The 144179-nt window shown below is 36.8% G+C and overlaps 2 protein-coding genes across 3 annotated transcripts; one reads left to right on the top strand and one right to left on the bottom strand.

The window, feature by feature from the left end:
- Window positions 1-34747: 34747 nt before the first annotated feature.
- LOC131075837 (SNF1-related protein kinase regulatory subunit gamma-1-like) lies at window positions 34748-143673 on the top strand. 2 transcript variants are annotated; one of them, XM_058012758.2, is made up of 7 exons: window positions 34748-34906; window positions 35049-35110; window positions 104671-104835; window positions 123955-124397; window positions 142280-142546; window positions 142820-142992; window positions 143179-143673. In XM_058012758.2, the coding sequence occupies exons 3-7, from the start codon at window positions 104673-104675 to the stop codon at window positions 143444-143446; spliced, it is 1314 nt and encodes a 437-aa protein (XP_057868741.1). In that variant the 5' UTR covers window positions 34748-34906; window positions 35049-35110; window positions 104671-104672; the 3' UTR covers window positions 143447-143673. The 2 variants fall into 2 exon arrangements, with proteins under 2 accessions (XP_057868741.1, XP_059074569.1); XM_059218586.1 differs by lacking the exon at window positions 34748-34906 and having other exon boundaries at window positions 34937-35110.
- LOC131874380 (uncharacterized) lies at window positions 49529-68692 on the bottom strand. Its single transcript, XM_059217723.1, has 6 exons — window positions 68572-68692; window positions 50985-51559; window positions 50685-50834; window positions 50182-50590; window positions 50073-50079; window positions 49529-49937 (listed from the first exon to the last, which is right to left on the bottom strand). Exons 1-6 carry the CDS (start codon window positions 68690-68692, stop codon window positions 49529-49531), a joined length of 1671 nt encoding a protein of 556 aa, XP_059073706.1.
- Window positions 143674-144179: the final 506 nt, after the last annotated feature.

Raw genomic sequence — 144179 nt, 5'->3', positions numbered from 1 at the left:
GCCTGTCTATAAAACATATTGAACTCACTGTTGAGAAGATCGGATGATTAAGTTTACCTGTTTATGCATGAGAATATAATGATGCTGTAGTATCGAGCTAAGAGGGAAGCTTATTGAGTGATCGGTTCATGACTGATTGAGCTGTACTAGATGTTATCGGTTGCACTCTGTTTTACCAGTATCCCTGTTTGTCAGTCATTTGGAGTATTTGTTGTCGAACCGGTTTTGGACTGTATTTGTGTTTGTACTAATTTACCCCCCCCCCCCCCCCCCTCTGTACCGGTTTGGTACTAGTGGTTCATCATTGAGTTATCAAAGGATTCATTAGGGTCTAAAGTCAATAGGTTTTGATCATGATTTCAATGAGGAAGAAGATATTGTTAGGATTCTAAAGAATTACACCTAGGTGATAAAAAGAAGAGAGAACTAGTTTAAGATCAAGCATAAACAAGCACAATTAAAAAAGAAACATCCTACATACAAAGGGTCTTGGGAAGAATTTAAAGACCCAGTGATAAGAATATAAGCCCAATATGCAACATATAAATATGAGTTGATCAAATTCCACCGTCAAGGCTAGTGCCTAGTTACATAAGGTGCTTCTTCTAGTGTTCCCCCTATTGCTCAACCTATGATTCAACCTTGTTTGTCCATGGCTTCATCATATAGCCAACCATCTTTCTCAATGACCATTGTTGTCCTAAAGAGGACAAGGGTTGTTACTCCTCTACATATTTTGTCATTGCGCAGGGATCTAACAATAGAATTCCTTGGAAGTGGTTTTGATCTTGAATCATATATCCTCATGTTGAGGAAAGAAATGGTTTTCATACAAAAGAAAATTTGGAAGAAAAGGATCCTCCCCTAGATAGAACAATGATTACTTTTATATTGGGGGGAGATATTGTTGAAGACATCAAAGACTATGCATGTGAACAATTTATGCTTAATGATGCTTTTATCCAATTTAGAGAATTCAAGAACATTTTGATTAGAGCCATTGGAGAGTAGTACCAGCATGAGAAAGACATTTCTAATCCAACACTAGAGGGGAGTAACAGTCTTTAAGATGAGATAACAATAAGGGTTAAAGAAAAGTATTGCACTATAACCTTAGAGGAGGGAAGACAAATAGTCAGAGATAGCAAAATTGTCTTGTTGGAAGGTTGGGATATTTCTTCAGCCATGGCTTTTGACTATTTCAAAAGAAAAGAGGACATTGAGATTTTAGAAGATATGGATCCTCAAAGTGCAAAGGAGCTATATTTTGGTTTTGGTTTTGATGATAAGAATGACATGCTAGCTATTTGGTCTCTCTATCCCGCAACACAAAAACTAGCTATGATTGAACAACATCAAAATTTGTTTGGGCATATAACGATAATGAGAGCAACAAATATAATAGTCGTTAATGTTTCACAATTGACATTACTTTGTGCTCAACTCATTGATAAATTGACTAGGATAGCAAAAGAAGATAAATCAAATTTGCTAGTGTAGACACCTAAAATTGACCTCCCCTAATTAAATTAATATTTATTATTTATCTAATTATTTTATATTTAATTTCCTCTATTAATTAAAAATAAATATTTTTAATTAATTAATTAATTCATTATCCCTTTCTTTCTAATTTATATAAAAAAATATTATTTATTTTATCCTGCTTGTTCCCTAAATTAAACAAATATGTTTATTTATTTAATATAGCCCACTTTCCTCTATTAATGAAATTTATTTAATTAATTAATTAATTACTTATTTTCTCTTTAAATCCTAGCCCTCCAACTTGTTCACATGTATCATAATCTAAATTAGTAGGCATGTGACAAGTGTCAAATTACTCTTTATTCACTTTGTCTTCCTCCAATGTCCCCATTCATTGAATCAAAATCCAACCCACCTCTTAATCATATCCCTTCATTTCAAATTAGCCTCTTAATCGTATTAACTCTTATCCTTTACCTTTTTACCTCTCAATCTCCTCCCTTCATCTCTACCTACCCTTCAATTCTATGCATTCTCTTTCATCTATATGATCTTGTCTATTCATCTTTTAACCTCTTAATCTAAGCCCTTGATTCTTTTTGAGATTTATATAAAAGAGGCTTCTTCCCTCTCATTTAGAAACTAAGCAATCATTAAAAGTAATTACACTCTACCAAAATTATCGTAGAGCCATGCATGATCACATCATCTTTGCATCACAACCTTACATCATCATAACCACCATCCATTCCTCTTTGAGAACTTGTGCTTGAGTGCATACAAATATGAGAGCAAACACCATTGACACAAGATCATGGAGGATAAGAGACCAATGGAGACAAGCCTACCATGAATGTGAAGGTATAATTGTGTTTTATGTTTTATTTACTTGCATGGTAGATCTCTATTGAAGCTTTTGATGAATTAGTTTGTAGATTGAGGTTAGTGGCTAGATCATCAAGGTTTACAAATATGTTTAAATTCAACATACATAATTAGAAGATGATCAAATATTAAGGGATCAATTACTAAAAGGACTACATTGTTACCTTCCCCTCCTGAATCTGCAATTTCATCTGAAGAATTGCCAAAATTAAGGCAGAATTTGGTAGTTGAGAGGGTTAAAGTTTCTAGACTTGAAAGCTAACTTGAGGGTAGGAGTACGGAAAAAGTGGAATTGCTCAAACAAAATGCAAATCCTATTGCTAGAGAGAACAAATTGGCACATGATTTAATTAGTTCCTTTATTGGTGATAGAGTGGAATTACTCTTAGCGTAGGTTGGTCAAGCATGGGAAGGCTATGGTTCCTTAAAGGAAGCCTTCAATAATCATACCAGGAGTGGAGTTTATTTGCTTTGTGCTAAGAATTACTTGACAAAGAGAATTTAAGCACTTCATGTGTTTATATGCCAAAGGCAATTAAAAAATGTTATGTATCAAGCCATTCATGATATGCATACGAGCTTAAAGTAAATTCTTGTTTGTTGGAATGTGACGAATTGTATACCAAAGTGGTTAGAAGAGAACTGTCAGCATTTGAGGGAAATACAATTCTCCACATACCTTCTCTATAAAAAGAAAATGGTGGCTTCAAGGATGCACAAGAATGGAGGACTAATGTCCAAAATATTCTAAGTCCCATTTTTTAGGACATTAATGTTGAGGTGGAGAAGTATATGGAGAAATTGAGAAAATATCTTGGTAATCTTTCAAAATTTGAAAATGGCATGATTCAGATGATAGTGCCCTACACAAGAAATTTTGGGAGACATATATAATCAACATTTGGCCATGGTCAATAAAATACAGACATATGGTTTTTTTAATATATGAAATGAAAATGGATATGTAAGAGAGTTACATGTCAGTTACTCAACCATCATGAAAGTTATTCTTTGTTTTCCTCAATTGTTTTGGAGCTATTTTTAAGTTTGAGCAAAGAAAACAATAAATGCAAATTTGATTTGCATTTCAATTCTCTCCTGCATGGATCCTTGCCAAATCATCAAATCAAGGGTTCCTACAAATTTAAGGTGTTGAGATGAAATAAGATGAAATGCATTTGATTTGCTTTCCAGTGGGTCACTAGTAGAAGATTTTTTGCTACATCGATATTTGCACTCACATTTTCATTTCATGTAGTTGCATCAGTTTCACATCAACCAAAATTAGTTCAAAAGGTGGAACATCATCATCAAAGTTCATGCCTCTTCTTCTGCATCAACATTCCTTCAATTGGTACAAAATATATTTTGTCTTACGTGCTTTTAAAGACGTCTTTTGTCATATTCTCCCATTTTGGTTGATTGTGAATTAAAAAATTGACACATGTACATGGATCAATGTTTGTTGCTTCCTTTCTTTGTAAAAGGGATTTGAAGGCCATTTTCTTGGGTTTTGAACTTATATTTTTGGGCAGGTAGTGTAGAGAAGTGTTTAGTTTTAGAGTTTTAGGTTTGCAGTCCATGATTTTATAGTCCAAGAAGCATTATTAGATCACATAGAATACCAAACACAATTTTTTTACAGATCTGTCTCCGTGATTGTATACAAAAACTTATATGAATACTAATATCAAGTATACTTCTATGTTTATCTTTGTAGTGTTTTTGGTGATGTATGTCTTGTTTATTGATTTCTTTCAAGGAAAGAACTAAATGCTTAAAATATTTAATAGTAGATTTTTGTGTATGTTGAGGATAGAATTCTATAACTTTTATGAGATTTTTTAATGTAAAGCATTTAAATGTGATATATCCACTGATTTGAGCCATATTGTTACGAGGATATCTTTGTTTTCTGCATCCTGACTCCATAACCTTAAGATAGGCATCGATCGAGATAAAATGTTCATTCAGAGTTCAAAAACATTTCAAAAATAAGTCCATTTACATTCATGTTATGTAGGAGTAGTTTAAGTTAGAATCTCATTCTCAATTAACAACAAATGCTTAATATCCAAGGATAGAGCCAATTCTGGTATAAGCAAACACTTTCTTGGTATATTTTCATTGAGAACTCATTTGCATTGTTACAATATCTAAGCATATATTTTGTCAAGTTAATTAGATAATGTAAAGTGACAGCCACCTTGATTTTGCAGAGCCTAAAGTGAAGAAGCTATCAATCTTGAGATTGACTCTTGTTAATTGGCCATTGACCCAAGAAATTGATAATTGAAAATGGCTAAATCATAGGAATTCTTGGATAATTAGTTGGAACAACCAACAATAACTATGAACACTAGTCATTTATTTACATGAATAAAATGAAATATTTTTTAATAATTGATTCAAACATTGGTAAATTGATAGTATAGAAGTCCCAATACTAATTTAAATGTCAATATATATCATTTGCAACACGTATCATGATGCAATATGTAACTAGTAAATTTATGACATATATCTCTTGAGTTATGGGACTTTATGGTTTAATAATTTCTTTTTATCTTTTGTCAATAACATTTAGATTGTTTTCTTTCCAAGTAAATCTATTATTTTAATACTGATAACTATTCTAGAGGTTCGCCACATCAACTGGTTTAATGTTTCTTTTGGTTGTTTTTCTCTTGTGGTGTTAAAATAAGCTTCTATCTAAACTATGGGTAGTTACGTATTTTTAAATTCTTTGGTACATATGAAATGATAGATATAATGGTTTGTTTCAAGGTAATAGAAGGGGCCTCATTGTTTTCTCCCAAAAAGTCACATTTCTTTGGTTGTGTTGTAGAGATAATGACTTGTTTCAAGGTAATAAAAGGGACCTCATTGTTTTCTTCGAAGAAGTCTATGGGTTGGAGTTGATGTAGTCACCATTAACAAGTTTTTGATTAATGATGATCTTATTCCTTCTCTTGTTGAACACAACAAAAATAAAGTTGGGCAAAGTTAGGTCACAAATGTTCAAAATGTAAACTATTGTCTTGATGGGTGCTCCTATAAGATGTTGATACATATTAGATGAGTATTCCTATTAGTTTTACACTAGTAGGTGTTTCTCTTATTGTTATTCCATCTACTTCCATCTTTAAAGATAAATACGAAGCTAGTCCTCTATATCCTCTTATACCTTTTGGATGGTACTAGACTATTAGTTGCAAAAATGCGTGCAACACATTTTGTCAATAAAGGATCAATCGACTCATGGATAACAACTCATGGGTAGAATAGTGTCTCTGGACAATAAAATTGCTTCAAAGAACAAGATTAATAATATGAGGATTGATTATTTGATGATTTTTATATTGAGTTTTATATAATATATAACACATATTTTTAGATATTTGGAACATTTCATATTAAAATAAGAGATGCAAAGCGTTAAGTTCCTGCCATTAGTAGGTAGAGATATAGTGGTAGAGAGGAAAAGGTAGAGGGAGAGATAAAGGTGAAGAGAGAGATAGAGAGAAAGAGATATAAAAAGATAGAAAAGTATATAGGGAGAAGGAGAGATAGAGAGGAAGATATAGATAGATATAGAGGGAGAGGGGCTGGGAAAAAATGACACATGTATATGATGACAATGATTTTATGATATGTTAAGTGCTTGAGACTTGAGACTAATATAATAGAATACAAGACAGTAGGTGTCAAAGTGACCTAGTGCTAGAAATAGGTTGTTGATGTAAGAGCCAATATGACTTATAGAATATTGACTTTTAACTCTTGAGTGCTCTTTGTGATTAATAAGTTGTCTTAAAATGGTGGATGTGCATGATTCTTTGCTTTATTAAAATATTATAGGGTGATGCCATTCTTTGAATGTCTTAGGTTTACAATTTAAAAGTTTTGATGCAAGAATTATTGAGTTATAATAAGTTAGAAGAAAATCAAATTGGACCAATTAGCAAATTGGAATTTTGCAAAAGTGAATATTCAAAAGTATGATGTTGCTCTCTATAGTGAAGTTAATTTGGTCTACCTTTGGGATAGTTGCCTTTAATCGTTCTTGATGTTAGAAAAATTATGAAGTCACTAGAAATCTAATTAGAATATTGGTTGACTCAAATTTATTACATATCTTCCCATGACTATTATTTTAGAACATTGGTCTTTTTTCCTTCAAGTTTAGCATACTCTACTCGGCCTCTAGAGTTAGAGCAAGGTAATTATGTAACCTATAACTACATGTAACTTGTAAATTGTTGAAGCATCTCCTTTGAAGACTAATGGTTACTTTAATAATGAAGCATGTTTGCAAATGAATCTATATGGTGAAATTACATGAAAATGCATTTTTAATTCTCACACATTTATAAGTGCACTACCTCTCTACTAGATATTTATGATGTTTAAAAATTATCATAATATTTTATGATTAGATTTTTCCCTTCTCTTATCCACTCTAAACAGACTATACATTTTTAAATATTTATACTTTATTTACAAATAAATAAAATTTATATCATATCAAACACGAATTCTTAATTCCTCCTTAATTTCCATTATTAAATAACCATATCACCCCTTCCATTGATAATTTTAAAAAAATCATAATGAAATAAGAAGTAGAGTTCCAAACAAATAATAAAATAATTTCTAAATATAAGTATAAAACTAATCTTAATTTTGATAAATTCAAATTATTTAATTATTAATTTTATGAAAAATAATTAAATAATAGTAATGATATCTTAACATCCAAGACATTATTGATATGTGAATATATATTTATTTTAATCTTATAAATAAGATAATGATATTAATGTTTGCAAATAAACTAAATATAATTACAAAATATAAAATAAATCATTACAATCTTAAATTTAAAAAATGTAAATAATTAAAATTAGAAATATTTTTATCCATACAACTTATTAATTGATAAGTATATTAGTAAAAAAAAAAGATATAAGATATATATAAAAAAAATAAAATCTTAAATGTAACATAAATAGCATTAGAGTTGCATGAAATAAACAAGACCATTGAATACACTTCAATAAAAATTACTTGAAAAAAACAAACAAAACCTATTTAACTTTTAGATCATTTATAAAACCTAAAATAAATATGATAAGTTATAAACTATTCATTATAAAACTTTCTTAATGAATCCATTTATCCTCCAAAATCAACTAACATATGTTTCAACTTAATTAAAAATATAAATCAAAATGATTATATACGTTAAAATGACTAAAAAAAATGATAAACCAAATGGTTTAATTTATTTTAAATTTATCTATTTTGTAGCATAAAATTAACATTTTGGATTAGATATCATATAAACATTACATATCATCAGGAAAATCTGAGTTCAACAGTATCAAGGCACCAAGGGAAGGTGATATACAGTTAACGAGCACCTCCACTATAGGAAGATGATTAAATTAGATACACTTATTTACAACAACCAAAAAAGGACAACCTTAGAGAACTAGGTAAATAAGATTTTAGATTCTGGTGAAGAGTTGGCTCCCAGTGGGGGGATCCAAGCCACTCATCCCAAATTTCCATCTTGCCACACTTCCACTCGACCATCAAGTATGTCCTATTTGTGGGGGTGCGAGGTGCGTTCATGGATTAGGTCAGCTTCCTCCAGAGTGATCCCCATGTGTAAGTGCCTACGCTCCATTTGCCTCATGAAGGCCATTAGTGCTTGCTCAAATGCGGCCTTGCCCGGTTCATCCCTCTCCCAATTGAAACTGTGAGATAACTCTCAGATGTACACAGTGGTAGCTCCTTCCTTTATCTATCTGTCAAATTTGTCTGAGTCCAACTTAATTACAACAGTGACTTGCATAGAGATAGTGTAAAAATTGAGTCTCCTAAGAGACTTAGTGAGGTTCCTGGTGCTATTATTAAAGACATCATCATTATGATACTTCCAAATGAGCCAAAGAACTTCTAAAGAAAAGCAAGACCAAAAGATATTTGTAGTTTTCCTACAACCCTTAATATAGCCTAGAATAACATCTATGTATTCAACAAAATTAGATTCCAGATTAAGGCCGAACAATCTCCATATTTCTTTTGCAAAATGACATTCAAAAAATATATGTTTCACAGTTTCAGGTACACTACATATGTTACAGTTTAAGCAATTACCCTCCTTATCTTTTATTGGGAGTTTATTTAATAGCAGGCGCCAGCCAAAGAATTTTTTTTTTGGTTCATTATGGGCCATCCAGAACTTACCCAATCTATCTTTCCACTCCTTTGGTTCCCAGTTTAGACGCCAACAACTATTAAGGTGTAGCAATATGGTATCAACCTTAGTAAGTGAAGAATAGATGCATTTGGCTTTAAGGGCGGGGAGAGGTGTGCCATCGGCCCAGCAAAGTGCAGAGAGGGGGGAGTGGAGGAGAGGGGGGTGAGAGGGGAGAAGAACAAAAGATAAAGCCATTTTAAGGATGTTATAGGTCCTTCTTTGGGATGTCGGGATAGAGAAGGTAAGTTTTAGCTCCTCCCACGATCTCAAATGGCCATTCTCAAATATCTGTTCAAAATATTTAATACCCATATTGTGCCATTTCAGTGCAGAGCAGCCTTGGAGAGCGGCTAAAGGTTTCCCATTATGAAATAGATTCCACCATATTGATCTATTATTGGCAATATGCCCCTGTATAGTGCCATTCACTTTGATGTGTACCAAGTGCTTTACCTGTTCCCAAGCTTTCCATAGAGACTTAAAGATCTCAGAACCAATTGGGGATACCTCTAACTGTCCAAGAAGAAGGTCAAGAATGGGGAGATCCTTCCATTTCCTGGCTTTCTTAGGGATCGAGGATGCAATATTATTTCTTAATAGAATTTTCCATGGCTCATTCCCTTCCATGGACTTAAGAATCCACTTGGAGGCGAGGGCAATGCCTTGCAGTTTGAGGTCTTTCAACCCCATCCCACTAGATAGCTTATGCATAGTGCACCACTCCCATTTCATTGCATGCTGCTTCCTAGCACCCTTTCCATCTGACCATAGGAATTCCCTAATCTATTTTTGGATATAATTGAATTGGTAATTTCTAATTAGCTAAGCAGAGGAGAAATAGATATTATATGATGCCAATATCTTTTGACACACCTAAAATCTTCCAGCCAATGATAGAAAGTTCCTGTTCCATTTAGAGAGCTTCTTATCAATCTTATTCCTTACCCATTCCCACATTTCTTTTAGATTTGGAAGGATAGAGAAAGGGATACCTAGGTACTTTACAATCTGGGTAGGGCCCAGCCAATTGAGAGAGAGTTTTGAAAGCCAGTTCGGGAGGTTGACATCCCAACCAAGGAGATTGGATTTGTGTATAGCTATCTTACTGCCAGAAGCTAGGCAAAATAGATCTATATTTTTCAACAGAGCAACAAGGTTTTCTTCCTCGAGTTTAATTAAAATTGCAGTGTCCTCAGCAAATTGGACATTACAGATTTCCTTTTTGTTAGGTAAGGATATGCCCCTAACAGGAGGAGTGATAGAGGAGTCTTTAAGTAAGTAGAACAATGCATCAACAACTAGGACAAATAGGGTTGGAGCTAAAGGATATCCTTGCCTAATAGATCTAGTTAGTGTAAAATTGGAAGACCTTATCCCATTTACTTCAACAGAGGCATTGGTATCACATAATAGAGTTCTGACCAGTTTACGAAATCCAAGGGGGAATCCTAATGATTGAAGCATCTGAATGATATACTCCCATTCTATTCTATCATAAGCTTTCTCAAAGTCTATGAGTAACATGGCTCCATTTTGCCTTGATTCCTTTGCCCAATGGAGTGATTCCCAACAGGTGATTAGGTTTTCCAGTATATACCGTCCTTTAACAAACCATGTTTGAGTAGCACTGATAATCTTAGGTAAGATTTTCTCCAATCTGCATGCAGTCAACTTCGCTAAGATTTTATATGACACATATAACAGTGTAATAGGCCTCCAGTTTTTAATTAGGGTTCTGTCACCCTCTTTATGAATAAGCTTGATCAGACCTTGGTTAATGTTTTTTCCTAGGGATCCCATGTGAATAGCCTCAGTATATAGAGAGTGAAGATCATCAACAATCCATTCAATGTTTTCTTTGTAGAATTCTACCGGAAACCCATTAGGGCCAGGGGATTTGTCATTATTGAGGGCCAATATAACTTTCCTGATTTCTTCTTTAGTAATAGTCTTTTCAAGCATCCTACTATCTTCCTCATTAAGAAGTTTGGGGACCAAAGACATGACTATCTTCCTAGCATTATCCTGTTCCTCCCTAACTGGTTCTGCAAAGAATAAATCCTTGTAGAACTGAGCAAAACACTCTAGAATTTCAGTTGGCTCAAAGAGGTTCTTGTTTTATTCCCATATGGTGTCTATTTTCTCTCTTGCTTGTTTCATTTTAAGGATCTGGAAGAAGAATTTAGAACCTTGATCCCCAGTATCTAACCAGTTTAACTTAGCCCTAGTTCTCCAGCCTTTGATTTTTTGATTTTGCAATCTTCTAAGACCAGTCTTGGCCTTAATTAGCTGATTGGTGAGTGATACATTCTCAGGATCTCTTTGAAGATCACACTCAGTCACTTGGAGGGTACCATGCAATTTTAGCTCAGACGCTCTGGCATCCTTAGCCTTCTTTTTACCCACAACCTGACAAAGTGAGGTCCAGGTTTTAACATTTTGGTTCCATCTGTCAATGTTGGACAAATGGCTATTGCCATACTTATTAAACATTCTGACAAGACACAGTGCACATTTCAGGTCATCATCCTTTAGAAGACTAGTGTTCATTCTAAAGTTAGAACTAGGGTTTGGTGGGGCCACTCTATTATCAGTTATCTTTAACCCAATCATAATAGGATGATGATCTGATAGTGTATATGGTATGACAACATATTGAACACCTTCCTCATTTTTAACAATTTCGAAGAAGTCTTTGCTGAAATAAAATCTATCTAGTCTGCAGTAGAATCTCTTATTATACTATTGGTGGTTACACCAGGTGTACCATATTGACTTATGCTCTCCCTTCTTTCCTACTAAAGGATCAATCAGTCTCATCTTGTTAACCATCCTTTCCCACTGTATTCTTTCAACACCTTTCCATTCCACCTTGTTTTCTCCCTGTTTATCTTGTGCATTAATTACCATGTTGAAGTCTCCTCCCAAGAGCCAAGGGATGTCTTCCAGCTTTGCAAGCCATTCCCACATCACCCCTCTTTCTTGGTAGTCATTAGAGGCATAGATTGAACATATGCCAAAGGTGGAATTGTCATTCTGTATGATAGCCCATACTGCCCTTTCACAAGGGATTGTCCCCATTTAGCAACTTTATTCGCCCATTTAGGGTTTAATAAAATTGCAGCTCCACCCTTTCCTTTAGGGTGATTGGTGTAGAAGAGAGTGGCCTCCCTCCAGATGGACTTTAGACCAACTTCTAGGGTAAATCCCACTAATTTTAGCTCTTGGAGCATAAGGCAATCAATGTCCTTGTGCATATTTAGAAATCTTTTGACCACATATTTCCTGTCAGGGGCCTCTAGTCTCCTGATGTTCTATGAGATGGTTTTCAACATTAGGAGGTTAATTCAGGAGCCTCCACCAAGGATTTAAACCCCTCGAAGCACTTAGGCCATTCCTCAGGTTTAGAAAGGTGACTAGCATCAAAGGCCATTGTTGAGAGTGGTCTACCTCTTTTCTTCCTAAGTTCAAAGAGTTGCTCAGGTCGCAATGAGTCTTTCCTAACTGTAGTCTCTTTAGTGGCCTTAGGAGATCTTTTCCTCATTTTTTTTTTAGCTTTATTACTAGCTAGGTCTTCTCCCCCATTATTAGTTCCAAAATCAAAAGCTCTAAGATCAGGGGAAAATGAATTATCCCCATCATTGCTGGTAGTCACAATTTCATCAGACTTCAACCCAGGTCCAGTACCATGATCATTCTCTAGAGGTTGGTCGGAAGGGGGAATGGTGAGCCCCATCTCCCCATCAGTGTTATCAGATGTCATGTTAGGAGGTTTGGAGGGGTGTGGTTCTTCCTCACCCCCATCCTCAGTCTCCAAGGGAGTATTTGCTATTTGAGGAATGCTCATCTCCTCAGTAGGGTCGTCTTTACCCCTACATTCAGACCCTAGAGGGGAATGACTAACAACATTGGTAGCATTGGTGGTAACATGAGCACCACCATCATCCCCTTCGATCAACTCTTGGAGGAAGGGCATGGTACACGATTCAATCTCCTTTTTTTGGTTACTTAATGATAATTCAAGTTGTTTCCTGTGTTCTGCAACCATTTTTAATTTTTCCAGGATAATTTGCTGTGCATTTTGAGTTATGGGTCCACCTTTATTAGTGGAGACCTTAACTACATCAGGTTCCAGTGGCTTAGATTCACTGGCAGCCAAATTAGCTTCTTTCAGGGCCAACTGATACTTGAGTAAGGATTCGATAATTGAGGGAGGAGCACTAGAAGGATTAGGGTAATCTTGCGGTCGATAGGGTGGGGGGATAGGTTTGGATGGAGGTAGTGATTTAGTAGAGATAGGCTGAGTATTAATGGTTGTGTCGAGGGATGAAGGGGTAGAGTGTATTGGGTGAGGAGTAGGGGCATTCTTCTTAGGGTTCGAGGGGTCTTCTGAGGCTGGGTGTAGGTGGTTTCGAACATAGGTCCTCTTGGAAGAGGTACCATTTTCCCCTCCCATCAGAGGGCAATTTTTAAGGAAATGCCCACTTCTTCTGCATTTATGACATGCATTAATCACCCCCAAATACTCTAAGGGACATGAAAATAACTGGTTTTCAATACATATATCTATTCCAGAGGGGAGAGTGGAGCCAGGGTTGAAAGCAATGAGTACCCTTGCATCCATATGGGGTAATAATGCATCAGAATAATCAATTTTAATTACTTTGCCTAGAGGTTCGGTAATTTTTGTGATACAGTTCCATAAGAATGGGGGAATATTTTTTATAACTACCCATTTAGGGTTAGAGAGTGCCATGATTTCCTCGTTACATGCAAGGGGGCTCCAGGGAATGGCCCTAAAACATGCGTTTCCTACATTCCAAAATTGTTTATCGATAACCTTCCTCTGCGTTTCTTTATCATTAAAAAAATAAGGAATAACCCTTTTTGCAACATTATATAGAACAAAAAATGAATTCCAAATTTTATACACCAAGTATCTTGAAACCATCTATTCAAATACTGTCTAGATGGCATCCTATCTACATCAAGGGTTGCTAAAAAAATCGTAGAATCCCTAAGCCTAGAAATTTCCTTAGAAATGCAATCAGTCATGGAAGAATTAGGTTTAATGACAACTCTTGAAGCCGAGGCAACCTCACCTTTTTCGTGGGCTTGGCTTGCTGCTGCATCGTGAGAGATCTTTGGTTCGAATCTCGCCTCATCTGAGAAGGTCGTGCAGATCCCTTGAACGGCTTGGCGAAATGTCTTTTTCCCACCGTTGGTGCTTTGGTGGGCATTAACTCCAACCCCATTGGTGTTCTTCTCCATTAATGGAGGCATGAGCAGGAGTAAATGCCGGGGCTTCCCACTAGGTCTGGGAGCCCCTGGACGGAGAGACGACCTGCCGCCAAGGACTATTCGTATTTGTCCTTGGTTGCAAAGCTCCACCCCTTCGCCCTTTAAATATATTTTTTTCCTATGACAAACATCGTATAAAATTAACATTTAAAAATGTTAAGGTGTATTAACTAATTTTTAGTGTGAAGAGGTGGATTTAAAATTTGATCAATAAGAATGCTATAAAATATATGTTTATATCTATTTTAAGTTAATCAATTTAATTTAATTACTAACATTTTCATTAGTAATTTTTTAAAGAGCCTCAATCAATGTGTCAAAACCAAATATTCAATGTGTCAAATTCCTACAATAGTTAGAGAGGAGACATATATAGAGAATAAGAGTCATGACTAAGCATATTACTAAAGTTATAGGTTTCATTTCAAAGTTTGAATTGTATAATATAAAATAATATTTTTATTATTACATGGCTAATAAAATGCATCAAAATTATGGGTTTCATTTTAAACTTTGAATTAATAGAAGAGTTTTTTGTTGTTGTATGATTAATGACACACCAACATTATAATTTTCATTTGAAACTTTGAATTGTATAGAATATAAAATATTTTATTACATGATTAATATGAGTTTTCATTTCATCATTTGATTTGATTATATAGTTATAAAGTTGAATAGTCTTTAAATAAAATAAAATGATATTCAAAATCTTAAAGTTTAAAATTTAACTTTTACATTAAGAGTTACAAGTAAAACCAAACTTTAAAAGTTAAAAATTAAATAGAACTTATTTAAAATTGTAAAAAGTGAATTCTAACTTTTTAAAATGTAGTTAAAAAATAAACAAATATTTATTGTCATTGTGTTTTCTATTTTAATGATAATTATAAAATATGATTCTTTCATTAGTACTACAAATTATCATACAAAGAAATTTAAAAATCTTTGTACAATTGTAATTGCATTGCATAAATAGCATTGTTATTAAATTAATTTTATATTGCATAAATAAATAATTAAAATAGATGTTAAAATTGACTATAATTATTTTTGAACCACAATAAAAATGAAAATTAAAAATAATAAATTTTTAAAATCAATATTAACAAATTAAAAAATATTATGAAATTTAACTCTACTCCAAACAAAACATTAAAAAAAATAAAAAAAATTTACATTTTAATTTTTATCTTTTATTTTTTTATAATTATAAGTAAAACTAAATTTTAAAAAGTAAAAAACTGAAATACAATCTATTAAAAAATAAAAAATCGATATTTAAAAAAAAATATAATAAAAAATTAAATATTTATATTTGTTAATTTTTTTTAATAATAATTATTAAATATAATTTAATTATTAGTAAAAAATTATGAAAACGAAAAATATTATTATAAATTTAACTTTATAATTCAAATGTAATAAAGGTAGCTTCACTTAAAAAAGAAGAAGAAAGAAATGCTTTAAATAATGGGAAATTCAGTGTTTTTATTATTTATTTATAGATAAATTACATTAACATATCTCATCAACGTTTTGGTTATTAATGAGATTTGAAATGTATTTAGGGTAAGAGCACCAGTAGTTGAACATGTACCAATTGTTGTGAGGGTTGTTGATATCTTTTGTTCTAAAAATTGAACAAATAAAACCTATTGTTTGAAACATAAGATATCAATTTTTGTTAGGAAATGTACCAATAGTTGTTAGGAAATGTACCAATAGTTGCTAGGAAATGTACTAATATTGTAAAAAGTAACCAATTAGGTGATGTCATATCAGCTGCACAACTATTGGGGCCTCTTTTGCACGCTTATTGGTCTCACTTTTTTTTTTGGTTGTTTTGGACACCTTGGTGAAAAGCATGCTGATGTGGCACCATACTTGATGATGTGGTGTTGAAAGCTTAGTTATAAGCAGGGGACTTGCCAAGTAACCTATTGTAAAAAATTGGGAGTGATTTGAAATTTCCACGTAGGATTTTGAGAAGTGCGAAGTTAGGGTGCTCAACTATTGGTGCTCTTCCCCTATGTAAGCTAGCAAATTACCGGGTCCCACACAAAGCAAGTTACCGGATAAGCGCTGGTGAGTATGAAAACGATAGTGAATGGTGGTCAACGACTTGGTAATTTCCACTTTTAGCTTATGTGCTCTCATAAACTATTTAGACGTAAACCGAGATTAATAACTGACGTAAATAATTTTTAATATTTTTTGGTGTGGATGCATTAAATTTCTGATAGCTTTTAATTGTAATAGTACATAAAAATTGTGTATTTTTTGTTCACGAAAATTAAATTTTATGCCTATAGAAATTCAAATAGACCAATCACAACACAAAGAAATCTTTTTTAAAATAATTTTTGTTAATTTAAATAAGCAATTTAACTTTAAAAAAAAGAGAAATTTATTTTAGTTTGAAAAATTCTAAAAATTGATTGGCTGAAAACACGATACTTAATCACTATTTTAAAACATAGTGAAAGCATAAGTATTCCCGCCATGGGAAGGAACTAATAATATAGTGTATATGGTTTGAAATGTAGTGTATTTTGATGCAATTTTCAAGTTTGATAACCTTGACCTAGTCAATTTGATTGACGATTGTTGATTAATGTTCAAATGAGTTTTATGTTTCTATTCTATTTTATCGATAAATCACATTTGTTAATTTTTCTTTATATAAAAATACAACATAATATAGACAACTCGACTCAAACGAATATTAAGTTGACACATAACAACTAATAGAAAATTTGACAAGATTTAAATTTGAAAATTAAACTTATGTTTCTATTCTATTTGAAAATGGAGGAAATGGATTGACTACAAGATTCAATCTTCCAACATCCAACAATGAAGTTTTCCTGCAAAACACACACATGCAAATTGAAATATAAACTAGAAACACACATACATTTTATCAAACTCTACTCCATTACACTCCTTAAATCAAGGTCTTGTGTTTTTAAATTTTTTTCTCTTAGAGCACTATGCACAAGAGGCTATGATTCATTGGAGATTCAAGACGATCAACAAAAGATTGATTGAAAGAGAAAGTGAGATAACAAGAATGCAAATGCAAAAAAAATGGATTAAACACTAGATTGCTAGATCGATTGAAATGAGAGAGGGGTTGGGTTTAAATAGAAATTCTTTGAGTGGATCCAAGCTATGGGATGAATTGGGATAATAGGAGATTAGTGGTTTAGGAAGAATGAGTGGTAAGGAGAGAAGACAAGTGGTATTGGAAAATGGTAAGTGGTAAATAACGATTATTATTTATTTTAAATGCATGTGATGGATAAATAATGAAATATTTATTCATTTAATAGATTTAATGAATGAATGATATGGATATATTAATAAAATAATGAAGAATGAATATATTATAATATAGTGAATAATGGATAATGCATATAAATGTTAATATACTGAATAGTATAATAGAAAATGAGAAATTAATATTAGAATGTATCCACCTCGATGATGATTAGAAAATTAAGGTTTGATAATAGGACACTTTTTTAATGGAAATTTTATGTGTCTACATTTTGCCCCTCTTTGAGACAATGCACCCTGTTGAGCTGTTTCAAAGAAAATGATCAACTGACATATGCCCTAGAGATATCCTGGTAAGGGTGATGATTGATTGGTTATGCCCCCTCGAGAGATTGATCGAACAAATTGATGGAGATTGATCTCTCAATAGATTATGAAAAGGAATTTAGATGATTGATATTGTGCAAGTGATTAAGTTGAGATGCACATTTTATGGAAATGCACAGTTGATGAGGCGTAACTGAACAATTGATGGAAATGAACATTATAGCCAGGTTGATAAGCTGATTAAGCTGATAGGGATTGATGCGAGCGCGAGATAAGGTGATCCAATGATTGATTGATTGATTGACTCCGGGGGCATTGAGATTGCATGAAGCAAGTTGGTTGATAAAGAGATTAAAAATTCAAAGACATCGCATCAATTAGATAAAGTGATTGATCGATCACATTGGAATAAGAAGAATGAAGAAGATGATGAAAGAAATGACGAAAAAGATAGATAAGGAGGATGAGAAGAGAAAAGTGATGATTATGAAGAATGATGAGAAAGAGGATACGAATGTGATGAGAATTCTTGTGCTTTTTAAGTGCTTTTATCATCATCGAGCTTATTATAGCAAAAGGCAAAAAAAATGGATTAAACACTAGATTGCTAGATTGATTGAAATGAGAGAGGGGTTGGGTTTAAATAGAAATTCTTTGAGTGAATCCAAGCTGTGGGATGAATATGGGATAATATGAGATTAGTGGTATAGGAAGAATGAGTGGTAAGGAGAGAAGACGAGTGGTATTGGAAAATGGTAAGTGGTAAATAATGATTATTATTTATTTTAAATGCATGGGATGGATAAATGATGAAATATATATTCTTTTAATAGATTTAGGGTAAAAGCATAAACCCGTGTCACACTTTTACAAAGAAAAATGTTAACACAACAATAACCGTTCAATTTCGTCGCCATAAAAGTGTCATTTGCATTTTGAATTTGAAGATGATGTAAATTGATGAAATGTGTAAAATTTGTTGAAGTTTTAGTCTACTATTTTTTGAAAATTTTTTGTCAATAATTTATATGTTTTTTTTAGCTTTAAAGTCCATTTTTTTATTGCTGAAAAATGTTGAAAATCAGGGGGTTTAGTTCCCACCACAAAAAAAATGTAAATCAACTTTTTTTTTTTTGATTTTGATATCCATTATAGATGACATATATATATATATATATAGTGCATGAAAAAAAATAAAAAATTGATGTATATTTTCTTTGTTATAGCATTTGGAAGTCGAATATGCCAGAATTTGACGGTTTTTGTCTCCCACCACAATTTGTCTATTCAATTTATGATAATCAAAAAACTAAAAATACCCTTTTGGAGAAGACTCTCTTTTAGTAAACCATATTTTTTTCAGTTTTTTTTGAAGTGATTCGATATTTTTTTTTGTTTTTCAAACCAACCTGTTATAGAACAAAAGAATACCTAGTCGTAGTATTTTTTATTTTTTATATATTAAATATAATCAAAACATTATAAAAATTATATGAGTAGAATCGTGACTTCGATCTCTACAAAAGGGTATTTTTATTTTTTTAAATAAGTTTAATTTACCTATTGAATTTTATTGCAGAAGTGACAAGTTTCAGAAAATCATCATTTTTGTTGATGTGGCTGCCACTTGGCATTCCACATAGACAAATCTGGCCGGAAGGGTTCTGATCAAGACTAGATTCAAAATATTTTTGAGTTTGTATAGTGCAATGCATTGAAAGGACAAAAACGTTACCGTTGGAAGCGTTCCGGCCGGAACGTTTTCGATTGGAAATATGTTGCCACGCGAGCACTACGTGGCCGCCAAGTAAGTCCAACCGGAATAGGTATTGTTAGCCTAAAGTGAGACACAGATCCGTACAATTACTCTTTAATGAATGCATGATATGGATATATTAATAAAATAATGAAGAACGAATATATTATAATATAGTGAATAATGGATAATGGATATAAATGTTAATATACTGAATAGTATAATACAAAATGAGAAATTAATATTAGAATGGATCCACCCTAATGATGATTAGAAAATTCAGGTTTGATAATAGGACACTTTTTTAATGAAATTTTTTATGTGTCTACACTATTTTATCGATAAATCATATTTGTTAATTTTTCTTTATATAAAAATACAACATAATATAGACAAATCGACTCAAACAAATATTAAGTTGACACATAAAAACTAATAAAAAATTTGACAAGATTTAAATTTAAATTTTTAATTTTCAAAATATCATGTGAAAATGAATTAAATTAATTTTACATGTACAAATTTAATCTTAAATAATAACTATAAAATATAAAAAATTAAATTACTTTTGGAAATAAATAATAGTAACGATTTCTTTTAAAGGTAAAATATTTTTGACTTGAAGTTATACTAGTGAGGTCACAAATGTAGATCTCATCTCCAACATAATCTCCAACATAAGAACTCAACAAGGACACTATGAGGATTGAAACTTTATAACAAAAATTATAACACTCAAAATTAACCATCACACTAAGTCAACACAACAAATAATAATAAACTTATAATAAAATGATATTACAAATTAAATTCCATCCTAGAACATGTAGCTTTTTATGCCGAGTTATGCCGAGAGGCATCTACGATGACATACAAATATCTGTAAACATAAAATGGATTTTGAATAAATTTGACATGTAGAATCATGGTCACTTGTCTCTAAGCTTTTTATGCCGAGTTATGCCGAGAGGCATCTACAATGACATACAAATATCCGTAAACAAAAAATGGATTTTGAATAAATTTAACATGTAGAATCATGGTCACTTGTCTCTAAGTATATGAAACTGTTACATCTCTAATGAGAGTGAAAGAGTGCAGTATTATTAGCTTAATGTCCTTCTTGACAACTCTAGTTTTATTATGCCGAGAGGCATCTACAATGACATCAAAATGTCCCTAAACAAAAATTCAATTTTGAAACAATTTGACATGCAAATGACGGGTAAATGTATGAAATATGGCATCTTTTGGTTTTTGTGGAGGAGTTATTTTATTACTCCAAATAAAATGGAACCCTTGCCACTTGTCTCCAACTATATGAAACTGTTACATTCAAATGATAGTGGAAAAGTGCCATAATATTTTTACCTTCTATTATAAGATATCTCTCGACATAATTTACTTATATTTTTTAAATATAGATATACTAGTTAATAGAAACAACACGCTCATAGACAATTGAATGCTTTATATTTTTTTTATACATATTCAATTGAAATGTTGTTACACCGAAGGTGTGTCTTACTATGAAATGGTCAACCTTCTTTTGATCATCAACAGCTGAAAAATGCTCCCCATCCTCCCCATCCAATGCAAGACGATTGAAGACTCCTTAGCCATCGATTTTCCATCGACATTTTTTATTTGGCTTTACTTTCCTTGGATTGCACTTTGACCATCCCTAAGTTTCCGCTTCATTAGCCATCTGAAAGACTGTTTGCATCGTACCAACTACCAAGGACTAGTCGAGAGATGCTGCACATTATTTCCACTTCAGCACGTCTCCTTGTTGTTTTCCGCTTAATAAACTAAATATATTTTTATCAATATCAAACTTTTTCACTGTAGATTTGAGGATTAACTGGCCATAAATAGGTATATTCACAGATTTGAGGAGCATGTGAAATTTCGACAGATATTTTCAAATATTGTATTTCTCAAAATTTTAAAATATGTTTCTAAAAGTAACAAAGAAGTAAAACTGCTTTTAGAATCTATTTATTGGAAAACTAATTATCCTCATCATTTATTTCTTTTTCATTGCGATCATTTTTACCACCCATCCTTTTCCTCCCACCATTTTCCGTACCCGTGGGATGTCTTCATTAACCAGCATGGAAATGACACGTATTTTAAAGATTAAAAAACCTAAATTGTTCATTCATTAGATTTTCAAATCATAATTATTTTCTTTTTCTTTTTTATATAATGTAACTGCTGAATTTTTACCCTCCCATCATAGTTATCCCTTACGGCCATCACATTTTTCCTTTGATTAAAAACTTTATAGATATTTGTAAACTTTAAAATGTTCAATATATATTAATATATAAATAAGATTACTTAATTAATTATGTATTATAGATTATTTTTATTTTTAATATTTATAATATTAAATATTAAATATAATTACAATGATTTTTTAAATAATGTTCTGCTCTGCTATTTGGCGAAAATGCGAAATTATTATACAGCGAACTTGTCAAGGTTTTCGGTGGGGGGGTGCAAACAGGTGTTTGCCACATGCCCGAGGAGTATCTCTGTCTTCAGTCCGCCATGTAAGAAAAACCCTGCAAGAGACATTACAATTTCAAACGAAAGGCGGGATTCGGTTTACAGAGCGGGCGATTTTGGGAAAAATGATGTAATTAGGGCAAAAAATGCCGAAGCCAAGTCGCTACCCTCCGACGGAAATTGGCAAGTCTTTCGCTCAAAAAAATCCAAGAAGAAGATGGGCAAACAAAGAGATATATCTTTAAACTTCGATAGGCTCAAACACACAGCCACAAATCAATCTCCGACATCTGGGGCTAATCTGGTGCCGCTCGGGAAAGTTAGAATTTTTGAGCCAAAACCTAAAATAAGGCAGAGGGGAATATGTAATATCCCGGCTAATTTGATGGAACCCCAATTCAATTTATATAGCAAGTGTGGGGTTTTTGCAAAATGGACAGGATTTGGAGAAGATTCAAAAAAGATTATTGATTGGTGGATGGCCCTATATCCGGGACAGGTAAGTATCACTATCCTGGAAAATAATTTTCTTGCAATTCTATGTGATAATCAAAATACAAGGAATGACATTCTCCATGGTAAGGTAAAATTGTATAAAGGCTATGGTTTTTTTCGATGTGAATGGATGCTGAATTTTGACCCACACTCACAGAATTTAAATAAATGCCCAAGATGGATTAATCTGGGCACATTACCAGTCGAATATTTGGATTTTAAAATCTTAGAATACATAGGGGAACATTTTGGGTCTTTTTTGGGCTGTGAAGGATTAGAAAGAGAGGTTTTAAACAAGAACATCAAAATCTTAGTAGAATCTGACATTAATTCCCCGGACTTAGAACCCACCATGCTAGTATCAAACAGGGGGGAATGGAGCATTCATCCCACCTTCTATGATGGGGTTATAAATGAAACTGATATATGGCTGAAAACATGCCCAGTACTGGTTAAAAGTATCGATCAAAAGGAAAACCCTCTTTCAGATCAGTATGAAAAAATCACATCAAATTCATCCCCTGTACATGCTAATTGCCCTCCAGTGGCTAACACAGATGAAAATAAACACAATAATTCCAGTAATATTAGTGATCTGGATAAAATAATAGATGAGGCAAATTCTATAAAAGAAGAAGCCTTAGTGGAGATGTCAAAAAGAATCTCCGATTCGGTGGATTCGTTGAAATTTCCATCTGAAACAAAGTCAGTCGAAAACTTGGGACAAGATAATGAGGCAGATCAAGAAGAAATGTCTTCTAGAATGGCTGCAGCTCTAGAGGTATTCAATAATAATGTAATTGAAAATCTTTCTCTGGAAGAGGAAGCTGAGAAGAGGTTTCTAATTCAGGAGCTCTTGGCTTCTATGGATGAGGAAGAAAATAATGAGAATAGGGTAGGAGATATCATACCTCTTCCTGTCAATGACTACACAGTAGCTCAGTCCCAGCTGGGAGAGGATGATGGAGAGGGAGTGATAGTTCCCCAGCAAACCTTAGGGATAAAAAACATATATGATGGGAAAAACTTTCCTGACTGCGCTAGAGAAGCTAAAAGTAGAGGTAGAAAATCTTTGAGCGAATTAAGATTGCAGGATGGAAATGCAAAAGACCAAGGCAAATTAACAGCCTTCTTTGATGCTGGGAAGGGGAAGGGCCTTCCCACGACCCAATGAAAATCTCTTCATGGAATGTTAGGGGCATGAATGCCCCTAACAAACAGCGTCTAATTAGATGCAACATTATAAAATGGAAACATGACATCGTTCTCATACAAGAAACTAAATTAGCCCAAGTAGAAGCTGAGGCTTTTAAAAGGAAATTAGGTCTTCTTAGCTGTGAATTTGTGGAAGCCAGGGGAGCTTCTGGTGGTATTGGAATCATTTGGAATCCGCGTAGTATATTATTTTGTCCTATAGCAGGAAATAGAAATTGGCTATTGGGAAAGGTAATAAGCAAACACAACAATCTCACATTTACCCTAATAAACATTTATGGCCCGACCCCGGATGCAGGAAAGCGCAGAGTTTGGTCGGAAATCTCGTTTATGATGGGGCTAGATACCTCTTCCCCTGTTATTCTAGGAGGGGACTTCAATGCTATCCTAAATTTATCAGAAAAAAAGGGTGGTATTCGAAGGGAACCGCAGTCCTTAAAAGACTTTAGAGAGTGGGTTGCTCATAACAATCTGATAGATATAGAAACTAGTAATGGTGTGTATACCTGGTACAATAGAAGATTAGGCTTTACACAAATCGCTGAGAGATTAGATAGATTCCTTTTTAGAGGGAACTTGAGCGATCTAGCGGTTAACCTCTCAGCTTCGTTACTCCCATCTTCAGGATCTGACCATTATCCTGTCATCCTCAACATAGAGGGAGAGGCTACACCGAGGTGTTGCCCCTTTAAGTTTGAAAAAATGTGGATGCAAAATCCAGATTTCTATGATCTCGTCTCCAGGTGGTGGTCTGAGGTAAATTTTCAGGGATCAAAGATGTTTTGTCTTGTAAATAAACTAAAACATCTCAAAAGCAAGTTACTGAAATGGAATAGTGAAGTTTTCGGTAACATTTTTGAAACCAAAATTTCATTAGAAAAAGAAATCGCAGACCTAAATGAAAAAGTGTTTAGACTAGGAATGGATCAGGATAGCTTCCTCAAAGAAAAGGAGCTTCTCGGGAAATATGAGGATACGTTAACAAAAGAAGAAATATTTTGGAAACAGAAGTCTAGAGAGAATTGGCTTCAAAATGGGGATAGGAATACTAAGTTCTTTCACAACAGTACAAAAAACAGGAGGAACACTAATAGTATTCACAAGATCATGAGTAATAATGGTATACTACTGGAAGATCAAAATGACATAACTACAGAAGCGGTGAACCATTTTAAAACCCTGTTCAGTTCGGAATCATCCCTTAAAGACGCCAATTTAACTTTGCTTAGGAATATTCCTAAGATCATAACTGAAAACCAAAACAAAGCGCTTAGCAACAAATTTACAGAATCAGAAGTAAAATTAGCATTGGGGCAACTTAACCCTGATAAAGCACCCGACCCCGATGGTTTTCCCGCTTGCTTTTTTCAAAAATGCTGGCACATTATTGGTAAGGAGGTAGTGGAAGCATTGGAAGCTGTTAGAAACTTTGGAAGTATTTTAAGGGAGATCAACAATACTTTCATTACTTTGATTCCAAAGAAGGAGGAATCAAGAAATTTTGAAGACTTCCGACCTATTTCCTTATGTAACACAATTTACAAACTTTTTACTAAAATTTTAGCGAATAGATTGAAAGGCATCCTCCCTTGCATAATTTCAGAGGAACAGACCGGATTCGTTCCAGGTAGATCTATCTTTGATGGCATTATTATTGCTCAAGAAGTCATGCACTCGTTACATCAGAATCGATCAGCTGCTATGATGATCAAATTAGACATTAAGAAGGCATATGATAAAGTCGATTGGAGATTTCTGTGTAAATGTTTAGAATCCTTTGGTTTTTCTAAACAATGGATCAATTTAATATTCGAATGCATCTCATCTCCCAGGGTATCATTACTAATAAATGGTTCCCCAGCGGGCTTCTTCCAGATATCTAGAGGGATTAGACAAGGAGATCCTTTATCCCCTTTCTTATTTATCATAATGGCAGAGGGCCTTGGGAGAATCATTTCTTGTGCTCGTATGAATCAGATTATTAAAGGTATTAAAATTACGAATGGAATGGAGGCCATAACCCACCAGCAGTTTGCTGATGACACAATGCTGATGGGATGTGCGAATAGGACTGAAGCCATGGCTTTCAAAAGGATTCTTGACATTTATGCATTAGCTTCTGGTCAGGAAGTGAACAAGAATAAATCGAAAATCTTCTTCTTCAACACTTCGCAAAACATAGAGATAGATATTTGTAATATCTTAGGGTTTGATAAAGGGAAACTTCCTTGTAAATATTTAGGGATTCCGATGGATAAGGGAAACAATATTAATTCATTATGGAAAGGAATCCTTGAAAAGATGGATCTCAGGTTGAATTCTTGGAAGAACAAATGCCTCTCTTCGGCTGGGAGGATTACATTACTAAAAGCTGTTATGGCGGCTATTCCGATATATCAAATGTCCTGCCAGCAATTACCTAAAGGAGCTCGACTAGAAATGGTAAAAAAGATGAAGAAGTTCTTTTGGAATATGAATTCTGACAAAAAGAAATTTGCTTTAATTTCTTGGGATAAAATTAGCCAACCTATCAGTATAGGGGGAGTTGGCATCAAAGATTTGGGGGTACAAAACATGGCTCTGGGGGCGAAGTTAGTCTGGAAAATGTACTCGGAACCAGATCTTAAATGGGTAAGGATCCTCAAAGCTAAATATCTCACTAATTCCAACCTTGATAGTATACTGAGGATGGAAATACTACCCAAGGGATCCAAAGTCTGGAATTTTATGCTAGAATGTAGAGAGGTGATCAGGGATTATCTAACATGGGATATTGCGGAAGGATCTGAGGCACTGTTTTGGGAAGACTCTTGGGGGGGATATTCAGCCCTAGACAAAATAGGAATAAGCGAAGAAGGTATAGAACATTGCAAATCAATCAGGGGCAGGTATGTTAAGGATTATATCAAGCTTATCTCCAATGACCCCGCTTTGGGTTGGGAGTGGAAACCCCTTGATGAGATGAACTTGTCAAATGCAGACAAGGAGATCCTCTGGAACAATTTGAGGCATAGGCATCTATCATTACATAGTGGGAAAGACAGGATAATATGGGCGGGTAGTGCTTCGGGCATTTATAAAGCCAAAGAAGGATACTCACTTTTAAAACTCAGACGAGCTGCAACCAATCCTAATATTCCGATTAGCCTATGCTGGAATAACGTTGGTATACCCAAAGCTGGTATCTTCTCATGGGCAGCTTTTCAAAAAAGGATTCTTACCTCAGATTGGTTCTCAAAATTAGGATTCATGGGACCATCGAGATGCCCTCTATGCGAATCAGAGGAAGAAAATGCGAATCACCTGCTTCTTAATTGTAGTTTCAGTCAGAGATGTTGGGAATGGCTTTGCTCAAGCCTTGGTTGGCCGACTCCGAGACCTAGGGACATTTCAGAATGGCTGATTAGTTGGCAACCTCCTCACACAAAGGATATATATCACTTAGTGTGGACAATTGCCCCGACAATCCTCATATGGGAAATATGGAAGGAGAGAAACAGGCGGATCTTTAAAGAATCAAAATTGAGGGTAGAATCCCTTCTAAATAAGATCAAGGTAACAATTGTGGAAAAAGTCAATAATAGAGTAAGACATACACAGGAAAAGTCTATTTATTTAACCAGATGGGTTGAGGTACTTCGATCGAAATGGATGGGTTTGATAATTCCCCCGTTTATTGGGAGTGGAGGTAAACAGGCTGAGATAGATAGGAAGCTAACAAAATGGGCTCCCCCCCGAAAGGGCTGGGCTAAGCTAAACTTTGATGGTGCTTCTCGAGGGAACCCTGGTGTAGCAGGTATAGGGTGTGCTATTCACCAAGATAACGGAGTACTAATAGCTAGCATTAATAAGCCTATAGGTGTGGCTTCACATAACATGGCTGAGTTTTCAGCGTTGCGGGAGGGATTGATTATAGCTAAATCACTCAAGATTAAATATTTGGAAATTGAAGGGGATTCGACGTTAACTATAAATGCAGTCAGGACTAGGGAAGTGTCAAACTGGAAATTGAAAGCGGAATTAAAAAGAATTCTGGATTTGATCAAATACTTTGAGGAAACTTCGGTTAAACATATTTATAGGGAAGGGAATTCTATAGCAGACAAGTTAGCTAATTTAGGGGCAGATGGTAATTCGTATGTCTTTAGGAAGGGTATACCCTCGGATTAATTTTAGGTGATGGCCGTGTCACCCCTTCATATCACTCCTCTCCAAGTCCTCTCCAAGTCCCTCATTTATAAGTTCTAGGAAGTGCGGTCACCGTTTCCTTATATCAGCATTTTGGTATACTAAGATTCAGATATATATATATATATATATATATATATATATATATACTCACATATATATTTATGTATATATTTATAGATAATCCCATATGTATTTATCATCGGATTGATTCATGTTATATGATGTATTCATATATATATAAATATATACATATATATATATATATATTCATATATATAGATATATGTATATATATATATACAATCATATATATATACTCATATATATATATGTGTGTGTGTGTGTGTGTGGGTGGGTGTAAATAGAAACATACACAATTACACACACATATATACAGGAACTATATGTATTTGAGTATGTATATATATATGTATATATATATATATATATATATATATAAATATATATTCATATACATCCATATCTGAACCTTCATATATGCTTGTTTATATCTCTCCTCACCTGTCCCTAGACACCCAATTCTGTGTGTGGGTGAAAGGGGCGTTTCAGGCGTGTAGAGAGGAGATTGATAGAAGTCTGGTATTTCTGCTCTGGCACATGCAGGTTTCCCCTCCAGTGCAAGTAGTCTGAGTTAAGATTGTCCTGGGCAGCGAGGGTATAGACTTCAATAAGGAATATATCATGTCTTCTAATGACAATAAGGGACTGCCAGGCTATGTGTCTTCATGCTAATGTTACTGGTTTTTTTAGATATTTGGTATTCAAGATTCTATGTATCGGTTAGTGTTGGTAATAATTTTAACATAGGATATAAGCCCTGTGTTAAAATTGGGACAGATATCTCTGGTTTCTGTCTCGTTGGTTGTATGACAGAAGAGGATTTTACAAAATATCATAGCATTTGACTTATCTTGGATTTTGAGATACCCTTTCTCTACCGTGTGGGGTTCATTCGGGTTCTTACAAACTACTGAGGAATGGGTGGCATGTTTTTTTGTAGAGGTTTTCAGGAGGGAAGTAGAGGAAAGTCCAGGCTTAGTCATGGATACAGATATTTAGAAGGTTCTATTTATGATAAGACTCTGGACAGTCCCTTTGCTCTTTTGTTGTTTCACTCCTTTCTCCAGGCATATATATTTCTGTGTGCATCTGTATATACTCATGATCCTGGCAGACTCAATGATAGATTATTTCGCATATTGGCATATAAATATACATACATATGCATATGAATATATTTATGTTTTGGAGAATCAGATGTCTGCATAGTTAAAAGTAATTAAGGAACTGATAGAAATTGATCCTTTTCATTAGTGTAGGTAGAATTGTAGCATGGATAATCTCTTAAATTGAAACCCAAAAGGTTAAGATGGTTTCAAGCTAAGGGATATCCAGACTATAATCCTCTTACATAAAAAGAAAAGATACTATTATTCATTGAATGATTGTTGCAAATTATTATGTTTACTATGCTTCTAACAGTCTGGCAAAGTAAGTTGCAATAAGGTTTTGCAGATTCGGGATACAGGACAAAAGTTATAGCTCGAAGTATTAGTGGATTCGCCAAATTTGTGAAGATGGATCCAACCGGAAAAGTGTTGTAAGATTTTATGTACAGAAAGAAACTAAAATGTCTAAATAAGACAACCTCCATCCTCAGATGAGGATTTGTAAAAATTTACAGTTGTTTATAATATCTGATCCCATAAGGGATCTGGGCTAGACCGGAGGTCTTCTTATCTCCATTCTTTCCTACCGATGCCCACACTGAATGGAGATGTAATATTTTTATAAAAGAAATAAATTTTGGCTTCGGCCTTTTATCGATCAAAAAAAAAAAATATTAAATATAATTACATTATATATAATATAATATATTGTTTAACAAATATTTTACATTAATTATATTATACTATATTTATATTTATATTGATATTGATGCTTTCAAAAAAATATAGAATATAATAAATAATTATATTATTACTTTAAAAATAAATTTATATTCTATAAAATATAACATATTATTTTGAAAATGAAATTAGATTCTATAAAATACAATACATGTTGATGCTCTGCAAAAAGGATTAGAAAATCTGTTTGATGGCAACACACACAAGAGCACAAGAAACAAACATTAGTGTTAGCAACAAAAGATTATCCTAAACAGGCATATCAAGAGAGATATTAAGCATGAAATAGAAAGCATATAAACATAGAATAAAATAGCTAATCAAGATGCTCATAGTTGCTCCTCCCTTGTTCCTCTCCTCTCCAAGTCCCAAATGAGTGTAGCTCTCAGCAGCTTTTTGCACTATGGATGCTTATGGAGGATTGAGATTTAATATTAAGCTTCAAATATGAAATGAAAAGCTAAATACTATGCTATTGATGCTAAAATGATTGATTTTACCAAAAAGACAAGATTTTAGTTATGCTATGCTAAATGCTCTCTAAAAATGTCTATAGCCTAAATGCATACAAGTTTTCAGGATCTGGATTATGAAGGAATGGGCTCTATTTATAGGAAAAATGGAGCAATGGATGGCCAGGATTGAAAGGTTTAATCAAGGGTCAAGCTTGAAAGTTGGGGATCCATGTGCACAATTTGCACCAATGAAATGGTGACAAGTGTCAACATAAGATTGGGTTGAGAGAAGAGGTTGGAGGCATTAAATGCCTGAGGAGACCTCATGGTTATCTAGAAGGTAAGGGTCAAGCCTAAATTAGGATTACCCACTGGATTAGGAGTTAATGCAAGGATAAACCTTTGTGCAAATGATTAAGAGATAATCATGGTCAAAGCATTAAAGGCTTGATGAGACCCTTGGGTTGGGTAGAGGTTGAGTCAAAACAAATGTTTTAACCATGTGGGAGGGTTTGAGGTAACCATTAATGGTTATTGGAGACTTTGGGGATTAAGTGGTTGAAGGTTGAAAGCCTTCAATGGTTATCAAAGACTTTGAGCCATTTAGTGGTTGAAGGTTGGAAGCTTTCAAAGGTTATCCAAGACTTTGAGACATTTAGTGGTTGAAGGTTGAAAGCCTTTAATGGTTATCAAAGACTTTTAGGCTTTGAGAAGTGACTCCATTTTGCTTAGGAATGTGACAATAATTAGGGGATGGATTAAGTTAATTAGGAAGGGGTTAGAAGAATCTAGAAGGGGATTAGATTTTGCAAGTGGATTTGGTGGGTGAGGGAAAATAGGATTTTATTAAAATAAAAATTCATTTATTTCAATAAATGTGTGCAAGTTGTATTTGGATAAATATTCAAATAAATATTAATTTATTTAAATGAGAAAAAGGAAGATAAAGCATTAAAATGCTTGAAGACTTTGAGGGGAACCATTAAAGGCTTGAAGACTTTAAGGAAAACCATTAAAGTCTTAAGAAGACTATAGAAGGAAGCCATCAAGTTTGAAGACTTTAAAGCCATCAAGTTTGAATACTTTAAGGGAAACCATTAAAGGTTTCAAGTGGGTGAGGATAAATAGGATTTTAAATAAATAATTTATTTAAAATAGTTGTGCAACTTGCTTTTGTAGGAAAATACAAGTGGGTGAAGGATAAAGGTGATTTAAATAAATTATTTATTTAAAATAATTGTGCAACTTGCTTTTGTAGGAAAATACAAGTGGGTGGAGGATAAAGGTGATTTAAATAAATGATTTATTTAAAATAATTGTGCAACTTGCATTTGTAGGAAAATACAAGTGGGTAGAGGATAAAGGTGATTTAAATAAATGTTAATTTATTTAAATGTGAGAGGTGGGATTTTGGGGGATTTAAATAAATATTAATTTATTTAAATGTGAGAGAAGATTTAATTAAACAAATATGATTTATTTATTTAATTAATGGTCTGAATTTGGTTAAGTGAATTAAATCAAATAAATTGAATAATTTATTTAATTAATAGGAGAAGAGGGTTAAGATGAATTAATTAAATATTAATTTAATTAATTATTAATTGATGGTTAAATAATCAAATAAATACTAAGTATTCATTTAATTAAGTGGACAGATTTATGTGCCTACACATGTATTATTTTTTTCTTGGTTGATTGAAATATATTTTTTTTTTGATGTAAGGATATTAAGGTTTTTATTAAGCATCTTGTGAAAACAAACAATATTTTTCTATAGGTGATGGGGTCTAACTAACAGCTAATGGGGCAATAAAGAATAACGAACCTCAACATGTTCATCATAACAACCCAATAAGTCAAAACAATAACTATAAGCACTTAAGTTGCATACAAAGAAGACAAAAAAGAAAAATAATCAAAATTCATTGTATTGTTTAGAAGCTTTAGGTATGCAAAGCTAGCTATAATGGCTACCAGTACCCTTCCTCTAATATAAATTATATTATTATTATAGCTTATATTTAATATAATGTGATTTCTTTCATTTAAAGAAAAGTTGTACCTATTTTTATAATTATATATTGTAATAGAAATTATTAGATATAAATATAATATAATATATAATTATTATCAAGTTAATACCCTAAAATTACATTTTCTATATTTAAATTTGGTGGAAACATATTGTCAATATTTGGTACAAGTATATTAAATTGGTCAATTGAATGTTATAAAAATAGAGCATACTATTTTATATGAGAATGAAAAACCTAATATATGAAAGGATCAAAAGGCTCATGTAGCATAATTTTTAGACTATTCTTAACACTGAATTTAACCATGTCCGAATACAATATTTTATGATGTTTTGATCATCAAAAAAATATTAAATTTGATGCTTTTCATTTCTTCAAGCTTAAAATAAAACATAAGAAGTAAGAGACCTAAAACAAAGATAAAATGTACATGCCAATATTAACAAAGTCAATTTTTTTTTTTGCTTCATTGTGAGTCATTCTTTCCCGGATAGTTAATTGTACTCAATATGTTTTCCAAAAATAAATGCTTGCCTTTACGGAATGCCATTAACATTTTCCCCAACACAATTTATTTTCTAGATGACAATTTTCAAGTTGTTAGTGTGACAGATGCTTTTGATTATGTGTTGAATCAAAGTTTTTTTAAAATCTTCTATTCAATAAATTATTACTCATGCTCATATATTAAAGGTAAACAATTTCTTTTTTTTTTCTTTTTTTTGGACCTATAAATGTGTTTTAGTATCTTGTTTTTCATACTTCAAGCTAAGTGTGCCTATGAAATTATTTGGTCATCTAAGTTCTATGTTGAAGCAATTTTTTGTTACAATATTCTATGGAACAAACTATTTTTCATGCTCACATATCCAAGGTAACCAAGGTTCTCTTTTCTCTTTGTTGGACATATTAATGAATTTAAGGCATTGATTCTCTATTCCCACAAATATTTTTGAGTTTAAGTCAATGATTTAAATTTCATTTGTATGTAAATTCCTACTACTATACTAAATCTTGCAAAGTACCTTGTTAGCAACAACCAATAAACATAATCTCCATAAAAAAATTGTATATATTCATATTAAAAAAAAGTGTGTAACACCCAAATATCACATATAAATATTCTGGTCAAATAAAGTGTAAACGTATTCAACAAACACCTAAATATCTCACACAAATAACCTAATAATGTTAGGTGTAAATTCATACTAGAAACACCCAAATATTTCATACAAATAACTCATGAATGTAAGGTGTACATTCATTTTAGAAACACTAAAATTTCTCACACAAATAACATGATGATGTTAAGTATAGATACATTCCAAAACACCATAACATCTCATACAAATAACCTTGGATCAATGTATTATGTAGGTTCATGCTAGATACACCTAACATTTTCGCACAAATAACCTAATAATGTAAGTTGTAGATTTCTTTCAATATGAAGTATGATTTCTTTCCAACAACACTAGAGCCCTAGTAACTCAAGCCAAAAAGCTCTAAAATCAAATTTATTCTATAATTTTTTTTATATAATATACCATAGATGGTACAAAGTACAAATCCATCAAGCCTTGCTCAAACATCCTTTATTTTCTTAACAACTAGATAATAGAAATAATAGTTTGTATATACCATTAAGTAAAGTTGGCTATCTTGAATAGATAATCACTAGTAAAATGCCTACATTATGTCAAGCATAGATCAAAGGTAGACAAGTGGTGGTAAAATGCCTACATTATGTCAAGCATAGATCAAAGGTAGACAAGTGGTGTATAATAATAGAGCCATCTGATCAACCCTCTTGGTAGTACAAGTAACATTGAGTGGAAGAAACAAGCCAAAAATGCAATGTGAGATCCCACAAAACCAAGAGATAAATATGGCACCCTCATTGAATAAGTAGCACCTATAATCAAATATGGGTTAGGCACATCTACCTCCACAATGAAAACTAACGATATCATCATTACCATCATTGTCATAACTAGAAGTAGTGCATAAATTTTGTTGAAATATGTTCCTACCGTCTCCATACCCAAGTGTATATACGTAGTAATTTGGTCATCTAAGAAAAAAAATAGACATTCTTTATTTTCATGGTCTACACAATGGAAATATATAACATGATAGGTACATTAATTCATAAGAATACCATGTCTTATAAATTATATTAGTTGCCACTCTCTTATTAGTGTCAACCTTTTATGAAGATACTATTGTCTTTAAAATAAAGAAGCATAAATCAAGAAAATTTGTGCAAATTGAGATTAATTATGGAATGTAAAAAATCATAACTTTGCTCTATAAAATGCAATTTGTAATGGATGCATAGTTGATTTGAAGCTATTAGTTCTCCATTGAGACATTTGTTGCACAAACAATATTATTTGTTAAATGACCTACAAATTGACCTCGTCTAGATACTACACAAACATATATAAAAAAAACCACAAAAATTTCTTTAATTGACCTTCCACAATTCTTCAGTACCCATTGCACACCAAAGTGCAATTGCTAGTTTTTATGCGATACAGGTTTAAAGTTACATATTTTCCGTGTGACACAATCAGACCGTTGGAATAATTTTTGTGACGAATGGTAAATCTCGAAGCCTACAAAGTCTAGTTCACCTCTGATCACCCATGATTGGTGGGGTCATGAGCTTCACATGCTTATTTAGGTGTCCTTTTTCTCCACTCCCACCTGGCAGCCTGGACACTTGGCATCCATGGCCTCAAAAGGTGGTCAATGTTTTCTATCTTTCTCAATCTGAATTGATTCTTATTTGATTTCCCTTGAACTATCTTGTATCTTCAATTCATGGAAGGATCACCTCACTTCTGTTGACGGTTTTTTTAAGATAATTTGGCTTTGGTGATTTAGGTATTTGCAGAGCAAAAAGATTGCCCAAGTGCTCAACGATAAAATCCTCTGGTTCGTTTCAGGTAAGTATCTCAACTAAATGCTCCACGCATTTCTGGCGTTTTCGAGTTCCTCGGACCTGAATAGCTTTTAATATATTAACTTGCCCATTGGATTTGAAAATAAAATAAACCAGGATGAGCTCTGCTTTAATATCGCAAATATAACTCCTAACGAATTACATTTTACATATTACATGAGAAAGAGGGTTTGGTTTGGTTGTAGATATGACTCAGAGCTTATGTTTATTAGGGAACTAAATTCACTGTCATGAATTCACGACCTGGCAGAACTGCATTATGAATTTTGATGCTGTTGGAGGACCACTCTACACTACAGATTGTAAAAGGAAATAGTTCAGTGGTAGAACATCCCACCAACAAATGGGAGGTCCTAGGTTTGAGTCTTAGGTTGGTTTTCGGAAAACTAACAGATGTTTCTCTCTTTCATGGAGATTTATATGTGAGCATTTCAGCTCATCCTATGTAGTGCTCCTGAATGCAGATTTGAAACTACGTCCTCCACCAAAAAAATAAAGGAAGTGCCATAGGCATCTGAATTCAGTACTTAAGCCCTTCCGTTTCGTACCTTTCAAACCCTTCAAGCAGTTGCGAGCCTAAAGATTTATGCCATTCCATTTTTTTTTAACATGTTTCATGGCCATATGAGTCTGGAGCTCTGACATCCTGCCACCAAGGTCTTATGGACATTTGAAATATGAGCACTTATGCTCATCCCACTTCAAGTCTCCGAGCTCGCTTACTCTTACTCATGGTAAATATTAAAATTACGTTCATGCAAATTTTTTAATGGGCATTTGATTCTGGACTTATCTCATTTTTATGTCTACAAGCCCTCTTACAATTGACAAGGTAAAAATGATGCTTATGGGGGTTTTTCATGGGGCTTTTGAGTCTGAGATCCGCTACAAAAAGTTTCATGAACATGAGCACTTGAATTTAGGCACCTAAGCTCTTTCTATTTCATAGCTTCACGCCCTTCTATCAACGGTAAGATCAAATAATTAAGCTCATTCCATGTTTTTTAAACGTGTCTCAGAGGAATTTGAATCTGGATACTTATGCTTATCCCATTTCACGTCTCCAAGTCCTCTTATACTTATCACATTTCATTTTTACAAGCCCTCTTACGGTTGGTAAGATTAGAAAATTATGCTTATGCCATTTTTTATGGGAATCTGATTAGGTGCTATGCATAGAATATCTCACGAGCAATGGGCATTTGAATATGGGGTTTGGCTACAGAAAGTCTTGTGAGCATTGGCATGTGAATCTGGAGCGCTGCCACCCTGCCACCAAAGTCTTACGGACATTTGAAATATACTTGGCTTATCTCACTTCATTTCTCCGAATTTTTAAATGGGCGTTTGATTCTGGACTTACGCTTGGTAAGATTAGAAAATTATGGTCATGCCATTTTTTATGGGAATCTGAATAGGTGCTATGCATAGAATATCTCACGAGCAATGGGCATTTGAATATGGGGCTTGGCTACAGAAAGTCTTGTGAGCATTGGTATGTGAATCTGGAGCGCTGCCACCCTGCCACCCTGCCACCAAAGTCTTATGGACATTTGAAATATGAGCACTTGGCTTATCTCACTTCATTTCTCCGAGTTAAATGGGCATTTGATTCTGGACTTACCCATTTTATGTCTACAAGCCCTCTTACACTTGATAAGGTAAAATTATGCTTGGGGGATTTTTTCATGGGCATTTGAGTCTCAGGTCTGCTACAAAAAGTTCACGCACATGAGCACTTGAATTTAGGCATTTAGGCTCTTTCCATTTCATATCTTCAAGCCCTTCTATCAACGGTAAGATTAAATAATTAAGCTCATTTCATTTTTTTAAAATCTGTCTCAGGGGCATTTGAGTCTGAGATCCGCTAAATTTTTTTTTATGAACATGAGCACTTGAATTTAGGCACTTAAGCTCTTTCCATTTCATACCTTCAAGCTATCAACGGTAAGATTAAATAATTAAGTTCATTCCATTTTTAAAAAATCTGTCTCAGGGGCATTTGAGTCTGAAATCCGCTACAAAAGTTTCATGAACATGAGCATTTGAATTTAGGCACTTAAGCTCTTTCTTTTTTAAAATCTGTCTCAGGGGCATTTGAGTCTGAGATCCACTACAGAAGTTTCATGAACATGAGCACTTGAATTTAGGCACTTAAGCTCTTTGAGCCTCTTTCCATTTCATATCTTCAAGCCCTTCTGTCAACGGTAAGATTAAATAATTAAGCTTATTCCATTTTTTAAAAATCTGTCTCAGGGGCATTTGAATTTGGGGCCCATCCACAAAAGTCCAGAGAATATTTGAATCTGGGTCTCCAAGTCCTCTTATCGCATTTCTTGTTTCAAGCCCTCTTACCCTTGGTAAAATTGGAAAATTATGGTCATGCCTTTTTTCATACGGGAATCTGAATTGGTATTCTGCATAGAAAGTTTCATGAGCATGGGCATTTCAACTGGGGCTTGGCTACTGAAAGTCTTGTGAGTATTGGTACTTGAATCAAGTTACTTGAGATTGTCCCACTTCATACCTTATTTCCTGCTATGAATGGAAAGATTTCTGGATTAAAGAATGCTCATTATTCCATGGGTATTTCAATCTGGGGCTCTGCCACAAAAGTGTTATGGACACTTGAATTTAAGTACTTATGATCATCCCATTTCATGTCTCCAAACCCTTGTACTCTTGGTAAGGTTAGAAAATTATGTTCTTGACATTTTTTCATGGTCATTTGAATCTGGTCTCAGCTACAAAAGGTCTCACAAGTATGTGCTTTCAAATTTGGGCTCTTACCATTTCCTACCTTCAAGCCTTCTCAATGTTGAGACTAAAGTATTATACTCATTCCATTTTTTGACATCTCATGGACATTTGAATCTAGGTAGTTATGGTCATCCCATTTCACATCTGCAAGCCCTTTTACTCTTGGTAAGATTAGAAGGTTATTCTCATCCCATTTTTCATTCACATATGAATCTGAGCATTGCTAGCAAGAGTCTCATAAGTATGGGCATTGTCATCAAAAGTTGCATAAGCATGTGGATTTGAATCTGGGCACTTATAATCATCCCATTAAATGCCTTCATATGCGCTTAATCCTTTTAATATTAAAAATTATGCTTATGCCATTTGAATGTGTTAAAAGTCACATGGAAATTTGAATTTGGGCACTTAAGCATATCCCATTTCATGTTTTCAAGCCCTCTCACTGGCGATGAGATTACAGAAGTATGCTTATGCTAAATTGGGTTGGCCATGTCAAGATAGGAATGGTGATAATAGGGTGTGTATCATAGTAAGCATGATAAGTTAATAACCCAATGCTTACACGTTGGTCTGGTCAAAGTGTGAATGTTTATTTATTTATTTGGAGTTCAAAGGAGAAAATTTTTGCATTCTTCCAAATAATTACAAAAAGTACAATAAGATAATTTAATTTTTCTCCTTATCAAATTTTTTCAAGTATTTGCACTTGATTAGCTTTTTGTTATGTCTTTATCTCACAGATAGTACTAACTAGTGTTTCTTCAAGTTTCTGAGGTGGGGAGATGAAGTTTTGTGGATGGAAAAAATTTAGATTTGGGGGATTGTGGGTGACAGAAAAGCACATAATAGTTCACTTAGACTCGACTAGGACATTCAAGGCTAAAATTTTTCAGACTTGACAAAACTCAGGAACTTGAAAAAAATGCTTAGTCTTAAATTTCTTAAAAAACTATGTTACCCTGAGTTTCTGGGACGGGGACGACAGGGGACGGGGGTACGCGTTTCCGGGACGGTGGTTTTTTTTGCCAATTTTGGGGACAGCTAGGGGACGGCAAAGGGGACAGCTATATAAAAATAGGAAAAAGTAAAATTTATAGGGAAATTTAAATATGCATATGAAAACATGGATAAAGCATGCACATATACATTATAGAACCTTAACATATAAGAACTAGCAGAGTTCTTATGCCAAATTTGTGTTAAATTGAGAGTCAAGGTCAAATTGCTTATATAATTCATTGTCAAAATTCACTGTCAATATGCAGAATTTATGGGGACGTCCCCTAGGAGTCCCCTGTCCCCGGGACGTCTCTGGGACGGGGATGCCTGAAAAAAATACTGGGGACGCGTCCCCGGGTAACGAAGTTAAAAAATATAAATTTTATTCTAAGGACAATTACAAAATGTATCAAGTGGGGCAATAATATATTGGAAAAGTGTTTTCTATTATATTTGAAATTTTGAATACATACATTTTTGCATCAACGTGCAAATATAACAGCCCATTGATAACTGATACGAATTTATGATGATTTTCATTGAAAAGCATTATCATAAATTGCGTATCTGTGCAAGTTACAAATTATAGGAACTTACAATTTCCTCTTTTCTATTCACGTGGAAAATTTGGGAGACAGGCTAGTCCCTAAAATTTGCTCTTCAAATACACTATAAAATGAAAATCACTCCAATTCACTCAAGAATACTCAAATGCTGGTGTGAGCTTGAGTTGTGGGCATGTAGGGGCTAGAAAGCAAAAATGGTGTGCAAACTGCATCAAACTTTCTATTGTGTGTCTTGCTAGTTTAATACTTAGAATGGTGCAAGTTAGAGGCCTAAACTCGTTAATTACTTGGTCTTGGTGAGCAGCAAGTTTATAATACATAAATTTGTTTCAAAAAGGAAAACTTAGGAAAACTTGGATCTACGGTTTGTATCATAGTAGCATTACTTGGAATTGGAATTGACTTGGTAAACTAAAAGTATAAATAGAACTTATTATTTAGATATAATTGGATTTTTTTTTTTTTCCAGAACTAGAGTAGGTTATGAGGACGGGAGCCTGCAACAAGGTTGAGGGGCAATGCGCTTTGTGGGGTTTGAGGGTAGTGCCCTTAGTGTGTCATGTTTTTTTATCCTCTCTGCTTGCAAAAAGTAAATTGCAATGATGTAAATGATAAATAATGAAAACAAAAAAATGAATCCAGGCCATGTGCCCCCATAAAGGGTTAGATTTTTTTTCTTGTTTTAAGTGTTTTTGAAAGGGTTTGAGACATCATAGTTATGTTAGGAATGACATAGGCAAACAGTAGTCCTTGTAGTATTAATCATGATTAAAAACCCTATGAGTATTAGTGTCTAATCATGTAGAAAGTGTATTTGTAGGCCTATAATAAAAAATGGGTATAACATTCATAGCCATGGGTAATGCAATCAACTATTTATCATCACCTTTTGTCATGCTTGATGGAAATTCATGTGATCATTGTGAGCCATCAGATTCGTTAAGACAAATGTACACACTTTCCATTTCATGTCATCTAGGGGTTTTATCCTTAAACTATTGTAGTTAGACATTATAATAGTTATTAACATTTTGGGTTCTATGATTAGACCATACAATAGTCATCAACATTTAGATTTTAATTGAAATAATTAATGGCATGTTTAGGTAAGTTATTTAAAATGAATTTGAGAGGAGAATGAGAGAAAACAATAAACCAAATGAATGCACATGGATTGAGAACCTGAATTTTGGGAAAAAAGTCCAACAAAATTGAGGAAATAATTTTCTTTCTAGTATCTTTCTGTTATTGGCAATGATAAGTACAATCTTAGGCCTCTTGACTACACAACCAATGTAAAAAAACAATGTTCAATCCCCAAAATCACTTGCAAAAGCTTTTAGCTCTTTAACGCTCTTTCTTAATTTTGTCCTGAATACATTCTACTTGTGCACTTGGACACATTTGGAATTTACTTTAATTCCACTCATTAATTTTTAGAATGCATTTACAACATTAATCGATATGCTTACACAAGCTGGAATAGAAGATGAAATTATGCTAGGAAGTCAAAAAGTACACAATTTAGAATGTCATAGGCTTTTTTTTTGATGATTATGAAACTACTACTTTCCAATATGAGTATTATTCAATTAATTTTTACTAGTAGGGAATTATAAAATCACCACTTTCTCCACTGTCCAGTGGAGATGATTAGGAAACTACCACTTTCTAGGTTGAGTGATTGTAAAATTGCTGATTTTTAATAGGGGTTAAAACAAAACTATTCTTGATTGAAAGAAAACCACCACTTTTTTGAAATATTTGCCCTCTTACTTTTGGAAGCCATAACTCTTAAATACGAACTCAACATGAGGTGTTTTGTTTTTTTAAATTGCATAAAGTTTCAAGATGAATCTAAGTATTTAAGAACCTTCAACTTTGGGTACCACCAAAGTAGTGTTTTGGACCCTACAACATTTGTCCTTTGACTAATGACCATTATCATGGTGTTGGAGTTTGACTTAACTGAGTTTTAGATGGCACTCCCCCCATATAGAGGATCTTGGTCCCCAAAATCTATGAAGACTCAAAATAAGAGGGGATGACATGACTACCACCTTACTTTGCACCATAAATGAAAAATTCATGAAGATCTTTAAAACTTGTCTCTCCAACTATGCAAAGGATTTTGGAAGGCCAATGCACATAAAATCAAAGTTGCATGTGTTAATGAATTGTAGCTTCGATCGGATTATTCCTATACATTGTTGATATTAATTTAGACATACATTGATATTGAGTATCGATATCCACATTGCTGATATCAATATCATACTATGCTATCAATGATAGCATACTACGATACCAATATCATATATATTAATGTTGCATTGATGTCATTACAGTTCGATAATGAGTATCGACCTTGGTTAAAATTACAATATGAATCGATATTAGTATCGATGATAATTAACAGCCAACACACGTTGATTAACATTAGTTTGTGTTCAGTGGACAGACATGTCTACGTAGAGACATGTCTCTATGTGGACTATGTCCGCATAGAGACATGTCCCTACGGAGACATGTCTCCACTCGTTAATATTTATATTCGATCCAATATGACTTGGGAGGTACCGAAATCGATAAGTGCTAAACAAGTCTCAGCAATATATATATATTTTGGAATCTTTGGATCAAGGATATATCGACAGCATTATATATACAGTTCTGATCTGCATTGCAATCTCATTGTATTGAAGCATCTCCTTATTAATATTGATATTAAGAATTCTGCAGATTGATATATATTCATATTACATTGATATTAATATATATCTAAGAAGAAATTATAGAGACATTGTGATCAACATATTATATAGAAAAAATTAAAAATACTATAACCTCTAAATTTGATCAAACTTTAACATGGTATCAGAGCTAGCATAAGGAAGATCCGATCAGATTGATAAAGAGAGGCAAACTAACCACCATTAAATTCTCTAGAATTTTATATTAAGCAAAATGGTGAATGGTGTTAGAGTTGAGGACTGACTTGAAGGAGCTGCAAATTTTGTATCTTGGAAATTTAGAATCATGCTTGCACTAAGAGAACATGATTTGAACGCATTTGTGGAGAAGGCAATACCAAGGCTATAAAGATACTAGTGGATGCAGTGAAGGATCACATAGTTCCAATCATATCCAAACTAGATACAACATATCAAATGTTCACAACTCTAGAGAACATGTATGAAATAAATAATACCAGCAGGGCTCTTTCTCTAAAACAGCAACTCCACCATGTCAAGATGAACAAGGGAGAAACCATCACGTCTTACTTCTTGAGGATAACAGAGTTAAGAGATCAGCTATCCACCATTGGACACATAATTGATAGCAAGGAGTTAACAATGCTGGCTCTCAACAAACTCCCTACATCATGGGAAGCATTCATACAAGGGATAAGTGCTCGATCTAAACTTCCTAAGTTTGATCGTTTAAAAACCGACTGCATTCAAGAAGAGTCAAGGCTGATAACTAGAGGAATTGGATTAAACATCTCAAATGAAGAGATTCAAGTCTTAAATTCTAATTCTCATAAGAAAGGGAAGAAAGGCAACTTCAAACGGAAGAAAGGAAAGGACTCCCATGGAAAATGCTCATTCAAGAGAAAAAGGGACATGTCTAAAGTACAATGCTTTAGGTGTGACAGATATGAACACCTTGCAATGAAGTGTCCGGATAGGCCTAAGCCTCAAACCTCCCTAGCAGAAGTTAGTAAAACAAGCTCAGATAAGGACTCTGAAAGACTTGATTTTATTCAGCCCTATCAAGCCAAGTATCTACCAACCTTAATACTTGGGTCATAGACGGTGGAGCATCCCGACATATAATAGGATTTAGAGAACATTTGATAGCCTAGTGGAAAATTCAGATGAAGAAGTCACCATTGGAGATGATTCCAAATACCCTGTGAAAGGAATCGGAACCTGCACTATTCAACTAAAATCAGGCATCTCTCTTCAACTGAAAGGTATATTGTTTGTGCCGGGTATCAAGCGAAATTTGGTTCCATTTCAGCCCTTGAAGACAAAGGATACTGAATTACTTTCATGGATGGTAAAGTTCCTGCATGGCCTAAGAACTCAAATATAAAGAAAGCTCACACCATAGGAATTCGACATGGATGCCTATACAAACTTTGCACTCCTTTTCAAGCCTTAATTCATGAATCTTCTACTACAAGTGAGATATGGCATAGAAGATTAGGGCATCTTCACTTTCGGGCGTTGCCTTCAATAGAGAAAATTGTGACAGGCTTACCTAAACTAAAACGAGATCATGAAGGAACTTGCAAAGGGTGTGCCTTAGGAAAGAACACAAAGGGCACCTTTCATAGTAGTGAAAGTAAATATAAAAATGTATTAGAACTCATTCATACAAATTTATGTGGACCTATGACTGTAACCTCTTTAGGAGGATTTTTGTACTATGTTATTTTTGTAGATGAGTACTCTAGGAAAACATGGATGTATTTTTTGAAATGTAAAGAGTCTAATGAAGTCCTTATAAGATTTAAGGAATTCAAGGCTCTAGTAGAGAATATGTCAGGCAAAAGAATCAAAACCCTAAGGTCAGATAATGGGGGGGAATACATTTATGATAACTTCAAAGACTTTTGTAATAATGTTGGGATTAAGAGGGAGTTCACTGTTCCTTACAACCCTCAACAAAATGGGGTAGCAGAAAGGAAAAATAGAACTATTGTAGAAGTAGCCAAAGCTATGATGCATGACCAAAACCTTCATACCTCCTTTTGGGCTGAAGCCTCTAGTACTGTTGTTTACATTCAAAATAGATGTCCTCACTCCCTTCTAGATAACAAAACCCCTGAAGAAGCATTTACAGGGATAAAACCTGACATAAGTCATTTTAGAATCTTTGGTTGTCTCGTTTACATCCACATACCCAAAGAGAAAAGATCTAAGCTAGAACCCTCAGGGAAAAAAGGGAATATTTGTTGGCTACATCGAATCATCTAAAGCCTATAGAATTTATATCCTTGGACAAAATTAATTGAACTAAGTAGGGACGTAATATTTGAATAAGATGTTGCATTCAAAAGATCTAAAGACATTAATGAAATTGATGATGAGTCTCCTCTAAATATGGAAGAGGATCACTCTTCTGAGATTCAGAGGGAGACACATGAACCTATAGAAGATAATAATCACAATGAACCTATGGATTCTGCTGACGAGCCTAGAGACCCTACTGTGAATCGTAAAAGACCTCTATGGGTGAGGAAAATGATTCAAGAAGCTGAAAATTATGTAGCTCCAAAAGGACCTTCAAGGAAAGCAAGAGACCTAATAGATATTCCAGCTATGTTGCACTTATGAGTGAAATCATCAAATCAGAACCTTCTAGTGTTGAGGAAGCCTTCAAACATCAAGTTTGGAAAGATGCCATGACAGAAGAATACCAATCTATACTTAAGAACAATGTTTGGGACATTGTACCTAGACCAAAAGACAAATCAGTAGTTTCATCTAAATGGCTCTTCAAAATCAAACATGCTACAAATGGGAGCATTGAAAAATATAAAGCAAGGTTTGTTGCCAGAGGTTTTTCACAAAAGGAGGGAATTGATTATGAAGAAACATTTGTTCCAGTTGCTCGATATACCTCTGTCAGGGCTGTGATTGCTATTGCCGCATCAAAGGGATGGAAGATTCACCAAATGGATGTGAAGATTGCTTTTCTTAATGGCATAATAGAAGAGGAAGTGTACCTAGAGCAACTTGAGAGATTTGTGGTACATGGAAATGGTTCTCATGTTTGCAAATTAAATAAGGCTCTATATGGTCTTAAACAGGCTCCTCGAGCCTGTTATGGGAGGATAGACAACTATCTTTCAGGATTAGGTTTCTCCAAGAATGATACAGATTCGAACCTTTACTTCAAAGTAATAAATGGTGACATGTTGATTCTCATTCTTTATGTTGATGACTTGTTGATTACAAGAGAAGACCATCTCATCACCAAGTGTAAACAAGACCTAGCATCTGAATTTGACGTGAAGGACTTGGGTCTTCTACACTATTTTCTTGGTTTAGAAGTATGGCAACAGGCTGATGGTATTATCCTAAATCAAGGAAAATACACTATTGACATTTTGAAAAGGTTCGGAATGATGGATTGTAAAACAATGTCTACACCCATGGAGACAAATCTACATAAGTTAAAAGAAGCGGCAACAAACTAAGAATTAGTAAATTCCACTCTCTACCGATAGATAATTGGGTCCTTGATGTACTTGGTCAACACCAGACTAGATATTTGTTATGCAACAAATGCACTCAGTCAGTTTATGTGTGAACCAAGACATTTACACTTAGTTGCAGCAAAACATATTCTGAGATACTTGCGTGGCACAATTGAATATGGATTAAGATATAATAATGTAGATCTAAATCTGCATGGATATACTGATTCAGATTGGGCTAGAAGTGTAGTTGATCGTAAGAGTACTTCGGGGTGTTGCTCCAGCTTAGGATCAACCATGATTTCCTAGTTCAACAGGAAGCAATCTTTAGTTGCACAGAGTTCCACTGAAGCCGAGTACATTGCAGCATCTATGGGAGCTCGAGAAGCGTGTGGTTAAGAAAACTTCTTGTAGGATTGTTTGGACAATCCTTGGATCCTACGATCGTCCACTGTGATAACCAAAGTTGTATAAAGCTTTCAGTGAATCCAGCGTTCCATGACAGATCAAAGCACATTGAGATCCCTTACCATTATGTTAGAGACATGGTGGAGAGAAATGTTATTCAATTGAGATATATTAGTACAGGTGAACAAACAACAAACATTCTCACCAAACCTCTCTCCAAAACTAAGGTGGAATACTTTAGAGGTAAGCTTGGTATGGTAGAAATGTAAACTTATCTGAGATTGAGTCTCAACAATATAAATTTATTGTACTAATATATTTGAAAGATGTTTAATGTGTAAACTCTTTTGTCATGTGTGTGATTACATGACTTCATGGGCCCCTGTGAACATCTTGAAAGGTGATGGTCTTTCAATGATGTACATTTGTTCTTATGGTTACTGTTGTAAGGTGACGACTTTACAATAGTTAAACCTTACTATCATGATGGATATCATGTGACTTGATATCCGTGGACATGTCATGATAGTTCATATTTCTTAAGTGATATTAACTGAGTGGTGAGTAACCACAATGAGTTATATTACTGAGATATTTCATGGTGGATATTATGTGACGTAATATCTGTGGATATGCCATGAGCAAATATTCTTTTGGTAGGCATCATGTGACTTGATGCTAGTGCACATACCAGAAAGGATATTGTGAGTATGGTGAATATCATGTGACTTGATATTCGTGGACATGCCATTACTCCTGATGTTACCATGAGGTGACATCATTTATGGTGGATATCATTAGACTTGATATTCGTGGATATGCCATAACTCCTAATATCACATTGAGGTGATATCCCTCCCACACAATATATGGATCTATTGTGTTTACATGAGGATAGTAATCATCCTCCCTAGCTAAGAGGGAGTGTTAATGAATTGTAGCTTTGATCGGATTATTCCTATTGATGAAATCAAATGCATAAGCGGCCTACTGGCCTTGAGCATTTGATCTCTATCCTTCTTCTGTATTCTGCTATGATTATTGGTTATCATTTACATGATTGAAATATAACTATTATTAATCATGCTGTTAATTTTGTTCATATCATTAATGTTAATCATGCTGTTAATACTAATCACATTGTTGACATTAATTTAGACATACATCAATATTGAGTATCGATATCCACATTGCTGATATCGATATCATACTATGCTATCAATGATAGCATCCTATGATACCGATACCATATATACTAATGTTGCATTGATGTCATTATGGTTCGATAATGAGTATCGACCTTGGTTAAAATTACAATATGAATCGATATTAGTATTAACAGCTAACACACGTTGATTAACATTAGTTTGTGTTCAATGGACAAACATGTCTACGTAGAGACATGTCTCTACGTGGACTATGTCCGCGTAGAGACATGTCCCTTTGGAGACATGTCTCCACTCATTAATATTTATATTCGATCCAATATGACTTGGGAGGTACCGAAATCGATAAGTGCTAAACAAGTCTCAACAATATATATATATATATATATATATATATATATATATATATATATATATATATATATATATATATATATATATATATATATATATATATATATATATATATATATATTGGAATCGTTGGATCAAGGATATATTGGCAGCATTATATATACAGTTCCGATATGCATTGCATCTCCTTATTAATATTGATATTAAGAATTCTGCAGATTGATATATATTCATATTACATTGATATTAATATATATCCAAGAAGAAATTATAGAGACATTGTGATCAACATATTATATAGAAAAATTTAAAAATACTATAACCTCTAAATCTGATCAAACTTTAATAGCATGGACATGGATATGGATACAAATATAGATACGGTATCAGGTATCGGATACATATACAACTATTTTTAAGACCCCCAATATGGATGCAGTTGGATACAACATTCGTATAAAACACATACACATATATTTAACACAATTTTCTAAGTTATTAGAGGAGATTTTCATTACTTCAAAAGCAAAATAGACATATAACTGCTACATAAATAATTGTAAGTTGATTTAACAATTTACAATATGCAAAAATAATTTAGTTGCATTGGAAGATAACCCAAAAAATAGGTCATTGAAATAGAAAAACATTTCACTGTCTTTCTCATTTGGTGTAGGTTTTGTTTATACCATTTTTTTTGTTGATAATGAATGAATGAAGTTTTTTTAAATTAAATTTAAGAAGATTTATGTCAAATTTTAAAAAAGAAAATCACATGGTATCCAACATGGTTTGAAAATCAAGGTTGTTTGGACATGCTTGTGTACAATATCAGATACATATTTGGGCTGTATCGGATATGCATTTGTTTTGGATACGGGGATACGCGTGCCCAAGGAGGGACAAAGGAGTTTCTGGCTACTATGCATGAAATTGTTTAAAGAACTTTGCCAACATTTGTTCTTTCCCATGCAAGTGGATTAATCCTTGTGCTTTTGCTCAACATTCTCCTTACTCCAAGGTTTGTGAACCTTAGGCTTATTATGCTAAGTAATTGGTAAAATTAGATTGATTGTATTTACAATGAGCAAGAATGCTCAATAAATAACATACAAGGAATTTACAAAATAGAAAGTTTCTAACAAGAAACTTATGATACAATATATTACATGATTGAGCATTAATAATTAACTTAGGAAAATATTATTTAAGGCTACTCTTCCTTACCCTTTTAAGTATTCAACATGAAGTACTATGCACCCTTGCATGAATGGTACTTGTTAGGCCTTAATGGTACAACTTTGTTATCATACATTTAGGTGCTTCCTAATACAACTCCACACATATCAATAGGTACAACATCTAAAATCATTTCATCCACAATTTAATAGTTAATGACAAACTTTGATCTACATTGCTTATTAATAGACAAATCCAAAGCATAAGGCTGGGAGTGCTGATTAATTTACTACAAAGTTTTCCATTAGGTCTTGAGATATGAAGTTAGTTTGTGAACAATAATCCAAAGATGTAAATATCTTAATCGGCAATAAATCTTTTGGCCGAATTTTTAAAAAAAATTGGGAATCGGGAAAAAATCGGCAAAATTATCTAACATTTGAAAATATATAATTTCTTAAAATATTCTAATAAAACACATGTATACACTAAATTTATAGAACACAGTAGTATATTACTAGTTTCCATCATATATAAATCATAGTTTGAGTCAAATACATACCATATAGCAAAGTGATATACCAAAAAACAAGTTCAAGTTCTAGAATCTAAATAGTAAATACGTTTGAGTCAAAATTCAAATACATATTGTAGAGTCTAGAGTCTCTAGACCACAAAAACAAATCAATCTGTGAAGTTTGAATACATATTAACTATTAAGTTCATGGTTTTATATCATTGAAAACTAGCAATCATAGATTGCGTCTACGACTAAAGCTCAAAAAACTCTGTTGCCGCTGAGTGGGTGCTGAAGTAGATGGTGTTGCAGCAACAGCTGCTGCTGCTACAATATCCTCAACAAGTGAGGAATCTGCCTCTTCTGGATCAGCAAACTCATCTCCCGCCTCCTCACGTTCTGCGACCTCTGCCGCCCATTCAGCTGCCTCCCTCTCCATCTCATCTAACTGAGCGTCAGTGATAAATGTATCCACATCAATATCACCAGTAGCACCATCAGTTTCAGCAATCCAATCTGCTGTGTATGGATCAATCTCATCAATGTCAAGCGCGTCATATGAATTGTTCCCTTGTACCCTCTTTTCATGCAGTCGAAGATTGTACCGCACATATACAAGGTCATTCAAGCGCTTTTGAGTCAACCTATTGCGCTTTTTTGTGTGAATGGCCTCAAAGACACTCCAGTTGCGCTCACAACCAGAAGCACTACAAGGCTAAGATAATATGCGGATTGCAAGTTTTTGGAGATTAGGCGTTGTGGCACCATAATCTTCCCACCACAAATCTGCAAGCATACAAATTGGCATTTATAACTTGGTAAAGTTTTTTATAAACTTAAAGATTGAAATAAATGGTAAAATAGATTTAAGAGCACATTTTTTTTTACCTGGCAGCAAGGTGTCTCTCTTACGAATACCAATAGGTGAAGAAAACAATGGCCCATCTTCCTTCTTGTACCTCTGCAACTCATCAACAATGAGGTCTTGAATGTTTTCATCAGGAACCAACCTCTGAATACATGTGTCAAGGCCAAGTTGAACCTCCTCGTCTATTTTGAAAGTGCGGGAGTAAAAGAACTTGGGGTTCAAATAGTAGGCAGCAGCATGGATATGTTGGTGGAGTTGTCGGTTCCACCTTCGATCAATTATGCGCCATATGGGTTCATATTTGGTCCTGTCTGACCCATACAATTGCTGAATTGCCTCTTTGGCCTTATCCGTGGCCTCATATAGATACCCTATGGGGTTTTTATCCCCATCCACTATCTGTAGAACCCTCACCAATGACTTTGACAACTAGACATGACAAATTTAACAAAAAACAACGATGTGTAATATTAGAAAATTAAACAATAAATCATCAATTGAAATTTGAACTTTGAAGACTTACATTGATGATCTCCTCCATGAGTTTGCCAAAGCTATCATCAAAAATGGCCTTCACGACCTTCTCTGCTTCAGGCTTCCTACAATAAGGACTCTCCAACCATCTTTCACTCACAAACATCCTCTTCAGGTTGGGCAATGCATGTAATATGCTCTGTAAGTTGAGAAAATTCATGGCAAAACATGTGACTCCTGAACGCACAAGATCCTTACCATCAGTGTGTTGTCTCATAAGCTCCAAGACCCATGTGTGGTTGTAGATGTACTTTGTGATTTCCCTTCCATCTTCAACCATATTCTTCACCCAACTAAGTTTCCCTATGTCCTCGAGGAGTAAATCAAGGCAATGAGCATCACAAGGGCTCCAAAATAATGGCGGATGCCTAGCCTGTAGAAGTTTACCGGCTGCCACATATGCAGCTGCATTATCGGTCACAACCTGAACAACATTTTGCACTCCCACTTCGGTCACCACCTCATCCAACATGCTGCTCAAGGTTTCTGCATTTTTCACTTCATTTGAGGCATCAATCGATTTTAAAAATACCACCTGTCCCCCTGAAGTAACTAGAAAGTTTATGAGTGTCCTATTCCTACTATCCGTCCACCCATCAGATAAAATGGTGCAACCATTCTTTTCCCAATTCCTCCTTTGTTGTTCCACCAATTGATGTGTGTTTTGGACCTCACGTTGCAATAATGGCCCACTCAACTCATAACGACTTGGGGACTTGAACCCCTTACCAGACATGGTCAATCCACCGACCACTTGCTCCCAATATGGACTCTCAATAATACTAAATGGAATATTGTTGTAAATCCAAAATCTAGCCACTGCCTCTTTTGTTTGCTGATGCACTTCCTTATTCCATGCAGTACCTAACAATCAATCAATAAGTACATTAAAAATTTAACATCCTTAACTTGAATTTTGATGCTAAACAACTCTGAATGCTCTTTATTTTCTTATGTCAAAACATTAAATTAACACTCTTTGTAGTACAAAAATGTTAGGACCAACCTTTGAACTTGTTAGCATTTTTCAGTGAGACAAAAAATGGAACATACGTGTTGTAAAATTATTGTTCAAGTTAAAAGGGTAAGCTCCTTGTAAATCAAAAACTAATCTAAAATTGGACAATATGTACTTGAAATTTACAAATTTACAATCTTTGCAATGATTTCTATGGGGGTTCACATTCACATTGAATAAAATGCAAATGCACATCTTTTTTGGTTTTTCCTAGGGTAAAATGTTGAGACACCCTTTCAACATTAGGCAATGGATTTTATGTTTTTTGACTTAAAACAAATCCAACTACATGCTTCTGTTTAATTAAAAACAAAGACATAATAGGGTCAGTACATGTGGAGTTGAATAGGATAATACATAAACATGAATGCTATGATTAAATTAAAGCAAGGCTTAGTACAAAGCCACAAGCTACACCTTTGAGTTCATTTGCAATACAAGGCTTGCAAACTCACCAAATAAATTTGACCTTTAGCACACATAACAAGAAATATCAATAAACATGTGTAAGAAAGTGTTGTGCGAATCGCACACCCATCCCCGTCTTGGACAGGGACCCCCCGGTTTGTGCCTTTCTGTCTTTGCAGAGGAGGAAGGGGATATGAAGGGTCAAGTTGGTGAGTGATGGAGTCTGAAATGTCATCTTGATCTTCAAGTGCCCTGAAATTTGGCTAAGTCTAGAATTTCCTGACCCTGAAATTTGGCTAAGTCTAGAATTTCCTGACCCTGAAATTTGGCTAAGTCTGGAATGTCCTGATCCTGAAATTTGACTAAGTCTGAAAACCGATGAAACCTCCAAAAACTAGAATTTGCAATATAACTCCTGGAGGTCTGAAACCACTCTCAAACATCCTGAAAGTATATATGGAATATAACTGAAAGTATATATTCCATTAAATGATCCTTCAGCGAGAACTTGACAAACTTGCCCAAGTGCCCAAGCTCGCACTTCTTGAGAACAACGTTTAAAATCGCTCAAAATGCCCAATTTTGGAACCAGAGGCAAAAATTGGAAAATGTTTAAAAGTTGCAAAAAGCCCCCAGAGGTCCAAAAATCACTTAAGTCCTCCAATTTCGGACTCTGGGCCAAAAAGTGAAAAAGTTGACAAAACTGGCCGGAGGTCCGAAATTCACTTAACTTGCCAAAAGTGCTTTTAGGTCCGAATTCACTTAAGTCCCCAATTTCGGACCCTAGCTTCGAAATTTGAAATTTTGACAAAATTGCAAAAAGGTTCAAGAGCTCCGAAATTTCCAAAAGGTGGTTTAGGTCCGAAGTTTTTTTTAGGAATTTGCAAAGCATGTTAAAAGTCTGAAATTCGTAGAAATTGTAGAAAGCGTTTAAAACTCCGAAGTTTTCTTGAGTGGCGAAACATGCGCTAGGGTCCGAAATGCCTCCAGTTCTCCAAAAACGCCTTCAAACTCCAAATTTGCAAACATGTCTAGTGGTCTGAAGTTTTCTTTAAATTGCCAAAAGGTGGTTTAGCTCCAAAAATGATAGAGTTCGCCAAAAAATGTGTTTAGCTCCGAAAAACACTTTAAATGTCCATTTTCGGACCCTGGGGCGAAATGTTTTAAAAAATGCGATTTTGCAAAATATGTTACAAGGTCCGAAAACCACTTAAGCGTCCTCATTTTCGGACCTTGGGAGGTAAATGGAAAGTGCGTTGAGTTTTAAAAAAACGCGTTTGAGATCCGAAATTCGCCAAAAGCGCTTCAAGCCCCGAAAATCACTAAAACGTCCATTTTCGGACCCTGGGGCGAAAAATAATAAAAAACGTGAAATCTTGCAAAAGACCTTCAAGGTCTGAAAAATCACTCAAGTGTCCATTTTCGGACCCTAGGACAAAATTAGAAAATGTGAAATAGTGCGAAATGTTTCGAAAAACTCCTCCAGCTTCGAAGTTCGCTTTATAACCCCAAATTTGGACCCCTGCTCCGAAATTTGGAAGTGCATCGATTTTGCATAAAACGTCTTTTGGCCCGAACTTCGCATTGAATCCTTATTTTCGGACCCTAGAGCCGAAATTGAAAGGCGACGAAATTGGCGAAAACAACCCAAGTGCTCCGAAATTTGCAAAGCGCGTTGAACTCCGAAGTTTTTACAAAGTCGTTGAAATCCGAAAATATTCCCAGTTCGCCAAAACGCTTAAAACTCCGAAGTTTTTTTTTTTGCGAAGTGTTAAATGGTCCAAAGAACGCCTTAGTAAACAAAACGTCCAAAGCATCCGAAAATTCCAAAGGGCGTAAAAGGTCCGAATTTATCTTGAAAATCGCGAAATCGCCCAAAGGGCCGAATTTCGGACCCTAAGGGCAAAGTGAAAACTTGTTGAAATTGGCAAAAAACAGGAAACATCCGAAGTTCGCAATTTCCTTGTGAGTGCCGAAAATCGCTAAAACCTCCCCAGACTCCGAAAATATCTCCAATTCAAAACGTCTAAGTTCTCCGAAATTCACCAGAAAAGCATGAGAGTTAGAGTTTTTAAAAAAAATTTGCAGAAGCTCTTCAAACCTCCAGAATCGCGCTATAAGAAGTTTTCAAAACGCCATAAAACCCATTCAAAGTGCCCAAGACTCCAAAGGTAAAATAACGCAGAAGTAAATTGCCCAAGGATCAGATTTCACATTCGAAGAGAAAAGAGAAGCATTTTCAAGATACATCTCACAAAGAGCTTCTCAAGCCAGACGTCGTAATTAAATTTAATGTTTGTTGAATTAAATTATTTAATTTTTCAAATTAATTTAATGAAGTGAAATTGGTTGATTGATCGCAGGACGTCATCAAAGAACCAGGAGAAAAACCTCAAACGCAAATCAAGGAAGGATCGCAATCCAAAGCCAGGCGCTGAAGATTGGAAAAGAAAAGATGCAAGAGCGCGAGAACAACCGAGCATTGGGAACCGTGCCGCTGAACAAAGATGAAGTCCACCACCGGGACCAAAGACCAAAGAACACTGAATGCTGCAAAGTTTATGCCTTCTCGAGAAAAAGCACACAACTGGATTTAAGTCCAGAAATTTAGTTTTAAAACTGAAACTGCTTTATTGTAAATTTCCTATGGGTCCCGTGCAAGATATTTTTGTGGATAACTATTCCCAACCACCAAGAAGACCGGATAAACCTGAATTAAAGCCAAAAGTGGTTGGTAGTTGAGATAGTTGCTGGTTGGATAACTGAGAATTAATTGGGCATGGGTCAAAGCTGCCAGCTTCTGGAAGGCAGATCAGGACCCTTGGATGCAGTCCATCCTAACCTCTGATTCAAAATTGTAATATCTATAACAGGCAGAGGCCTTTCTTTTGTAAAGGGTTAGATTGTTAGATAGTTGGAGATTTTGTCAGACAGTTGGTTAGAATTTTGTAGTTAGATCTTAGAGGTTAGAATAGGTTAGATCTTAGCAGTATCATAGAGATGCTGCAGAAATTGTTGTAATAGGTAGCTGAAATCAATATATAGACATTGAATTGGTGTTTATTGTCTTGTTTTCATCCTGTTTGCATGGTTTCTCTCAGCATTTAAGATAGATTTTTCTATTTTGGGTGTGCAGGTATTTGATAGATTCAGGCTCATACCACTGAGGATATACTGATTGTGTATCCTTTTGTGTGGTTAACCTGAGCCTTCGATTGTGCTCAGTTCAATTGCAGGTGTCCATCTAAGCTGCGCCAGAATTGGGTGCTTAGCCGTGCGTCTCCAGTCTGAAAATCTTCCAAGTCCCTTTGAAGATCGCACCGTTCCTGCAAGGTTGTGAGCTATTCTGGCCAAGCAGGAATTGGTTATGTTGAATCTGCCTACCTGCATACCCGTGTTGTTAGTTTTAGATCTCCTAACCCTTTCCTTTTGCTCTTTATTGCGTAATTTGAGAATCACAGCAGACTAGCTTGTTGCAAATCGTAAGTCCCCTTGTGTTTCCAGCAAAACACATCAAGCCACTGAGAGATCCCGCAGTCAAGACCTGACAAAAGAAACCTTGAGGTTGTCTCCTTTGATCAAACTTAGAAAACAGCATTAGAGTCTTCCTTATCTCAAGAGAGAGTAGGATAATCAGTTGGCTATTCTATTTTGCGTTGGCCGTATGGAGTTTGCAGCAATGCGATTCCAGACACGTCAACAGAAAGATAGGCCTAATAAATGTCATTGAGCAAAAAAAAATTTAGGATAACAATAACACTGAATACTCGATGAATAGTGAGTCTAGCAAAATGTACGCATTGATAAAGCTCAAAAAGACATTTAGACTGTTTACAAAGCTATTGTATGAAAATAAATAAGAAGCTAATTGCTTCTTCTACTCTAAGAATAATTGAATGCATGAAATGCATTTTTTATTACAATATCTTATCCTCTAATGCTAAAACTAAAACCATGCAACCTGTTGTCAAGCTTTAGATTGAATTTATTACAAACTTTGACTAAATGCTCACATCTTGTGCATGGAAAGAAATCTAAAAATAGCTGACTCCAGGCTATAAATAGTGAATGTGTAATGTCCCCCACTTGATTAGTATAATTAATCTATTTTAATATACTAAAATTCATTTAGAGACTAATCATGAAGCCAATCATTGATATTCTTCAACTTATTAGTTATTAACAAGTGCTTATTTATTTTCCTCATTATATGATTAATTTCATTATTCATAGTTCTTAATATAAATATCAGACCCTACTACTACATCAGTTTAAGGGAGAAGGGTCTATGCATGTTACCAAAGCGCTTAGAGACCAAATACAATAGGTTCCCTCAAAGTTTACAGATCCAAGCCCTTACCTATCTTTGCTGTGTACCCTCAAGGTCTATGGGTCGCTGAACCCACCCTATCTCTGGACTTAGCCTATTGCTTGGATTTAGACTGCCCCTCTTTGGAACATCTCATTTCCATCTTCTTAAATACTGACAGTAATAACATGATTTAGACTATAAGTATACTAATTTCTTATGTATTATGAATTTATATGAAATTAAATATGACTGCCATACATATTGCAGTCCATATTAATATTACCATTAATTCTGCATAAGAACATTATTGGGTCTGCATAAGAACATAAGTGGGCTTCATTTATTAAGCATACTTATTAGACACATCCCCATGCATACCACCAAGAACAAGGATGTTACTACCTGTAACTTAATAACAGTTCTGATCTGATCCAATCCATGGTGATGTCACTAGATGCTTATGATTCCTTCCCTTTATATCTCTCAATGTGAGGGAGAGGTCACACCCTTTCATCATGTATGTCCTTTGGCAAGAGACATGCCCTTTCACCATTAGCACCCTTTGAAAGAGTGCAACTCTTTATTCTTTCTGCCCTTTGAAAGGGACACAACCTTCCACAATCAGATCTGCACTTCTTATTTAAATCAGATCTACACTTCTCCAATTCCAAATTCTTCCCCCCCTCCCCCCTCTCAAATGAGGTTCTCTTCTCCCTTTTATATCTCACCTTTGAGGGAGTGACAACTTATCATTTCATGCCTTTTGACCATTCATTAACTTCAATCAAATTTTAATTATATTCTTTTATATTTTAATTTTAATTTTTATATTTATTATTTTGTATTTTAATTTTATTATTTTTATTATTTATTATTAAATTATATTTCAAAGTAGGGACATTATAGAATGCTAAAAATAGCTTGTGCTCTTCAAATAGCAAACCAAATGGTCTTTCAAAAAGGTGGTGGCTAAAAGTAGACTTTTGGATAGGTGGTCCTAGATGAATTTGGTGATTTTGCAATTTTTCCTTTTATAATGGCCAACCCTCTAAAAACCTTTGAAAATCTATTCATACATCAATCATTTGTATATGCACATCATTATTCTATTAGGTGCACTTAGTAAAGGCTAAGAAAACATGCTTTGTACTGGTGCACAACTATGCCCAGGTCTGTCTATGCTTGAACATAAACACAAAATTTTCAAAAATTCATCTTCGTTGTTCAAGTGTGCATCTCAAGTTCTAGATGTGCTTTGAACACTAGATTTGTGATATGAACATACCTACTTTGTATTGGCATGCACCTATGCTAAGTTGCATGCCTTGGCATTAAAATATAACTCTCAAGAAAATCACCTCGTTTGTGTTGGTGCACATCATTGTCCAGGGGAGTCTAAACAAAAATTTCCTGTTATAAACACTATTTTACTTGTTGCTAGAAGAATAAATTCTACCGCTTTTTTATTGTTGTATGAAAAATTAGGTGCTCTGTTACTGTACTTGCTGATGTGTTATCAAGGTTTTTGAAACAAACATTTTCTTCGCTGTTGTTTCTGCTATCAAAACCTTGCTGGTTTTTCTTTTTCTTATTTTCAAATGACACTTCATCATATATAGTTCATTTATCTATTTTTGAAAAGGTGTATCTTTTAAAACAAGAGCCAAGTTTGGTATGATGCGATGTCCCCAAATCGGGATTAACCTGTTTGTACCCAAAAATCCACAATTCCAACAATATAGTTTATTCTTAATAATATCATACTAAAGTAAATTCATTTAATCATTGATAAACTTAAGAAACAATGAACAAATACATGGATTAGTGAACAAGTATATTATATAACATGTTAAACATTATTACTAGCTAACTAACCTTAATGATAGTTTAGTTTGGTAGGAAAACTCAAAAGGGTGCTAGTAAACTATTCAACCCAAGTAAGCCCAACTAATCCCGAGAGCGCTTGGCATCCATCTATGGCAACTCACCGCTCGGCCCACAAGTGGCAGGAACATCTCACTATGACAAGGCCCCTCGTCCCACAAGTGGCAGGAATGCCCCACTATAACAAGTTCCATCCCTTTGTGTGGTTGGCTTAGTTCGAGGGAATTGGTAAACTGCATCTCCCTAGCTTATTTATATATAAATCTATATACATGTATGTAGATGTATATATATACATACATGTGTATGTATATATGTATATATATACATATATATACATGTATGTATATATGTATATACACACACATACACACACATATATACATATCTATATTTATATATGTATATGTATATATACATATACACATATATGTGTATATGTATATTATAATATATATTTGTATATGTATACAAATCTATGTATATATACATAGATTTGTATACATATACATCTATATATATATACATATACACATATATGTGTATATGTATATATACTGTAGTGTCAAAAATTGTATATATACTGTAGTGTCGAAAATTGCGTATCTCTTTGTAATTCGACCGACATCTTTTGTAACCACCTTGGTGTCCATTCCCCTAGCACCTGAGTAGGCTCATTTCAGCTCTTGCATCAGCCTTTTACCTCTCAAGATGCTCAAGACCCCCTTTTCAACAGCTCCCTTGTGGCGTTAGTCTTGTTAGCCACATGTCTCCCTTGTTTCCAACTGTTTTCGAGTGTGATTCATTTGGACACTAGCGCGTCGCGTGGACGTCCGTGCACCGTGCATTTGTCCCATGACATCTTAACATTCGAATGACGGTTCTAAGTGCACCTTTCCACTTGTCACCTACGTATGTCGGTGGAAACGACTCAAAATCTTCTAAATGGATTGCCAACCCTCTTTTCCCTCCTCTCATCTCTTTTAAATCTATCCTTTCTCTTCATTGAATCTCTCTAGTTCCTCCACAAAATCTCTCTTATTCTTTGGGCTCTCACAACTTTCTCCATCTCTCTCTCACTTGCTACATCAGTCTCTATTTTGCTACAACACTCTCAAGCTCTCACAATAATCTTTTGCAACTGTCTCTTTGGTAATATCTTTCTATCATTCTATTTATCCTATCTTTGAGCACCTTGGGATCAAACACATCCCTTATCCATCAAATCATTTATCATTTATCATTTATCTTATCTTGCATTTATCTTTTATTCTATCAATCTATCTGGCTGTCTGTGGAGGTGGAAACACCAAAACAGGGATTTGACTGAGGCAAGTCCCCAAGCAGCCTCAAAACATTTTTCCTTTCTGGTTTGTGTGCAGGTTGCATTAGAGAAGATTTATTTAGTTGGAGGCTTCATATCGTGGACTGGTTGTGAGATTATCTTCTTCCTTTCCTTTGTGGCTTTCATTCCATTTATATAATCGTTTTACCTTCTTTTATATACATTTATCGCATTTAAAAAATATAGAACACATATCTATTACATTGTGCCCTTCTATGCGAACTCTGCATCCTGTCCGTACAGGACGCTAGCGCACCGCGCTGTTGTCCATAATCCGCGCGTGCGTCCTTGTGCAGAGAGCTATCAGAGGACATACAAAGAGATATATCTTGAGTGGAGAGGTCGCATAGTGAATCTTCGAGAGGTTGTTATCCACTTGTCAAAGAGGTTCATTTTCCCCCCTCTACATATGGACACGCACACACACACATCCACACACACACACACACACACACACACATATAGATGTATATATATATATACACATCTACATATATATATGTATGTAGATTTGTATGTATGTATGTATGTATATATATATTTGTATGTATGTATGTATATATATATATATATATGTATGTATGTATACATACATACATACATATACATATATATATATATATTTGTATATAAATATGTATATATATATATTTGTATGTATGTATATATATATATATATGTATGTATGTATGTATGTATGTATGTATACATACATACATACATATACACACACACATATATATATATATATATCTATATGTTTACATACATACATACATACATACATACCTATACACACACATATATATATCTATATATATCTATATGTTTACATACATACATACATATATATATATATATATATATATACGCACACACACACATTTCTTTGTATGTATGTATGTATGTATGAATGTAAGTATTAATCTTATGTAGAAACAATGTCTGTGAATGAATATAGAAGACTAATTCATAAACACTTAGATCTCATAACAATTATTACTTGTATAATGTGCAGTGGCTGTATACCTGAATGTTATTCACTTATATTAGATCTCTACTTGACCGATACCTTTCCTTGAATCCTGGATTGGTCCTTTATACCCCTCCATCAGTGGTGGAGGGTTCTGATCCTTCCTATGGATGTAATTGTTTGTAGGAGAGGCATCCCTTTTCTGTTTGATCAATGCCTCTTCTTAACTAATCCCTTGCTTTTAAGATGTTCTGTTCTATCTTAATGAACTAATTCCCTTTTAACACAATTTCTTATTCTAACCAATCGTTCATTAACCAACCATTAAGGGGGGTAAACGACCCATACAAGTATTATTCTATACATATAGTATTTCCCATTCGACACGGCTTGCTATAGTAATGTGGACTGTTGCTAGAATTACAATTTATGTTGAGGGGAAATTGTGAAGTTTTACTCATTGTAAGACAATTTCCTAATTGCTAATAAATGTTTGTTCATTGTTTGGTTTAATGTCATAGTGGGGGCATCATATGAAGAGTTAGCAAACATTTGTTCGTTGTTTGGTTTAATGTTATAGTGGGGGCATCATATGATGAGTAAACTCTTAATAAAATCATTTTTTTGCTTTATCTTTTTAATAGGCACATCCTCCTTTATCGTCACACGAGAAAAAATAAGAAAAAGTTTGATGTATATTGGCACACAAGAGCTCCTTGGTGCGATCTTGTGCATATCTTTGAAAATCTTGATATTTTTTTCTTTTATTGAGGCACATACCAAATGCTATGCATGTGCCAGTAGTCTTTCTTATCATTGATGAACCTTTAAATTTCTCTTATTGGTATTGACAAACCCCTTTTTTAAGCACATCTATTTGCATGTGTGCTTGCATATGCAAGATTTTGGAGTTTGAAAACTTTTTGATTATAGGCGCCCATTGATGTGTTTTTTAGGCACAATCAAACATAGAATAAAATACCAAAGTATCTTATCCTCTCTTGAGCAAAATGTTGCCAAATGCTAAACTCTGTGATCAATTGGAAGACTCCAAGGTTTGTATTGTCGGGTCTCGACTTGTGGATAAGCTCAATTGGTCAATGTGATTACTGTTATTCCAAGAGGCCTTACGTACTTCTTAAGGGATGGATATCTAACTTGCAAGGAATGCTCTTTGAATGATATGCAATATAGCTCTCTTATTTACTACTATTGCTAGATGTTTGATAAAGAAAATGCAAAAGTAGAGGGTTGAGAGATGCTAAACTACACCTAAGAATGCAAGGATGAAGGATGACCTATAGTGAAACTCTACTAGTCTTTGCTTCAAGCCTTCAACAGACAAGAACAACTCCACAAGGACTAATGCAATCATCTAAGGAAATTAGATAAACTTTCAAATTATTATCAAGCATAGACACCATTAATTGAATGCATATCAATGATTGAATAACAATTGAATTTAAGCATATTCAAGGATTTCAGTTTGTTGAAGTATGTAGCGTCGACAAAGATCTTCCTTCTGTTCGTATGCTCAGAGTATGTGTGTTCATGCTGGCGTATCCTTTCATACTTTTACGGTGTGATGACTAAGCCTAAATGATCTGGCGTTTTCTTATTATCTGCTGATATCTCTTACTCTTCATGTATCGCGTTGTTTTTGAAGGCTTCCGTTACTCCTATTTCATCTTCTTTGCTTCGTTGGCTTCCATTTCAAATTCGAGATGCTTCTATCGTTTATATGAATGCTCCTGGCTGTTCGTGTAATGCCTATGTGGTTGTCGGTGGCGTATATGTGTCTATATGGTTGTCAGTGACCTTTCCTCTGCCAGCATGGAGTCTCTCCCTTTGCTATTCGATATATTATATATATTGTATTTCTATGTTTGTGCAACTTCTTTTTCAGCAGTTTGTTTTTTGTATGCAGGGTTATCATTTTGTTTGAGCAAGATAATTGCTATTATACACGAGTGTAGATCATTGAGATTGATCACATACTGAGTTGCATATTTTAGACTTGTCATTATCTAAAGTGTATTGTTCGATTCCCTTGAAGTTATGTATGTTTTCTATTGAATGGGAATCATGTGTGTTTGAGGACTTATTGATGATAATCTGAGAATTATCAATACTTGTAATTATTTCTGAGATAGAAATAAAGATCATATCTGTGTGGGCTGGGTTTTTCACCCTTAGGTGGAGTCCACCCAGGATAAGTCTTTTGTGTCCTTGTTATTCTTAAATTTTGTGATTTCTTTTATATATTCTGGTTCAAATTCAACACAGTTGATTGACCACACAAGGTGAATTTGGAATCAAAAAATTGCTAGTAGTATGGATTAAGAGTTTCAATAAAGAATCATACACAACATTCTATCATTCAACTTATACACTTAAAATTTAAAGCTTGAATTGAGAAGATGAATAACCATGCAAATGCTTCAAAGATTGAATAGAAACACCACACTTCAATGTCTTTATTAATCTAGGAGCAAAATAACAACAATTATTCAAGTCTCTCTTCTTGGTTACAAATGAAAAATGGCAGCTTATATAGAGCTCCCAAAAGAATGAAGGGCCAAGATTATTCTAAAATCAAAGACCAAGATTAAACCACTTAAGCCCTAATTAGGGTTTCCAACAAATTTTGCTAAAGACTAAGCAACAAAAGTGGAGCATTGTTGTGCGTATTGCACACCCATCCCCGTCTTGGACAGGGACCCCCATTTTTGGTCCGAGTTTGCCCAATGAATGAGAGAAAGTCCAAGTAAGGTCGCAAAAGCAAAGGTAAAATCGCGAAATCGTCTCAGAGCCCAAAATTTGGAGTCTTAAAGCGTTAAAAGGACAAGTCATGCATCTTGGCCATTCAGGCCGAAAACCACTTAAACTCTCATTTTGTTCTAACAAGTCGAAAAGGCACAATTAAAATGCTAATGCTAAGTCAAATTGTGCAAATACGTCTTCTAGGCCGAGAATGATAGAATCACCACAACCTCTCAAAATCCTCTTTGAAGCTGAAAATGGAGAGCTAGGGCAAAAAGTCACGCATTTCCAGTAGGCATGGCTGAAATTTGAAACAAAGTTAGCAAATCGCCCAATATCCCCATGTCGAAAATTCCCAAAGCTCACAAACTTATCTAATTTGCCGAAAATAACAAAGACTTCCCATAAGGCCGAAAATAGTTAATTGTGCAAAAAGGCTCAATAGGCCGAAAAGTGAGGAGAGAAGACTAAGTGAAAATCGTACAAAATGGTCTCATAAGCTGAAAAAGGGACAAATCGGCTTAACACCAAAACTGACAAAATCGTCATGTATGCCAAAGATAAGCAAAAGCTTAAAATCACGCAAAATAAGGTTTAAGGCCGAAAAACATTAAAAGCTCTCAAATCGGCCGAGAGCCCGTAATATCAAACACGAGCTCTCAAATTGGTCCATAATGCCGAAAATAAAGAAGGAAAATCGCGCGATTATAGTGAAATGGTTGAAGAGCCAAGCCTAAAATCGCACATAATGGCCAAACAACCAAGTCGCACATTTCGGGTCAATGGGCTGAAAAATGATAAAAGCACATATTCATTTCAAAACTGAATCACACAAAATATCGATTATAGTGAAATGGCTGAAGTGCCAAGCCTAAAATTGCACATAATGGCCAAAAAACCAAGTCGCACATTTCGGGTCAATGGGCTGAAAAATGATAAAAGCACATATTCATTTCAAAACTGAATCACACAAAATATCATTTTAGGCCAAAAGTGAAAAGGGGGGGTAAATCGCCTAAGTTTGCAAAGTGGTCTTTTAGGCCGAAAAACTCAAGTCTCGCAAAAGGCTTCATTTTCCCGAAAATGGCTGGTAAAGGAAACAAATCGCAAATTTCATCTAAAATACTCGAAAATGGCTCAGATCCAAATCGCGCACAAAGAGGAGGAATCCCGAAATTCATTAAAGCTAAAAGGTAAGCATTCTAAGTCGAAATCAATAAGTGTCAATTTCGCGAAATCCACTCATTACCCGAAAACTAATGAATTTCAAAACACGTCAAAGTCTTCTGTCATGCCGAAAAAGCTTCAGAAATTCGTAAGCATGTAATATACATTTTTAGCTCGAAATTTTCAAAGTTGAATCACGCTAAAGGGGCAAAATACCTGAAAAACTCACTCAAGGTTTTCCAAGCTCGCAGTATAAGTGTTTAAGCCAAAAAGTTTGTAAAATCGGCCAGTAAGCCGAAATAGATAAAGGAGAAGAAAAAATAGGGCAAAAAGCATTATTTGCCCGATGAAACTAAGAAGATTAAAAAATCGTGCAAAAGGCTTCTTTTAGCCGAAATTCACCCAAGTCCCGAAAATGAACTAAAAGGTTCATGATCACGCAAAATCGCGAAATCAGCCCATTAGCCGAAAATGCTAAAGCAAACTTCAAGACCTTATAAAATCGGCTTAGAGGCCGAAATTGAAGAAAATATCAAAGTCGGCACTTTTTGTTTGTTTTCGTCGAAACTAATGCAACAAGGAAAGTTCGCATTGAGGCCTGAAAGCCCGAATTTTGTTTAAATAGAAGAACGATTCAAGAAGACAGATCAAACTTCATGTAAGAAGTGAGAGACATTCAAAAGATACATCTCACAAAGAGCTTCTTGGGCCCGACGTCAGTGAAAATTGAATATTTGTTAAACTAATTTATTTAATTTTCAAAATGATTAATGCGGGTCAAAATTGATTGTTTGCAGGACGTTGTCGGAAAGAACCAGGAGAAAGCCTGAAACGCAAATCGAAGAAGGATCGCGATCAGAGTCGGGCCCTGGAAGCTGGAGGGGAAAAGATGCAAGAGCGCGAGATCAGAACCAAGCATTGGGAAGCATGCTGTTGGACCCCAAGTTGAAGTCCACCACCAAGACCAAAGACCGAAGAACATTTAGAATGCAACAACTCTATGCATTCCTAAGAAATAAACAACTGGATTTAATTCCAGGAATTCAGTTTTAAGAACTGAAATTGTTTTAATGTAAAATTGCCTGTGGGTCCCGCTCAAGATATTTTAAAACAAAGGGGACACAGGTCAGTTATGTCCAACCACCGGATAGACCCAAATTGAATCCAAACAGTTGTAGGCAGTTGAGGGGAGTTGTTGGATGGATGACTGAGAGTTCAATGGGCATGGGTTGAAGCTGCTAGCTTCTAGAAGGCAGATTGCAAACCTTGGATGCAGTCAATCCTGGTCACTGGTTCAAATTGTAAATCTATAAAAGGTAGGATGCCTCTCATTGTAAAGGTTAGAGAGTTTTGTAGTGGGATTTTAGAAGTTAGAATAGGCTAGATTGTAGAAGGTTAAATTTTAGTAGCATAGAGATGCTGCATAAATTGTTGTAATAGGCAACTGAAATCAATATAAAGACATTGATATGGTGTTTGTTGTCTTTGTTTTAGTCTATTTGCATGGTTTCTTTCAGTTGGTTAATTTTAGAGTGCAGGGATTTTAATGGTGAAGTGTGGAGGGGTATTTGATGCATTTTTGGTTCATACCATTGGGGGTCTGCTGATTGTAGGTCATCGTCCATGGTTAGTCTGAACCCAAATGTGCTTAGTTCAACTGCAGGTGTTCGTCTTAGTTTGCGCCAGAATTGGGTGCCTAAAACGAGTGTCTTCGGTCTGAAAATCCTTCATCCCTTGGAGCTTGCACCGTTCTTGTCTAGTTGTGAGGGTGTCTCTGGCAAAACAAGAACTGGTTTATTGAAATCTGTCTACCCGCTGCATCAACTGTTATCATCCTTGTCCCTTAGGCTTCCTGAACCCTTCCTCTTTGCTTTTTATTTCGCAGTCTGAGAATCGCAGCAGACCAACTTGTTGTAAAACGTAAGTTCCCTTGTGCTCCCAACAAATCACATCAATTACTGAGTAATCTTGTAGTCAGGATCTGACAATCAAAACCTTGAGGTCGTCCCCATTGATCAACTGAAACAACATTAGGGATTTCCTTATCTCAAGAGAGGATAGGATACTTAGCATTCTATTCTGTGTTGGCCGGAGAGAGTCGTAGTTGCGCGATTTTAGCCACGTCAACAAGCATCATCTTCATCACTAACAACAAAGGGAAAGAACCAATGAGAAATTTGGGTGACAACTAATTCTTTAGCAAATTGTCTTCTAGAACCTTGTTTCCTTTATCCCTTTCTTTGATTCCATATGCAATGAATCTAGACATGATTAACCCAAGTTCCTCTGTGGTGACACTTGGCAAAGCATCTAGCTGCAGATCTACCACATCCAACTGATCAGAACTAGCTTCAAGAGTTTTCTCCCACTTTGCTTGTCTTATTTGGAAGTGACTTATGAAGATCATGAATGAAAGAATATCATTCAACTGGCTTTCTTGAACTGACTCCAACCTCTGGAAGTAGACACTCTTTACCTTTTTCTTTAACTCTTCAAGTGTTAAAGTTGGATCAGATTTATATATATGGTAATTTTCAAAATTTTATAGTCACTTAGTTTTATTCTAACACTGTAACTTCTTATATATTTTAGTTTGCAAAATATATATAGAATGGATCACTGATGTCTTTGACAATTTTCAGATTGCAATGTAACGTTGAATTATACTCAGCAGTATATATATACTATAATGTTGTTTACACTATATATCGAACTATCCACAATTCGATTATATTAGTCAAGTACTGTCAATCACCCAACAACATCATAGACTTATGAAATGCAGATCGCTTCACTATATATATTGAATAATATTGCCTTCGCACAGATATATATCAGTATCGACTCCTTTATGTCGACTGTGTACTATGATTTGTTTTGTTTGCTGTATATGTATCGTCGACTTAATGTGATAGTCAATGATTTATAAGCATAGCGATTAACATAGAGTCACGACTCTATGTGGAACCGACATGGTTCCACATAGAGTCGTGACTCCTATGTGGAGGCATGCTAACCAATAATCACCAACGTATAACAAACAGTAAAAAACGATTATATAATCGGGATTACATGCAAACACAATCGATAAACTAAACTGATTAATAAATATAGTATAAACAATCCATTAGCAATTAGTGAAACCGATAATAGATTATGATGACAATATTTAATCATTGGATATACACAGATCAGTATATAATACACTCGATGCTATGTATAATCAGTAATATAAAATTATTACTGATTATACATATGATCGATTATATGTAGAATCTGATTGTCATCACAATGATTAAATTGATTATCATACAATATTCTAATCTGTGATCAGAATGCTAATTTGCAGTGAAGGATAGGAATAAGGAATAATCGTACAAATGTCTAAGGCCGTTAGGCCAATTAGACATTTGAACGATTAGAGTCATCCGACCGTTGCTACATAATTTCAACATCAATATCTAGATCATCTTCTTCATTCATTTCCTGTCCTAACAACTCCGATGACACAAGGATCTTTGATTGAATGCTTTAACTGATTCTTCCATCCTTTCATACTCTCCTTTCACCCTATCAAGTGTTGTCTTTATCATCATCAAAGAGCTATGCCAACGATGGAAGTCATAAATGTTACCTTCTTCAATTACACCTTCTTGTATCAATACTTGAATAGGAATATATCTCAACACTTTGAGACAAGCAATCATCTTATCTTGTGTTATTGGGGAGTCTTCCCATTGATTTCCCATGCTTTGGAGTCTGCCTCTGAACATTACCACCTCATTATATATTCTTACTACCTCTTGTAGAAATTCTTTTGCTTGCTTTGAGATGTTTTCTATCCATCTCTTTAATCCTTGGTTTGAGTTTCTCATTGCTTCAAGGCTCTCAAATGACTCCTAGGAGATGGAAGGAGGTGGAACAAATGTTTCATCTTCTTGTCTGATTGGCTTCACTAGCCTTTGTATGTATTCCTTAAGTCTTGCATTCTCTATTTTCGCTTTACCCTTCTTTTCCTTTTCTTTGCGAAGCCTTTGTCGAATTGATGTGAAAGTATCACCTAATTCTTGAAATTCTTGTTTTTCAGTTGTATGCCCAAGGTCAATTGTTTTTATCTCATACTCCATGGCAGTGATTTCATCTCTTGGCTTGTCAACAATAGGGACTGCTACTTGTAATATGCGTGATCCCGAGTCATCTCTGAAGATGTGGGAGAACTTCTTTGCCTTTTTTTGTTCTTTAGCTTGATTGATCCTTGCAAAGAAATCCTCTATATCTTCAATAGTTGAACTTCTACATCTGCTTTCTTCTTCATTCTCTCTTTTAGCAAGTCAGGAACTATAGACAAATCCATCCCTTCTTCCAATCTTCTATCTCTACTGATCTCTTTCAAGGTTTAAATGACAGCTTCAGCTTGTTTCTCACTTGTGTTTTGGTTATGATCTTCTAGATCTTCTATCATGACCATCCTTTCTTCTTCCACACAATTCTGAATTGGTGATGTTTTGTCTTGATCATAAATAGGTTGCTCTACTCTTTGTTCAATTCCCAAGTCGCTCTCTTCAATTGTAGTTCGATTCATTTCTAATTCTCCCACTGAGGAAGTACTTGTGACTGAGGAGGTAGTGTTTGTCTTTGACTTCTTTCTTCGGGATTCAGCACTAGCAACTTCCTTTCTAATACTTGTATTCTTCCTTTTCTTGGAGACTTGAACTTCTCCTTCACTATTTACTTCTTCATTGCTTCATCTTCTTCAGAGGAGGAATCTTCATTCATTTTGCCATATGTGAGTGATAGCCATTGGCTTCTCAAATTGTTGATTTGTGGATCAACCCACCATCTTGAATTGTCCAACACATCCTTCATTAATGTATTGATATCAGTGAGCTCAGGTTGAGATCCACTAGGTGTTAAGATGGGTTTATCTTTTTCCTGTTCATATTGTGGTAGTACCTATTTTCCTTCATCTTCAACATGATCTGGAACTGGAAAGATGTTACATTTCTTGATGAAGTCGATTGACATCCTGGACCACATCTTCTTTCTAACCTCAAAACGTCTGTAAGATTTGCCCAATAGTCTTCCATATCAACTCTATGTTTAAACCTTTTTCTTCCAATGGTAGGTATTCTATTGTGAGGATCAAAGTGTGATCTTTGCTTGTATACACCAAGTTGATAAAACTCTAACTCTAGGTTTGCTGTCTCAGCGGCTTGAGCTGAATAGCATGTCTCCATCAGTTTACCAATTGAGATAGGTTATGAAATTCCTTGCCTTCCTTCTTCCTTTTGGATGAAATCAAACTCCGTTATCTACTTACCACTTCAAGTAGTACCATTTTGTCAGTGGGATATCGTGGAAGACGATATGGATGATGTTGTAGCCATAATTGAGGATAGCAATCATAAACCTTGAGCTGTCCCTTCTTGATGCCCACCTCTCCCTTGCATATCAACCCTTTGTACCTTATGTGTCTAGCCAATGGTACACCACATAAGAACTCATGTAAAATGCTTTCGTTCTTTTCGACTCTCTCAACTGAATGTCTATGTTATCACTAATCAATTTGCCCCAGTTTATCATCTTCAAGCCTAGAGAGACCTCTTCCACATAACAAAACATCCATGTTTCAAATGTTGCTCCTTGTGGACGCCCCATGATCCTATTCAGCAAGAACACCATATCACCATACTCCTCTTTGAAATCAGAATATATGAACTTCTTTGGTATTTTGGATTGTGGTTTCTTTGGTCCACTTATCCAATCTGAAGTAATGAGGTTAATACATCTTCGGGATGCTTTCTCAAAAAAGGCTTTTGATTCTTGTTTGGTTAATTCAACCATCCCATCATGATGAGGAATACCAAATGTTTCTCTGATTGCTTTCTTTTGTAAGGTGTGCTAAGACCATTCCATTGGATGCTACTATCGTCCTTTCTTTGGGGTCATAGTGTCTTGCGCATTCCACCATAAATCCATTGCATTGGACTACGTGTGGGAAGCCAACAGCTTGACAAATTCCATTCTTGATCATGTTAGTTGCCATGGTGGAAGGTATTTGCTCGCGTGTGCCAAACATCCTCCTCTTGAACTTGGTCAAGTCGTATTGCTCCAGGTTGGTGTCTCCAATTTTCCTCCATCTTGAAGTAATATGAGATTTCGGATAAAAGCCTTTGAGTAATGCCTTCATTTGATCCTTCCTTGATCCTTCTCCTGACCAAAGAAATGGGACTCGGACTCGGCTTGGACTCGGCAAGGCCGACCCGGACTCGGACTCGGGATCAAGGAGTCAGACTCGGCTAGACTCAGGAAAGTGAAAAACTCAAGAAATTTAGAGATTTTTAAAGATTTAAAACTTGTTTCATGCACCCTTTATTGAATACACCTTAAAGACACAATAACATCATCAAACTTGGCTCATTTGATTACATACACAAGTATACATCAATGACATAAGCATAAACGCAAATTGTAGCTGAAGGAAATAACAAACATAGATATATAAATATTGTCAAATGTATACAATATTATAAAACTCCTGGAATAAAAAATCCATGTCATCATATGATCATCATTAAATGTTCTATACAAATACCAAAGGTAAATACAACTACAAGCCTATGGCTCAAAGGAGCCTGCACCCTCCGGCCTCGGCCCCCTGCGAAGGCGTCTAAGGTAGGTCCTAGATGATTCAACAACCATAGCCGCTTCCCGTGACACCATGCCATGCTCACCAACATTAGGAACATCTGTGTCACTATCTGCCTCCGAATCTCTTGTCTCTGCTCGTGCTCTCCGCTCCTCCTCTGCCATGGCTATAGTCTCAGCCTCTATATCTACCTGGTTGATCCAATTAGTGTCAAACTCGGAGGTTAAATTTTCCCTACTTCTATCGACGTAGTTTCTCCCCATATTTTTCGACGGGGGTTTGGGGGCAGCGCCCCCAAGGTGGGGTCAAGGGGCATCGCCCCTCGCGGGGTCAAGGGGCAGCGCCCCGCGAGGCCATAAAGACTTTTATTATTTAATAAGGCGTCGGGTGTTATTTTTCTATTGGTTGACATGTTGTAACCCTAATTTTTCTCATTCTCAGACGAAGGTTGTAGTGAACAAAGACGAGTTCATTCATTTTAAAAAAACTTTTTAAAATATTTTTATTTTGTCATTTTATTTGACCCAGCCGGCGGCCGAGTTTCAGGCACTGGACTTGCCGAGTTTGGTGATTTTAGGCCAAACTCACCAACTCGGCGAGTCTGGCGATTTTGCCTCTTGGACTTGGCCGAGTCCGAGTCCGAGTCCGAGCTCTACAGACTCGGGAGGCATGACTTTGACTCGGACTCGCTGAGTTTGGGTGAGTTCGGGCAATTCTCGTTTCTCTGCTCCTGACATGTTCCTGCAAGAATCTCAAAGTTAGAATGCTTTAAAATTAAATTCCAATAATGTTGTTAAGTTCTGATATTCTATTGAATAATATGTACACTTTTAACTGTATAAAATCAGAACTTAGAGTAATTTACATTAAATTCTGGAAATGTCATGATAGTGCATGTAACTTATACTTCAAAATTTGGATGTTATAACCTTAAGATCTGATTAATACTCAGAAAATCTGAGTAATACCTTTACCTCTTTAATGATTATCAAATTGTGCAGTTAGGTTTCCAAGTAAGGGATGAATGGATTTTAATTAACACTCAGAAATCAGACTTAAACTCTCTTTAGGCTTTGGTCTTTGACCAGCCTTTTGATTTCTTTCCTCTACGAATTGATGTTTAAATTCTTTTCTCCAAGTGTATTTCCTGAGTCTTCTTTTGATGTAGATTCCAAGACAACCTCCTTTGATTAAAGTTGGCCAAAATTTCTTGGATCGAACTTGAGATAATCAGCTGCTGTGTGATTTTGGAGGAGCAGAAGCAATTCGATTTGAATTTACCTTGGGTGCTAAGATGTTTTGCCTTCAAAAATTTCCATAGGAAATTTCTTTGTAGTGATTTTAATTGAGTCCGAATTTCTTTTGATGCAAGTTGGATTTTGAATTAGAAATCATGATTTTCGATTTTCTTTTTATAAGCTTTCAACTTAAAACTCGCATCCTTTCATCTTACACATAAGCCGACTTTGCCCAAAAACATTTTATTATTTAATAAATCGTACCTTTTCAACTTGCACATAAGCCGACTTTGGTAAGTAAATTTAGAATTTTTTTTTTAATTAGAATTCAAATCGCCTTGCATCTTACGATTTTGTTAAACTTCCAGCGATCTTAGTTCGATTCTACTTCAAATTTGCTTCATCATTTGTAACCACCTTTGCTTCAAGTTCGATTTTTGACTTGATGATTGCCAGCCTTCATCTTTGTAGCTTAAAAGTCTCGTATCTTCATCTTTCTAAGGAGCCGGTTTTAATCTTGCTTTGTTTAGTGAATTCACCTCCCTTTTTCTTCCAGCGAACTTCATCTCATGTAACTTGTATCTTTCAAACTTCTTGGTTTTATCCTTCTCAAATTTGTTTCATTTGGCCTTCTTTTTAAATCGATTTCAATTTGAGCTTTTGTGAAATTTTCTTCCTTATCTTTTAAGGGTAGATGTTGACTTTTATCACCTTTAGTTATCCTTCCCATGAGCTGAGGTTGGTTTGCACCCTTTTTGATTTTAGAAAGGTTAACTTCTTATTGCTGGAGGTTAATTCTTATCCTCCTCCTTATTGTTAAGAGTTGAATTTATATGTGCAAATTTAACTTCTTATCAACTCATGGTGTGCAAGTACCCTTCATAATGCTTTGTAAATTCTGACCAACTTAAGTTGATCTGCATGATTTTCTTTACCATCCCAAGTCATAGTATTCTTGTTTTCCATTAATCCCTTGACCCGAGCGACTTAGGTTGATTTACCTTCTTATCTTTGCAAAAGCTATGTTTTAGTCTCTTAAGAAGATAGAACCTTCTCACATGGACCTTGCTTATGTTGATACCTTGTCGTCCTTTTAGGAAATTCGCCTTCTTATCAACTCAAATTGATTCGCATTTCTTTCTCATCATCAAGGGTTGAAATTGATTAATTAAGCTTTCCAACTTAAGTTGGTGCGCAAGAGGTTCAATATTAGTTGAGGTCAAAATGCTCTTCATATGCTCTTCATCGATCTTTCTTGCCAACTAGATTGATTCGCACCCCCTTTCTTATCATTGAAGATTGACATTTAAACTTAAGCAATTTCGCTTTCCACTTAACCTAAGTTGATCCGCAAGGTCTTATACTTAGACAATTTTGTGACCTACTTATCAACCTAAGTTGATGCACGGGTTCCCATACATAGAAAATTTCACTTCCTATCAACCTAAGTTGATTCTCACTCTATTAGCCTTAGCACAGTGAATGACAATTGTTTAGACCGAAGTTCATCATTTTGGAATTTTGGGAGTTTGTTTGAATCATGCAAATTTCTTCAATCAAAACCATTTTGAGACCGAATTGCTGTTGGATCAAAACCCTACGCAACTAAAGTGACTAAGCAAAGCAAGCAAAAAGGGGGTCCTGTTGGTGTGCGTTTTATCATATACCGAACATTAGAACAAAATATCCAAGGATACTCTATCCTCTCTTGAACAAAATCACTACTTGTGCCAAGATTGCGAGAAAGACCACAAGGCGACTCCAAGGTCTATATGTGCGAACGGGCGACTTTATGTGGATAGCTTCTTGGGTAGCGTGTGCTGAAATACAAGGGGGTCTATATTCACAAAGGAGCAGGAGCGGGAGCTACGCTGGTTCTAGGGTTTCGACCTCTGTTGCGGATGGGGAGGATTCAAATGACGATGAGGATGATCCTTCTTGCATGGGCACCTTGGCTGGGGGCGCCGTCGTCCTGCTTCTGGCAGATGTGGATCTGGCCACCTTGCTTTGGTCTAGATCTGTTTCTTAGGAGGTTCGGCTTCCCCGGCTCCTTGCTGGGGTGGGTGTTTGGGTTGGTTCTCCTAAGTGCATGGTGGTTCGGAGCCCTTGTTTCCCTGCGTTGGCGACCTTTTCTACATTTGGTGCCTGCTAGGATGGGGCTTGTCTTGTGCGTTCTGTACCCTTCGTGGGTCCTTTGTTTCGCCTCTATGTCGCTGTCCTTTCCTGGATATTTACCCTTGCTTCTCTTTTTGAGTTGTTCTCCTTTCCTATGGAGGTGGATTGGTTTCGGGTGGATATGCCTAGGGTTTGAGTGGCTTCTTGGCATCCTTTTTCACTTTTTGTGCCTTTAATGTTGGTTTTATCCCCTATAGAGATGGAGATATTCTTCGTGGTTAGAGTTGGATGTTACTTTTCTGAGGCGGTTTTGTTTAACAGAGGCTGTTTGGATCTTGGGTTGCGGATGGTGTGGCTTCTCCTTCTGATGGACCTTTTTCCCCCTATCGAGGTGGGGGTTGTTCCTTTGGAGATGGAGTTTTACACTTGTGGTGGACTTGTCTCTTCTGTATACCCTCGATGCTTCCCCTGTTGGTTTCTTTTTGAGGGTTTGTTCTCTTACTGCTCACTCCCATGGTTCTCCTCTTGAGGTGTTGTGCCCTCCTATTGAGGTGGAGTGGTTGCATGGTGATTGGGTGGTTAAGGGGTTTTTTGGTCAAGGGGACAGTTATGATGCTGATGGTTTGGACTGGCGAAGGGATGTTGATGCCTTGTTTTGTTTCTGCGGGAGAACAGAGGATGGTCGGCTTTCTGCTTTTCTTTCTCTTTCCCCTATTGAGGTTGTGGGTGCCTCTCCAAAACCCAGCTGTCTAGCAAAGCTTCACTGTGCCTTCTTTTGGTCACTGGATTTTGATTTGTGGCTAGCAGATTGGGTCTCTCTATGATTGTTTTCCCTCTTTTCAGCCCCTATGGAGGTGGGTCACTATCCTATTGAGGTGGATGGGTGTTTTGCTATTAAAGGTGTGAACAGTTACTTTGGGACTGCTGGCTGTTTCTTGGTGGTTTTGGGAGCCATTTTAAAATCCAAATCGAAGGTTAGGGGAGCCTTTCAAAACCCCCTTGCTTATGTCTGGCTGGATGCTGATAGTTTTGAAGGGCCTAACTTAGATTGTGTTAGTTTTTGGTTAAGGGTCGGGCTAGCCTTTTGCTGCCCGAATTTTCTGTATATGGGTTGGGGAACCCGGAAAATCCCTGATGTTTGGTTGAGGGAGTCTATCAACCTCAGCTAAAGGCTTAGGCTGTCTTGCCAACAGGTTTTGTATTGATTTTCTCTTAGTTTGTTGGCTTATTTCTGCTTGTGGTTGTGTTGGCTTTTGGCTAGCACTAGCCAGATTTGTTGTTGTAGTCTGCTGATTTTATTTGCCTATCTTTTTGGCAGAAGTCTCATTGTAGGTTCCAGATCCTTGTAAAATTTGAGGGTTTCGGGTCCCTTCAAAACCTGTTGTATGGGGTTTTGGCTCCCCCTCAAACCTATTTTTCCCTTGATCAGAAACAACTGATATCATTCACAAGTTGGACTTAGGCGAATTTATCAATAAACACTCTTTGTTTTTGGATTTTCTGATTTGGGATTTCAAAAAAGGATAAAAAGGATAAGGGTTTAGGGATTCTAACTACTGCTAGGAACTCAAGAGACGCTGTAGGCTGGGTGAAACCAATAAACAACACTTTGTTTCGTCACTCTTGGACAACTATGGAAAGCATGTGCAATCTTCTAAGGTTGTGCTCAAGATTTTCACACTTATGAATAATACCAACATTTGAACAATATTACTCAAAGTAGAAGTTAAGCATCCACATCAAAAGCTCAGGGTAACTTTACACATTGAGTTAAAATCATCCATCCAAAGAAAGTATGCGCAAAAGTTTCACCAATCTAAACTATCAATCCTTCATTCATCCAACTTTAAAACAAATACTTAAAGCAAATCTATTCTAAGTGTTGAAGGAAATATGCAACCAAGCAACCACTTGATAACAATAAGACTTCAAAACAATACTGATAATGAATTTTTTATTATTCAATTAGCTCTATGCATTAATTTCATAAATCTCCCCGCACTGAAATGAAATGAGAGAATGAGTTTATTTTGAGTTTTTGAAAACAAATGAATGGTCGAGATCAATCTAAGATCAACAGTCGAGATTAAGACAACCTAACCCTAATTAGGGTTTCCCAAAATAAAACTAATATCCAGTGCATGTAAGACAAATGGCACAAGGTGCTATCTTTTAGGATTGCACCCCCTTCTCCTATTGAGAGGCAGAAAGTTCGATGAACTTGGACACAATCTGATCAACCTCTTCCATTGTGACATGTGGCAGCACATTGGCTCTGAATTCTAATCCTTCCAAATCATCTGCACATACAACAAAAGTGATTTCCCAATCTAATTCCTGTTTTTGGAAAGCATCTCTAATGGACAGGAGGTTCAATGCCTTAGTTAGATTTTGCTTCAGGACTAGTCTAGTAGAGAAGATTTCCTGTGTCTTGTCCTTCAGGATTTCTAACTTCATATCCTTCTCTCGGATAGTTTTCTTTGCAAGTATCTCTGCAGCTACAAGGTAAATCTTGTGTTGAATTTCTTTTATCAGCTCCTTAGCCTTGTTAGCATTTGCCTTCACTTTCTCCAAGACTTCACTGTGTACAACCAATGTCCAATGCCAATTGTTGAAGTTATATGCAGCTCCTTCAATTACATTTCCATCAATTAGTTCTTGCTTTGAAACTCCTTTCAATTCTCTAAGGCATGGAATAATTCTTCCTTGGATGTCTTGGAGATTAGCCCATGCTTCTGCCATGCTTGCAATCCTAGAGAGTAAAGAGGAGGTTTGTCCATATGTTAGTGCTAACCTTTCCACACATGTGGCTGCCTCTTTATTTGTGCTTTCCATCCATGCCTTGGTCTCTCTTGCTGTTACTGCTTCTTCCTTAGAACTTTTGACTGTTTCTTGTGGATTCAAGAGTGGAGGAGCTTCTGGATTGGCCTGGTTAAGTGGCTTAGTCAAGTGTTGAATGTATTCCCTTAGGCGCTCAACTTCTTTCTTATATTCCTTCTTCTTTTCTACTTCCTTGTCCACTCTTGCCTTCATGGAAGCAACTAAATTATCCAAGTCTTCAGCTTCTTGCTTCTTGGTAGTTATTCCTAAAATGATTGTAGTGACTTCATATTCATGGGGACATGTTGACGTGTTTTTTTGACAGCGTCAAACACAGAATAAAGTTACCAACAGTCACCTTACCCGAATGGTCCTGCCTAAACAAACTTATGAAAAATAGAAACCTTTAAAATGTCAGCGTTAGATCCCTAGACAGGACACATGAATGATTTACTATAAATAGAAACTTACCAAAAATAGAAATTACTAAAAATAGTAAGTTTGATTTTTGGCAAAATGACGACATTCCGGGACTAGTAGAATCCTTAAAAAATAGGAACTAACTAAACATAGAAAGTTGCTCCGTTTTGGCTCAAATTTTACTGGGAGGTTCCTTGAAAGGTCCTGATTCCCGTTGTATGTTTAGTTTCTTCAAAACCCTAACAGAAACCCCTAAAATCTAGGACAAAAAACAGAAATCCTAAAAAAGACAAAACATGCCCTAGACTTCACCAAATTCGCTCAAACAAAAAGTAGACTAAATCAAAATGACCCTCGAACACTTGCAAAGCGGAGAGACTAACAAGACTGCCACCAAAACCCACAAAAACAAAGACCAAACGACCAAAAAGGGCCTAAAAGGTAGGGGGTCCCTATCTGGGATGGGGTGATGTGTGATTAGGTCACAACATCTGGCGACTCCACGGGTGAAGTGTTGAAAAACACTTCAAGTGTTGAGAAACACTTCAGGGTTTGAATGCAGAGTAAAATTCAAGTGCATGGATATCGACTTTGTTCCAGGAGATCATCTAAAACTCTTAAAATTAGTTATGGCAGGCTAATGGTATCTATACTTCAAAAGCATCCGAGACATTGCCTCGCTGCCAGTCAGGCGTTCATAGCCCCGACGAGGTTGTCTCTGGAATTCCATGAATATTGCTCCACTGCCGGCTGGGCGTCCATAGCCTCGGTGGAGTTATCTGCACATTCCCAAAGCCAATATTTTGATATTTCTTTTCATTTTTTCATCTTTTCTTTTCTTTTTCTTTTGATATTTCATTTTGTTTCCGTGAATTCCTTTTGGCTCGTAAGCAAAGAAGCCTACTATGGGTTTGGAGATTCCAGTGGCGCTGAAGCAAGATGTTAAATTTTCACCAACCATAACCTCTCCTAAGAGATCTAAATGACTTAGAGCAAAGGTCTGGATACCATGGAAAACATCGGTGAAACATCACCACATCACCTACAAACAGAGACTCCGAACACTTTTAGGCCACCCAAAACCCTAGACCTAAGCAAAACCACACGAGCGGACAAGTTCAAGGGGAAACTGGCACCAAAGGCCGCAAACCAAAACCAAAACAAAACCCAAAGCAAACGAAGAAAAACAAACCAAAAGAGGAAACTAAAACCCACAGGGGGGGAACAAAACTTAATCTAATATAGTACAAAGCAGGTCTCATAGGGAGACCTATGATTGGAAATAATGCTTAAGGAATTGCCCGTTGACGGGCAATGGAACATCCTCCCCTGTTAAAGCCTTTAATCTGAATGCATTATCTCTAAGGATTTTGGAAATTTGATAAGGGCCCATCCATAACTTGTCGAACTTGTCATGATCACCTCTCCTTTCGTGGGCCTTATCCCAATACAAAACCAAGTCATAAATCTTGAAACACTTGACCTTGGTCTTTTTGTCAAACCACCGCTTGACCATTCCTTGATGCTTCGCGAAGTTAGCCAATGCTTGATCCCTTATCTCCTCAAGGTGTAGCAATTGTGAAAGACGCGTCTAAACCTCATCTTCACCATCCAAATATTCTTGCAGGAACTGCAGAGTTGGAATTCTTAGCTGGATGGGAAACATTGGATCCTCTTCATAAACTAGATGATAGGGAGATGTTCCCAAGGAGTTCTTCATCCGTGTCCTGTCTGCCCAAAGAGAAAACCTCAGCAGTGTATGCCAATCCTTGGGATTCTTATCTAGTAGCTTCTTGATAGCACTCAACAAATTCTTATTTGTTGACTCAGCCAACCCATTTCCCTGGGGATAATAATTAGAAGAGAATTTCAGTGTGATCCCATACTTGAAGGCCCAATTAGAAAACTTCAATGATGAGAATGCAGGGTTATTGTCGCACACCAAGGCGTGTGGACATCCAAATCTTGTAATAATGTTCTCCTCGAGAAATTTGATCATGACATCAGTGGTGCACAGTTTTAGGGCTTGGGCTTCGGACCACCTTGTGCAATAATTTGTAGCAGCAAGGATGTATTTATGCTGAGTTGAAGAAGGGGGATTGATCGCTCCAATGAAGTCCAATCCCCATTGAGCAAACGACCTTACTTCAACAACTGGATGAAGTGGTATAGCAGGATTCTTTTCTTGAACAACGACCACCTGACACGTGTGACATCCTTTCACATGTTCGTATGCATCTTTAAACAATGTGGGCCAATAATATCCTGCTCTGGCAACCTGATGTGCTGTAGCCAAACCACCTCTGTGACTGGTCCCAAATCTACCATGAAAATGCTCCATAATTTGTTTGGCTTTTTCTTTTCCTACACATCTTAAGTATATCCCCTCGTGACTTTTCTTGTATAGCACAGCTCCTTGTAACATGCATCTCTGGCTCTTCATCCTTAACGCCCTCTTCCAGACAGGATTGAAATGCGAAGGGCATCTGTGGTTCAGTAAATACTAAACAACATCATCGTACCATTCTCCAGGAGATACTTCCTCAAGAACGTAAGTCTGTTGCATTAGTCCAGGTCCTGTTGTGGTAGTTGTCTGTGATAATGCTTGACCTTAGACTAACTTCATCGGCTGTATTTTAATGTCATATTCTTGGATCGTGGCGACCTAGTTGCCTCTTCTTTCACCCAATTCATTTTCCATCAATATAGTCTTCAGAGCTGCATCAGGAACAATGGCGAACACCTTGCTTCTTAATAAGTAATGCCTGAATTTCTTAATACCCTTGACCAATGCATAGGCCTGTTTCTCCACGTTCGGGTACCTCAGCTCTGCATCCTTTGACGGAGCACTCATGAAAGCAATTGGATGTTCATCTTTCTCTTCAATTCTCTGAGTGAGAACTGCTGCGCAAGTATGCTCTGAAGCAAAGGAGTACAAATAAAAAGACTTGGTATAATCAAGGTTGTCAAGGATTGGAGCATTAACAATTGCTTGCTTTATTTCTTCAAATGCTTGCTTCGTCGGAGCTGTCGATTCTATCTCTGCTCCTTTCTTCAACATGTCATTCAGTGGCTTCATGATCTTAGCGAATCCAGTAATAAACTTCTTGACGAAGTTAATCTTGCGAAAGAATGATTTCAACTCCCTGTAACTAGCAGGCATGCCAATCTTTGAAATAGCCTCGATGCTCTCTGGATCAATAGAAATTCCTTTCTCAGAAATAACGTGTCCAAGAAGCTTCCCCTTAGTTACACCAACACATGCATTTCTTGGGATTCAAAGATATCCCGTACCTTCTGCAGCTTTGGAATATTTTCCTCAGATCATCAATATGATCTTCTCTTCTTTTAGAAAACACTATGAGATCATCCATATAAATTATTATGCATTTTCCTACTTGTTGACATGTCTGAAATCGCATTACTACGGTTCCATCCGGCCAACGCAGAATATAGTACTAAGAATCCTATCCTCTCTTGAAATAAGGAAATCCCTAGTGCTGTTTTTAATTGATCAATGGGGATTACCTCAATGTTTCGGTTGTCAAGTCTTGACTGCAGGATAACTTAGTGGTCTGATGTGTTTTGCTGGAAACACAAAGTGGACTTAAGGTTAGATGAACGACTTCGAGTGAGTTCCCTAAAGTTTAACAATCCTATATCAGTTGGTTTTTTTTTTGGATTGATATTATCTCAGCTTGACTATATGGTTTCTTCTTGATAAAAAAAGGGGGAAAAAGGAAAGGGGAAAAGAGATAGAGAAAATTTGATTAATTATCTAAGATAACATGTTCAGGAAAACAGACAGAAACCTCCAAAAAACCAGATTTAACATTATTAGCTGAAAAGGCACAATGTTGTAAAAATCTAGTGCAATCTTCAAAGGGAACTAAATTTTCATGCTACTAAACATAAATGCAGAATTTTGACATTCATTCACTTGATGTTTAACAACCGAACTGAGCATATGAATGGGTTCAGACTAACCATGTAGGGGGAGTGACAATCAGCCAGTCCTTAATGATATGAACACCAAGGCTTCTATCAAATATTTATCCTAAAAATACTATTTGAAAACAAAATACATAGCAAAAATATTAAATGGTGAAGGAGACCATGCACTCACAAAGAAATGAAACAAAACAACTTTAATTTCCATTAATTCTGCATAAATTTCGCCAGAGCTTCAGCAACAATCTTTAGACTTCTTACAAAAAAAAAGGGAAAAACAGTCCCTTTAAATAGAGTTTCAAAATTAGATGAATGGCCAAGATTTAAACAAAACAAGTGGCCCAGATTCCTCTCTACAACTTAGAACCCATGCCCATAAGTAGGAGGTAAATATCAACAACCACCCAAGGAGGAACAATAACTACCTAAAAAGGCAATTAATAACTACCAACAACAGATCAAAAAGTGCACATGCACGGAGCTCCAAATTTACAGTTGACTTGGCGGTTAAACATGAACTTTATGGCCAAAAGTGCCTTTTTAGATTTTAAAAGAATTATGCACTTTATGAAGGCACTTTTTCTTTTTCTGCTGTAGATCCCTTTTCTAGAAATTCATCCTCAGCACTTAAATATTCTTTCAAGAGGTCTCGACCTGCCGTACGTTCTGCACGAACATACTCTTGAAACCTGATACACAGCTAGAACAACACCATGAACAGAGGCATAGGAGGATGACGTATCTTATATTGCATGCCCTCTAAATGACGATCTACATGTTTTAACCCATCCTTCCAGTCGGACCGATGAGCCTCAAAACATAAAATATCTGAATGCAATCTACTAGCAAAATCCAGGTCCTCCATGGAGTAGGCGATCTTATCCATTCTCAATCTATCCTCCCAGTCCGGCTGCACTACGTCATCGGACAAACTATTTTTCCAACCCAAAACCATTGATCGGAGAATCCGGCCACCGAGGTCCCTCATGTCCTTCAAAATTTCCTCGCATTCTGCCTGCTCTTTATTAATGATATCTTTTGTTTCGCTCTTCATGGTGATGGTCTAGTACCATTCTTTAAAAGTGCTGATGTTATAGGGATCCAGGATGGCGGATAATGTAGGAATATGCGCATGGGTCCAGAAAAGAGTCCTCATGAGGGGGAGAGTTTTAGCAACGACCTCATGAACCCTGAGGCATTCCCTCTTTACCTCGAATAATTTGACAAAAATGGTCTCTCGATGGTGGGCCATTTCCTTTACATCTTCAATGATTAGCTCTCCCCTTTCTTCAATGTCTCGAATCCATTCGTTGACAGCTTTGGCGGTATTCTGTACTCCTTCAAACTCTGCTGTAGTCCTTTGCGCCAATGCTGATGGGGGAACATGGGATTTAGGGGCATTATGCAACACTCTCAACAAGTGATCAACACACCCCTCGGCCTGCTCGACACAAACTTGATACATGTTTCTCTCAGCAGTTATCTCGTCGAGTTGCCTGAGCATGTTTTGCATGGAGTCCTTGAGCTCCTCCCTTTCTTGTTCTTTGGTGGCTCGCCCTATCAGGACGGTTGTAATGCTATAATCGGCCAACGCAATTTGATCTGCTGGCTTATCGACAGGCGAGGTGGCGATATGGATGGTGTGGTTCCTCTGCTCATCCTTGGTTATTCGGGAGTAGGTCTTAGGCTTTTTCTTCCCTTTGGACTTTGTTTCCCCTATGCGAGAGAAAATATCCTCCAAGTCGATAGGTGGCTTGGTGGCTGCCTTTCGCTGTGCACGAGCGACTAACTAGTCTTGAGGTATGGTCTGCCCGGATGCTATGGTCAAATTCCCACTCTGCTCTTTAAAGGTTTCAGCTGGTTCATTGCATATCTATAACTGATCTGTTACAGGAGGAGTTGAGGAAGTGTCCAGTCCTTTGCTTACAGCTGAGTTCTCCCCTACCTCACTGAACAATTGTTTGGTATCCCCATGTGATGGTTGTTCCTCAGTTCTGTTAGGCTCATGGGTCTCATCCGCCCTTTGTTCTCCTTCAACGGTGGTGTCATCTTTGCTGGTACTATGCAGTTGCAACTCGTGCCGACTCCCTTAGGTGAGTTCATGTACAGCAGCCCCTTGATTGGACAGAATTTCTCCTTCCTCAACTTGATTTTCAGGTTCGCCAGCGTTAATAATCCTCACCTCTGTATTTAGCTTGTCTTGTGCTGGAGGATTATCAGCTTCAAATGCATCAACATTGCTCTGGGAAGGCAGAGCAGGTATATAATCAAGTTCAACTACATCATCATCAGAAATGGGGTCCTTGGATGATGAAGTGACTTCTGGCCTTCTAATAGGGATCTTCTCCCTTCTAGTTCTTTTAGATGTTCGAGTCCCTCTGCTAGCTTTGGCTTTCTTCCTTTTTTCGGGCCTCTCAACCTCTTCCTTTGGCGCACTTGAGGTTCCCTCATCTTCCGAGGACCGAGAATCAAGACTACCCATCATATGGTAGGTGAATTGGACTCCTTCATGAATTAGCTGCTCAATCTGTTGGTGTAACCACTGATCGCTGTACCTTCCTGGGGCTGCCATAATTGCCTCAAAATCAGTGATTGGATCCTGTGACCAATCGATGCCCGGAAAGAGATGTCTTACTGCCTCAAACTCCTGAATTTGTAAGCAATTTCCAGAATCTGTTACCTGATTTGGGACTCGACGGTATTCATAAAGTCGCATTTGCTGCACACTTAACCTTGAATATTCACGCCGTCGGACCTCATAGTCATCAGAACAATTCTTCCAATAGTCTTCAATTGATTCCTTTGCTCTATAGCGCCTGTCGTAGGCTCTGTTTGCCAAATTGTCATGATCAAAACATTTCCTTGGGAAATGTTCCTGTAGGCCATAAGAGGCTAACTCAGCAAGTGACTCGTTGGCAAGTGCTGGATTCTTTAAATGGACATCGAGGTTACCCAGAATCATAGGGAAGGTGAATCCAGACTGCTTCATCTCTGAGTAAACTGTTCACCGGTCGTGCTTGCCTTGCAACTTCTAGAAGAATTATTTTGTTGGTTGGATAGCGTGGAAGTCGGAAAGGAGCTCCTTCAAAGCCGGCTATCCGGATATAGAACCTAGGGAACTGAATTAACCAGGCACCGTACCTTTGTACCAAAATGGTAGCCTGCTCTGAGAGCCTTATGTGCAATCCCCCCTGCATCAGCCTGACTAGGCGTATTGTGAAGGCGTCATTGACACGCTCATACTGACCAATAGTATAAGCAGGGTTGTTCTTTTCCCTCTGAGCTATGTCATGATAGTGTAGTTGAGGATAGCAATCCTACAACTTTACTTGATTGAGCCCGTTCCCGATTTCACCTTTCTTGATCAACCCTGGCAGTGGCTGGTGTCGGCCGAACATATAAACTAGGTAAGAGGTCATGGTGAAGTGCTTTTTCTCTTCAAGTTCGACCAACTGGGTATGGATATTGTCACTGATGATTTGGGCCTAGTCGAACTTGGATTTCCCGGCGAAGACCTGCTCTGTAAAGTAGAACATCCATTCTTAAAAAAAGTTCAATTGGGGGAGTCCCATAACCCGATTGAGCAAGGTGACCATATCTCCATGCTCATTGTGAAAGTCACTTCTGGGGGTCTTTTTCCCAATTCTAATACTCGGAGGCCTTCTCTCCTTATACCATTCCTCGTTTATCAATGTCCTGCATTTAGCAGGGTTCATGTCATATGCAGCTTGTGCTTCATCTATGGTTGTCACAATGGGGTTATCCGAGAAGGGGATGTTGAATGCGTCGCCAATGGCCTCAGGTGTGAAGTCAGCTAGGACCATATTCTCCAAAACCACTAATCTGGTCCCTGGCTGATAATGTCGGGCAACCTCAACTACTAGCTCATAATTCTGCACTGATGGAGGAAATCCTGCTGCCTGGGCGATACCAGTTTCCATCATCCGCCTAGGCCTGCCATAGGCATTAGGGGAATATACATGGTCTCTGAAGTCCTGAATGTCAATGTGGCCCAAGTCAGTATCGCCTATGTTTTCCCATATGCTCTGGACCTTTGACTCCCTTAGTCCTCCTCTCTGGTACTGGTATTTCATCTTCTCGCCTTTGCGAGGGATGTCTGATTTAGAAGCTCGGGATGTTTCAGCTGCACCAGGTGTCTTCGAGGATTCTACCGCAGATTTAGGCATCTATCCTGCACAAGCGGATGCGGATTACGAGACGAGATTAAGGAAACAAAACAGGTTAGATAAAAGGGATACGTTAGCGCATAAGGATGGAAAACCGAATTTTGAAGAAAGCATGATACTTCAAAAAAAGAGCCTGATTAATTTGGACATGAAATATTATTAAGCTCTTTGATTAAAAAATTTCTATTCGGTTGCGTTTCAAGGACTTAGGCGTTTAATGATCGCTAGATTTGCACTTAGTCTTTAAGTTCAGTTTTTCAAAAAAAAAACGAGGTTCTAAATTCCCAAAGTCTGAAATTTGCATTCCTGATTAACTTTTTGGACAGACTCTAATTTTAACTACTTTGCTTGATGCCTTTCAAACGGGAAAAGATGTGGTCTACGGGATTTAATCCTTTACTCAATTTTGCATAAACACATCTAACCAATCTTGCATGCATTTTAAATGATTCCAAGGGAGACAAAGCGAGCTTGCTTGGCAAATATGGTGTCAATCCGCACAAACTCGGCCTGCAAGGTTGTTTTCTTTTTGAAATTTGAAAATGCCCTTTCCTATGCCTTGCGATTCATGCATAATGGTAGGGTTTCTGCGATTTTCAAATTCTAACGTTTTTGCATTCTGATGTTCTACGCCAAAGTTTGGGGAAAAAAATACCCTCCTTTGCAGACTTCATACTTTGTGATTTTTTGAAATTCCTTCTTTTGCTGCCGAAGTTCGGGCTTCTGGCCCCTTTGCAAACCTTAAAAAAGCTCCGTGATTTACACTATGGCGAACTTTGGGGTTATTGCCCTCTTTTGCGAGCTTCTAACTTCGCGATTTTTCTCTAGTTGAAGTTCGGCGTTTTCGACCCTTTAAACTTCATGATTTTGATGCTTCTAACTCTTTCGATACTTCACGTTTTTCTTTTGTTTGCGAATTTCTTTATGTTGCCGAAGTTCGGCGTTATGGGTCTTTTTGCAAGGTTTTATACTTCACGATTGTCTTTATGGTTGCGAACTTGTGCAATCTGGGCTTCTTGCAAACTTTTAACTCTACGATTTTCCTCATGTTGAAGTTCGGCGTTTTAGATGATAAAATTTTGACATTCTGCGCTTTATGTCGAACTTCGGGGCTTCATGACCTTTTTCAAAGTTCTTTAAACTTTGTCCCTTTGCGTTTTATGCCAAAGTTCAGCGAAATACACCCTCTTGCAAACTTTAATCACTTCTTCGCAATTTTATGCCTTAGTGCGAATTTCGGGGCTTTTGGTCCCTTTGCAAAGTTTTATACTTTTTCGCAATTTTCCTTATGTTGGCGATTTCGCCCCTTTTGCAAAGTTTTAATAGTTTTAACTTGTTGCAATTAATCGCCGAATTTTGGCAAAATAGGAGCCTTTTCAAACTCTAATCTCTTTTGCATAAATACTCATTTCGCCGAAAATCAGGGGTTTTAGGAGCCTTGCAAACTTTTGACACTTTGCCATTTACCTTTGTTGAATTTCGGCGATATTGGGGATTTACACCACTTTTGCAAGCTTTCAACTCTTTTTCACACTTAACCCCTCTTTTGGCGAAATTCGGGATTTATACCACTTTTACAAGCTTTTATCTCTTTTTCACACTTAACCCCTTTTTGGCGGAATTCGGGATTTATACCACTTTTGCAAGCTTTTATCTCCTTTTCACACTTAACCCCTTTTTGGCGAAATTCGGGATTTATACCACTTTTGCAAGCTTTTATCTCTTTTTCACACTTAGGCGATTTTGCAAGTCGAAAAAGGACATTTGCAAAGTTTCAGACTTAGCACTTCCTTCAGTTTAAGCGATCTTTTGAAATTTTAACGCTTGAGCGTTAAACGCACCTTGCGGATTCCCAGGCTTACGCTTATGACAACATTGTCCCTTGGACTGATTATGGGCACACTCAAAAAAGATGCGAGACACCCTGCGCAGAACTCAACAGGGCGAAGGCTAAAAAACGAAAAGAGGGGGACCCTGTTGACGACAGGGAGCGTGTGCAATGCACAACACTACTAAATCACAAAATGCAATGTCCATCGCCCTCTGGAAGGTGGCTCCTGCACTGATCAAGCCAAATGGCATTCTCCTGTAGGTGAAGGTGCCCCACTTGGTGGTAAAAGTTGCCTTCAATCTGTCTTCTTCCTCCACCAGAACTTGGTTATATCCAGAGTATCCGTGCAGGAACGACATCATTTGAGAACCATTAACAATTTGCAACACCTCGTCCAAAGATGGCAGAGGGTAATTATCCTTCTCAGAAGCCCTATTCAAATTCCAGAAGTCTATACACAACCTTATTTCTTCGTTTTTCTTTCTTACCGAAACCAGATTGGCGACCCACGTCGAGTGCCTAACTGGAATATTCTCCTTGTTGAGAGTAGTTTCTTTACTTCTTGATAAATTAGTGGCTCTAGCAATTCACAGGCCTCTGTCTCTGCCAGAAAGGCTTGCTTCCTGGCTTCAGTGGAATTGTGTGTGTGAAAAGAGAGGTATCATAGGTTTTCAAATCCTCGTATCCCCATGCGATAACATCAGAGAATTCTCTCAAGTTTCTCATAATTCTTTCCTTTTCTTCTGGGGTACAAACTTTCCCAATAAACACATTCTTTATTTGTCCATCTTTTCCCAAGTTTACAGCTTCACACTCACTACCTTCCATAGTTTGATTCCTGCTCAACCTATCAGGTTCAAAGAGTCTTTCCAACTCAATTATTCCGCGAGGGATAGTATTTGTCTTCAGGTTCATTATCCTGTCAGCATCAAACTCCGCTTCTTCAAGTTCCTCTTCATCAATTATTTGCGCCATAAACACATTTGAGTTTGTAAGAAAGTCTAAAATGTGTTTATCATCTTCGAACACTTGAAAATTTGTAACATTGTCTGGCACGGAGGGAACTGAAGTTCATTCAACTGTAAATTTCTTCAAGCCTTCCATGGCAGGGGGCTCCAAGGAACTGGTTGCTTGAGCTAATGCATTCGCGGTCTCATTATCACCTCTGTGTATCGTCTTGATGTTGAATGCATTAAAACTCTCAATCAAGTCCCATACTTTGTTACGGTAGCGACACAACCTTTTGTCATAACAAGCGTATAATTTCCTTATTTGCTGCACCACAATTTGTGAATCTCCCAACACATGTAGGGTCTTTGCACCTTTCTAGATTGCGAGGAGCAATCCATGAACCAATGATTCGTATTCAGCAACATTGTTAGTGCAGGGAAATTGCAGTCTGTATGCAGCTAGATAAGCCTCTCTAGTTGGGCTAATCAATTCAATTCCAACGCCACTCCCATTCTTGGATTTGGACCCATCGAACCTTAAGGTCCATATTTGATCAACATTTTGAACTCGGGGCGATGACTGATCGACCACTTTCTTCTTTTCTTCTTGAGAAATTTTTGCTTTTCCATCCTCGAGTTCCAAAACTACCTTGGAAATGGCTTCAACATCACTAAGTTTCTACAATACTTGTCATTGCTGGGTTCGGCGGAACCATCTTCATTACTTGCTCAATAGCAAGTTTGCACATTTCACAGGTAAACTTTGAGTGAAAAGCATTGTGAATTCTGCACCATTTGGGTAGTAACAAATCACGAGTGCCAATGCCTCTACCCAACTGAGTCTCCTGCTCTACACTCCTCAGGACGAAATCTCTAAAACTATCAAACATATCCTTGCCTCCACCTGGCTGTTCCTCAGGATCATCTTCAATAAGAATCTCTGTGGAGTTAGGCATCTCTTCCCTCTGCTCAATCTCTGTTGAGCCATGCAGCATCAAAACTTCCTCAACCTTGGGCCTATAGGTACCCAAATCAGTCTCCAGAAATAGGATCTCATTATCTTCTCCATATTCAGTATTGTCAGGCGCAATTTGGGCATGCTATCAATTCTGATCTGATTGGGAACACCCTTCCATGGAAGCCACATGTGAGAAAAGTTAGTAGAGATATATCCATTCAACTTCCTTGACCAATCTCTAGTTAACAACATGCCATACCCATCTGGAATATCCACGACCGAAATGTCAATACAACTCTGCACTCTTGGGTCTGCGGCCAATTGCATGTGAATGTTATTGAGCTCCCCAACAACGGGTACTTCAGTCTTGTCAAGCTGGGTGACCTTCTTGTTTGTATGTAGAGGCATTAATCCTAGTTTCTGACACACCGCCAATGGCATTACGTTGCTTGAAGCGCTAGAGTCTATCAGGCAATTGTGTAAGAGCTTGCCAAAAATCCTAACAGAGACCAAGAAAGGAGCAGGATCATCCCTTGATAACAAATTGTGGGCTTCCTTCTCTGTTCACCATTATTGTTAAATTCCTGACTTCTCGCTTCCTGCTGTGAATCTTGACTCGTAGCCAGTGGTTGAATGATTTTGGTAAAAGTTGGCTTCACAGGTTCACTAACCTTCTGAATTATTTCTTCTTTCTTTACTGCAGGGGTACTTTGTAGAGCCGGTTCAATCGTTGCAGGATTCTGTTCTTGTGGAGCATAGGGAGAATTCTGCACCATTCCGATAAAGCTCTCGGGGGCTTCTGCAGAGCGTCGAATGCATTGGAAAAGACTTGTGGTACATCTTGAACAACGTTTGTGTTTGATGCCAGGTTTAGATTGTTGGGAGCGTCCCTTTGAACATTTGTCATAGCTTGCGGGGCACTTCTCAATACAGGAGCATCGCTTAGGCTTCCCAACAAAGAATCTCTTACTTCAAGAATTTTCATTAGTTCAAACAGAGGCAAACTTATCTTGATTTTCTTGAATTCTTCCAGAACATAAGAGCTCAATCTTTTCAACTCCTCCCTGGGAGGATTATCTTGCTGTCTCCTTTTTGCAGGTTGTGTGGATGTTGGACTCGTTTGCTTGTACTCTGGTGAATCCCTCAGAGGACTAGGAACATTGCTGGCGTTGGGATTTGGAGGAGTTGAGAAATTATTCGGAGGGATAGATGATGTTAGAGGTTCGTGGTTCCGATAATTTCTCTGATATGCTCTCGGGGCGACATTTCCCTTTGATTGTTGAAATGCTTGAACCTCGCTAACCACTTCCACTAGAACACTATTATTCAGCGAAGGGAAAATGTATCCATCTTTGACCAGAGGTTTATCAGGCGAACCTTTTGATGATTCTTGATATACAGGTGCCTCCACAGGGTCATTTGCTAATGCTGGTGGGAATTTGTAAGATCCCTGTGGTGGCGTATAATCCTCAAATTCAGGCGGGAATTTAAAATCCTCCAGAATCAAGGCCTGGTCATATCTTTGTGTCGGGACTATCTCGTATCCCGTCGTCGGAGGATTTTCAGGACCCTCGGAATTTTTCATTTCCTGCTTGAAAATATCAGCAGCTACTTGGAATTCATGACATTGTAGCTCAGAATGCTGACTTGTATTGTGAAGCCTACACTAAGTTGACAGGGCGGCCTCTGCAAGGAATACTTTATCTGCCGGCCTATTGTCGGAGGGTGGCAGATTGTCCAGTGGTGAAGGCACACCCCCATTATTTGGTGCTATGTTCCATGCTTTCTTATGGAACCCTTGGTTATTATTGTTATTTTGAAAACCATGACTGTTAGTTATTTTGATGTCCGGTACCATGTCCTTGATGGTTTTCATGATGATTTGGAGGGTTATTCTGATACCATCTATTACCTCCTTGGTATGCCTGATTATTTCTTTGCATGCTTTGCATCTGGTTATTCTGATTTCTAAGGTAAGTCACCTTAGTAGACAACCTTTTCACTTGTTCTATCATTTCCTTCATCTCGTCCCTTTCTTCTTGAGTTTTGGATGGAGTGGCTGTGTTTTGTAGGTAGACTGGCTGCGATGGCAAAGCTTGTGACATCGGGGCCCTTGGATGAGGCACTAATTGATTCCCAGGAGCAGGAACTGGATTGGATTGACATCAGGAAGATAATTCGTTGCGCCAACTTGCGGATTATAAGGCATTGTTCTTGTAACAGTCGCGGGTGATCGTAGGCTAATCTTAAAAGCTTCATCATAGGCTGTCTTTAGATCATTTGGGTTGGTTTGCTGGACAAACATAGAGGTGAAATAGTCCAAGGCTGCATAGTATATATTTCTAGCTCCTTCATCATTCACATTGTATGGCGAGCACGCGGAATAAGCTCTTTGGAATCTGTTGTTAAAGGCGCTAATCGGCTCCTGCTCTTGTCTTCTTACCTCAATGAATTGCCGATACACTTCTGCTGGGGAAACAGGCAACTTGAATTTTGCCAAGAATGCGTCCTTCACCTGTTGCCAAGTTCCAATGGAATCTACAGGCAAATTGATGTACCAATAGAATGCTTCTTTGCCCAATGAATACGGAAATAGCCGACAGGCGACATCCTCGTGTTGGATATCTCTATTCTGGAGAGTATCCTCAAATACTTTAATATGCTCCTCAACAGTACGATTGACATCATTAACGTGGAACTTGGTGTAGAAATGCTCCCGATTCTTTGGCATGTCATGATATGCGGTAAAAGATGCGAGTGGTGAAGCATTTATGGGATGCCAAGCCACTCTCGGGGCTTGTTGCTGTTGCTGTTACTGGTGTGCCATTGTAGGTGCTGGTTGTTGTTGAACAGTTGGTGGTGTTGGTGCTTGAATGGGTCCTTGTTGAATACTCGCACCAACTACTCTCGGTATCGGTTGCTGCTGCAGTGGAGTCTGAAACAAGCAAGTAAGATCTTCAACACTTAGTGAATCTTGACTTGTGGAGGCAGTTTCCTTCTTCCCACATTTTGGCTTGAATATAATCTCTTGAAATTCCTTTGCTCCTGGAGTAGATCGCATAATCCTTTGATGTCTTTTTGGGGAGAATGAATCTAAGTTACCGGGTTCGCCTTTGGGCCCCCCTGGTACGGGTCCGGGTTCGACCGAGTCCGTGGTACGGGTCCGGTTCGACCTGGGTTCGACCAGGGTTCGAAAAACCTAGAGTGGGTTCGACCCTAGTCGAACCCAGTCGAACCCGGGGTCGAACCCAGTCGAACCTGGGCGGACCCAGTCGAACCTGGGCGGCTGGGCGGCCCGTAAAGTTTAAAAACAATGCAAATTTAATTTTTTTTTCAATTCCGCCTTGTAAAAAGTGAAAGTTATAACCTTAAAAGCAGAAAATTAGACATCTTAAAAAAACAGAAAACTGATGCGCTGCCCCGGGACCCTGCGAGGGGCGCTGCCCCTCGACCCCGCAAGGGGCTCTGCCCCTTGACCCCGCTGGGGGCGCTGCCCCCAGACCCCCGCTGGGGGCGCTGCCCCCAGACCCCCGCAAGGGGCGCTGCCCCTTGACCCCGTTGGGGGTGTTGCCAGCAAAATCCAGGTCCTCAGTTTGAAAAATTAAACTTGGATGTTCTTAGTTTGAATCCATTTAATGATCAAACTTTAAATTGTTGAAAGTTGAAACAATGATATTTGAATATTTTATCATTTTGATATTAGACTTGATGTATATGATGCTGTTATGGTATGATCATGATGCTACGATTACAAGTTTATGTTGGTTTTGTTGTTTATATGATGCTATGTGACATGCTAATCTTAATTCATGCTTATAGGTTGCATACATATATAATTTACATGTTTTTGTACTAACGAACCCAAACGAACCCAAACCCCTTTTCAAAATTTTGCCGTACCGGCGTACCGGGTTCTTCGAACCCGAACCGGTACCCGAACCCGAACCGGTAACTTAGGAATGAATTAATACGCTCCAACTTCTTGGATCATCGGAGGCGTGGAGCACGTGGAGCAAGTGGAAACCTTTGGTTGAGGAAATCTCTTTCAATTTCAACAACAATCTCAATAGCCTTCTCTCGTTCTCCTTGTAACACCAGTCGAATTTCGTTGTACTGATCTTCGCTTGTGCTTATTCTTTGAGCAAAATCAGCTACGTCAGTAATGATATCTTCCTGATGATCTCGGAATCCCAAACCAGGTTGCAAAACAAAAGGTGAACCACTAGTGCCAGGCAACACCATCTTGAGCCATAACTCTTACTTTGGTTGCGTCTCAGAGACGGGGACATCTCCGGCACGGGGGACAGGGACGTGACGTCCCTCGCCGTCTCGCCACCGCCACCCAAGTGCCGTCGAAGATGTCTCTGCGTCTCCTCGTCCTTCGAGAGATGTGCAGACGTCTCTCGAGGGACGAGGAGACACTCAGACGTCTCCCGTCGCCCCCACGTATATGCAATGTTTAAAATTAAATTTTTTAAAAAAAGTGACTTTTTTGGGGGTTAAGGGGTAACCTTAATTGTACGTGGGCCAATAGAAAAATAACACCTGATGGCTTTATAAAATAATAAAAGTATTTTTGGCCCTGCGGGGCACTGCCCCTCGACCCCGCGACGCTGCCCCTTGACCCCAACTTGGGGGCATTGCCCCCAAACTCCCGTTGAAAAATATAGGGGGAAACCGCGCCGATAGAAGTAGGGAAAATTTTACCTCCGAGTCTGATTAGGCTCCATATAACAACACAATTAGCATTGAAGAAATCTTGGTATTTAGATTTAGTATTTCAAATTTCCTATAGTTTCATTTGAAATGTAATTCTTATATTGTTATACTGTCATACATCTTTTCAAAACTAGTTTTTCAAGTACTATATGTATATGTATAACTATATCAGCACCACCACCCCGCCACCCCCCTGCCGCCCCCTGCCGCCTTAGGCCCTTGGCCCCCCAGCCGTCCCCAAACTTAGGCCCTTGGTTCCCTCGTCCTGAAAACCCGTCCCTGCGTCCCCCTATCTCTAATGTCGGTGGAACACTGATTTCTCCTTCAATGAAATTCTGCCCTCCTTCTAGCTCCAATTCTGTTGACATGTTTTTTTGACAGCGTTGAACACAGAATAAAGTTACCAACGGTCACCTTACCCGAATGGTCCTGTCAGAAACAAACTTTCCAAAAATAGAAACCTTTAAAATGTCAGTGTTAGATCCCTAGACAGGACATAGGAATGACTTACTATAAATAGAAACTTACTAAAAATAGAAATTACTAAAAATAGTAAGTTTGATTTTTGGCAAAATGACGACATTCCGGGACTCAGTAAAATCCCTAAAAAAATAGGAACTTTCTACAAATAGAAAGTTGCTCTGTTTTGGCTCAAATTTTACTGGGAGGTTCCTTGAAGGGTCCTGATTCTAGTTGTATGTTTAGTTTCTTCAAAACTCTAACAACAACCTCTAAAATCTAGGACAAAAGGCAAAAACCCTAAAAAAGACAAAAAAGGCCCTAGACTTCACCAAATTCGCTCAAACGAAAAGTAGACTAAATCAAAATGACCCTCGAACACTTGCAAAGCGGAGAGACTAACGAGACCGCCACCAAAACCCTCAAAAACAAAGACCAAACAGCCAAAAAGGGCCTAAAAGGTAGGGGGTCCCTATCTGGGATGGGGTGATGTGTGATTAGGTCACAACAAGACCAATGCTCCCTTCGCCTTGTTTTCTTTTGGCACAACAATTTGCACTGTCCTGCAGCTGGCTTCATCTATCTGGATGGTGGAAAACCTTCTGGCTAGCTTCCTTGTGGCAACCTGTTCTAATCTGGCCAAGAACTCTACCATATCATCCTCTTCTTGAACTTCTATTTCTTGTGTCTTTATTTTCAATCTCTCCTTCAACCAATTAGGAATAGTGGGCTGCTCAATGCCTTCCACTTCCTGATTGCCTTTTTCACATGTGATACCTCGAAGGGCGGAAATCATTCCTTGTTGAAATTCACTTTCCTCAACATCCATTTCATCGTGTGATTCCAATACTTCTGTGCCGGTAGGAGATGGAGGCTGTTCATCTTCTGGATGGATTGACTCTACGTTTTCTCCATGAATTGGGGAAGGAATTTCCTTCTCTGCCAATGACTTATCAATGGCCAATATGTCATTTATGTTTGCTAATGCGGCAGGACAAGATGGTTCTAGCGTTTGTTTCTTTTGAGCAGGTCCATTCACAATTGCCTTCCCTTTCTTTTTAGCACTTTTGATTGGCCTGGCACTTTGAGATGCCTCAGCATTTGAAGAACATTCTTTTGCTTCACCCATCAAGTCATAAGTCAAGGTTATATTTCTCCATCTCAATCTATGACTTTGCTGATTCAATCCACCACCTGGAATATTTCATAACTGTCTGCATCAAGGTGGTCAATTCTACATGCTTTGGTTCTAACCATTTGATAGGAGAAAGAGGTGCATGCTCATCAAAGCTAGGCTGAGTATATTTTGCATTGTCTTCTACTTGATCCGCCACAAGGAAAGGTTTAGTCATTATGAACAAGCTTACTGGCAGTCTAGACGATAACCTTTTCCTAATGTCAAATTCATTTGTAGCATTTGCCCAGAAATCCTCTATGTCTACTCTATGTCTGAATCTTTCTCCATTCACTGATCCAATATTGCTGTGAAAATCATACTTAGCTTTGGACTGGTAGAATGTAAAGGGATACCACTGCATTTCTAGCCTGACACTTTCAGCTGCTTGTGGTGTCAGACAAGACTCTTGCATATTTCCAATAAAGAATGGAAAAGATATAGCTTCTTTTTGTCTTATCCTTTTGAAGCCCTGATATGTTTCTATTTGTCTGAGAACTTCAAGTAGGACCATCCTGTTGGTTGAATAGATCGGAAATCGGTTAGGATGACCGTCAAAACTTTGAACTCTTATGTACGTAAATTTTGGAAGCTGGATAAACCAGGATTCATACTTGCTGATTAAACTTTTGGCTTCAGAAGATAACCTCTGGTTAGTTGGTCCTTGTAATGCCCTTGTGATGTATATCAGGAATGCATCATTGAATCGCTTGAAATGGCTCTTCTCCTTAAGCTGCAACTGCGGGTAACAGTCATAAGATTTGAATTCATTTTCTCCATTGCCAACTATGCCTTTGTAGACCAGTCCCAAATATCTAAAATTTCTGACCAATGAGTAGATAATGTAGGAGCTCATGTAGAATGTCTTTGTCTTTTCCAAATTTATCAACTGTTCATGAAGATTGTTGCTGATTATGTGGGGCCAATTGAACATCTTGACTCCCGAGGTAATTTCACCAATTGAACATATTGACTGTCGAGGTAATTTCATCTATGAAGTAGTACATCCATGTCTCGAATGGCGCTCCCTAAGGGCTGCCCATTACCCTATTCAGCAGTAGGATGATATCGCCATATTCCTCTTTGAAGCATGGGTGCAATAGATTCTTTGGCACTTTCCCTTGGGGTCTTTTCTTTTCCAACCATGACTTGATAATATTTGCTGCACAGAGTTCAGATTGGTTACGATAGATCCTCTTGGTATCTTCTTTGGTCTTGTAGGAGGTTTTATTGTTGTTTGGAATTCCAAATGTTTCTTGAATGGCTAACTTTGAAAGATTAGCTAAAACCCTTCCATCAGGTGCAATGATCTCTCTTGATTGTGCATTGTAATGAATATCACATTCAACTATCAGCTCAACACATTCTTTAGCCGGAGGAAGTCTAGCTGCCCGGATGATGCCATTTCTCATCATCCGGCAAGCAATGGGTGTCGGTAGGTATCCATCATGCCCATACATCCTCTTTTTGAATTCTTCTAAGTCCACTTGTCCAAGGTCAGTGTCTGTGACATTCTTCCATTTAGATTTGATCTTTGATTCTGGCTGCACTCCTTTACTGGCAAACTTCATTGGTGCTTTTCTGGAAGGTGCTCCTTTGATGGTCATTAATCTGCATAACACATAAAAAAAAAAAAAAATCAATATTATTTTCAAGACAACTTGCTGATTTTAATTCTGATTTTCAGACCCTTTTACTTGAAAATTTCATTTTCGTCTTGTCAAAAAGCTAAATTTCTGCGAAAAAGCAGACTGGAAGTGAAGAATTTGGTCGAGAAATTGGTAAATTTTGAGAGAAATAAGACAGAAAGGTAGAAGAATTTAGTCGAATTCAGATTTGGGATCATTGAAATTGCTTGTGTGACTGAAATCCACCTTCAATTCTGAAAATTCTGTCTTAAAATCAGAAAAAAACACTTTGTTCTTGTGCTTCAACACTTAAAAAAATTTACTCCTTCAAAATTCCTCTTAAAAAATAAAATTTCACAAAAATACGAGAGCAAAAACTTCTTCTCAATTGCTCTCCAAATTGCCAACTTGAATAATGAATTTTGAAAGTCGCTGTTTGAAAATATATAGAGTTGAAGGATTTTAAACTTTAGAAGCTTCATTTTTGTTTTTTTTTGTGTTTTTTCTAATTTTTTATTATTTTGTTTGTGTTTTAATGTTTTAAATCTTTCCAAAATGGAAAATTTTATTTCTCTCTCAAAATTCCATCCTTAGCTTAAGGAATCTTCTAGAACTTTCTTTTAATTTCTAAAATTCTTGAATTTTTGAAAATCTTTCTAAGTGTTGGAAAATAATTAAAAATATTCATGTGTCAAGTTTTATTTTCCAACCCGTTCGTTGATTGACCCTTGATTCCATGTGCTTATTTTGTCAAAATTATTTTTCTTTTGGCCATTTTCCTCTCTTGGCCATGACAAGTTGATCGTCATGTCTAATCTTAAAATCATGGGCATTTTTTTTTGTCTGGCTTAGGCATCTTCACATATTCCATTTATGCCGGCAAATTTGGAATGTCTAAGTCTTGCCAACTTGTGTTTTTATCTTGGCAAATTTGAATTTCCCCTCCGAAGTGTGCTTAGCCAATGTCTTGCTTCTTGTTATGTCGTTCAGGTTGTTTAGACAATTCTCTTTGGCGAACTTTGATAGTTTCCTTGGTCTTTGCTTTTGTCACCCTTTCATGCCTTCCCATCTTTGTCTTAGCAAACTTTTCTTTAATCTTTACCCCATTGGGCGAAGTTTGAAACCCTTTTGCCATGTCTAAGTGGTCTTAGAAGGTATTATGCCAAGGTAGGGCGGACTTTACCTTCTCTTAGACATGGCAGACTTGGCAAAGGCTTTGCCATCCAAACTTTTCTTTGTTTTTCTTTTTATTCTTCTCCTTGTGGGCGAACTTTGTCTTCAATCTGCCAAGCCTTTCTTTTCAAACTTTGTCTTATTCGCCAAAAATCTTTTGCTTTTCTACCTTGGTAGACTTGGAAGCATACCTTGTTTTAATCTTTACTTCCCATGTCTTGGCGAACTTGAAGGATAGCTTGCTAGGGCGGATTTGAGATGTGTTTAGACATGTTGGACTTTACCCATGGTTTAGCCATCTTTTTATGTGCCTAACAGACTTTCATGCTTGTTAGACCTTCCTTACTAGGGCAGACTTCAACTTCTTCTTGACATCTTCATCTTCTAAGGTTGGGCGGACTTCATAAGCTTTATGCTATGTCTTTGATCCTTGTTTTGCTTTAATCCTTGGCGGTCTTGAGCTTTCATTAGACATGCTTTCTCATGCTTTGGTGGAGTTGGAAGCTTCTTTGCCAACTTTATTTTGACTTTCACCATGTGCCTTGGTGGATTTGGAAGTGCTTTGGGCATGTATCTCAAGGCTAGGCCCAAGATGGTGGGCGGGTTTTGAGGATGTCTAGACATCATTGCTAGGTGAACTTGCTTTGTCTTAGACAATCTAACCATAGTTAGGAGTTTGATTAACCCTTGCCATGGGTTTATTAACTGAAGGTAGGAGTTTGATGTTTGCTTACCAACCTTGTTTGTGCATGGGCGGACTTTGAAGAGTCTTAGCCATCCTTCCAATATGCCTAGGTGGACTTTGAAGGTGCCTTGACATGGGTGGACTTGGCTGCTGATCAGCCAAGGCGGACTTCATGTTGTTTGTGCCATGTTCATGCTTCCATCCTTGGCTTGGGCAGACTTGAAGGATGTCCTACCATTGGCCATGTCTTGCTTGAGCGTAGTTTGTGCATGGGCGGACTTTGAAGAGTCCTAGCCATCCTTCCAATATGCCTAGGCGGACCTTTGAAGGTGCCTTGACATGGGTGGACTTGGCTGCTGATTAGCCAAGGCGGACTTCATGTTGTTTGTGCCATGTTCATGCTTCCATCCTTGGCTTGGGCGGACTTGAAGGATGTCCTACCATTGGCCATGTCTTGCTTTAGTGTAGTCAGGAATGCTTTAGACATTACTTGGGCAAACTTTGTCTTCCATTAGCCATCCTTGTCCTTGGGCGAATTTGACCTTGCTACTATGCTTGCTCTTTCAAACCATTTTCATTCAAACTGCCATGTTCATACCTAGATTATCGGGAACAAAACCCTAATCAGGGTTTCCACTTTTCTTTTTGCACTTAAAGACATGGTTTTTCAATTTTGAGGACACGGTTATTGATCATATGGCTTAAGGAGTGATCTTCTGGAACAAAACCCTAATTAGGGTTTCCACTTTGCTTTTTACACTTAGAGACCAAATTTTTCAATTCTGACAACATGGGCAGTAGTGATATGGCCCAAGGATCAAAACCCTAATCTCAGAAAAAAGCAAAAAAACATAACCCTGTTTTTTGTACTTAGAGGCAAAGTTTTTCGAATTTGAAGACATGGACACTAACCAAATGACCTGAGGAACAAAACCTAGGTTCTACTTTAAAAAAAGTAGAAAAAAGAAAAAAGCGAAAAAAGCAAAAAGCAAGCCAAAAAAGCCGCTTCTCGGATTGTGCTCAAAGTGCCTAAAAACAAAACTTTCTATTTTTAGAAAAAAGAAAAATTCCTAAAAATAGAAAAATGTCAGAAATGACCCAAAGCAATTGTGATCCTTGTCCTTTAAACCTTCTAAACACTTCGACAACGTTCAAACGCAATTCTGAGCAAGATTTCACTACTTGGCTTGGGATGACTTTAGAAACTCTGACTCAAAACTCCTCAAAAAAAGATGGATTTATGAAATTGCAAAGCTAGGACAAAATCCTCAAAAGCAAAAACAAGGGGGTCCCCATTCGCGATGGGCCAATGTGTGAAATAGGTCACAACAGGTCCCCTTTTGCAATGGGGTGATGTGTGAGGAAGTCACAACAACGGCCATAGATTTACTTTATAAAATCTTATAAAAAATTTCCCCCCTTCATATTGGCATGTGCATATGCACTAGGTCAATTAAAATTTTTTACCATTTCCTTCTCAAAGTTTTCCTTGTTCAAGTGCATGTCGCAACTTAGGCACATGGTTGTCCACTGGGGGAAAATATCTCTTGGTTTAAAGACAAAAGTGCACAATTGTTTATATGGTGCATATCAAGGCTTAGGCATGCACCAAAAGACCAAAAATTCTTTTGCACCCTTAACTATATTCCGCAAGCATTTGATCCTCCATTTGCATACCTTCACTCTTGCTTTCACACTATTTCCCACACACTTGGAATATTCTTACATGCCCTTAGATGTTTAAATTGATTTCCTTTGAAGTGGCACATCCCTCCTTAGGGCATAGGAAAAACAAACTTTCATTCTTGCTTGTAGCTTCTAGCAAGTTGCCTTTGTATGAGCTTTAGCATCATAATGATGACAATGCTTTGCAGATTTTAAATTTTTATTGTAGCACTTTCCTTCATTGTGTTGGCCTTGGCTCCTTTTGTCTTTGGAGAAGATGGAGGTCTATCTACTTAAAGGTAGTGAGCATGTGCACATCTTACTGTTGAGACATGGACTAACTAGGACTCGAACCTAGGACCTTCCATACACTGCTGGAGTGCTCTACCACTGAGCTACTGGCCCCTCTTGGACTAGTCCATCGTCGGTCTGGGTGTGGCTTATTTCCAACACCAACACCCCCCCTTAAGCCACACCTCTCGTGTGCTTGGGGTTCCTAGCCTAGACCTGGCTTTGATACCATGTTGAGACATGGACCAGCTAGGACTCGAACCTAGGACCTTCCATACGCTGCTGGAGTGCTCTACCACTGAGCTACTGGCCCCTCTTGGACCAGTCCATCGTCGGTTCGAATGTGGCTTATTTCCAATACCAACACTTAAATCAATGTCCACTAGCTTAGAGAGCAATACAACCTTTCAAAATTGGCTATGAAGGCCTTCAATATATTTTATCAACACTTCTTGTATATCTTTTAACATTTGGATTACCCTTCTACAAAATTCATTAGTATTGTGCATTTCTCATCTTTCTATTTTAGTGCTTGCAATTCCATACATTTTTCCTCATTATTACAAATTGGGAAATTATTTCCTAATAAGTTTCTTAAGCTATGAACTAAAAAGAGCTTGTTTTCTCAAAGCCATTGAATACAATATTTTTTCTAATAAGTTAAAAGCATGCTTTGCCAATATTAATCTAGCAGAGGATTTTTTTCCTCAAAAGTAAGAGAATGCATACTAAAATAGACCTCCAACTAAGCCACCATTGGTCAAGCTTCTTTGCATTCATATCTCCTTTGAAGAGGGGAATCTCAATCTTTGTCTCAACTTAAATAGAATTTTCTTTGGTAGATTTGATTCACCATGGAATTCTTCCTCATCTTTGGAGGGGGGTTTTTCTTTTCTCTTGGCATGTTTCAAAGAGCTTAGCCTCTCCATGTCCACAATCCCTCTCATTGTCTCCGTTAATTGGGGTATACTTGCAATGTCAACTTCTAGCTTGAGGAACCTTGCTTCTTTAGCAAGAAATTTTTTATCTCATTTTGTGCTTCTTAGTTCTTTTTTTCCTACTACAAGACTTAATGCCTTTTTCACAAAGGCAACAAATCTTCTCTATTTGCTCTTGTTGTGGGCATGAACTTGCAAAATCACTTAGAACAAATTCCACAAGCAAAGTACTTATTTTCACAAAATATGATGGCTAGACGATATGATAGTAATTAACACTTAGAACTCTTAATTTTAGGAAATAAGAATTGCGTTTTGAGGCAACTTAAAAATTTGATTTGAAAGGAGAAAATGAACTCAATGACACCAAATTTGGTACATAAGATATACCTTGGTGAACCCAAATTATAGGAGAAAACTCTAGCAATGCCTTTTTCACAAAGGCAACGAATCTTCTCTATTTGCTCTTGTTGTGGGCATGAACTTGCAAAATCACTTAGAACAAATTCCACAAGCAAAGTACTTATTTTCACAAAATATGATGGCTAGACCATATGATAGTAATTAACACTTAGAACTCTTAATTTTAGGAAATAAGAATTGCGTTTTGAGGCAACTTAAAAATTTGATTTGAAAGGAGAAAATGAGCTCAATGACACCAAATTCGGTACATAAGATATACCTTGGTGAACCCAAATTATAGGAGAAAACTCTAGCAAAAGTAAGGCAAAAAACCCCCTTGACCATTAGGGTTAGGCTTTCTAACACAAAGATCTAAAAGATTTATGATTTAAAAAAATGAACTTTTTTTTAATGTTCTATGGAAGAAACTTGGATGTCTTAGGTGTAGTTGGGAGATGAAAGGGAATCTCTTGAGGCACCTAGGAACGTGCTGACATCTCCAAGACATCTCCGTTATAGGGGATGCATCAAAATGTTCCCTCTTTGAGGTATATGCCATGGAAACTTCCTTGCATATTTGATGGCATTAGTGGGGATGGTTCAGGGATGTTTCCTCCAAGTCTTTATGTCTTAGAAACATTGTCATCTCGGAAATAGGTAGTTTTTGAGGGATGAGTCCTTGTGGAACATTTGGTATTTTGCAAGTTCCTAGTTAATTTTCAATTAAGCATGACAAGTTTGTAGCACCACATCATTTGCATTTTGTTGGTTCAATCTTTATAGTCATTGCATTTTCTATCACATTTCTTCATCATTTTCTTATTTTGAATTGCTGTTTGCAAGATATATCTAATAGAGCACTCTTCATGTTCCATTCAACTTTCATGTATTTTTGTTCACCGTATCTTATGTTCTTAATTGAGGACCATAATTGCATAATACATTGTATATTGGAACCTTTGAATTGGACTTGCGACATATATTTGAATCCCATGTCAATTTGTGCCAATACTTAAAGTTACCTATTTTATATTGAGTCCTAATAGGGGCATGAATGGAATTGCATTTAATCTGGGGGCTCCTAGATTGAGGTACATCAAAGACGATAAATTTAAATGTTACAAATGAATCGAAACTCTACAGAAGATGATGTGCCTAAATCCAACATCAATTGAAGATCAAATTATTTAATTTTGGGTTTGTTGATCCTTATCACACTCTCCTATGATATTGATATGTTTTCATGTGGCACATATCATTCTACGTCCATCTATATAAAGGGGAGCCCAATATTTGTTGAAGGTAGTCAATTAATAGCTGGTCCACTAGCAATGATTATGATATCATAAGGTTAGAAGAAATAAAAGAAGATTAGCCTAAGATTTGAATATTTTAATCATGTAAGATCATGGTTGAGGCCTAACATGTATTAATTTAATGAAGATATTGTTATTTGTGTTGAATCAATAGATCAGACTTCTATTTGTGAGGATTCTGTTGTCTTTATTGTGTGTTCACTTTATTGTCTTTAATTGGATCTTCCAACAATGAATGTGTTTTTTTACCATAATTCATCTCAGTATTTTCAATACATATGATTGAAAAGTATTGATTTAGTTGATATTGAATAAATATTACATCAATGTGTTTTTCTTTTATACTTAGAGATGGCAATCTGTTACAATGTTTGAACTTTGGATGCATATAAACTTTGACTTTTTTCCCATTGATTATACTATCTCAATCTTTTGCCATAATATATCTCATTATTTTCATTACATATGTCTACAAAGCTTTTATTTATTTGATATCTCATAAATAGTAATTTATATACTTTTTTTATTGTACTTAGAGATGGCAATTACTCTTTTAAAAGAGAAAGCAATCCTTTCAGATCAAGGCTATTTTGAGATTGTCCAGGCTAGAAAAAGACTACCAATATCCTTGCAAGAAACATTAAATAATGCATTTGCAAAGATACCAGTGTCTTTTTTTCCTGAAGTTCCTGGAGGCAAAGGTAAGAGATTTCTAGACAATGATGTTTTTTGTCTGTAGCAAAAGGTTTATATTGCATCATATTTCTCTTTAAGCTTTACTCTTGTTTGAGTACATGAAATTTATGACTTGTTTAAAAATATTGAGTAATGGACATTGTTTTGTTGCATTTTTCAATTTAAAAAATGCTAGAAGAATCATTGAATTCAACTAACTCATTATCTTGTTTGTCTTTCTAAAGAAGCAAATTAAAGTTTTAAACATCCAATGAGCATGAATCAAATTTTTTTGGATTGATTAATGCTTACCAAGAATATTTTGATTTACTTTCATTTGTGTTTATGGTGCATCTTTCCATAACTTTGACCAAGTTGTATTTGTTAGCTCTTCTTATCTAGATAGCGTTTCTCAAATAAATGTTTGGACTGGTAAAGACTACTCCCTGAATATCAAGAGTAACATTGACCACAACCTCATCAATGTAATGCTTGTTTTTACGAGACAGCTTTGCATTGTTTGGTAGCCTCTAACCCAACCCAATGAATTAGTGTAGTGTCCTTGGTTAAAATTTTAATGGAATTACTTATAAACTTTCTTAAAAAATTAGTCAATCGGCTGCTCTATCACCCGCATAATACAGGAAATAATGGCTAAGCTTGGTTTCCCTTCTTTAATTAGAAATAAAAATATATAATCCCCCCTTAGTGGACTTTGTAAGAGTGGTAAATAGTTTTAGGGTTTCAATCTTTTTAACAAACCTTACAATCCCCAAATTTTCTCTTTCATTCTGTAGTGTTGAACCCCTAATTTTTTTTGAAAATGTTTTCCCAATAAATTGTTTCTTGACCAGTTGGATAAGTTTATTGCTGATGTGTTTTTGAAAGTGTTTGCATTCATTCATGATGCCATTTACAATGCTTTGGAGCAAAATTTGTTACAAAACTTGAAGATTGCAAATGTAACATTCAACCAAAGATTTAAAGAATCAAATACCTTCTTGGACATTCTCTTTTGTGTGACCAGTTTGCTGTTTGTAATCAGTTTGAAGACAGCAACAAGTAAGCTTCCCTTAAGCTAGGAAAATGTAGTGTCCCCTTTTGGGATGATCTTTGGATCTTGCCCTCAAATGACAAGTTCAATTGAAATAAGGAATGTATATAGTTATCAACATAAATCTGGGTTTAGGCCCTGTGACCATGTTAGATAATACTTGAAATATAATTCATAAGATTATTCATTTCTATTAGGGTTAGGGACTCAACAACAAATATAAATACATATACATATATGTCAATAATTCTTAACCTACTTAGATAAATCATGCAACTTGTTGATCTTAGAGATTAAGCACCAATGGTCCATTACCCTTAATCAACCATAGTAGGGTTTGGAGAGGAAAGCCATAAAGGGTGCCTAGTTATTGTTCAGCCCAATTAAGCCCAAGAGTGCACAGTGTCTGACCAAGACAACTCGCCTGACCCCTTGGACCATAAGTGGCAGGAACGTGCACCTTGATGGTTCCATCCATAGTTGAACTACTCGCGACTTGGCTCGACTTGCCAAGCCTCTGGGAAAAAAACTCGGGGAAAACTCGAGAAAAACTCGGAAAAACTCGACGAAAAACTCGGCAACGTAAAAACACACTTAATTTTAATAAAAAATGCATTTTTTTGCAAAATTTAATGAGAAGATGCATCCAATGAGTCAATAAATGATAACACAAAAGAAACAAGCTGATTCTAGATATATTTAAATGCAAAGTGTCTACAAAATCGCATCCTCATGAGGAATGCTGATGGCTGGAAGCAAAATAGTAAATAGTTTTTGTAAAACCAAAAGTAAATACATCATTACAAATTACAATTACAACTTCCTCTTCCCAGCTCTAGGTAAAACTAGAGGAGAGGTAAAACTGGAGGGTCTAGTCCTAGAAGTCTGTAGTGGGCGTGATTGTGTCTCCTCGCTCGGTATGGCTGGCTCATCCTCCATCCTGGATGAAGCCATGCCTCCACCTGCTTGTGGCATTGGCAATGACTCCTCATCCTCATCCTCTTCCTCCTCAATGTCATCCAACGTGAAACCAAATCCACCCCCCTCCTCCATAGCTTGCCTCTCCAAATCAGTGTTGTCATCCTCAGAAAACAATGGAGGCTGCTCCTGTGATGTCCAATCATTGTAAGGATCTATATCATCCAAGTCAAGTGGACCACCTGCTACTTCCTCTACCTTCCTTACGCGCAATCGAAGATTATATTGCACAAAGACAAGGTCATTGAGGTTAAATTTTCCCTACTTCCATCAGTGTAGTTTCCCCCTATATTTTTGAATGGGGGTTTGGGGGCAGCGCCCCTTGCGCGCCCCCTGTCGTGATACAGGGCGGGGTCAAGGTGCAGTGCCCCGCGAGGCCAAAAATACTTTTATTATTTTATAAAGGCGTCGGGTGTCATAAAGTATAAGAAAGGAAAAAGACATATTGAAATGCCACTAATACTTAAATGTTATATTTCATGTGTATATTCTGATGAAGAGAATGAAACTGACTTGAAAAACAAAAATTGATCTAGCCGAGTTTTTTAAAGAAACTCGCCGAGTTTTTTAAAGAAACTTGCCGAGTTTTTTGCAAAAACTCGACGAGTTTTTGCTGTGAGTTAAAGTCAGAAAAACTCGCTGAGCTCAAAAACTCGGCGAGTTTCAAAAACTCGCCGAGTACTCTGCGAGTGTGTCATGCAAAAAACTCGGCGAGTTTTTGCTGCGAGTTAAAGTCAGAAAAACTCGCAGAGCTCAAAAACTCGGCGAGTTTCAAAAACTCGCCGAGTACTCTGCGAGTGTGTCATCTATGGTTCCATCCCTTCGGGTGGCCTACTTAATTTGAGGGAACCCAGGCCATTGAGGAAGAATGTTCAGCCAAATTAAGCCCAAGAGTGCACAGCGTCTAACCAAGACAACTCGCCCCTTGGCACACAAGTGGCAATGTAATGTCCCCTATTAGGACTTAGTTTGATTTGCCCTAGAATTCCTAATGAGGTACGGATTAACACCTTGAATTAGAGCCACATTTTAAAAAAAATATGTAACTGCTGCTTCATATATCTCTTCTAAGTCTGCAACTCTTTTTAGGTCGGACACTTATCCTTGTCTTCAATGCTGTTCACTTGATTACTCTTACTCTATTCTCTTTATTGACATTTCTTCTCTTCTGCTCCATTTGTCTGTATGAGTGTGTGGGGTATATATGGTACCTTTGTTAATTCTCTGGGTGCAGATTATATCTATCAGAATGTCTGATCTACTTGATTATAAGTCTGCCACTGCAGCTTACAGGTTCGAGTCTACTGTTGCATATCTCTACCCATGCTATTAAATCATAAAATATTTCGTCTTCTTTAATTCATGTTATTTTCATTGTATTCACATTGTCTTAGTTGCAGCCCATGAATGATAACTGCTTTTCTTAGTGTCCTTGCTGCTCTTCTAAATATGTTCTAAATAAGAATGATCTCTTCTATGCACCCCCTTCTCACTCCCCTTCTTCTTTCTTTTATACCCACTTATATATCTCTTCATAAGGGAGGCGTCTATTCCAAAGAGGTTGGCCTCTTCCATAAACAATTAAATAATTTTAATTCTCCATGGATGGTGATAGCATTTTAGGAGTCGGTCTTCAAACAACTTCAATTTATTCTTAATTTTGAACTCACCAATTAAGGCACCACAAAATGAAGAGTTGGCCCTTGCATTTTAATTACCCATATAAATCTGTGATTAGTTTGCTGCAACTAGGGTTTTATCATTGCTGCGAGTCTGTGACTAGGGTTTTACCACTGCTTGAGCAGGGTTTTAATTGCTGTGAGGGTTTAAGGCAGGGGCATGGCAGACCGCCATTCCCAAAATTGCCTGTCCTCGAGCAAATGGTTTGATCATAGAAAGTGTGGTTCAAGATGACTTTCAATAGATAAGGGTTTGATGTATGCAACCTCTAACCTTTTGGGAGTCTAATTTGTAACCCACCTTCTGCTATGCTTCTCTAATATTATCCCAAGGCACATAGCTCTATCTTTAATTTAATGTGAATTATCTCGACCAATGATTGGAAATTTGCAATGCTTGTGGTTTTAAGACACGTTTTCTTTCATCAATAGTATCTTTAAGAAATTGTTTTTGTTGGTCTTATGGATATAAGGGCGAACGTCCCATATATTGAGAAGAAGCATGACACACATCTATGATCTCAAATGCAAGGTTCTTTTCTAGATAAATTCATATCTCATTTGGTTCACTCTAGTTATTTTTATATTCTAGATCAACCAAAAGTAGAAATCTTGTGATGATAGGAATATGCCTATAGTAATCATAGAGTTGACAAACACATCAGGTGTGAACGAAACATAGAGCATACACATAAAACATATATACACATGAACAAATGCAGACACATAGTATTCACATAAAACAGCAAATTGTTAGATTTCCTCTCTTTGACTAGAATACATCCATAGATTTACCCTAGTACTCCAACACATTAGGATTTGGAATCAGCCTGTTTATGTAGGGAACAATTTATCATATTCCAATAATAACATGCTAAAGTAAACTCAATTTATCATCAATGGTTTAAGAAATAATGAGCATTTATCAAATTATGATAAACATTATAACTAGCTAATTATCCTATAACCAATCATTGCTTAGTTTGGTAGGAGACTCGAAAGGGCATTGATAAATTGCCTAACCTAGCTAAGCTTGAGAGAACACAACATCCAAGTCATGGCCATTTGCCTCACATCCCACAAGCGCCTTGGGGTAATCAATTCATCGCTTGGTCCACAAGAGGCAGGAACGTCCAACTATGACTAGTTCGATGCCTTGGGCTAATCAATTCCATCCCACAAGAGATAGGAATGTCCAACTATGACCAGTTCCATCCCTTGGGCTAATCAATTCATCACTTGGTGGCCCACAAGAGGCAGGAACGTACAACTATGACTAGTTCCATCCCTTGGGGTAAGCAATTCATCGCTTGGACCACAAGAGGCAAGAACGTCCAACTATGATTGGCTCCATCCCTTGGAGTAATCAATTAATCGCTTGGCCCACAAGAGGCAAGAACATCCAACTATGACTAGTTCTATCCCTTGGGGTAGTCAATTCATCACTTGTCGCACTAGAGGCAGGAACGTACAACTATTACCAGTTCCATCCCTTGGGGTAATCAATTCATTACTTGGTCCACAAGAGGCAGGAATGTCCATCTATGATTAGTTCCATCCCTTGGGGTTATCAATTCATCATTTGGCCCACAAGAGGCACGAATGTCCAACTATGATTAGTTCCATCCCTTGAGGTAATTAATTCATTACTTGACCCAAAAGAGGCAAGAATGTCCAACTATGACCAATTCCATCTCTTGGGGTAATGTAACTTGCTTCTTATCCCACAAGAGGCAGGAACGTCCAACTATGACTAGTTCCATCCCTTGGGGTAATTTAATTTGCTTCTTATGCCTTTGTCTGGTGAACCCAATCCTTTGTCATATTTCATTTGGGCTAGTTATATGTCACTTGGCTAGTCACAATTATTCCTTCCATTTTGTTACAATAATTGTCACAAAATATTATTTCCACGTCTATGAAGGATTATTTACACTTATATTGAGTGATGATAACTCTTCTGATGTTTGTCTTGTTTTTCACACTTACGGACTATAACCTTTATGGCTACTTAACAACACCCTTAATTGTTTGTTATCTTCCACACTAGGTTTGTCCATTTGACTCTACATTAAGCAATGCACATTGCATTTTCTACCCACGTGTTGTGTATGCAACTTTTGGACTGTCATCTTCTATGGTTCTTTTACTACCATGTAATTGAAACTCTATCACTGCAACTCTATTTTCCACAGAATGTCCATGTGAAATCCTCTTTGTTTGAGACTCTTGCATGATGTCAATGACTGAGTGTCAATTGTGATCTTTGAGTAATGATTCGCACTATAACTCTTGTCATTTCTTGCCAGTCGTTCTTGATCACTATCTTTAGGACATTGCATAGTTCTGTTCTTACAGGTTGGCAGGATCACTTCTTTGTTACCACTTGTAATGTCCCCAATTAGGACTTAGTTTAATTTGCCCTAGAATTTCTAATGAGGTATGGATTAACACCTTTAATTAGAGCTACAATATTTGATAAATCTATAACTGCTGCTTAATATATCTCTTTTTCAGTCTGCAACTCTTATTAGATTGGATGCTTATCCTTGTCTTCAATGCTTTTCACTTGATTATTCTTATTCTATTCTCTTTATTAACATTTCTTTACTTCTACTCCATATATTTGTGTGAGTGTGTGGGTTGTTTATGGTACCTTTTGTTAATTCTCTGAGTGCAGATTATATCTATCAGAATGTCTGATCTGATTGATTATGAGTCTGCTACCGCAGCTTCCAGGTTTGAGTATGCTGTTGCAGATCTCTACCCATGCTATTAAATCACAGAATATTTCATCTTCTTTAATTCATGTTAGTTTCATTGTATTCACATTATCTTAGTTGCAGCCCATGAATGATCACTGCTCTGCTTAATGTACTTGCTGCTCTTCTAAATCTGTTCTAAATAAGAATAATCTTGTCTTCTATGCCCCCCCTTCTCACTCTCCTTCATCTTTCTTTTCATACCCACTCAGATATCTCTTCATGAAGGAGGCGTCTAGTCTTTCTTTTATACCCACTCATATATCTCTTCATAAGGGAGGCATCTATTCCAAAGAGGTCGGCCTCTTCTATAATGTAATGGGCACCCTAGAATGCCCAAAAACTAACCCCACTGCTGATAGGAATTTAGTCAAACAGTTTGCAGCCAATTCCTTATTCCTCCGTTTAATGTTTCAATGTTTTTTTTTTGTTTTAAGTCTTTGCACAGGTATGAAACCACATAACATGAACTAAAAAGAATTTACAATAATAGGCAAGCTGGAAATTGAACTACTGCTGTTATAATATTATTTCCAGAATTAACAAACTCAAATACAAAGCAGGTTATTTTCAACTCACTAAATACTCCAGCATTTTGACATAATGTTCCAACAAAAGTTTCTAATTCTGCTGCTACAGTAACATGAATAGTGCCAGATGAATAGTGCCGCGTGAATAGTGTCACGTGAATAGTACCCGCGTGAATAGTGTCGCGTGAATAGTACCTGCGTGAATAGTGTCGTGGCCAGTAGCTGGAAATGCAACCAAATAATGCTGCTGCTTGTAGCTGGAAATGCAACCAAATAATGCTACTGCCTGTGGCTGAAAAATGCACCCAATCTACCTGTAAATGAAGCTGATCGCAAAGGATTCCAAAGGCCAAACCCCAACGGAATGACGTCTAGAATGTCACAAGAGAGGATAGACGTCCTCTAATGCCAAGAACGGATCTGCAACTCACACACCAAATTCTTCTCATATCCAACATGCCCAATGAAGCCACAAAAGCTCCCTTTTATTCTTTCTCCAAGGGGCGACCCAACTCACTCAAACAATGTGGGATAAAACATGTTCAATATAAAACATATTAAAATATTCACTTATGTCTCCCTTGGTTGCCCCTTTGATTTACACATATCTCCATAAAATAAATATTAAAGTAACACTTTAATATTTTACAATTAAATTAAATGTTACTTTAATAAAACTTCAGGCATTAAAAAATATTAGCAATCGGACTCCGAATAGCGTGAGTGATAGCTCATCGGAAAGCTCTCGCCAAGGAGTATCAAATCCAATCACCAAAATTAGCCTCCGTTGTGTCTTGCTGACTTACTAAAAATAGTAAGTATGCCTGAAACTAAGTAAATCAACTTCGTTTTGGCCCAAACTGGAAATGACTAGGCCAAAACACTCCAAGATCCCTTTAAACCCTTCGTTAGCCCTCGGGACCATGTAGAGCTAGGCTAACGCACATATGCTTGGTCAATCTGCTAGAGTGGGGACATTACATATAAGCAATTAAATTTGTTTAAATTTATGTTAAGCATTTTGTTTTACAAAATAATATGTGCAAGTTGATATCTGATAGAAATCTTAGTTCATACCATTAAGGATTGGCTGATTGCCAGTTCCTTTGCATGGTTAGTCTGAACTCACTAGTATGCTTAGTTCGGTTATTAAACATGGAATGTATGAATGTCTTAAATTCAACATTTATGTTTAAAAGCATGAAAATTTGTTTCCCCTTTGGAGATTGCATCAATTTTATCTAGTTGTGTGAATTGCTGGCGAAATAAAATTTGATTATTGCAAGATTTCTGTCTATCATCTTGAAGGTGTTATTTTTAGGTAGATTAATTAGGTATTTTCTCTCTCTTTCCCCTTCCTTTTTCCCTTTTTTATCAAAAGTTGAAGTTCGAACAGCATCATACCAAAGATAAATCTGATGAAATCAAACTGTAAGATCTTAGGAAACTTGTGCGAAACTAATTCTGTCTAACCGTAAGTCCCCTTTGTGTTTCCAGCAAAACACATCAAACTGTTGAGCTATCCTGCAGTCAAGACCTAACAACTGAAACCTTGAGGTCGTCCCCATTGATCAACTCAAACAGCATTAGGGATTTCCTTATCTCAAGAGAGGATAGGATACTCATCATTCTATTCTGCGTTGGCCGGATGAGGTTGTAGTAATACGATTTTAGCCACGTCAACAAGACTCTTCTTTGAATTAGTCATAGTTTTTCCTAGATTTTCTCAACGCACCTCTCCTATATATATGAGGTTGCTTATTGTAATTTCTATCTAGAATTTTTAATCTATATGCCAAAACTCTGCTGAAGTGAAGAGCAAAAGTGAAACTTTGTGTTCCTATCGTGATTTTACAAATTTGATAAAATAAGAAGAAAGCTTTGGCATCCAGACTTTGTGTTGGATTCATTTGTGGTTTATGGTGAGAGTGTTCTTATGTCATTCCTGTTATAAATTCTTATTTTTCTCAAGTAAAGGTGTTGTTGAAGGAATATTGTTAAAGAGTAGAGGCAATTGTTAATTTGTGAACTTTGTGTCATATTTTAACTCTTGTTAATAGAATTAGGAATTGGTTAATGCAATATCATTGTGAAGACTTTGCGCTTCATATTGGTATTTTCAAGATAAAGTTAGCTGAAATATAGTAAGATAGCACAATGAAGACTTTGTGCTTTATTGTGCCATCTTGGAAAAGGAAATCGTAACTTGAAGGCTTTGAGCTTCATATTATCGTTTTAGAAAAATATTATCGAAAGTTGTAATTAGGAGTCAAATTAAAGACTTTGTGCTTTGCTTTGATTTTCTTAATTAACACATTGGGTTACAAAAGTATTTGTAAAAAGGTTGATATCAGTAGTGAGTTTTAAGACTTTGAGCTTGAGCATTCTTTCCTGTCTTGGAGAAGAAATGGAGGACTTTGGGCCTTTATAGAAACTTTGCTTCTTTACTTATCCTTATTTTGATCGTTCTTGCATTCTAAGTTAATTTGTAACAGTGAAATTGTAAGAATTATTGCTGCTCTATTTTGTAAATTCTTTCCTAAAAAAAGAGGAGAGAATAACATCTATCCTGAAAAAGAGGATAGGATGATGCACCACCCAAGTTAGATTAGAAGTTGAAACTTGTATCTTGTTTTAGAAAAGTAGAGTAATGAATTGAAAGGGGGAGCCTTCCCTTAGAAATTAGGAGAGATTTAATCTCATTCGCTATGGTTGAAACCACAATTTTGTAAACTCTCCTAGTTTGCAAAATATTCAACCAACACAATTGATGTGTGTTTTGTGACACCTTACAACACAATAGAAAGAGTCAGCCTTCTAAGTATTCATGGCCAAATGACTTGAAAGGTTGTCTTGTGTAGAGTGGTTAGTTAATAAATTGACCATTGTGGGAGGGTATTAGAATAATATTAGATTATTTACCTTAGAATGATCATTTATGTCATTTAATGTATCTAGTCAGTTAGTTTAGGATATTTCTATTTTCGCTCTCAGTAAACGATTGTTTTATTTTAGAAACATCGTCTTTGTATTTCTTATTTAAGGAGCCTTCGTCTCCTTTGTAATTAACGCATTCAATCAATAGATTATCATTTCATCTAAAACAAAAAGAAATGAGAAATTTGGAATTTGGAAGTGCCAAAACAAGACATGAACTCATTACTTCTTTAAGGTTATTGAAAGCTTGCTTGACCGTTGGACTCCTAGGGAACACCCCTTTCATAGTCAAATTTGTCAAAGGTGCTGCAAGTTATGAGAACCCTTTTACATATCTTCTATAATAGCTGCAAAGTCCCCAAAATCCTCTCAATTGTGTCAAATTGTTTGGTCTAGGCCAATCTTGGATTGTCTCAATCTTCTCGTCATCCACACTAACACCTTGGGCACTTAATCTTGAACCGCAAATATAAAATTTCAGTCAACCCAAACTCACATTTGGAGACCTGAGCATAAAAAGGATGCTGGTGATGCCAAGCTAATCATCTAAATGCTTCAAATGATCCTCCTATGTGTTACTGTAAATCAAAATGTCATCAAAGGAAACCAACACAAATTTCCTCAACCAAAGAATAAATACCTGATTTATGAATGATTGGAAGGTGGTGGGTGCATTGGTTAAGCCAAATGGCATGATCAATAATTCATAATGCCCATAATGACACCTAAAAGCTGTTTTGTGCACATCCTCATCCCTTACCTTAATTTGGTGATACCCTGAACACAAATCAATCTTGGAGAAATGCATTGCTCCATGGACCTCATCAATGAATTCATCAATCTTGGGTATGGGATAGCGATTCTTGATTGTTCTTTTGTTGAGGGCTCTATAATCGATACACATTCTCATAGTCACATCCTTCTTGACCAAAACTACAGATGAAGCAAATGGGTTGGAACTAGGTCTTATATGCCCCATATTCAATAGATTGATAATTTTCTTCTCAATCTCTTCCTTGTATATATTGGGATGACGATAAGGATTTGCAATGACCAGTTTTGCTCCTTCTTTAAGCTCAATTATATGCTGAAAACCTCTATTTGGTGGTAATCTAGGAGGAATGTCTTTAAAGAACTTACAATGCTTGTCCAAAATGGAGCGAATATCCACATTGTAGGATCTCCCATCCTTTGAGGGATGTGCGTTTATAATTGAACATTTAGCTGCCCATGCCGCTTGGTCTCTACAAGAGGCTCGCTCCATCCTCTTAGTTGAAACTGTCATGGGTCCCACATTAGAGAGACCATGTAGGTCCACCCTCTTCTCATTATGTTGGAATGATAACTCCATAGTTCGGGGACTTTGTTAATACTTGTAAATCAAATGCAACCAATGCACTCCTAAGACCAATTCTATATTTCCCATAATGATAATATATAAACCATCTTTCATCTTATACTCTCCCATAGTTAACTCCATTTGCAAAATCTTCTTAGTACAAGGAAGAATTGTCCCACTTGCAACTATAACATTTAAACCTTCCATCAATTGTAATCTAGACTATAATGTCCCAATAAATTAATTTAATAATTTAATCAATTTGCAGCAAATGATATCTATTGAATTAATTAGTTTCTCTTTCCAAAACCCTTGAATAACCACATTTGAAAACTATTAGGAACTTCTCAATTAAATTCAACAATTTGTCAATTGGGTAAACAAAGATTTCAATCGAACTTTAATGAAATGAAACTGAAACTTCATGCAACTGAAATTTATTGTTTGAAACTGATTTTCAGCGTGAAATACATCATATTTTCTATCAAATACTACAGCAAACAGCAACAAACATTTGCAGCAACCTTTCTCTTAAAAGAGATCCAGACTAAGTCCAAAAATCACTCCACAACACTACAAACTTGAGAAAAACTCACAAAAATTTATACCAAGGTTCTTATTGACAAAATACGTATAAGAAATAGCAAACCCATGGTCTCAAAGCTACCATGAACTTCTACAACACTTACAAACTTGGAACTGAAGAAAACCTTACAAATCATCTCAATGTAACCTACTAATGAGATTATACTATGGTAATCCTCGACTCTTAGATCACCTAGTAATCCTTTGTCTCCTGTCACTAGATCACTTGGAAATTTTTAAATTCTCATTCTATAGTCTCCTTTTCCACTGGTTTATCAGCCACTGAAGAAACAAGCAAAATCTTTAAAAAAAAAACTGCAACATGAATCATCAATCACAAATGCCCAAATTTCTCAATATTTATAAAATTCAACTTAAATATTAAATTGGGCACCTAAATCTAACAAGTTGACATGGAGGAAACTTGCATGAAAAGGAAATGATCCTCTTTGGAAACTTTTATAAGAATCCATTACAAAGCCACTAGTTGCCAAAATTACCCAAGGATGCCAAGGAAACTTTTCGAAAACCACCCACTACTAGCCAACTTGCTAAAGCCAACATAGTATAACAACTTGTTGAGCACATAGTTATATTGAGAAGGGGGTGTTGGCATAACAACTTGTTGAGCACTTTCTCAAAATTAAATTTTATTAATTACAATTGCAACAATCATTCAAATGCAAAGAACACAAGAACATGATATTTACGTGGAAAACCTAAAAGGGAGAAAACCCCGACAATTTGATTGCTTTATATGAATTACAATTTCTTTAAAATTTTAGAGGCACCAACCCTTCATTCAAAATTATAATTACAAGAGTTACAACTCCCTTTTTCAATCTGAAATAAATCTCACTTAAGTCTGCTATAAGTCTGATCACCAATGTGCTACAAAGAGATTACAATCTCTTTATATAAACACCTTGAATCAATTCTAGAACTGATCACAAGTCTCTACTATTGTAAATCTGCTATGTAGTTCTTCTTTGATCTGATTATAAATCTTTCACAAGAAAAATTGCAATCACCTTTAAATTTGCAATCAAATTCTTTATCTACTCCTTCCTCAAATCTGAAATGATCTTCTTTTAATTCTTCCTCTTCTCAATCTGGTGTATGTATCTGGTTTGTCTCCTTATTCTCTTACACACACACTTCAATCTCCAAAATTGATCTCATATATATTTACCCCTTTAAGATTCAACAGACCCATCTTTTATTTATTAATTGTTATTTGCACCACTATTTGTTAACCATTACTAACAAAATTGCACCTTTTCCTATATTGTCGCTGCTCGTGTAAATCATATTATCTCTTTCAATTTTATATACTTCTGTAGACCAAACTTTTTGATCGTACCTTTTCATAATATGATAATTGCCGTTAACTTTATATCAATCTTTTATCAATTTAATCGCTGTTCATTTCCTTTGTAATTGCTGCTTGTTTTAAATGCTTCTCTTTTTGTCTTATTAATGACTCCTTATGCGATGTGTAAAAGATTTGCATATAAGACAAAAAGGTTTTGTCTTCTAGTAAAAGAATTTTGTCCTCATATGCCTTTTTGTATTATGTGTATCTAATACAGATTCGCTGCCCTTAGGTTAAGCTATTCTTCAATAATGAATCGCTGCATCATTTTGTCTTTATATACTTTTGGCTTATTCTATTTTTGTCTCATTCATTTTTATTTGTCTTATTCCCATTTTGTCTTCATTAATTAACTTCCATTACTTACTGAAATATAAGTGTAATCGCTGTCTTAACAGAAACAGAATCTGAATCATAATGATGCATTAACTAACTTCCATCTTTCACTCTTTAATCTGAATCATATCTTTTTATAATTTTATTGCATCAACATAAATGCTGTATTAGCAATGAAGTTGCTGTCTTAATGAATCGCTGTCTTAGAACGTTAATTACTGTTTCTTTTCTTTAATCACTGCTTTCCCTGTAATAGCTGCATAACATTTATATCTCATTCTTCTTCTCATTCGTCATGACATCGATGAAAATTTTTCAGCATCCATTACAAAGCCACTAATTGCCAAAATTGCCCAAGGATGCAAAGGAAACTTTTCAAAAACCACCAACTACTAGCCAATTTGCTAAAGCCAAACAAGATCCATCTAAAAATCCAAGCCCAAAATAAGAAGTCACTAGTTAACATTGTTTGTTTGGAGAAATTTGAATTTGCAACAACAAACAAATATTAAAGTAATATTATTTCCTAAACAAATATTTAAGTAAATATTATTTCCCAAAGTGTCATATGATCCTAACTTTACTATTTTGGGATAGTTGGGCTTAGTATTTTTAGTAAGATCTATTTTAGATATTTTGAAAAATGGACATGACATAGACTAGCCCTTCATTAATGTAATTGTGAGTCGCCTTGCTATTAATAAGAATTGTTACCTTTTGTCCACGCAAAACATCTTTTAACACATAAAGCATTATATCTTAGTGCCCCTGAAAGTGCTATAAGTGTACCTCCTGAATGCTCTCCTCCTTGGTGCTCATGCTCGCTCTTGTCTACCTCCTTATTGGGCTCAAGCTCATCATTCTTTGTATCGTCATCAAAAACTACCTCTATGTAATGAGTTTGCCCTTTTCTTCAAACACCTAGGTTTTGGTTGCCAAGGATCTTTGCATGTGAAACATAGCTTTTTCCTCCGTAGTTCATTCTTGGACACCTCCGTTTGCTTAAGAGATGATACCTTGGAAGGTGTTCTATTCTTTTGAAAAAGGTCTCCTGGGTAAAATAAGAGGTCCTTTCTTGTAATAAAATCTATCCTTTGTCACTGAATCAAATTCCCTTACTAAACCCTTGAGGGGTTCAGCTAGACCTTCTACAAAAAGGACTGAGAGTCTTCTTTCCGTCACATCTGAGATCATCACTGCAAGCCTCTGAAATTCTGCTACATAGTCTTCTACCTTGCCCTCTTGCTTCAGCTGTGCTAACCCCCTGAAATGAGTTTTTGGATCTCTTCTGTCAAACCTCTCAACCAATCTTTGGCGAAAGTCTTCCAAAGTAGTGATTGAGTCATGCCCTTGAGTTGCCATACTGAGTGGATCTGGTACCACCCTTGATAGCGTCAATCTCTGAGGAGGCAAACTTGATAGCCTCTTCTTCAAACATTGGATTCAGTGAGAAATATGTGTCTAACTTCTGCAACCAAGCCTCTTGCTGAGGAGCTATTAGATCCATCAAAGGTTGGAATGGTGATCTTTCCCAAATGGTGCTGCATGTCTTTCCTCTCTTCATACATTCTTCTCCTATGCCCACTCCTTGTCTTCATCTCATAGAATTCTGTGAAGGTCATGTCTCTGCATATGGCAATGCTTAAGGCATTGTATTTATTAGGAAACCTTGCCATTTCATCCTCTTGATCAGGTGTTCTTCCTCTTTGCTTGCTGCACTGCCTTTTTCCAGAAATTTGACCTTGAAGGTTGCTGTATTGGTTGAAGCTTTCTCACCACCCGAACTTCTCTCTTTCGCTCCATTTTGTATATGTCTATTGGCACTCAACTGCTGGTTCAATCCTCTTAGGAGCTGGACCATTTCCCTCATAGAATCCCTCATGAAAGTAATATCTCAAATATCTTTTTCTATCAGATGTAATTGCATCTGTATTTGCCGTGTATGAAAGTCTCAACCTTCAAATTTTTCAGTGAAACTTAATTTATCCATGATAACCTCCACAAAATCTTACTTGCACCTAACACTGAATAATGTCTCTAGTAGAGGGAGCCTAACAAAACTATGCACACGGGAGAAATCCCATGAAAGAGAAATCTGCATCAATGCAATATCAAACAATCAACACAATTTGGAGAAGCACTTTTATTAGAGATCGATGCCACCCATATGTTCATTCCTTGCAAAAGAGCAATCTAGAGTCTTGTTATGGTACATGACCAGCAGATTTTCTACCACAAACTGTAAATCAAGGAAAAAGATCTGAAGAAAATTAGGTAGGAGATAGCTACAAACTGAACTCTTCACCCTGCCATGAATACCAGCACTAAAAAGGCTAAGAAGACTACACATGAGGGGTGGTAAGATAATGATGTGCTCCATTTTACCCTACTGTTGCTGATCATTTAGAATTATCTTCTGCTTGCCACTGACCTTCCTTTGAAGTGGCTCATAAACACTTCCATGATTGGATGCATAAGAATCTACAGCTGCGGTGTGTTAACAAGGTCTTTTTCCTTTATTTTATATTATCCACTAACCTATATCAAAAAACACACTAACATTTAGATCTATCTTCTGCTCACCACAGACCTTCATTTGAAGTGGCTCATAAACACTTTCATCATTGGATGCATAAAAATATACAGCTGCTGCGTGTTAACAAGGTCTTTTTCCTTTATTTGATATTATCCACAAACCAATACTATATCAAAAACACACTAAATATCAACCAGAACAAAGCCAAGGAATATTTCAACAAACATGACTTAACTTTGGTACAATAGGGCAGCGGAAGTTCTTCTTTTGACCAATCACAACTACTCTTAATAGCCTCAGTAATATTCTTAAAGATTTTAGATGATTTGCAATGTACAGTATGGACAACAATAAACAAAAAGCTTTTGGAGCGATGACCTCTCGAATTCAAACTAATAGCAAGAATATAGAAAGAATGCAAGCTCCAAAATAAAACTTGCAAACTTATCTTTTCTCTAACCTCCTTCAATATAACAAGTTGCATAGTTGTTGGTTGAGTTATCCACAAAATGATGCAGAAAGACGACAAGATTCACACACAGGGCCTACCCATCAGTGATTCCATCTCCTTTTGAGGCGTTGCCTTGTTTTCCAGCTCTGATACAATGAGAGAATCAATAGCATATTCAGCACATAAAACTTGTATTTTATTATGCCATACAAAACCATTCAAAATAATACATATATAAAGGAAGGAGTCTTCCTTGATTTTCTCTTTTATAGTTTGACTCATTCTATGTTTGGCGAGTTGTTAAAACAAAATGAGCACTAACAAATAACAAAATAAGCACTAAAAAATTTCTTAACACTACCTACGAAGGAGGCTACTTGGGAAGAATTTGGAAATATTGATATTTGTTGAGAATTTTAGATAGGAAGAGATGGAGACTTGAACTTTCAATTGTTTGAGGATAAATAAATTCAAGTGGGGAAGACTTGTCATGTCCATATTTTCCATAATCTATGTTGTGGATGTAAAATAATTCCATCATCCAACGTGGATGACTTCGAACTCCACTCAATGATCTTCATCTCTTTGTTCCATTGCCAGAAACATCTCAATCAGGAAGCTTTTTTATCCTTTACTTGGGATAGCTCAACCTTAGACAACTTGTAAGACATGTTATTCGAAAAATCAGATCACAATCAGACAAGCTAGAAACCTGATAGAGGAAGAACTTAGTGGATAACTTGATGAAAATGTTCTGATTCAAGACTACAAACGTGATTGTGGGCAAAATTTTTAAGGGTACCAACAAGGTGAAATGCACCTTATAATTGAGTGTAATGTCCCCTAATTAGTTATACTTTAAATTAACCTAAATTTGCCCAAATCTAAAATAGGTAATTAAGTTTATGGGAGTACTTTTGTATAGTGTTTTCCATTAGTATTATATTTGTTAGAGAAAATCAGATTTGTAGGTTAGTTGCCATTCTTTATTATCCAATTCTTAGTGCACTAGGGTAGGCTAGTTTGATAGGGTGTCCAAGAGACCCTCCACCCTAGGCCCAAGACCAGATGCTACATCCATCTTGGCTCCATGTGGCAGGTGTTAAGCATCCATCATGGAGTGGCATACCCAAGTGAGGTGTCCTATCACCATTCCCTCTTATCACAACCACCTCCTCTCTTAAGCCCAAGAGAAGATGCTTCATCCCTCTTGGCTCCATGTGGCAGGGGTTAGTCATCCACCATGGAGTGGTGTACCCAGTGAGGTGTCCTATCGCCGTTCGGCCTCATCACAACCACCTCCTCTCTTAAGCTCAAGAGAAGATGCTTCATCCCTCTTGGTTCCATGTGGCAGGGGTTAGGCATCCACTATGGAGTGGCGTACCTAAGAGAAGGTCCCACATACATTAAGCAATGAGTTTGCAATTGATATGATTTTATAACAGTCTTGTAAGGGTTACAAGTTCCCTTAGTTTAGCATTATTATACCATCATATCAATCAGTCCTTATATTGTCCATATTATTGTGTTATATCAGATTTTGTGACAGCATTAAATTACATTCATTATAAGCTTTATAAGTTAAGTTCATCACATTATATTTCAAGTTATCATCATTATAAAATTAATTCCTATCACATTTATATTCTTATTATATCTGATTATGTTCATGTATCAGATTGTAGTATCCACTATCTTTATAACTGTGATAATTTATTGGATGATCAGCTATGTTACTGTCTGTAACTTAATAACAGTTTTGATCTGAACTGATCGATGGTGATGTTACTGGATGCTTTGATTCCTTTCCTTTATATCTCTCAATGTGAGGGAGAGGTCACATTTCTTCATCATGTATGCCCTTTGGCAAGAGACACACCCTTTCACCATTAGCACTCTTTACTCTTTGAAAGAGTGCAACTCTTCATTATTTCTGCCCTTTGAAAGGGACACAACCTTTCACAATCAGATCTGCACTTCTTATTTAAGTCAGTTCTGCACTTCTGATTCCCAAACTATCCCCTCTCAAATGAGTCTCTCTTCTCCCTTTTACACCTCATATTTGGGAGAGTCACAACTTATCATTTCATGCCTTTTGTCCATTCATTAATTTAATTAAAATTTTAATTATATTTAATAATACTTTAATATTTTCAATTTAAATTATTTTTATTCTTTTAAATTTTAATTTTATTATTAATATTTACCATTAAATTCTATTTCAAAGTGGGGACATTACATTGAGCCTATTTGAAATGCTTACTGTTGAGTGCTCTTAGTTTCTCGTCTACTGTTTAACAATTTCATATTATAAAATATGCTATAAAGGATTGATTCTTTCAAAAGTTACATGTAACTATGAAATGTAATAGAGTTAGATAGTATCCATGATGTGTATTCATGTATGCAAGTTGTTGCTTAACTTTTCCTTTGTTATCTTTGTTATTTTGGTTTCCTTTTTTATGTTCTTGGAAGTGTGACTAAAATAATAATATAATATGGTTGTAATCATTATCAGTTTTGTCCATGCACTGGCTGAATTGCATCTCTTAATTTTCGTCTAATCTTTGTCATTTTGTGCAGTAATTGAAATTCCAGGAGATGCATCGATTGCAGACACAGTGCAGATTCTTTCAGAACACAATATTTTGTCTGCTCCAATACGGAATCTAGATGCAGATGATACCACAATATGGTATGACAGATATCTCGGTTTGGTGGACTATTCAACAATTATATTGTGGGTCTTGGAGAATGCAGATCTTGCAGCTGTTGCTTTAGCAACAGGATCAGCAGTTGTTACAGGGATGGGAGTAGGAGCAGTTAGTGCTTTGGGAGCACTTGCGTTGGGAGCAACTGGTCCTGCTGCAGTTGCTGGATTGACAATTGGGGCTGTTGGAGCAGCAGTTGCAGGTGGAATAGCTGTTGAGAAGGGCATTGGAAAGGATGCCTCAACTGCTGCAAGTTATTTAGGTGATGACTTCTACAAGACCATCCTCCAGGAAGAGCCTTTCAAGTCTACTGCTGTAAGATGAATTTCTTAAATAGTTAGGATTGTACTACAAGTGATTGCAATTTTTACTAAACTTTGCTCCACAAATAGTAAAATAAAATACTCAATATGAGTTCTTTGACATGCATTTGGTGTGGCTCTTGCAAGAGGTTTGCATTTCTATTGGAATTAAGCTTTTCTGAAATTACAAAATCAAAGGATTAGTAACTCTATACATGATCCACCGCTTTGGTATGCTGACAACTCTTATTTGTCTTTATATCTGCCCATATTTATTCTTAATTTGCTTACTTGTAACAGTGAACCACAGGAACTTGTCTTTGGTTTGTTCTTTCACCTCCTCAAATACTAATTCATGGGATTTTTTCTGTGGTCTAGAGCTCGTTCTGAGATTCATGCTGAGAGAGAAAACACGATTGACTTAATTGGGATGGTGTGAATGTGATTGATGTATCTTGTATAATCTTTCACAAATAGTGGCCACAAACAATTTTGCATTACTTTTTATCAAAAGAATTTTGTAGTTGAAAGTGAGCCTAGTGATTTTGAAAAGAAGGGGTTTGGGAGATGCAGTTGAAAGAGACTGAGTGAGAGGTGGGCTATTAGTACTCTTGTTTGATGTGTCATTAACCTTTTAAAAAGTGAGTACTTTACCATAGTCATTGTCAACGGTTGGAAAAGTTGAACGATAGAAGGGGGAAGAGGTGATTTAAAGAATGGTATTAGTAAAAGAAACAAATTGGTTGAGGGTTTGCATACATTGGTGTAGAAAACAGATCTTAGTGAGAATTAAAAATTAGGATGGGACGGGGGGCATAGGGGCATGTAAGCGTGGAATAAAGAAATGAAAGGAAAAGGTAGGTGGGGTGTGATAAAGAAATAGGAGAGAATTAAGTACTTAGAAATTAAAGAATATAGAATATAAAAGGGGACACCAAATCCATACTGGTCATTAATCTTTTTAAATAGTCACAAATAGGCCACTTCTAGGATGATTCTATCCCTTAAAGTGGTAAGGAAGTCATGGAAATTAAAGAATATAGAATATAAAAGGAGACACCAAATCCATACTGGTCATTAATTTTTGTAAATAGTCACAAATAGGCCACTTCTAGGATGATTCTATCCCTTAAAGTGGTAAGGAGGTCATCCCTTGGAATTTTTTACCATTTTCCACACTTAGCAACATTTTCCAAATTTTCATACTTTTCTCGACATTTTTTCCTTAGCAACATTTTTTGCAATTTTGACAACATTCGACAACATTGACAAGATTATACAACTTTTGACAACTTTCTTGCTCTTTGACCTCAATTCTTAATTGTGATGTTTGTTCATGGATATCGGACTCAAAACTTGGATTCCTGACTTGATCATACCTTCAAGGACAAAGATTGCATTCTAAGTCATTTCAAGGATTGATCAATAGTTTTAAACCAGACTAACAAGACATGTTGAAACCCAAACAAAGGTTAAGAGACTAAAACTATTGCCAAGCCAAGCAAAACAAAGCAAAACTACCTAATCTAGCAAGCAGAAAAGTGGGGATCCCCATTTGAAATGGGGCATGTGCGTTTACAACACAACACTATCGTTTTTGGTGTATATGCCATCCAAATTTTTTTAAATCTTCTCTTTTTATTGTTGTGGCGTTTGACCTTGCCATTGTTTACTTCATAAATGAAACCTCTTCACAACTCTACAAGGACCAAACTTCTTCATATTTAGCTTATTGTATGTTCCAATTGTAAATTATTTCAAGAAATATATCATTACTTCATCTCCAACCGCTAACTATCTTTATCTCCTTTTCACATCAACCTTTTCCTTATATCTACTATTAATCTTCTCCTAGTGACTCTGTACTTCGGCATTAATTATTGCTAGTACAACAAGGAAGTAATCTTAGTGAAGATCGTCAAGGATAAGTGCATATCAAGGAAGAAGATTCCTAAGCAAGAGGATGAGCTTGCACGCGATAATCAAGCATAGGCAAAAGGAAGATCAAGATCCAACAAGGACATCACAAAGTCAGGATCAACATATCATCAAGCATATGCTACATCAAGCCCATTTCACATTATAAGATCAAGGACTACCAAGAGGTAGGATGTTCAAGGAAAAATGCAACACAAGGAAGAAGATTCCCAGGAGATGAAATTGTGCAAAAAAATATGATCAAAGTTAGAAGACTTGATAATGTTAAGATACAATCTGGGAATATGATATATCCCAATCACCATCATAGTCAAAAAGGCTAAGTAATGTTGAGTATCAAGAGATATGCCTCAATCACAAGCACATTGTGATGATCTACATGAAAAGCGATGAGGTGGAATTTGTTGACGGGTGTTTTGACACACTCACGGACAGTCAGGTAATTTGTGTAAACAATCATCACCTCTCCTGAAAAGTAATAAGTTCCGAAAAACTAACTACTCCAAGGTCTCTATAGTCGGGTCTCGACGATGATGGGTAGCTCAACGGTTGATGCGGTTGTACTTGTGAAGGGGCATGCTGGTTAAACGAATCCCAATAACTTCCAATAACTTTACTTTTTTTTGTATTTTACGGTTTAAGATCCTCTTTCGAAATAAATTGCAAAGACAGGGAAACAAGAAAATAACAATGAAAGTAACTCAATAACAACTTAATGAGCTACTTAGTAAGTACCCTGCAATCCAAAATCATCAATATCATCCAAATTAGCATTCAATAACGGAGCTCCAATAAACCTGCAAAGTCAGCAACCTCACAAATTCGTGGAAATAATATCATCACAATATCGTCTATCCCAGTATTTCTCATACACCACTTACGTGCGCAGTATGATTCATAAAGCAATAAACATAAGACCAGAACCAGTTGCCGATTTCAAATAATAGACAATACCAGACTTCAAAGAACAAATTAATAGCACATACGCATAGATCAAGCAATCTATACGCTGCTTCTTGTATTAACTTCAAAGAATGTATCACAAAAAATAATCTAGTTCATAACAATCTGCAAAAAATAATCTAAAATCTCTAAGTGGGCATCAAATCATCAATTTGTGGACCCTTACAAATGAATCAAACTCCTCAATCTATAGAGTTTCTCGTCCTACCTTCTAGGAAATAAATCTACCTAAATTAAGAACTAAAAAGCAAAGAGTCGCAGTTGACATGCAAGTCTCTGCCTTAGACTCCAGTCAACTATTACGAAATTGGGACTCAGAGAGCACTACGAAAACAGTGCTACATGAGCCAAGCTTTTGTAGTCATGCAAAATTTTGCTCAAAACTAAAGTGTAAGTTGGAGGTAGAGTTGAAGCCCCAATGTGGTGTCATGCAAAACTCCTTCAAAATGTCATGCTATCATTACCAACTATATGTTTATCTTTCACTTCTTTTTATAGGTCTTGTAATTGCTAATGATAGATGCAATCACTTCAGCAGGAGGATCAACAACATGTTTGATTCTGAACTTATACTTCCTCAAAATCTCCTCTGCATTCTTTCTTACACCTTCTAACTCGTCTATTGTTTCTGTGGCCTGTTGACATTGGGTTATCAAATATGTATACCTGTCCATTAACGCAACATTAAACTGAGTCAGAGCTGCAAAATGTTGTGCCTCATATGCATCCCACTGGCGGAGTACCTGGTCCTCCTCCATACGTCCAACACTGGCTATACATTGGCTATACCAAGCCCAAAAACTCCTAATAACTGCCCTAGAAACTTCTCGTACTTCTCCACTACCCTGAGAAGGGGAGACCGAATACCTGTTATATCCTTCTCATACTGTTGAAGCATTTCAATCTTCAACTCCAAAATGTATTTGTAGGACTGCAAATTTTCACAACTATCTTTGCCTAAGAGGTCTTCCCTTATTATAACCTCTTCCCCAAGACTCAAAACTTTATTCAAAATTTGAAACTGTTTGCCAAAAATGTTGAGCTTCCGCTCCCACGGCTGAGAACAAGAAGCTAACGCTCCTCCAACCTGCATGGCCTTTACATATTCCCTCATGGTGTTTTGCAAGAATAATCTACTTTTTAGAGGCATTTATTCGTGCCCATGTCTTTGTTGTAGCTACCATCTGTCTTACCTCAACCAATGCTTTTATATTTCCTTTTGGGAGTGATGAGGTTGAGGGTAGGTTACACATGTATCTAGGGGCTTACCCATCTGTACCAACAACTGCTTATATTGTTCCAGCTGTGCCTTGACCTTTGAATGGAAGATGTGCTCCTTTTCTATTCGGCCCCTGATGACACTAGTAGCAAGTTCTAATGTATCTAGCTCTCCCCACTTGGTCTGTTTACCCAATTTGACCTGTGAAACCTGCTATTTCAGGGAGTCTTGACCTTCAGCTTGTGTTGGAATTGCTACATCAGCAATCACCTCACCAAAACCTATCCTTGACAAATGGTGCATTGTCTTTGCTCTCTTTGTTTTCCGTGGTTCTTTAGTGATGGCCTGTTGTAATGTAACCTTTGGTAGCACCACTTTCTTCTTCTTCTCAAAGGTGAAGTTTAACCATTGTGGCACATCCTTATCCTTTTCACCTTCATGTGGCACGATATCAACAGTCACCACGTGTACGTTTGATTGCTCCTCTGCTTCATCTTTCTCCTCTCCAGCTTGCTCCTGGGTTTGAATATCTGGGGTTGATGTAGCCGGTGGAATTCGGGCAGTTCGAAGAGTGACATCAACATCAACTACTGTTGCTTATGCAACTCTCCTAACCTATCACTCATCTCTTATTCAAACTCCCTGCCACTTTTATCTGCTTGGCAGCTATCTCTTTTAGTAGATCTTCTTGGTTCTTTGGAGTTAAGACCAATCTTTCATCCTATGAATCCTCAGGCTCATTTCATTCGTTCTTTCCCCCAAGTGGCTGCTCAACTAGTAGACCCTGTTCATCAATGTTCATGGGGTCAATTGGTACCTGTTCCTTGAGCTTGGTGAACTTCTTTTCTTTCTTCCCTGCGTTTCGTCTTTGTACCAGTTGTTCCATAGGTTGCTCATCCTCTTGGTCAGAATCTGATTCAATGTTATGAATGCTTACATTTTCTAGAGCAGGAAACAATACTGTAGTTACTTGAGGTAATGTTGTTGATGTTGCTGCAAAGACACCGGATGATGTTGGCAGAGGGGTTGTAGTGGTTGATGTCAAAATTGGAGCCTGTGTGGTAGCAATTGGCGAGGGCTGAGTAGATGTACTTGTCGTATCAGGAGGAGGTTGTGTATTTTCATCAGTTTTCTCTTGTTCATCTTCCTCCTGAATGCCTTCTCCTAGCTTTTGCCCAATTGCTGCCCTAACAGGGAGTACCTCTACCAATGGCATAGCTCCTAACCCTTCTCTGATTCCAAAATCAGCAGCCTTCTTCAGAATTTCGGCCTTACTCATTCGCTCATGGACTTGCTTGAGGAGTTCCTCAGTACTTTCTTCGGGTTGCGCCACCTCTTCTGGGTCCGTAGAGGTATTCTTTCTAGAGCTGAACCTTGTCTTGCGGGCATACTCCTTATAACCCCTTGACTGAGGAACACCTGAGGTTGATTCCTTTTGCCTCCCCTTCGAAGCGTTCGACCTAACCCTCAAACTTAGCCACTGCCTAGTTTTGTCTATAACAGTTTGAGTTACTCTATCTATATCCACCTCTTCATGCCCCGACCATCTGATTGGAGAGAGGGGCTTATCAATTTCTTGTTCCTTATATGTAGGGTCTAATAAATCACCATCATCCCTTAACTCTTTAGGGAGATTGGTCTCTATTTCAAAATTCCTAATCCGGGGAACTGAGAGTCAGGAATACCTTTTCTCTCTAACTTCAAAACTGTCTTGAAGGTTGGCCCAAAAATCCTCCAATCTTGACTTGTGTCCCTCATATGCCTTTGGCATTATTTGCTTTAGTTTGTTGTATGGGTCGTAATACTCTCTAGCATAACTGAATTATTTTAAATTTAGATCTTGCAACTCTTGCTCCGTCGTCTTAGCTACCTGAATCTTGGAACAGGAAAAATAACCAATAGAAACTGAAAAATCAACACCTGTCTTATGTTTTTGAGACAAAAGTGATTGCAACCCAAGCATCTGCATGACATACTCTAATAATATAATGCGGTCATTGCAGTATCTTGGGAGCAGCATAGGGCTCCCCGTGAATCCACTGACCCTAATATACGTGGAACGTTCGTTCTGAATAAACCAACATGCCCATTCCCTGATTATGGCCATTGCTTCTGGGCTTATTCTATAACCTGTATCACTTGTGAGTTTGATGATGACAGGGAAAAGGAAGGCATCGTTTATTCTTTTGTAATGTTCCTTTGCGTTGCCTAGAGGGAGTTGGGTGTAATACTCCCACACCTTCTTTTGTTCTTCCTCATCTCCGAGCCGACCCTCTGTTTGCAACCCTAGAAATTTTCCTGCTCAAGCCATTACCCAGACAACATATGAAGTGAAGAAGAATTTCTTCGTTTTATGCACATCTACCAATTGCCTGTGTATATTGTTTGATAAGATATGAGCCCAATCAAAATATTTCTTGCCAATCAGAATAGTAGTCATGTAATGAAACATCCATGGGTGGAAGTGACGACAATCTGTCTTGTCGAAGGCCTTGCTCAGCATAATAATCAGGTCATGTTGTGGCTCCTTGAAATCTGCCCTTAGGATGTCATTGGCTTTTAATCCTATTTTCCTTTCCTCGAGCCAATTTTCATTCATATGCCTTTTGCTCGAAGCAATATTACCATCCCATACTTCGGCGGCTTCTTCCTCAATTGTTAACAACATCTCTTCCTCTCTTGAAGGAATACCAAACACATATCCCAGCATATCAGCAGATAAATCTATTACTGTCCTTCCTTGGGCATCGGTGCACTTCCTAGTGTCTGCATTGTAGAAGTGTGCCCGGGTCATAATGAATTCGGGGGCTTGGATGGATTGAAGAAAAACAGTTGCTTCTACCGGCCCTGATCTCTTGATCCTCCTGTAAGGAGCCTCTAGCCTTGGTTTATCCAATTGTGTTGCAATGTCTTCTAATTCAACATGTCCTACCTCTGCATCAGTTACCCATTTGATTTGATCATCCAATTTTGAAACATAAACCTACCTCTAATAATGGTACTTCATGGTTGTGGGGAGTCTATCCAATTCCTTGCCTTTCTTGCTGGAAGTTGGGTCCATCTAATTTTTCTGATTTGCAAGAAAGAACCACAAATTAGCCTATCACATCATCAAATATATCAATTATATTACCCACTTCGGGACTTTGGGGTTCCAAGGTTCTGAGGTGAGGATGGAAAAATCTTTCTCAAATAACTGACCTCGGAACTCCGGGGTTCCAAGGTTCTGAGGTGAGGATGGGCTAAGAACATGACCCGGAACTTCGGAATCCCGAAGTTCCGGGGTGGACCAAAACAGTGGAACCTAGGTAAGACAAGGCTAAAACAATAAACTTGGAATTCCATGGTTCCGGGGTGGACTAAGTGTGCAGCTCATTCGAGACTTCAAGGACCCAAAGTCCCAGGGTAGTTCAAATAATGGCCTAAAATATGCTCCGGAACTTCAAGGCTCCAGGATTCCAAGTTAAAACAATGGCCTAAGAGGAAAGAACTTCGGAACTCCGGGGTCCTGGGGTTCTGAGGTTAGGTGTAGTTCATCCATTGGTCAAAAGGGATAGTTTGGAACTCTGGGGTGAAAGCACAATTCAAAAAAGATCAACCTCGAGACTCCAGGGTTCCGAGGTGAAAACAACTATGGAAAACCCTAAGGGATGCGGGAAGAAAACAAACACTCAAAATGAGAAAAACTAAAAAACCAAAAGATCTAAACTAGAAAACACAAAGAGGGCAAAGAAATCCACCAACCTGACAGAAAAAATCCCTCGAAAACTCAGTGATATGGAGGCACGAAGTTTGGAGGCAGAGTAAGGAAATCGGAAAACTTGAATGCACAAATGAGCTCAAAAGAGTTCATTTCCTCTATTTATACCCCCGATATTCCGTCCGTACAGTCGACTCAAACACGACCTCGGGAGTCCGGGGTTCCGGACTTCCGAGGTGAAACACAAAAAAGCCAAAAACCACAAATAAACCTCGGGACTCCGGGGTTTCGGGGTTTGAACAAGCAGGAGCACCTTGGGACTCCGGGGTTCCTGGGTGGACAAAGAAAAACAAGCAAAACAACTTCGAGACTCTGAGCTTCCGGGGTTCCGAAATGACAAACAACAAAACATGAAGAAATCAGAATTCCAAGACTTCTGACTTCCGAGGCTTCAATGACAAAAAGAGAGAAGGCACGACTTCGGGACTCCGAGGTTCCGAGGTTGTGACAAACACAAGAAAAAAAACCTACCTTGGAACTCCGGGGCTCCAGGGTAAGAACACAACCAAAAACAAGTGCCTACCTCGAAACTCCGGGGTTTTGGGGTAGGACTTCAAAAACAGGCAAAGGACACCTCAGGGGTCCAGGGTTCTGAAATTCCGAAGTGTCAAGGCAAAAACTAAAAAACAAAGCTACAAAAAGAAAAAAAAAGAAAAAGAGGGACCCATATTTTCAAGACAAGGAAACTAATGGGGTTAGGTATGCAGGGCTTTACAGAATCCAGTCATCATCAACCCACTCAAGCCCTTCCAAGTCAACACGTCCAGATGCATTGAAATGCACCTGACTCATTCAAAAAAGGATCAAGTGATAGGCATTACATCAAATATTATTTTATGTACCTAACCTCACCTTTCATTGGTTAGAAATAAAAGGAGGACATGTGTCCTATATATTGTAATTTTATCATTGGTCAGAGAAGAGTTTATTGTAGCAAACCCTAATTAGGGTTTTATTGTTGAATCTTGGCCATTGATTTGAGAAATCAATCTGAGCCTTCAAAATGTAATGAGACCTCTATATAAGGCTTAATGCTCTCATTGTAAAGGTTAATAGAGAATAGTTGGTAACCATGCAGTTAGGTAATAGTTAGCAGTAGAGTAGAGGAGGAAGCTTGAAATTGTTGTCAAGTTATGTTGAAATCAATTCAATACTTTCATGGAAGTTATGGTGGATGTATGTGTTGTGTTTCTACATTTTGCATGGTTCCTTGTTACTTCTCAAATTTAGATAGTTAGCAGTAAAGTAGAGGAGGAAGCTTGAAATTGTTGTCAAGTTATGTTGAAATCAATTCAATACTTTCATTGAAGTTATGGTGGATGTATGTGTTGTGTTTCTACATTTTGCATGGTTCCTTGTTACTTCTCAAATTTAGATAAAGTTCATTGATTATGACAGAGAAGTGTGATGATATTTGATGAATCCTTCAGTTCATATCATTTACACTTTGTTGATTGCAAGTTGTTTTGCATGGTTAGTCTGAACCTAATTATTATTGTGGCTAAGTTCGATTGTGAATACTTCATTTGGATTGCGCCAATATTGGGTATTTGAATGGATTGTTTACAATATGAAGATCTTCCACTACATTTGGAGATCACACTCTTTCTATGGCGTTGTCAGCTATCTCTAGTTAAGTAGAAAGTAGTTTCATGAAGGATTTGTCTATCAAAGCATCATTCATTATTGTCACTGTCATTTGGAAGTAGGAGTTAACATAGATTCTCTAAACCCTTTCCCCTTTTGTCCTTTTTTCATTTGAGTTTGAATTAGTTTAGGAGAAGAAACATCACATGATTGATACATCCTATGTTCACATTCCAGTTGTAGTTCATAAACGTAAGTCCCCTTGGATTACTGTTGATGTGTATTTTGTACACAACCAAACACAGAATAAAATACCCAAATGGTACCTTATTGTCTCTTGAGTAAAGTCTCTGAATGTTGAAGATATTGCAAAAAGGATCAATCAGGGTGACTTCAAGGTTCTTCGTTGTAGGATCTCTACGTGTGGAGAAGCACCAGTGGTCGTTGTGAATGCTGTTTCTTCAAGGGGCCTTACGTATTCTCGATCTACAGGAACAGGATTTTCCTAAATGCTAATAGGTTCTCAAAAAATAGCAAAAGATAGGGTTTCAAGAGATGGATACTAATCTAATCCTAAGAATGACTCAATGTAAGCTAGACTTGGTAAGATTCTACCAATTCAAGTATTGCCAAGGAATTACAACTCTACTGGAATTGATGCGATCTTCGAAGGTGATTAGTGATTTTCAAATCATCAAGAATTATAGATACTACCATAAAGATACATATCAATATTTCAATAACGATTGAAGGTTCAAGCAATCTTAATATCTCCAGTTGACCATGCAAGGCGTCCTTACAATCAGTAAGAAGCTAGTGGTTTGGAACGTGAATCTCACCAAAGATCAATCACAACACTTAGTCCTTCAAACTTAAATACTACTTCGACTGAGAATGATTCAAGAAAGTAAACAACCATGAAGATAGCCACAAGAATTGCAATAAAACACCATAACTTCAATATTTTATTGATCTCAAAGCCAAAATAGACAACAATTGTTTGAAATTCTTTCTTCACTACTCAATCTTGCTACAAAATAACTTTCTTCTCTCCAAAGCTCTAACTATTATCTATCTCCTTAATATCTAATAACAAAATGAAAATGAGTGAGGGTATATATAGCATCCTCAATTACAATGAATGGCCCAGATCAAAAGAAGATCAACGGCTGAGATTCTGACACCTAAACCCTAATTAGGGTTTGTTACAAAAAGTTCCCCTTTTAGATGAACATTATTAAATGCATAGCCAAATATTTAATTGGCAAAAAAGTCGAGGAAACATAGACCAATGATAATTAAGATGCCACATCATCCTATAACAACCTTTCTTCTAGAACTTTGTTCCCCTTCCTATGCTCTTTCTTAGCATATCCAACGAATCTAGACACAATTCCTTCAATCTCAGCAATAGGAATCTTAGGAAGATTCCTCATTTGTTCCTCCAAGTGAATGACTTGATCAAAAACCGTGAGAAGAGCCGTTTCCCATCCAGGTTCGAGTTCTTTGATCTTCTCAATCAAGAGCATGGTAGTGAACATTAGGTCTCGTTGCCCATCTGTGATGACCTTCTCATCTTTGCAAAAGATGACCTTGACTCTCTCTTCCAATTCTTGGAGGTCCACATCTGTCTCAATCTTGATCCGCCTGCCAAGAATGGTACACAACACCTCAAACACCTTATCCTGAATTGGATGGACGACACCTTCAATTTGACTGCATTTGGTGTTGATGTCTTCGAAAAGAACCTCTTTCATTTGGAGTAGAGCTGACCACTGTAGTAGGTTGTGAGTTCCTCCATCCATTATCTTTTCTTGTGCCAGGATCCTCCTTGGTGTTTGCCTGATTACTTGCAGGACCGAAATGATAACATCTCTAGTGTGAGCGAAAGCGGCTACAGTTATCATTAGATTGTGGATAATCTCAAGGACCTGGATAGCTCGATGAATTGTCTTCATCATTCTTGTTGCAAATTCAACAGCTATTGTGTGGGATTTATCAATCCAAGAACTCATAAGCTGAACCAAGCTTTTGACCCTTTTTGCTTCGCCAACTGATTCAAGAGGAAGCGCCTGCAAAGGAGATACTCTTGGATCCTGAGGTCTCAAGGGCTGATTGAGATGACTAAAATAGCCTCTCCAAGCACCTCTCTCTCTCTCAAGCTTCCTATTTTTTTCCATTTCTTTCTTAAGTTTGTCTTTAAGTGCTTCAAATGAATCAGTTGCTTCTTCCATTGCTTGCTCAGTAGTGAGTGGACCAAGCTCAAATGTTTCTAAATCATACTCATCTGCAAGAATCTCACCCTCATACTTGTCCACTATTGGTGTAGCAATCTGCAATTTCCTGGATCTTGTCTCATCTCTTATTACCTTGGACATCTTGGTGGCCTTCTTCTTTTCCATTACCTCCTGAGAATTCCCTTTGAGGTTTTCTAAATCAAATACATCTTCTTCTTCAATTACGATCACCCTTGTCAGTCTCTCTTTTAACCAATCCGGAATGGCAGATCTTGTCTCTCTCACTTGTATTTCTTTAGGCAATGGTTCATCTTCTCGAAGAGGAGATGTCGCTTCATCATCATTCTTCTCTTCATGTATCTCATCAACTTGGGGAGATTGACTTGATGAATGCTGAGGTGTCTGCCCCTTTTTAGGCTTATCATTCTGTACCATGGACTCCATAGATTCATCAACTTCAGGTACCATCTTCCCTTGACCTTCTCCTTGTCTTGCCTTCTTTTCATGTCAAGAAGACGTGCTTGATGGGTGATCTCGATTGGCCTCTTGCTTCTTCTTGGAAGACTCCCTTTTTTCAGGTCTTTCTTTTCTCTTTGCACCTCTAGGATGAGAAGTGTTCTCACTCACGCTTGCTTCTCCTTCTTCTGGTCTTGCCTCCAAAGTAAAAGTCATTGACACATTCTGCTCTCTCAATTTCTGATGTTGTACATCCACCCATTTGCGAGTACATGATAAAACAGGAGCCATCAAGGCTCTCAAATCCAAAACCTCAAGTTCATTCCAATCTATCTTCACTGCTTTGTCTTCTTTGTTATAAGATGACTGGAGATGTCTACCGCTATCCTGTGCTTGATCAGCTACTCTATAAACTTTGCATTTCCTGATGAGATCTAAGGGTAGCCTGGAATGCATCTTTCTTTTAACCTCTAAATCACTTGAGAGATTCATCCAAAAGTCCTCTACCTGAAATTCGTGTTTGTACTTCTTACCAACTGTCTCCTCCATATAACCATGAGGATCAAAATTCTCCCTCGAGGCAAAGAATGTGAATGAATATAAAGCCAATTCCTTCTCTGCATCATCCAAGGCTTGAGTATTAGGACATACCTCAACTGAATTCCCCAATATGATGGGCACGGGAACTGCATTTCCATGCTTGTGTTTGGATGCCTTTGCATAAGCTGCCAACTGTCTGGTCACCTCAAGTAGCACTATCCTATCTGTCGGATACCTTGGCAACATGTAGGGAGGTGAAGGACACCCCTGAACTCTGATATATGTAAACTTTTGAAACTGGATGAACCATGCACCATACCTCGTCACAAGCTCTTGTGCATCCAGAGATAGTCGATTGTGAATCCCGCCTTGCAATATCCTAGTGATGTTCATCGTGAAGGTATCATTGACTAACTTGTAGTCACTTCCAGGTGGATGATGCAAATGAACATAAGAGTCACAAACTCTCACTTCTCTGGGTCCTCTTCCGATCACTCCTCTATGAGGTAGCCCTGCATACTCGAAACTCCTGATCAAGGCATTTATGACATATGAGCTCATGTGGAATGATCTAGTAGGTCTTAGCCTTCTCAATTGCACATCCAGACAATGGCTAATAATTCTAGCCCAATGAATCGTTCCTTTTCCTTGGACTATCACTTGGATGAAGAAGAACATCCACTTTTCGAAGTAGAAGGCTTGAGGAGCCCCTGTAACTCGATTGAGCAAAGTTATCAAATCTTTGTACTCCTCCTGGAAGTCGATCCTATGTGGTGTGTTGGGAATCTTGCTCAGGCAAGGACGACTTTTGAGCTACCAATTCTTATTGATGAGATTCAAGCAAGTGTCGGGATCATCTTCATACATTGACTTGGCTCCTTCTAAACTTTTGTAAATCATATCCTTATGCTCTGGAAGATGAAGAGCTTCACTTATAGCCTCCTCTGAAAGATAAGCTAAGGTGTTCCCTTCCTTGGATACGATCGACCTTGATTGTGAGTCATAATGGCAGGCACACTCGATCATTAGCTCATGACACTTGACTGCTGGAGGGAAACCTGCCGCCTTGATGATGCCACTGTCAATTATCTTCTTCGCAACAGGTGATGGCTTGCCAATGTAGGGGACTTCTCGAAACTTTTTTACATTGAAGTTTCCTAAGTTGGTGTCTCCGATATTACTCCATTTGGACACAATCCTGGTCTCCAGTTCATCGTTCCTCTGATCTTCTTTGATGAGAGCTGGGTGACTAGTAGATGCTCCTGCCTTTGGAGTCGCCATCTTGACACCTACACAACATTTCAAAATTAGCTCTTAAGCATTATATCTTGAAGTATAGAAATTAAGACTCAAAAGGAAGATTAAAGTTATTAATTAGGAAACTTCATGATAAGTCTAGAGTTATCATTTCCTAATTAACTAATCAACACTTAGACTTCTCCAAAAAGGTGTTAAAAAATCAAATCTTACACAAGGATGCTAAGATAATTACGCTATACCTCCTCTTGAGTACTAACTCTAAAAAATGATGCAAGTAATGGATTTCGCTAGGCAAAGTTTAGATCAAAGCCCTCTCTTGGATGAATTGCGTCTCCTCTAGCTTGAAAAGAATAAACTCCACCTTAGTTAGCCTTCAACACTTAGAAGAAATTTGCTCCAAATAAGCTCTATTTCGCACCTCTAATCAGCTCTCCAATTTCGCACTTAAAAGGATGATTGAATGAATGATTAAACTTGATCAAAGCATCCCTATTATATAGAGCGCTTACCCCTTGCTTCCTCTAGGCCGACTCGACAAAAAGGAGGTAAAAAATAAATAAATAAATAAAATCTCCAAAAGGGGTGGCCGACTTGGCAAATAAAAGCAAAATAATGCCTTGAGTGCTTATTAATTGAACTTTAATTTAATAAAAATTAATTTTAAATGCCTCCAAATTAAAATTTCGGTTTTCTCAAGGCTCAAAATTAATTTATTAAATGCTAAAATGCTTTTAATTTAATGGGAATTTAAGTTTAACTTTCCAAATGCCTCAAAATTAATAATTTTGGCGATCAAATGCAAATTGGAGAATATTAATTTTTTAAAACAAGGCTTGATGAAATTCCATGATGATTTCGCCCTGGACCCTCAGCAAGGGTCAGGAGCGATTTTTCATTTTTTAGCTAAAATCCACATAAATTTGATTGTTGAACCCTCATCGTTATTTCCAAGATCTATTTCCTTGCACTATCAAGTTAATTCATCAACAATTTTGAAGGAAAAGAAGTCTTTAGAGGAAATTTCACCCTGGACCTTTTAGGAGCGATTTTTCATTTTTGAGCTAAAATCCACATAAATTTGATTGTTGAACCCTCATCGTTATTTCCAAGATCTATTTCCTTGCACTATCAAGTTAATTCATCAACAATTTTGAAGGAAACGAAGTCTTTAGAGGAAATTTCGCCCTGGACCCTCTCCAAGGGTCAGAAGCGATTTTCCATTTTTTGCTCAAAATTAGCATTTGTCAATGCTCAAAATTGCTTCAAGACATTCCAAATAGATCTTCTCACTGGCTTCCAGACTTAGCTCTATCAAACTTTGGAGAAAAGGTGTTATTTTGAGGCTTTTTGCCCTGGGCCCTCTCCAAGGGTCAGGAGTGATTTTTTCATTTTTGACTATAAATCCTCATTTCCTTATCAAAACACCTCTTCATCAAGCTAGACCGTGTTAATGCCTCCAAAATAAGCCATAAAATTCTCTTTCAAGTTTTTTCGCCCTGGACCCTCAGCAAGGGTCAGGAGCGATTTTTGCAAATTGGGCTTAATTCTCCATCACCTTTCATTGAAATTTTATTCATCACCTGGCAATGTCCTTGCTTTATCCATCTTACTCAAATTGGCTTTGTTGTTTCAAGGTAAAATGGGAGTTTTCAAAATTTTCGCCCTGGACCCTGAGAGAGGGTCAGGAGCGATTTTTGCTTCCTGGCTAAGCATCATCAACTTCTCTAGGCAAATCATCATTCATCATGTTTTTGAAGGGCTTCTTCCTTAGCACAATCTTGCCTTAGCACAATTTTGAAGGAAATATGTTGGCTTTATGATTTTCGCCCTGGACCCTCAGCAAGGGTCAGGAGCGACTTTTGGTTTTAGACATAGCCCTTCATCCTCTAGACTCCAAATCGCCTCTAAGGCATAACACATTGCGTCTTCCTTCTATCCAAACAAGATTTTGTCTTAATTCTTCAAAGAAAGGAGAGAAACTTAGAAATTCGCCCTAGACCCTCAGCAAGGGTCAGGAGCGATTTTGATAATTGCCTTCAAATCTTGCATTCTTAACATTCCTTCTTCACTTTGAGGCAATTTAAACATCATTTCAAGCTCATGTCTAGGCTTAGATTTGTCCAAACTCGGAGAAAAATGTCCAATATTAGGCTTTTCGCCCTGGGCCCTCAGCAAGGGTCAGGAGCGATTTTTCAAACCTGGCTTGATTACTTCCTCGTTGATTGTCCAAGTTATATTCAATGGGTAAAACACACTTGCTTTCATTTATTCCAATTATAAAAATCACTTTGACTTTGCAAGAAAATGTGCCTTTTGAAAATTTCACTCTGGACCTTCAGAGAGGGTCAGGAGCGATTTTGATCTTCTTGGGCAAAACTCCTTCAATTCATCATCTTCAATCAATTCTGGATACTTTATCATGCTCATTTCATCCTCCACCATGCCTTTGATATCTCAATTTGACCAAACAAGGTCAGGAATGACTCCAATAAGTTTTTCGCCCTGGACCCTCAGCAAGGGTCAGGAGCGATTTTGATGATTCCAACAAGATCCTTCATCATTTCAAGTTAAAACTCCTTCAGGCGGGTGGAGAAAGTCATTCATTTTCCATTCATGCCCAACACTTGGTCCCTTTTTCACTACAAGATGAGGGAAATCAAAATTTCGCCCTAGGCCCTCAGCAAGGGTCAGGAGCGATTTTCCCTTAGCCTTCAAAATTCATCATTTTTCATGCCTTCAAATCTTCAAAAGCATCAAGTCACGTCCAATCATCCCTCCTGGAGACCCTGCACAAAACAAATTAGAAAAGTCAGTGACAAATATGCCTTAAATAACATTTTCGCCCTGGACCCTCAGCAAGGGTCAGGAGCGATTTTTCCCTTTCTGGCTAAACTATTCAAAATTTAAGTCTCCAATCACTTCACGAGGCAGAGTCAAGTCATTTTCAAGGCCAGGAACCAGTTAGCAAGCCCTCTCAAAACAAGAATTTGTGTTTTTAGGATGAAGTTCGCCTTGGACCCTCAGCAAGGGTCAGGAGCGATTTTGGCATTATCAGGCTCTTGATCTATTTCCTCATCTATTCAACTCAGCCCACTAGACTCACTTTCTTCACTGACTGTGTTTAACTGACTTAGACTAGGAAACAAACTGGACCTTGCCGTAAAGATCTTCAATCTAGACTTAACCTGAGACCTGTTTAACTCCCCTGACAGGCTTACCTTATTTCAACAATCTCAATTCTTCGAGAGGATACTTAACAATTTTCCAAAATTCGACTGGACTCAGCCTGAATAACATCCAAAAGAAACTCCTAAGATTTAGCCCTAGCCCAGACAGACCACTCACTCACTCAAAACCCTAAAAGCAGAGAGAAGAATAAGCAAAACAAAAACAAAAAAGAGGGGGTCCCCATTCTAATGGGGCGATGTGTGAAATGGTCACAACAATTACCAACACTCACATCTATACACTGAGTCTATCTATGTATAATGTCAAGACCTGACTATAGGAATCTTGGAGTCATCTCGTTTGATTATGAAGTTTATCATTTGGGGAGATTTTGTTCAAGAGAGGATAAGATACTTGGTATTTTATTCTATGTTGTAAGGTGTCATAAAAAACACATGAACAGTATGCACAAGATGTTTTGACTTGTTATGAACTGTAATATTCCTGGAAGTGTAATTTATAAATTAAGGTCTTGGCAAAATTATGGGAATCTTTTAGTGAAGACTTCTAAGAAAGGAAGTACTACAGTAAAGAGAATCTGGAACCACCATTGTGTTGCCAGTCTCTATGTTTTCTTTTATATGCATTATTTCATTCATGGCTTTATTGCATTATCTCAAGTTCATGGTTCTCTTGCTTGGTTTAACATGTGATATTGTTTGATTTTTCTGATTGATTCTTCAACTTTTTTTACATCCTCTCTGCAGATTCAAACGATTGTCAGATCCTATAGATGGACACCATTCTTACCTGTTCAGCCAAATGATTCTATGTTGACTGTGCTGCTGTTACTTTCAAAATATCGTTTAAGAAGTGTACCTGTTATTGAAATTGATAAGCCATCAGTTAAGAATATGATTACTCAATCTGCGGTTATACAAGGTCTTGCACAATGCAGGGGTCAAGATTGGTTTGACACTATTGCTAGGAAGTCCGTATCTGAGATGGGGCTTCCTTTCATGTCTCCAGACAAGGTATTAGCTCTTTTTTTCCCTGTTTTTTTGTTATGTTCTCCATGCAATCTGTTTCTTCTCCTTTTGTCCATCTAACAGTAACACAATTCAGCTTCTTGCATTTTATCTATCCTCTAGTTACCAATGCTTGCAAGTGTTTTTGAGTATCATGCATAAGTGTCCTCTACTATTGAGGGGGTATATAGTCACAAATGATCATTGAGGAATTTATATAACATCAAGTTCTAACCGCACCACATATTCTAATGTTTCTCATTCATTTATCACCTTTAGGTCATTTCCGTTGGTGGTAATGAGCTGGTACTAGAAGCATTCAAATGCATGCACGAAAAACAGATTGGGGGCCTTCCAGTTGTGCAAGGTCCAACAAAGAAGATAATTGGGAATATAAGCATAAGGGACATACAATTCTTGCTCTTACATCGAGAACTCTTTTCTAAGTTCAGGTAATGTTGGAAGCTTTCGTGCATCTTAATGTATGTTGCAAAGCAGACAATATACATTGCTCAAGCAAGGACTAGTTCTTGTTGACCTTAATACATTTAAATGCACATTGTAAAGAAGACCGAATATATTTCTCAAGCAAAGACTTGTTCCTTTTGGTAATAATGTTTTGAATTGGTCTTATTCAGGCAATTGACTGTTCTGGACTTCATGAGAACTGTTGTTTCAACTATAGGCTCATCATTTATGATGCCTCCCATAACATGCAGGTCTGACACTCCTCTTGGTGATGTGATAGAAGTTCTAGCAGAAAAGGGTATTCATAGAATTCATTTAGTTGATGAGCAAGATGAATTGTGTGGTGTTATTACTTCAAGAGATGTCATATCGTGCTTTGTTTCAGAACCTGAAAATTATTGTGAAAATCATTTTGAGCTATTACTAAAGGAATTATAACGATCGTGGTGATTTTTGAGTCGAATTTATGCCTAAGTGAATTCTCCAATTTTCTTGTAAAATCTGGAAGGCTACTACTTCTACTTCATGTACACGAATGGATCCGCAATAATAAGAACATCATTTATAAGTGCCACAGGTTTGATTTAAGTATGTATCAAAGAAGATACGATATTGTCTCTATTTTCTAATAATCACAATGAAGGGTTACTTTAACAAGAAAACAAGAACGAGTACTGAATGTTTCAAAACCTGAACATTATTTTGTGCTCTTACTGACTGCTAGTGATCATCGTGATTTTTTATTGCTTTTGTCATTGGTCATCTAAGGAATTTATACTTTGGGAGATCTCCAATTTGCTTGTAAAACCTGGAAAGCAATCAACTCCGACTTCTTGAATGGGGGGAAGGATTCGGTAAGTGAAAAACATCTTTCATAAGTGCCATAGATCTGATTTAAATATATTTATACAAGTAAAATTTTATAAGATTGATTCTTTTTTTAAATTAGCACAGGGAAAGGTTATTTTAACAAGAAAATGAGAACAAGTACAATGGGCTAGAGAAGCGAATGGGATAGCATTAGCCGGATTGTATGCAGGCTTAATGAAATCTCCATGTTAGGCATGGTGAATTGTGGTGTTGAGGGCAGAGGTTTGATTTAAGTATGTATCAAAGAAGATACGATATTGTCTCTATTTTCTAATAATCACAATGAAGGGTTACTTTAACA

This window comes from Cryptomeria japonica, chromosome 3 (assembly GCF_030272615.1).
Source record: "Cryptomeria japonica chromosome 3, Sugi_1.0, whole genome shotgun sequence".
Lineage (NCBI taxonomy): Eukaryota > Viridiplantae > Streptophyta > Pinopsida > Cupressales > Cupressaceae > Cryptomeria > Cryptomeria japonica.
The sequence above is the reverse complement of the archived record's forward strand: the minus strand, read 5'-3'. Positions and strand labels throughout refer to the sequence as shown.

Excerpts from the sequence above, each read along its gene's own strand:
- LOC131075837 (XM_058012758.2), top strand. The coding sequence starts at position 104,673 with ATGGCAATTACTCTTTTAAAAGAGAAAGCAATCCTTTCAGATCAAGGC. Across the intron at positions 104,836-123,954 it reads TGAAGTTCCTGGAGGCAAAG|TAATTGAAATTCCAGGAGAT; the intron begins GTAAGAGATTTC and ends CATTTTGTGCAG. Across the intron at positions 142,993-143,178 it reads GAACTCTTTTCTAAGTTCAG|GCAATTGACTGTTCTGGACT; the intron begins GTAATGTTGGAA and ends GGTCTTATTCAG.
- LOC131874380 (XM_059217723.1), bottom strand. The coding sequence starts at position 68,692 with ATGGAGTATGAGATAAAAACAATTGACCTTGGGCATACAACTGAAAAA. Across the intron at positions 51,560-68,571 it reads CAAAGAAAAGGAAAAGAAGG|GTACTGCATGGAATAAGGAA; the intron begins GTAAAGCGAAAA and ends ATTGATTGTTAG. Across the intron at positions 50,591-50,684 it reads TCATGGAGGAGATCATCAAT|TTGTCAAAGTCATTGGTGAG; the intron begins GTAAGTCTTCAA and ends TGTCATGTCTAG.